The sequence below is a fragment of the Manacus candei genome, unplaced genomic scaffold (assembly GCF_025592945.1).
Source record: "Manacus candei isolate 608988 ecotype Guabito, Panama unplaced genomic scaffold, ASM2559294v1 h1tg000225l, whole genome shotgun sequence".
NCBI classification, from domain to species: Eukaryota; Metazoa; Chordata; class Aves; order Passeriformes; family Pipridae; genus Manacus; species Manacus candei.
The window spans coordinates 956-114,604 of NW_026138273.1; the positions used below are offsets into that span (position 1 = coordinate 956).

Below are 113,649 nucleotides of genomic sequence, written 5' to 3' on the forward strand. Positions count from 1 at the left end.
AGCCCTGGGTATTCAGGGGGGTAGATGCTGTTCCCACAGCTTGGGCTGGCACATCTACAAGGACTTGCTTCCTTTCCCACAGCTTGCCACGGTGGGAGTTTTGCCCAGTGTGCTTCCAGTCTGCAGGTGGGAATCTTTGTCTGGATGGGTTCCCCAGACCTGCCTTACCAACCCTGGCTTCCTGTTGGGGTTGTCTGCTCTTTCCCACACTCTGCACAGTGCAGTTCTGTCCTGGGGGCTACTTCCAAAGCTTCACCTCCCTTTAGGCCTTGGAATTAAAGGCCTTCCTTTTTGCCACCAGTGCTTGTGTGTTGTGGTGCCTTATGGGATTTTCCTGCTTTGACAGTGTTTTGAGACAGTTCATTGTGCCCTTCAAGTCCTTCCATGTGCACACACACACACCACTCTCACCAGTGTCTGGCCCTCCAAAGAACACAAGCCCTGATGATTTGTAGCTCCCACTCCAGTGGTTGGCACTTGGAGCTCCCTCCTTACCCAGAACTCAGAGCTCCCTTGTGCCAGAAAGTTTAAAGAGATTGTGCCTCATTCTGCCAAGACAACCCTTGGAAAAAGGTGTCCCTCTGTGTTTCCTGGGATAAGAGCACTCTATTGTCATCTTCCAAAACCTTGGAGAGGTCCCAGAGATCTCCCAGGAGGGAATTTGGGGCCTCAGGCACAGGACCCGTATATAGAGGCTGAGGACTCAGGGGTCAGTGATGTGGAAATTGAGGACAGTAGAGGAGTAGGCTGAGAGGTCTGGAAGGGGGGTGTGAGAGCTGGTGGAGCTTTTCTTCATGGCAGAAAAGAGCCTAAGAAAGAAGTAGTGCCACCAAGGGCAGCTGGGGTGGCCTAGACTGGTGACAAGAAGTAAGAAATTTCCCTCCAAGGTCAGTGTTGTGGTGCAATATGTCACAAAGAAGGAGTCTGGATGAGCCCAAGGCTTTGTGTGTGCAGGAAGAGCCAGGGAGGACGCAGAGATGTCAGTGCAGGAAGGTGCCAGCCAGGTGGGGCAGCCGGGGGGATGACGACAGCCTGCAGGGAAAGGGGCAGGGCATGGACACCGTAGGACAACCTGGGCTGGAAAGGAGACAGGGATGGGGAGAAGCTGAAAGGCCCTGACAGAGCCACCTTCTGCAGGCCTTTGGCCAGGGCTGCTGTCTGTGCCCCTGATGCCAGGAGGAGGGGAGTGCCCCTTGCAGCCCTGGGGCCTCATGGCCTCCTTGTCCCTGCTCAGCAGCCTGGCAGGTGCCACCCCATGGTCCTGCCCTTGGCATTGCACATCCCACATCCCAGTGCCCCAGGAAGAGCCCTGAGGAATGAGGCAGGGACAGGATGTCCCTTCCCAGGGGCTGGGGGTAAGGGCTTGGTCCTCTGGATTAAGGAAACAAGTCAAGGTTTATTCAGCATCAGAGCCACCTTTCCCTTGCTTTTCCATCCTTGTCATCACTGTCTGCAGTTTTCTGCTCTAACTGGAACCTGGGGACACGTTCTCAGTTATGCCCCTCAGTGAGACTCATTAGCACTAAAGGAAACTTTAGTGTTTCAATCTCACTTTGACTTTTTGAGAAGTTGTTTGAACTTCCTCTCAGGGACTGAGTCTCTTGTAAACAACATCAAACCCCCCGAGGGTCATGAAATGCCTGGGGCTGTTGCTGTGCTGCTGAGCTGGGCAGGGCTCCTGACACACAGGGAGCTCCTGGCAACCCAGAAGAGCTTCAAAGAGACAGCTCTGCTGGTGAGCAGCTCCTCTGCACAGCCCAGCAGGGCTGAGGGCACTGCCAGGGCAGCTCAGGGACACCAGCAGGGCACAGACACAGCTTCAAGGGGATCAGCACTGGTAGGATGGCTGAGAGCTCCCTGCAGGAGGAATCTTGGCAGGGTGCACACGGTGAGTCTGTGGCTGCAGGGCAGTGCAGGGGCAGCTCCTGGAGGCATCTCCTAAAGCTGGCCCAGCCCCAGCTGATGGGATGGGTGAGCAGGGGCTGTTTTGGGGCACTTTGGAAGAGCTGTGAAGCCGGGGGTGCAGCCAGGGGTGCCCAGGGCTGTGGGGCAGAGCAGGGTCCTGCAGCCCAGGGTGCTGTGCTGGGCAGGGACTCTGCTGCCTGCCAGGGGCAGCTCTCAGCCGGCCCAGGGAGCTGCTGCCAGGGCTGGGGGAGAAGGGCTGTGGGCAAGGAGCAAACCTGGCAGCTGAGGGAGGATCTTTTCCATGTCTTGCTATTGCAGGATCAGACCTGCTCACAGCTCCACACCACTACAGGATATTGAATGGAGAAATTTTTGCAAGTTCAGAAAAGACAGGGGCTACAGGAAAGAAATTAGTCCTGAGGTGTGTTTCCTGCTTAGGCATTGTAGCAGAGACATTGTTCTCTCAGTTCTGGAGGCTGCACTGAAATTTAAACTCTTTTACTCTCAGAGGTGAATATTTCAGGCAGGATCAGAAATGAGCACAGGATCCTGGGCAGTGCTGAGCCTTCCCTTGGGGGTGGGCACTCTCTTGTCCCAGCCCTTGGCTTCTCTGCAGGAGGGGTCCTGTCCTGCTCTGTCCAGCACAGCTGCATCTCTGGGCTGGCACAGGGGACACTTCACAGAGCTGCCCTTTCAAGCAGCACTGCCCTGCTCTCAGGACAGATCTTGGTGGGGTTTTTAAAGATGAATCTGTGTGTGTAGTCATCTTCAAGGCAGCCCAAGGGAAAGTGCAGGGCAGATGGGAAACAGGCTGAGAGGCACTGCAGCTCTCCTGGCTCTGGAATAAACAAGGGAGAGCTCAGCCCTTCTGCCTGTCCTGTCTCAATACTCGTCAGATTTGTAATCAGAAAAATTTGCCCTTAAATAACCAGATGTTATGATTGTAACCAAACAACCCATTCAAAATTATTTTAAGGATACTCTCTGCCTTTCTTCTGCAGCCCAAATTGCTCCAGGACAACAGTACAGGAATTGAACTTTTCCATTAAAGGTGGGTTCCATGTGACAACCCCTGTGATCATGAGAGCTGTCCCAAACCAGCTCCATGTCTGCACTGCAGCAGAGCAAAGCTGAGTCCTTGGCAGCACATGGCCAGAGCTCCTGCTCCTCACAGCACCCTCAGAGAGCACAAACCAGAAATGAAATGCCTTGACTTGGAGGGGATTTCCCTAAAATCTGCACTGGCTTTGCTGAGAGGGGGCTGTCTTAATTGTTCGCTTTATTTTCCTTTTTTGAACAGACTCTGTCCTAAGGAGCAGCAAATGTCCAACAGCAGCTCCATGGCCCAGTTCCTCCTCCTGGCATTCGCAGACAGGCGGGAGCTGCAGCTCCTGCACTTCTGGCTCTTCCTGGCCATCTCCCTGGCTGCCCTCCTGGCCAACGGCCTCATCCTCAGCGCCGTAGCCTGTGACCACCACCTGCACACCCCCATGGGCTTCTTCCTGCTCAACCTCTCCCTCACAGACCTGGGCTGCATCTGCACCACTGTCCCCAAAGCCATGCACAACTCCCTCCAGAACACCACAACCATCTCCTACACAGGATGTGCTGCACAGCTCTTTTTCTTTGTCTTCTTCATGTTATCAGAGTACTGTCTCCTCACCATCATGTGCTACGACCGCTACGTTGCCATCTGCAAACCCCTGCACTACGGGACCCTCCTGGGCAGCAGAGCTTGTGCCCACATGGCAGCAGCTGCCTGGGCCACTGGCTTTCTCACTGCTCTGCTGCACACAGCCAATACATTTTCCCTGCCCCTGTGCCAGGGCAATGCCCTGGGCCAGTTCTTCTGTGAAATCCCACACATCCTCAAACTCTCCTGCTCACACTCAGGCTACCGCAGGGAAATTGGGCTCATTGGGGTTGGTGTCTGTTTGGTGTTTGGTTCTTTAATTTTCATTGTTTTCTCCTATGTGCAGATCTTCAGGGCTGTGCTGAGGATCCCCTCTCAGCAGGGACAGCACAAAGCCTTTTCCACGTGCCTCCCTCACCTGGTCGTGGTCTCCCTGTTCCTCAGCACTGGCATGTTTTCTGACCTGAAGCCCCCCTCCATCTCCTCCCCATCCCTAGATCTGATTGTGTCAGTTCTGTACTCGGTGGTTCCTCCAGCACTGAACCCCCTCATCTACAGCCTCAGGAACCAGGAGCTCAAGGATGCCATAAGGAAAATGATGACTGGATGCTTTTCAGGAGCAACAACCTGCCTCTTTTCTTCTGCAGAACACTCACTGTGTAATCTTTTACTGGCCCAGCCTGCCTTCTAAAGCTTTTGAGAGTGCCAGTGGGGGGTGGTTTCTAACTTTTTTTCTCTTTTAATGTTGTTAACACAGAAATTTATTCTTCATCTCATACCTAATTCACTCTCTAATTCTTTCTTTTGACCCACAATTATTTAAATGAGGGATCATTCTCTGTGTGCATTTAAACAAAGTAAAAGTTCCTGCAGCAACTTCTTTGTCAAACATCTTGCCTTTGTTATTCTGTACATGAGGAACCAAAATCTCTGAGTAGAATAAAGGACTTGAATTCTTTTTTCCAGATTCTCCCTCCAAGAACTTCCCTGAAGCTGGAGGGCAGTGCCTGGGTGCAGAGGAGAAGGGCTAAAGAGTCCTGGTTCAGGAGCACTGCCAGGGAGCAGCAGCTCTTGGCCTTTTCAGAGATGCTGTTTTTCCACTGCCTCCCTCTCCTTTCTGCTCCTTGCCCAAGGCTGAGTGCTCTGACAGCTCAGTCACTGCTGTGTGTCAGTCCTGTGACCATGGGCTGTGACTCCTCTCTGTGCCCCAGGAGCTGCTGTGCCCTTCAGGGGGGCTGGGGCTGTGGGGGGAGTGCCCAGAGCTCTGCAGCACCCTGGGCTGGGCACTGCTGTGGGGCCAGACCAGACTGGGCTGCTCCACCCGTTGACCTCTATAATGAAATCACTTGTAATTTTCTCCTGCAGAACCATGAGAATGTGTGTTGTGTCCTGAGCACTAGACTGGACCTGTGGGATATTGAAAAGGGTTTGGTGTCAGGGATATTGAGAAGGCTGGGCAGTGTCACTGGGAGACCTCTCCCAAACACTTGGAAAGGCCAGAGCCAGCCCAGAGCTTCCTGGGGCCTTGGCAAAGGCAGACATGGAACCAGTCTGCAAACAGGGCAGCAAGGAGGGTTGGGAGAGTTCCAGATTGCTCAGGCTTAGCAGGGAAGGGGATATGACAAGTCTTCCTGCAGCCATTCCCAGGCATGGGAAGGATAAGGCAGGGATTGCAGAACCCCTGTGGGAAGGAAAAGAAGGGGATGTTCTGTGCCCAGACTGTTTCAAGGCTCTTGACATTGTCTCCTGTGATCTCCTTAGAGGCAGACTGGTGACAGCTGGACTGGAGAAGTGAAACATGTGGTGAGTGGGAAGCTGAATGACTGATGAGGGTCAAAAGTCATGGCACAAATTCCTCTTGGCAGCAACTCCCAGGTGACATCCATCAGGGACCAGCCCTTGACCATTCCTATGGAACACCTTTATTATGTCTCTGGGTGATGGGATGAAATGCACTTTCCACTCCTTTGCGGATGATGCCAAGTTGCAGCGAGTCTGTGAGAAACCTCGTCCAGTTAATGGTGACTTGGACAAAAAATGTGGTCAAGATGAGTGAGTGGGATAAACTGGTCTTGCCATCAGGTGCCCAGCAAGGCCCAAGACAATGAAGAAAAAACTCATGGGTCAGAGGAAAGGAAAATCAAAAGGAGGGAAAAAGACCAAACACAACCAAACCAAACCCAAACAAACACAGAATGACAGAATATGCTGAGGTGGAAGGGACCCACAAGGCTCATCCCGTCCAACCCAACTCTTCCATTGCCATCTGCCCCCACCCCAGCAGGTTCTGGAGCAAAGCACAGCTGAGGTCCAGCACAGTTCTGCTCTGACACAAAGAACCTGCAGTCAGGGACAGGAAGAGGACAAAGTCTTGTTTAACCAGCCTGAGGAATAATGGGATCAATGACCTCCTCTATCCCTGGGCACTTGAATGACCCTGTAGATCAGGTTTGGTAGCAGGGAGGGGGCTGCAGGTTTCCCTTAGGGAAGAGGAGATCAGGAGTTGACTCTGTGTCAGAGAGAGCCAGTTTCAGGTGGCTCCAAAATGGACCAGCCAGTGCCCAAAGCTGAGCCAAAAAGCAATTCCAGAGGCACCTCTGTGATAACCCTTTGGAGAAAGGATAAAATCCAGGGTGCTGTAACCCAGAGAGGAGTGAGAGAAATGGGGGAGAAACAACCCTGCAGGCACCAAGGGGAGTGGAGAAGAAGGAGGAGTGAGAGAGAGCCTTGGTGGACACCTGGCAGCCAAAAGCCAACCCCCAGCCCTGAGAGCCACAGCTCAGCCCAGCACAAAGCTCCTTTAGGTGTGGAGGTTCTTTGCAGCAGCTTTTTAGCAGAGCTGCCAGCTGGGCCATCAAAGGGGATGCTCAGCTGGGTCTGAAACCTGGGTGATCCTTGTCAGCCTTGGCTCTGCAGGAAAGAACTATAGAATCCGAAATAGTTTGAATCAGATGAGACCTTTATAGGACATCTAGTCCAATCCCCCCACAGTGAACAGGTTTACATTCAACTAGATCAGATTGCTCAGAGCCCTTTCTAACCTGGCCTTGAATGTTTCCAAGGGTGGGGCATCTATGACCTCTCTGGGCAACCTGTGCCAGTGTTTCATCACCTTCAGTGTAAAAAATTTCTTCCTTCTATCTAGTTCAAATCTGCTCTTTTTTAGTTGAAAACCATTATCACTTGTCTTATTACAACTAAGTCTGTGCCCATCCTTCTTATAGGTATGATCTCAGGAGCTCCTGACAAACCTTGACCAAACCAGCTGAGCAATGAAGAGCCCCTGGACTGGACCAGGGGTGTGGTGAAAGTGTCCCTGGACTACCAGGGCTTGTGGGAAAGTGTCCCTGGACTGGACCAGCTGCTCCTGGATCATAAAGGCAGGAACAATCTGGAGTGGAACAGTTGGGGAACACAGGATAATCAGTCATCCCATGAAAGCCTTGGAACATTCCCTAAATGAATCATAACCCAAATGGAACAGTTTGGATACAATTCCCAAATACTGTGGAAACTCCAGTCATTCCTGACACCAGGATGGAAATTCAGCAGATCACTAAAGCCAGTCACCTTGAGAGCCCACAACCAGCGGGGCTGAGGGAGGCCCTGGCAGCTCCCCAGCACCTCCCTCTCAGTGGGACACCTCTGGCAGCCTCTACCAGCTCGGGAACCCTCCAGTTTGCAACACTCCAAAGACCCTCCCTGATGCCCAGGACAATTCTGATCCCCCTCAACAAACACTTCATCTGTGACCATTGTCTGGTGGGAAACACAAAGGGATTTGGGGGAGTGTTTCCCTGACAACAAAGAGAATTTGGGAGAGGGACCTTTCCCCACCCAGCTCTTGATGTGTCCACACATCTCTGCCTGGGTGTGGGTGTGAATTGACTGTGGGGTGAATGTTGTTTTTGTGAATCTCTAATTCAGTCACTGTTAAAATTGTAGCAAATGCTATTGAATCACTTGATAACTGATAAACTGGTCAATAATTAAATGCTACTAATCTCTTTTGCCCCCTTATATTTGTGTCCAAATACTTTGTGCCCTGACCCTCTTGCATCCCAAGGCTCTGTGTAAATCATTCTCTTTCATCAAAAAATATAGATTTTTTGTGATGTCCATTTTAAAATCTTCCCCCTTAGCTAAACTACAAAACAACTCCAATTAGTTGTTGACGTCTTGAAGACAATTAAAGGAAGGGAAATAATTTGTTTTTCAATGTTTTAATGGGTCCCACAGTGTGTTTGGAGCTGCATCAGCTGTCAGTCCAAGATGGGCCATGGCAGAACTGGTGAGGTTGGGGGGTGAGGAGAAAGGCTGATCATACAGGGTCAGTCTGGATCTCCTGAGGAGACACTCAGCATCAAGATCACTTGGAGAACACCTCTATCACCTCTCCTCTGAACTAAAAAATGTCCATCCTTAAAAAGAAAAAGTACAAACTTTGAAGACTTGTTTTGAAATTGCCTTGAAGACAATTAAAGGAAGACAAAGAGATCCTGAGGGATTTCTGCATTTTAATGAGCCCCACGGTGTGTTTGCAGCCCAGCCCATGATCCTGAGGTACTGAGAGAAGATTGAAGCAGCTGCTGAAGAAGTCAGAAGCCAAAGTGCAAGTGCCTTGAAGCATTTCTGGGCCCCACTGAGGGCAGGCACTGCCAAAGCCTCCCCAGGGACTCCTTGGAGCAGCTCCTTGGAGGCCAGGAGTGCAGGCAGACAAAGGCTCTGGGCAGGCCCCTGCAATGCTGAGCAAAACCTGCCTTGGTTTTGTGGAGCGCAAAGGCCAAGGGCTGAGCCCCAGGCCCTGGCCCAGCAGATCCTGTCCCTCCTGGCTGGCTCAGGGCTGTTTGGGGGGCACTGGGATGGCAGGGGGAGGAACAACCAAGGCCCAAAACTGGGCAACCCCTGCCAGGCTCCTGAGGGAGGGGCGAGGCAGAAACCAAGTGCAGAACCTGCCAGGCAAGTGTCTTGTGGTGGCCTGAGTGGCAGAGGCAGCTGCCAGAGGCAAGGGGACAAAGGCCTGGGTGCCTTTGGGCCTTGCAGCCCTGCCAGAGCCCTTGGCCATCTCTCCTGCAGGCTGTCCTGCCCTGGCCCTGCTGCTGCTCTGGCCTTGCAGGCTGCACACACCCCTCCTGCTTTCCCACCCCCTCCCAGCAGCATTTCTAGACCCTCCCTGATGGCTCTGCACCAGCTCTGGCTGTTACCATGTGCACTTGGCCTTCTGAACTTGGATCCTGAGCCCCTGTGCCACAGGACATCCCTGCCAGAGCCCAGGCCCTTCTCCTGGGGGTCACTGCAGAGCTGAGCAGATCCAGGTCACCTCCCATTCCTCTGCCAACCCCCTGGGCCTGCTCTGGGCCCTCCAGGTCCTTGCCCTGCTCCCAAGGGCTGTGGGGGTGCTGAATGGTCAGGGCTTGGGGTTTAGAGCTCAGGGTGGGGATTAGGGAGAACTTTGGGAGGTTTGTTGTTCTGCTGGCAGTGTCTGGTTCATGATTAGGGGAAGAGATTTTTAGGCTGGGTTAGGATTAAAGCTTGGCTTTTCATACTGGTAATACAGATTTGGGAATGGGATGGGCATTGGAGTTTGGACTTCTGGGTTTGGGGTTTGCCTTTGAGGTCTGGTTGAGGTTGGGATTAGAGCAGTGGATTCCTTTCCATGGGAGGGGCAGCACTTTTATGTCATGTTGGGGCTTGAGGTTACAAATAAGGTAAAGGTCTCTCAGGAATGTTTGCCCAGTCATTGTTTCAGCACCCTCAGCATTCCCTGAACCTGTTTTTACCTCATCAAAATCTTTCCTCTCTCTTGGCCAAGCCCCTCTTTCCTTCCCCAAATATCCAATCCTTTTGGTCTCAGTTCCTCCTAATCTCCCCCAATCTTTCATCTCGGTGGGGTCAGCTCTGTGATGACTCTGTGCAATCTCATGGAATCAAGGGGCCATTGTGACACTGGGGAAACTCGTGGAAAAATGGAACCTAGGGACACTGTACAACTTCATGGAATCAAGGGGTCACTCTGACACTGAGGACACATCATGGACTCAAGGGGCCACAGGGCATTATGGAGCCAAAGGAACCCAGGGACACTGTGCAGCCTCATGGAATTGGGGGCCATTTTGACACTGCAGGACCTCATGGAAACAAGAGAAAATCCAGGTTTATCCAGGTCCTGAGGGTGATTCAGAAGGGAGGCAGCAGTGATTTCTCCCTACAGACCCACCACTCCAATGGTCTCTCCCTGCAGTCCATGGGTGTCCTCAGCATTTTCCCCAGTGCCTCCCTGCCCTGAAGGTTTCTGGCCATCAGGCTGGAGCTGAGGGGGTTGGGCAGGTGCCTGAGGAGGGGGTAGAACAAGGGCTGTGTCCAGCTGTGCCAGGAGGGCTCTGCTGGGCAAGGATGAGGAGGCTGCAGAAAACAGTGGCACTGGGGAGGTGAGAGGAGCAGCTGGAGAGACCTTGTGCCTGCCCACGCTGGGCAGGAGCTGCCCCAGGATGGCAGCTCTGAAGCACTCCCAGGATGTCCCTGTGAACAGGAGGGGAAGACTGGATCTGAAAATGGAACCTGGAAAGCAGAGAGCAGGAGTGTCATGGGGACACTGCAGGAGAGTTCCAGCCCTGGAGCAAGGTGACAGAAGAAGTGATCCACTGCCCTCAGAAGATCCCACAGCATCCTGGAGATGCTGGAAGGGATCCCAACTCTGCTTGAGAAGTTCCCAGGGCCTGTCCCTGCCTGTGCTCCAAGGGCTTCCAACCCACAGGACTGTGCTCAGAGAGCACTCAGGCCTTACAGTGAGAAAGGGGCTCAGGAGGACAGTGTGGAAGTGGCAAGAGAGCAGCTCTGCAAAGACCAAGCACTGCTGCTCCCTGGCAGTGCTGCTGGGCTGGGATTATTGTCCCCTTGCTGTTTGCAAATACACCCTGTCCTGCAGTGTGCTGTCCTTTAGGAACAGCTAAGAAGGGTCTTGGACAAAGAAGGCACTGCAGGGTCCTTTATTTTGTTTAAATACTCAGCCAGTACAATTCATCATTTATACAGTCTCTGGGTCAAAATCAAAAGGTGGACATAAAATTAGGAGGCAGATGCCTAAGAATATTTCATTGCACAGAAAATTATTGCAAGACGAACCCAATGACCTCCACGAAAAACCTGTACAAAAAGGTTAGACCATTAAGGAGTCCCATTCTGAATGCTACACACCAGAACACAGGCACTTTATTGCTCCTGAAAAGCATCCAGTCATCATTTTTCTCAGGGCATCCTTGAGCTCCTGGTTCCTCAGGCTGTAGATGAAGGGGTTCAGTGCTGGAGGCACCACCGAGTACAGAACTGACAGGGCCAGATCCAGGGATGGGGAGGAGATGGAGGGGGGCTTCAGGTAGGCAAATGCTGCAGTGCTGATAAACAGGGAGACCACAGCCAGGTGAGGGAGGCACGTGGAAAAGGCTTTGTGCTGTCCCTGCTGAGAGGGGATCCTCAGCACAGCCCTGAAGATCTGCACATAGGAGAAAATAATGAAACCAAAACACCCAAATGCTAAAGAGATGGAAATCAAGAGAAGCCCGAGTTCCCTGTTGTAGGAATGTGAGCAGGAGAGCTTGAGGATGTGTGGGAGTTCACAGAAGAACTGGCCCAGGGCATTGCCCTGGCACAGGGGCAGGGAAAATGTATTGGCTGTGAGCAGCAGAGCACTGAGAAACCCAGCGGCCCAGGCAGCTGCTGCCATGTGGGCACAAGCTCTGCTGCCCAGGAGGGTCCCGTAGTGCAGGGGTTTGCAGATGGCAACATAGCGGTCGTAGCACATGATGGTGAGGAGATAATACTCTGCTGAGATGAAAAACAGAAAGAAAAAGAGCTGTGCAGCACATCCCATGTAGGAGATGGTTGTGTTGTTCTGGAGGGAATTGTGCATGGCTTTGGGGACAGTGGTGCAGATGGATCCCAGGTCTGTGAGGGAGAGGTTGAGCAGGAAGAAACCCATGGGGGTGTGCAGGTGGTGGTCACAGGCTACGGCGCTGAGGATGAGGCCGTTGGCCAGGAGGGCAGCCAGGGAGATGGCCAGGAAGAGCCAGAAGTGCAGGAGCTGCAGCTCCCTCCTGTCTGAGAATGCCAGGAGGAGGAACTGGGACATGGAGCTGCTGTTGGACATTTGCTGCCTCTGGGTTTTTGTTTCCCACACAGGAGAAGAAGACATTAAGAGGACAGTTAGCGTGGACTTATCTAAACAAAGTCAAAGCTGTATTCTACAGACACTCCCCATGTCACACACAGACAGCCTTTTGATTTCCTAGGAGATCTTCCTTCAGCTCCAGTACTGGGTCCCTACTGAACAGCATTTTCTCTGTTTTAGCATCACTGTGCTTCTGTACAGGGGTTTCACATAACAAGGATATGTTTAGGGACAGGTTTCCATCCTGGAGGAGAATTCACAGCTTGGAAGGAAACCTCAGGGAGACAGTCAAGTGTCCTTATGATGGCATTTGATTTAAGCAGACTCAGCTCCTTCCCCAGCACCACAGACTGCACTGGTAGGGGTCATATTCCGTTTGCAGGTGCAAAAAGGACATCTCAGACTAGTCCTGATGGGTCTAGTAGAGGTGATGCTGGTGCTGCCCACAGGCAGAGCAGTGGCTGAAAGCACATTAGGAAGCTCAGATAGGCCTACTGAGCACTCACAGTTCAGATGTCTCAGGGACTTGTCAAAAATAATACTTTCTTAATTATTTATTCCTCCCATTCCTCAAGAGCAGGAAACTGGAAACACAATCTCAGGAAATTTCTTTAACCTTATAAAAATCTTTGTCTTGGAAATATTCTGAGAGGGAGCTGGAGCTCTGAGCATGTCCTCCTCCTCTGCACTCCAGATGCTCTCAGAGTTGCACTTAGAGAATCTGTAGTTGGTGGGCAGTGCCAGCTTTCCCAGATGCCTCCAAAAGCTGCAGTCCCATTGCCCTGCATGACCAGACTTCCTGTGCCAAGATCTGTTAAAAATTCTCCCCCAGTGAGGTCTCAGCATCTTTCTACATCTGACAGCCTTTAACTTCTCTCTGTCTCACTCCCCTGCCCTGGGTGCTGCAGGCAGTGCCCTCAGCCCTGCTGGGCTGTGCAGAGGAGCTGCTCACCAGCAGAGCTGTCTCTTTGAAGCTCTTCTTGCTTGCCAGGAGCTCCCTGTGTGCCAGGAGCCCGGCCCAGCTCAGCAACACAGCAACAGGTCCAACTCATTTAATGACCCTTGGGGGGGTTTGTTGTTGTTTACATGAGACTCAGTCCCTGAGAGGAAGTTCAAACAACTTTTCAAGAAGTCAAAGTGAGATTCAAACACAAAATTTCTTGTAGTGCTAATGAGTCTCATTGAGGGACACAACTGAGAACGTGTCCCCAGGTTCCAGTTAGAGCAGAAAAGTGCAGACAGTGATGACAAGGATGGACAAGCAAGGGAAAGGTGGCTCTGATGCTCAGGAAACCTGGATGTGTTTCATTAATTTGAAGGGACAAGCCCTGACCCCCAGCCCCTGTGAAGGCAGATGCTGTCCCTGCCTCATTCCGCAGGGCTCTTCCTGGGGCACTGGGATGTGGGATGTGCAATGCCAAGGGCAGGACCATGGGGTGGCACCTGCCAGGCTGCTGAGCAGGGACAAGGAGGCCATGAGGCCCCAGGGCTGCAAGGGGCACTCCCCTCCTCCTGGCCTCAGGGGCACAGACAGCAGCCCTGGCCAAAGGCCTGCAGAAGGTGGCTGTGTCAGGGCCTTTCAGCTTCTCCCCATGCCTGTCTCCTCTCCAACCCAGGCTGTCCTACGGTGTCCATGCCCTGCCCCTTTCCCTGCAGGCTGCCGTCATCCCCCCGGCTGCCCCACCTGGCTGGCACCTTCCTGCACTGACATCTCTGCGTCCTCCCTGGCTCTTCCTGCACACACAGCCTTGGGCTCATCCAGACTCCTTCTTTGTGACATATTGCACCACAACACTGACCTCAGAGGGAAATTTCTGACTTCTTGTCACCAGTCTAGGCCACCCCAGCTGCCCTTGGTGGCACTAGTTCTTTCTTAGGCTCTTTTCTGCCATGAAGAAAAGCTCCACCAGCTCTCACACCCCCCTTCCAGACCTCTCAGCCTACTCCTCTACTGTCCTCAATCTTCACACCCCTGACCCCTGAGTCCTCAGCCTCTATATAAGGGTCATGTGCTTGAGGCCCCAAATTCCTTCCTGGGAGATCTCTGGGACCTCTCCAAGGTTTTGGAAGATGACAATAGAGTGCTCTTATCCCAGGAAACACAGAGGGACACTTTTTTCCCAGGGTTGTCTTGGCAGAATGGGGCACAATCTCTTTAAACTTTCTGGCACAAGGGAGCTCTGAGCTCTGGGTACGGAGGGAGCTCCAAGTGCCAACCACTGGAGTGGGAGCTACAAATCATCAGGGCTTGTGTTCTTTGGAGGGCCAGACACTGGGGAGAGTGGGGTGTGTGTGCACATACAGGGACTTGAAGGGCACAATGAACTGTCTCAAAACACTGTCAAAGCAGGAAAATCCCATAAGGCACCACAAGACCTAAGTACTGGTGGCAAACAGGAAGGCCTTTAATTCCAAGGCCTAAAGGGAGGTGAAGCTCTGGAAGTAGCCCACAGGACAGAATTGCACAATTTCTTTCTCTCTCTCTCCCTCATATTTACTGTTAAATCAAAGCTGGACTGCTGACTTTGGCACATGGTCTCCTTTGCAGCTGAATTTGGGCAGAGGTGTCTGATGTGGTTTGAAGCTGGCTCCCTGCCAAGTCTCCAAACCCTACCACAAGAAGTCCGTCCCGCCCCCCAAAACCTCAGGGAGAAGAGGGAGAAAAGACAACTAAGAAAAACCGGAACTGGAGAGAGACAGCTAAAGTGATATATATAAATATATTTACACTTATGTACTGTTAGATACAATTTGAAATATATATACAATTTCACAAGGGAAAGGGAAGGGAAAGGGAACAAAACCAAAATAAAAAATATATATCCCAATTAGTAGCCCGAGATCTAGTAACTAAAGAGTTAGCAAAGAAAAATCCCACCACTCTCCCTGGGAAAACCGAGATTCTCTCCGGAACGATCGCCGGCAACCTCCGCCTCCCAAGGTCGACAAGGCCTTACCAGGCCTCGCTCCCCAGCACGGCAGACTCAACAGCAGGGAACCTGCACCTCCAAGCTGCCAGAAGGAAAGAGAACGAACACCTTTTCTCCTTCCTTCTTATAGTCTGGCTTACGTAAAAATCATAGGGAATACTGGGTAAATCTGGACCCTTCCTTGGTTACAAACTGGTCACCAAGGAAGGCCTAGCCCAAACCACCACAGTGTCTCTTAATAATGGGAACCTGAGAGTATCCAAGAGGTTTTAGAGGGTGGGAATGGCCACTAGATTCCATGAGGTTCCACAGAGTCTCAGGGTCCATTTGGCTTCATAAGGCTCTGCAGTGTGATAATGGACCCTTGATTCCATGGGTTTGCAAAATGTGTCAGAACTCCTTTGGTTCTAGGAGGCCCCACATATCACAGTGGCCCCTTGGTTCCATGAGATTCCACAGTGTCCCAGGAATGCTTTGGTTCCATGAGCCCTGCAGTGTCACAATGGCCCCTTGATTCCATGAGGTTCCACAATGCCAATATGGGTCCTTGATTTCTTTAGGTCCACAGTGTCCCAGGATCCCTTTGTCTCCCTCACGCTCTGCAGTGTCAGAGTGGCCCCTTGATTCCATGAGGTTCTGAAAAGTCTCAGGGTTCCATGGGTTCCATGAGGCCCTGCAGTGTCACAGTGGCCTAGTAATTCCATGTGGTTCCACATTGTCCCAGGGTTCCTTTGGTTCCATGAGTCCCTGAGGTTCCTCAGTGTCACAATGGCCCCTTGATTCTATGAGGTCCCGAAATGCCTCAGGGCTCCCTTAGTTCCAAGAGGCCCTTCATGGCACAATGAACCCTTGGTTCCATGAGGTTCCACAGTGTCTCAGAGTTCCTTTGGCTCCAGAAGGCCCTACAGTGTCACAATGGCCCCTTTACTCCAGGAGGTTCCACAGTGTCCTTGCTGGAACACACAGGGCTGTAATGTTGTCACCCCTGCAGAGCTGCCTCCAGCTCTGGGCTCCAGCACAGGAAGGACATGGACCTGTTGGAGCGACTCCAGAGGAGACCATCAAAGGGATCAGAGGGCTGGAGCAGCTCTGCTGTGAGGAAAGGCTGAGAGAATTGGGATTGTTGAGGTTGGAGAAGAGAAGGCTTTGGGGTGACCTAATTGTGGCCTTGCAGTGCCTGAAGGGAGCCAACAAGATAGATGGAGAGAGACTTTGGACAAGGTCTTGGAGTGACAGGACAAGGGGAATGGCTTCACACTGAGAAAGGGAAGGGTTAGATGGGATATTAGGAAGAATTTCTGGACTGTGATGGTAGTGAGATCCTGGCAGAGGTTGCTCAGAGAAGTTCTGGCTGCCCCATCCCTGGAAGTGTTCACGGCCAGGTTGGATGGGGCTCTGAGCTCTGAGTCTAGTGGAAGGTGTCCCTGCCCATGGCAGGGGGTTAGACTGAGATGCTCTTTAAGGTCCCTTCCAACCCAAACCATTCCATGATTCTGTGACTGGTGGGGGATGTGGTGGTCGGAGCCGACGGACACAGAGACCCCAAAATGATGGAGTTTTCCATTCTGGGTGGAGGAAGGAGGGGGCAGCAGAACTGACAGCCTGGACTGCTGGTGGTCAGACTTTGTCCTGTTTGGGAGACTGACTGATCTGGGTGTGAGTGTGGATGTGCTGGAGGGCAGGAAGGCTCTGCAGAGGGATCTGGACAGGCTGGATCAATAAGACCAAGTGTCAGGGCCTGCCCTTGGGTCCCAACAACCCCCTGGAACGCTCCAGGCTGGGGGCAGAGGGGCTGGAGAGCTGCTCAGCAGGAAGGGACTTGGGGGTGCTGCTTGACAGGGGCTGGATATGAGGCAGAGTGTGCCCAGGGGGGCAAGAAGGCCAAGGGCATGGTGGCCTTTGTAGAGAAGAGTGTGGCCAGCAGGAGCAGAGAACTGATTGCCCCTCTGTGCTGGGCACTGGGGAGGCCCCACCTGGAGTGCTGTGTCCAGTTCTGGCCCCTCAGTGCCAAAAGGCCCTTGAGGGGCTGGAGCGTGTCCAGAGAAGGGAAGGGAGCTGGGGAAGGCTCTGGAAAACATGTCTGCTGAGGGACGGCTGAGGGAACTGGGCTGGTTGAGTGTGGAGAAGGGGAGGCTCAGGGGGGACCTCATTGCTCTCTGCAATGACCTGAAAGGAGGTTTTAGTGGGTATGGGGTCGGTCTCTTCTGCAAAGCCTTTAGTGACAGGAAGAGAGGAAACAGCCTTAAATTGCATCAGGCAAGGTTCATATTAGATATTCAAAACCCTTTTTCCACTGAGAGAGTGCTCAGGCATTGGAACAAGTAGCCCAGGGAGGTGGTGGAGTCTCTGGAAGCATTCAGGTGGCATCTGGATGTAGCGCTTTGGGATGGGGTTTAGGGGTGATTCTGGTGGTGCTGGGTTGACAGTTGGACTAGAAGATCTGGAAGGTCTCTTCCAACCTTGATGATTCTGTGATTCTCTGACCTGTCATCCCTGTTTGCAGGTTTGTGCTCTAACAAGACCCTGGGGATGTTTTCTCTGTTGGGTCCACAGAGATTGTGTTGTGTGAGCTTTTTTCCTCTACGATCAAAACAAAGAATAACTAATACTAAATCCAGCAGATGACTTTCAAGTACTAACTTGGTCCAGTTTGTCCAACTGTGTCCAAACAGGTGAGGAAAATCTGGAACTTTAGAAGGGTTAGTTTTTACCTCATTAGCAGGATATCCAGGGGTGCACCAAGTGCCTTCCAGTGAGGAGCACAAGAGACCAGTAGACAGTGACAATCTTGTTCTAATGTTAATGTCACTGGAGCACAGAGTGAGATCACATCTGAGTTATGTTTCTTTAATCAGTGATTGGGAATAAAGAGAAAAAGCCATCTGCTGGATTTAGCAATAATTACTCCTTGTTTTGATCTGAGGGAAAAAGGCTCACACAACACAATCTCTGAATGCTCCTTTGAACTTACCCACAGTGTGTTCACAAAGACACAGAGCAAGGCTTTTAGATTTTGCTGCTCCCCTCAGTTCCAGCATAGAAAGAAATGCCTCTGTGCAATAACAGCAATTGCCTTACCATGTTACTGAACTACATTCAGTTTATCTGGTCTCAAACAAATACTCCATATTTTCTCCTTGTTTTATTTTCAAAGGCATGGGTATGGGTATTTAGGTGACTGCCTTCACTGGTATAGGATAGAAACCGTTCACATGGCTATAAATGAATATTATTCTCTTGACAAAACAGCTTTTCCAAAGCCTCTGACAAAAAGAAAGGGAAAAATAACCCAGAAAGAAAAAGGGAGCCACAGGCACATTGCCTGTCACCCACGAAAAAAGGTCTCCTCCCTAAAGATAATTCAGGTACACCCTTCAATCTGGATCTCTCACTATCACCCCAAGCTCTTTTTTGGTGGAAGTTTCTTTAGGGAAGCTGAAGTGCATCACTGTCTCAGACAGCCAAGGATAAGATGACTGAGGGAATTCAGTTGCTCTCTTTAATTAATACAGGATTATTTCCCTTTCATTTGGTGAAGCTAATAATATGACTGGTGGAATGTCAGTAACAATTAAATCATAAACTAGTGCAGCACCAAAGGGAAAACTTACTTTAGTTATGGAGTACTGCCAGCAGAAATCTTGAAAATCTTATATATAATATAAGTATATATATATATAATATATATAAAAAATATATATAGTATAATCTTATATTTACACTGATAAAATACCACATGTACTTCATGGGATACTGCAAGCTTTCTACAATCCTTGTGGCATGTCTTTACAGAGCAAGAGTGAACATTTTGAGATGATACCTTAATAAATGAGTTGCAGTTCTATTGTTTCTTGAATGTAAACACCACATCCTAAACGCAGGAACGGGTTCAAGGTCCATGTCCTATTTTAGACCTTTTCAGCAGCTGTGATATTGTGATAATCACACTTAAAATATTCCTCTAGAAAGAGTAAATTAGCCCTTTTCACTAGGAGGATTATTATGATCAAAAACAATTTTGAAAGAGAACAAATTCAGATTTCTTTTTTTGTTTGTTGGTTGTTTTTTTTTTCAGCAATGCAGTAAATTGCTGTCCCTAACTGGGATGGCTTTTCTACCCAAGAATTAAAAAGAAAACTCCAAAGTTCACTTTATTCTGCACTTATATTACTTTTGGGGTTTTCTGGTTTTTTTGGAGGCCTCACCTCTGTAAAAATACCTTCCTTAAAATGCATTTATGCTTTCTGCAAGAACCAAACCATTCCAGCTGACATACCATTCTATCACCAATACTGCAGGGAAATGTAATATCCCACTAAAGTAGAAGGGAAAGAAGAAAACTGAGCATCAGCAGCTCTTCCTAAGCAAGATCAGGGGTTTAGCTCCATCTAACTGAGGGATGAGATGTGTCCCTCAGTGGGTCTCTTCCCACTCCCCCACCAGCCCTTCTACCCGACTGCAAGCTCAAAGTTCTAAAAAGAGAAGAAGAAGCTGGAGCGTCAATATTTCCCCAGTGCAAACCCCAATAATCTTTGCTGGGAGCTGACAGGAATTGCTGTTCCACTGCCCTGGGGTATCCTGGCTTGAGGCGAGAGCGCAGCCCCGCCCAGAGCCCCCAACCCCTCTGAGAGCTTTTGTAGGGTCTGTTTGTCCATGTCCCTGTGGCAGAGGCTCCCCCGACACCTGCCCTGGAGCTGGTCCAGCTGCTGGACCAAACAAGGCATTGTCCAGCCTGCCTTCCTCCAGCCCCGACCGCCCCAGCCCATCTTCCATCGCTCTGCTTCCTTTTCCTGCCCCTGCTCCCCCTCCGCTCCCTTCCCTCTGGCATTTTTATTAGGAATGTTCTTGTTGTTCTCACTGTCCAAGCATGAGCTGATCCCCAGGGGAGCCTGTGGAATGTAACCCCTCAAGCACTAAATTCCTTCCCCTGTGCCAAAGACACGGGTTTGTTGTTGCTGCCCCTCCCGCCGAGCACCAGTTCCATCTCCTGCTCCTGCCCAGCGGCTTTGCAGAAATCCAGGGCTGGGTGTGGATTGAAGGCTGTGGCAAGGGACAGGATAAAGTTGCTTCACTTTCACCCTTGGTGTCTCAGTGTTTGTGATCTTGGGAATCCTCACAAACCTGGAACAATGGCAGATTATCTGTTGTTGTAAGATATGAACGTGGAGATTGTTTTGATATGTGTTTACATTTTCCTTGAAAGTACAACTGATAGAAAACAATGTAAAAAAAAAAGGGAAATGGAAATAATAAGAAAAAAATAAAGTAAAAAAAAAAGAGAAAAAAAGAGAAAAAAGAGAAAAAAAAGAGAAAAAAAAGGAAAGAAAAAAAGGAAAAAATGAGAAAAAAAGAAAGAAAAAAGGAAAAAGAGGGAAAAAAGAAAAAAGAGAGAGAAAAAAGGGAAGAAAATAAAGAATAAAGAAAAAAGAAAGAAAAAAGAGAAAATAAAAGAAGACAGGAAAACTAAAAACCAAAACGTTCGATCCTCCCCCGCCGCAGGGACTACAACTCCCACAATGCCCCGCGCAGGCGGGGGGCGGGCAGGGGCCGTGACCGCGCGCTGATTGGCTGCGGGGCGGGTCTGTAAAGGCGGAGGGCGCGCGGAGCGAGCGCCATTTTGGCCTCGTGGTCGGGAGTGAGGAGGACTCGCCTGCGGCCGCTGCACTTCGCTGGGTGAGTTGGCGGGGGGGCGGCGAGAGCGGGGTCTGGGGATCCCCTCGGGGGCTGCGGGGAGCGCGGGTGTGGGTGGAAAGGCTGGAGGGCTCGGAGGGGTTTAGCGGGGGGGTTCGGGGGTTCCCGGGGACGTTTTGAGGGGTCCCTGAAAGGACTCGGGGGGGAAGGTTGAAGGTCCTTGAAGGGTTTTGCGGGGCTCTGATGGGGGTTTATTTTTCTGAGAAGATTTGGGGTGTCCCAGGTGGGCTTTGGGGGTCTCTGGGGAGGTTTGGGGTTCCTGGGAGGCTTTGCGGGGACCTTGGAGGCAGTTTTGGGGGGTTTAATGGGTCCCAGACTGTTTTGAGGGTCCATGAGGCTGATTGGGGGTCCCTGAATGGGCTTGAGGGGTCCCAGGTGGGTTTTGTGGGTCACTGAGAGGGTTTAGAGGATGCTGGGGAAGGATGAGGGGTCCTTGAGGAGGTTTCGATGGGTCGAGGGGGGGATTTCAGGGGTTTTGAGGGGATTTTAGGGGTCCCCTAAAGCACAGCAGTGGGGTTCAGGGGGTCCCCAGCCCCCAGGGGAGGGGTCCTAGGGATGCCCCCCAAAATCCAGAGGGGGAGATGTACCACATCTGGGTAAGGGGATCCCAGTGCCCCCAGTATATCCCAGTGACCTCCCAGTGACTCTCAGGATGGCCCAGTAACCCCCTCAGTGACCATCCAGTGTGTCCCAGTGACCTCCCACTGCCCCCCAGTATGGCCCAGTGATCCTGCAGTGAGCACCCAGTAACCCCCAGTATGGCCCAGTAACCTCCCAGTGTCCCCCCGTGTGTCCTGGTATCCCCCAGTAACTCCCCAGTTCTCTTCCAGTGCCCCCCAGTGTGCCCCAGTTCCCCCCCAGTCCCTCCCAGTGCCCTCCCAGTGTCCCTCAATACCCCCTCAGTCCTCCCATTGCTCTCTGGTTCCCCCCAGTGTGTCCCAGTATCCCCCAGTAATCACCCAATGCCCCACAAAGCCCCCAACTGTCCCCAGATGCCCTTGGCCTTTCTATGGCAGGGGGAGCATTTTTGGGGTCAGAGGATCCAGAGAGGAGCAGCGAGGCTGGGGAAGGGAGTGGAGCACAAGTGGTGTGAGGAGAGGCTGAGGGAGCTGGGGGTGTTGAGGCTGGAGAAGAGGAGGCTCAGGGGAGACCTCCTGACTGTCTGCAAGTCCCTGCCAGGAGGTTGGAGCCAGGTGAGAGTGGGGCTGTTCTGCCAGGAAGCAGCAGTAGGACAAGAGGGCTGGGTCTGGAGCTGTGCCAGGGGAAGTTTAGGTTGGATATTGGGAAGCAATTTTGTACAGAGAGAAGGGAAAAGAGCGGGTGGGTCACCCCCAAAGGGAGCTGGGGGGAGCCGGGGTTTGGGGGGCTGATGTGAAAGGGGTGGGAGGAGTGGCTGAGGGGAGTTGGGAGAGCGGGAGCGGGGTTGCCGTGGGGGTGCCTCGGTGTCCCCATGCCTTGATTCCTGGAGAGCGAGGGAGGCTGGAGATAGGGAGGAGCTTCGAGAGCCCTGAGAGCCTGGAGAGGGGGGGCACGGAGAAGGGGAAGCCTGGACAGTGGGGACCCCTGGGATCCCCTAGGACAACAAAGTGGAGAACCTGGAGAGGGGGAATTTCTGGGAATGCAGCATCCCGAAAGCGAGAATCAGAGGAGAAGGGAGCCTTGGGACCCCCAATACTCCCAGCATCTCTAGGTAGAACCCCCAGCATCCCAGAGAGGGGAGACTCTCTGAACCCTAGAGGGGGGAAACCAGAGAAGGGGAAATCTTAGGAAAATTTTTTTGGGCTAATCTTCATATTTTAGAGTATTTTTAGGTGAATCTCAGCTTTTCAGTTTGGGGGGGCAGGAGTCTTCTCACTATTTCTTACAGACTTTTGCCTGAATCTTGATGATTTGGGGTTTTCTGGGCTGAGTCTTGGTGTTTTGGAGGTTTTTATGGTCACAGGATGTCTGTTGAGTTCTAGAGATGGACTTGGGCAGGAGGAACCCCCAAGCCAACACACTCAGCCCTTGTTTTCCCCCCCATCAGGATTTGTCCTTCCCAAAGCTTGGTCGGATGGAGGAGGAGGCTGCGAGGAAGAGGAAGATGCCTTGGGCCCCCCAGGCAGGTGAGGAGGAAGTCAGTGTCCCTTTGGGCGGGTGTTGTGCTGGCTCTGTCAGCCCAGCATGGCCCCGGCTGCAGGACAACCCCGCTGGCGCCGCCGTCCTGCCGGGGCCGGAGTTGGGGGGATGTCCTTGGCCTTCCCTGTGGGCCGGAGGCAAATCCCCTGCCTGTCCTTCTTGCTTCCTGCCCCAGGCCCCGAGCTGAGGAGGGAGAGCCCGGAGGACAAATCCCCCCGTGAGACCCTGGTGGGAGAGGCCGTTTTGAAGGGCTCCCCGGCGCAGGAAGGCAGCGGGGAGGAAAAGGGCCGGAGATCCCCCCGCAGGAGGGGCTCCAAAGCCAGCCCAGGGTGCTCTGAGGAGGAAAGAGCCAGCCTGTGCCGGGAAGGCGGCCGGAGCTTGAGGGGGAGCTCTGAGCTGGTGGTCCCTGAGCAGCCTCCCAGCAGGGGGAAGCCCTTCAGGTGCTTGGAATGTGGGAAGAGTTTCAGGAACAACAGCCACCTGATGGAACACCAGTACATCCACACTGGGGAACGCCCCTACACATGTGGGGAATGTGGGAAGAGCTTCAGGCAGAGGTCCAACCTCCGCACCCACCAGCTCATCCACACTGGGGAACGGCCCTACACGTGTGGAGAATGTTGGAAGAGCTTCAGGTACAACTCCAGCCTCCTCTACCACCAGCGCATCCACAGCGGGGAACAGCCCTACACATGTGGGGAATGTGGGAAGCGCTTCAGGTACAACTCCAGCCTCCTCAGCCACCAGCGCAGCCACACTGCTGAACAGCCTTACACGTGTGGGGAATGTGGGAAGAGCTTCAAGCGCATCTCCAGCCTGATCCAACACCAGCTCATCCACACTGGGGAACGTCCCTACCTTTGTGAGGAATGTGGGAAGAGCTTTAAGAAAAGCTCCCACCTGATCCGACACCAGCACATCCACACTGGGGAATGTCCCTACCTCTGTGAGGAATGTGGAAAGAGCTTTAGGAACAGCTCCAACCTCATCACCCACCAGCGCATCCACACCGGGGAACGGCCCTACCAGTGCTTGGAATGTGGGAAGAGGTTTCAGACCAGCTCACATCTCCTCGGGCACCAGCGGACGCACACGGATGAGAGGCCCTTCCGCTGCACCGACTGCGGGAAGGGCTTCAACCAGAACTCCAACCTCGTCAGGCACCAGCGCATCCACACCGGGGAGAAACCCTACAAGTGTGGGGAGTGTGGGAAGAGTTTCACCAACAGGTCTGGCTTGACCAGACACCAACGGACCCACCAGTAAGAGAAGCCCTTCCAGTACCTCGAGTGCAGGAAGAACTTTGGCTGCTGCTTCCACCCCGAATGAAGCCCCTGATGGGGAGGCAACCCCTGAGACCAGTGACTGTCAGTCCATCACTTTTGACAAGAAAAGACCAGTCCCCTTTCCCAAGGGCAGCTTTTTCCAACAGAACCCTTCTTGGGGGGTGTGTGGAGATTCCTGCCCTGGCTGGGGACCCCCCAAGGTCACTGCTGGAGGTTGAGAGCAGAGATCTCTCTCCATGAATGTTGGTCTGGGGGAGTTCCATCCAACCGTAATTAGGAATTACAGGTTTTGTGCCAGCTTGGGTAGAATTGCTTCAACAATTGCTTTAATGTAGAGCACTGTCCTATCTTATGCTGTTCTCCTGGTAGTTTTAGTGTTTCTGTTTTGCAGTAAATAATTCTGATGAAGATCTTTTGTCTGATCATTTGGAACCCTAAATAAATTAATTTCTCTCAGTAGATCTGGTTTACCATCATTTAACCTGGAGGACAAAAATGATTCAGTTACACCTCTGTAATTCCTCTAAACTGAAAGTGTTGGCATAATCCAAGGCTGAGATTTGATCCAGCACCCCACAGGAAGTTGGGAGCTCAGGGGGGCCACCCCCCTTTCCCAACCCCTGTGTGCCCAAAGACCCCCATTAGACCATCCGACCCACCAGACCACCCCCCCTTTTCCACCCTTCTCCCTGTTCCTTCCATATTCCCATTGTCCCCTCAATCCCCCATTTCCCCCCTGAACAGTTTTTGGGTCCCAACCCCCACTTTTTGCCCTCTCTCCTGTGGGCACTGAAGGAGAAAATGAGGCTGCACACACAGAGTTCCATTGCAGGACTTGTCCGCCCATCTTTCCGGCGTCCCCCTTTAATTGGGGTTCCTTTGGAAACAGCACCTGGGGTTTGTCTTTTAGTCCACTGGAATTCCCAGCATGGCCCCAAAGCAGTGCCCTGATCCCACACATTCCCCTCCCCTCATGTGCTGGCTGTGTTCAGCCACCAGAGAAAAACACAGAGAAAAAACCATGCAGAGCGTTCCAAGTGGTTTCCACTTTGGCAAACAGCACTCTCTGGATGGAAAACACCAGTCAAGGCCAAAACACTCCTTTTGGATCCTGATTAACTGAATGCAGCTGCTGCTGCCTTAACTTGTTCCCACAGAAATTCTCAGGGTTCCTTTGCTTCCAGGAGGCCCCACATGTCACAATGGCCCCTTGATTCCATGAGCTTCCCCAGTCTCCAAAGATTCCTTTACTTCCATGAGGCCCTGCAGTCCCCAAAATGCCCTTTGGATTCTCAGAGATTTCCCATTGTCCCAGGGTCCCTTGTGCTTCAGAAGGAGCTGCAGTGGGACAGTGGCCCCTTGGTTCCGTGAGCTCTGCAGTGTTCCAGGAATCCTTGGGTTCCAGGAGAGCCTGCAGTTTCACAAGGAGCACTTGAATGCAGGAGGTTCTGCAGGGTCCCAATGGGCCCTGGATTCTGGGAGGTTCAGAAATATCTCCGGGCTCCCTTGGTTCCAGGAGGACACACATGTCCCCAGGAACCCTTGGTTCCAGGAGGTTCGACAGTGTCCCAGAATTCCTTTGATTTCATGAGGCCCTGGATTGTCCCAATGGCCTCCTGATTCCATCAGCCCCCTCAATGTCCCAATGGTCCCTTGGTTCCATGAGTTTCTGCAGTCTCCCAGGGTTCCTTTTGTTCCATGGGGAGCTGCAGTGTCACAATGGGCCCTGAATTCCAGGAGTTTTTTCCAGGGTGACAGTGCTCCCTTGATTCCATGAGATTACACAGTGTCCCAGGGTTCCTTTGGCTCCAGAAGGCCCTGCAGTGTCCCAATGGCCCCTTTACTCCAGGAGGTTCCACAGTGTCCTTGCTGGAACACACAGGACTGTAATGTTGTCACCCCTGCAGAGCTGCCTCCAGCTCTGGGCTCCAGCACAGGAAGGACATGGACCTGTTGGAGAAAGTCCAGAGGGGAGCAGCAAGAGGATCAGAGGGATGGAGCAGCTCTGCTGTGAGGAAAGGCTGAGAGAATTGGGATTGTTGAGGCTGGAGAAGAGAAGGCTTTGGGGTGACCTAATTGTGGCCTTCCAGTGCCTGAAGAGAACCAACAAGAAAGATGGAGAGAGACTTTGGACAAGGGCCTGGAGTGACAGGACAAGGGGAAGTGGCTTCACACTGAGAAAGGGAAGGGTTGGAAGAGAGAGTAGGAAGGAATTCTTTCCTCTGAGGGTGTTGAAATGCTCTTGAAGGCCCCTGCCAAGCCAAAGCATTCCATGATTGTGGGACTGGTGGGTGAGGTGGTGGTCGGAGCCGTCTGGGGCACAGGGACCCAAAATGAGGGAGTTTTCCATTGTGGGGGAAGGAAGGAGGGGGCAGCAGAACTGACCCCTTGGACACCTGGCAGGCAGGCTTTGGCTGGAAGCTGCTGATGGGGAGCTGAGTGAAGCCCCCACAATGCAGGAGGAAATGGTCAGTGACCTGCTCTGCCAATGAGACCCCCCCAAGTGCCTGGGCCCACATGGGATGCAGCCAAGAGTCCTGAGGGAGCTGGAGAAAGAGCTGGCCAAGCCACTCTCACTCATTGCCCAGCAGTGCTGCAGAACTGCACAAGTCCCAGCTGACTGGCAACAAGCACATGGGATGCCCATGCACAGGAAGGGCCAAAAGGAGCATCTGGGGAACTCCTGGCCTGTCCCATTGGCCTCAGGACCGGGGAAGTCCATGCAGCAGATCCTCCTCAGTGCCATCCCATGGCAGGGGCAGGACAACCAGGGGATCAGGCCCAGCCAGTGTGGGATTGGGAAAGGCAGGTCCTGCCTGACCAACCTCATCTCCTTCTCTGACAAAGGACCCACTCAGCAGCTGAGGGTAAGTCTGGGGATGTGTCTCTGTGGAATTCCAGAAAGCCTTTGGCACCATCTCCCCCAGCATCTCCTGCACAAACTGGCTGCTCATGGCTTGCCTGGGGAACTGTTTGCTGGGGGACAAAGTGTCTGATGGCCCAGGGAGTGGTGGGGAATGGAAGGAAATCCAGGTGGGGCCGGTCACTAGTGGGGTTCCCAAGGGCTCAGGGTTGGGGCTGCTCCTGTTTCACATTGTTGTGGATGATCTGGGGCAGGGGATTGAGTGCCCCCTCAGGAAAGTCGTGGACAACACCATGTTGGGTGTGAGTGTGGATGTGCTGGAGGGCAGGAAGGCTCTGCAGAGGGATCTGGACAGGCTGGATCAATAAGGCCAAGTGTCAGGGCCTGCCCTTGGTTCCCAACAACCCCCTGGAACGCTCCAGGCTGGGGGCAGAGGGGCTGGAGAGCTGCTCAGCAGGAAGGGACTTGGGGGTGCTGCTTGGCAGCAGCTGGATATGAGGCAGAGTGTGCCCAGGGGGGCAAGAAGGCCAAGGGCATGGTGGCCTTTGTGGAGAAGAGTGTGGCCAGCAGGAGCAGAGAACTGATTGCCCCTCTGTGCTGGGCACTGGGGAGGCCCCACCTGGAGTGCTGTGTCCAGTTCTGGCCCCTTGTGCTGGTTTAAGAGTTAACCAGCAGGGGAAATGAACTCAATTCAAAGGAGAGATTATAAATCAGAATAACAATTTATTAAAATAATACAGTAAGTACAATTATACAAATAAACAATTGGTCTTAACCCACAAAACCCAAATGTATAACCCAGCACCCTGGGGCATGAACAAAGTGGTGTTCCTTGGGCCCCCCCTTGAGTCCAAAGTAAAGGGAGAAGGGAAAAAACCTGCTGGTGGGAGAGGTGTTGCAGTCTGGTCAAAAGTGGTGATTGCAGTCCAGTTGAGGGTGGTGGTCTCAGTCTGGTTGAGAGCAGTGAGCTGCAGTCCTCCTCTGGATCCCACGAGTGGTAGTAAGGTTCTGAAATTCCAGGTTTATATATTCTCCAGTTCAGGCAGGAATGCCCAGTCCTCCCCTCAGAGCGGAGAATTCCATAAAAGGATGCTTCGTCCTTCCCTTAGAGTGGGGAATTCCATAAAAGGGTATGAGGATGCTCAGTCCATAAAAGGGCATGAGGTTGCTCAGGAACATCCTCCCCCCCTTGCAGGCCTCTACTGACATCAGTTTCTGGGAAAACGGCATGGAAGGCCATAGAATACACACTTTTGGGCTACACTCATCCAGTGATGAATCGGTCCCAGCTGTCCTAACCAGGACACATGGCAACCATCATACCTCCCACTGCTACGGACATTTACCATGGCAAACCTCATACATTGTATTACTACGGTCGGTTACCATGGCAAACAGCATACATTCCCACTGTTTTGGTCGGTTACCATAGCAACCATCATACAGTCCTGTTTCTATGGTCAGTTACCATGGCAACCACCATACATTCTCGTCGCTACGGTCAGTAACCATGGCAAACATCATACATTTCCGTTGGTACGGTCAGTTACCATGGCAACCATCATACATTCACGTTACTATGGTCAGTTACCATGGCAACCACCATACATTCTCGTCACTACAGTCAGTTACTGTGGCAACCATCATACTTCCCATTGCTATGGTCGGTTACCATGGCAACCACATACAGTCTCATTGCCAGTGTCAGTTACCATGGCAACCATCACACATTTCTATTGCTATGGTTAGTTTTCATGGCAACCCTCATACATTCCCATTGCTACACTCAGTTACCATGGCAACCACCATACATTCCCATCGCTACAGTCAGTTACCATGGCAACCTCTTGGTTCCTCTTGGAGAGAAGCAGATGCAGATGAGCCTCCCTGTTGTCCACCAACCTGCCAGCTGTGCTCTAAAGGTCTGTGTCCCAAGGGGTGTCTTCACCAAGACCCTGCACAAACCTCTGGCACTCTTTGCATCCTGTCATGGGGCCTTTCCAGTGAATTCCAAGGTTATCAAAGCCAACTCCAATGGGCTCTTTGTCTCACTCCACAAGGTCACCCAAACCAGTCTCTCCTCTGACCCTCACCCACAAAAGTTCACCCAGTTTGTTCAGCCCCTAGAGCAGCTCCACAGCTCCAGGAAGCTCCTTCCCACTGAGGACACCTCTCTCCTGCTCTTTCTCTCCTGTGTCTCCTTGGCCTTCTCTCCCAACCCATCACAGCCCTGCAACCTGGGAACTGTCTCAGCAGGCCTGGGCTGTTATTGCCTGCAAGTGGAATGGAGAGAGACTTGGGGCTGCAGCTCCTCCTGCCTGTGCCCCACACGCAGGGCATTGGGGCCTGTCTGGCTGCAGCCCCTCAGTGGGGCACCGGGGTAAGAACAGACTTGCAGTGGGGAAAGCTGCTCTGAAAGCCCCGAGAGCTGGGGTGTGCAGAGGCTTTGCTGACAATGGCCTTGGGGGTGGATGTGCTGGGACTCAGGCCCAGGGGGAAAATCCCAGGCCTGATCCCTGAGGAGATCAGCACATGCTGCTGAAATGCTGGGGGAGAGAAGAGCCAGCAGAGTGAGGGAACAAGTGTGGACAGCCTGGGCTGATGGGATTTGGACTCGTGCCTGGCCCGGCCTTGGCTGGGCAGAGAAGGGACAGCCTTTGTGTCCCTGCAGGGCTGGGATTCACTCCCTGCCCCAAAGGCCCCCAATGTGTCTGAGAAGCCCTGGGTGGTGCCTGTCACACAACTGCTGGGAATGGGGAGGGGGTTCCTGCACAGGCCCTGTGCTGTCCATGGCAGCTGCTGCACTTGTGCTGCAGAGCCCTGGCACCTCCCCTGGCACTACAGGCCCCTCTTTGGCTGTTCAATCCAGGCTCTGCTGCCCTGAATTAGGTTCAGCATTGAAGGGATGTCCAGGAGACAACTGCCATTTTACTCTGAGGACATGTAGAAAATACCCTGATAAAGAACAGGAGAGAGACCTCTCTCCCTGTGCCACCTGACTCCATTTGGTCACCTGAACACCTCTAGGGGCTACCCTGGACAGAAGGAACAGTGACAGGTTCCCCTGTCCTACATGTGGGCACCTTCTGCCACTGAAGTTGGCCAAAGCAATGTCCCAGCAGCCTCCAAGAAGATCCCACAGCTGCTGCCCTGTCCCTAGGAACTGCTCCATTGGAGCCTGCAGTTCCCAGCAGGAATCTCAGTCACCTCTGGCCCCTCAGAAGGAACCAGGGCTTTGTGTCCCAGCAGGTCACGCCTGGCTTTGGTCTTCATTCATTCCCATGGGAGCTGGGACAAGGAGTCACCTGCAGGGGCCTGTTTTGGTCCCACTGAAGTGGGGCAGGAGGAATCCCAGCCCATGGGGGTTGTGGAGGGAGCTGAGTGTCCTTCTGGCCCCGGGTCTGCAGAGCCACAAGGAGACACCTCTGTTGACTCAGCTGAGTCCCTTCCCTCAGTGCAGGGGAAGGAGATCCCTCCTGGGCACTGTCGGGTTTCCTGTCTAATGATGGGACATGAAAAGGGGACTCTTGGACTTAACTCTGTGTCTGTTTGGAGAAATGACAGTGCTGAAAGAAGTGTCTGTGCCCAGCTGAGAGAAGGCACATCATTATTTCCTTCGGCTGTGTCCCAGCAGTTTCCCTGGAGCCCCAGGGACAGCTGAACGGAGCCCAGAGGGGCAGAGAAAGGGCTGCCTGGGGCTGTTGCTGTGCTGCTGAGCTGGGCCGGGCTCCTGGCACACAGGGAGCTCCTGGCAAGCAAGAAGAGCTTCAAAGAAACAGCTCTGCTGGTGAGCAGCTCCTCTGCACAGCCCAGCAGGGCTGAGGGCACTGCCTGCAGCACCCAGGGCACAGGAGAGAAGGCAGAGAGATGAGAGGCAGCCTGGGCTGGGCGGTGACTGAGCTCTCACTAGGCAAGAAACCTTCCCAGGATTTGAAGGAAGAATTCTCTGGCTGTAGGAAAGTTTAACTTGTCTTCCTGGAGGAATCTCCTAAAGCTGCCACATCCCACAGCTTCCAGGATCTTTCAGCAGGACTCTCCCAGTTGCTGCAGTGCAGAGGAAGTGGCCATATGGCAGAGCAGGGCAGGAGCTGTAGGCAGCAAGGGCAGAGAGGAGAAGGGAGCAGGAGGTTCAAGGGATCCTGGGGTGGGAGGACAGGGCAGAGCTGCTCAGGGCAGGAACCTTGCCAGCCCTTTGCCACGGTCAGGCTGTGGCTGCAGAGCAGTGCAGGTGAGTTCCTGCAAGTGCCTCTCCCAGCTGCCAAATGGCAGCAGTGGCAGGAGCTGTCAGGATGGCTCTGCTGGATTTGCTGGGGTGCAGCAGGAGAAGCTGCTGCAGAGCAGGACTTGCTGCTGCCCCCTCAGAGGCCCAGGGCCAGAAGGTTCCCTGTGCCAGGGCTGGCTGTGGGGTGGGAAGGTGGGGGTGCAGCCAGGGGTGCCCAGGGCTGTGGTGCAGAGCAGGGTCCTGCCCCCAGGGCTCTGTGTGCTGGGGCAGGGACTCTGCTGCCTGCCAGGCTCAGCTCTCAGCCCGGCCAAGGAGCTGCCACGGGGCTGGGGGAGAAGGGCTGTGGGGAAGGAACAACTCCTGGGAGGGTAGAGCAGGGCAGAGTCCTTCTGATCTCCAAAGTGTGCTGCAGGGATGAGGGCTGGTCACAGCTCCAGATCTAAGCAGGAAATTTCCCAGAAGGTGTTTGCAAGAAGCACAGACAGACATTCTTAACAAGAATGAACCAGTTCTTTCAGTGTTATACTCTGGGTTGTCTGGGTGCTGACTGTGACAGGGAAATGAATCTCTGAGCACAGGAGGAGACACTGAAACTTGAACTCTGTTAGATTAGAGGGCATTGAACCTGAGAGTATTAGACATCAAAGCTGTCTTACAGACGCATCAGTGTCATTTTCCAGCCTCCTCAGGATTGCTCTAACATTGCCATCAGAGCCTGCCCAGCCAGAGATGCCCCTGGGCAGTGCCCTGTGCTGCTGGGAGGGCTCTGCAGGGCAGAGCTGAGCCCCCAGGGTTGGGCTCTGGCAGCACTGGCAGGACCCAGCCCTGGGCCCAGGGAAGCAGCTGCTGGCAGGGACAGCTCCAGGCAGCAGAGCCCTGAGCAGGGAGTGGGGGGCAAGTGCCCCCAAGGCCTGGGGGAGGGGGCGTTCAGGCAGCTCTGGGGGCCCTTCCCTGCAGCTCTGCTGGGCACTGTGTGCTGGGCCATAGAAATGAGGATTCCTGCAGTGGAAAAGAACCTTCCAGGTGTGATGGTGAAAACAGAAAACACAGGCAAAATTTTTCTAAGCTGAGACTAAGCTTCTGCTCTGCAGCCCCAGCTCTTCTGATTCATGGGTGTAGAGACGGAACTTTTGTATTCAAAGTCGCTTACATCTGACATTCCTTGTGTGTATGAGAACTCTACCAAAAAAATTCCATGTCTCACTGCAGCAGAGCAAACCTGACTCCTTGGTAGTGTATTTGGTGACATTTGACACATGGATTTCTTTTAGAAATGGAGTGGCTTTTTCATAGAGGTCTGTCTAAACTGTCTTCCTTTCCTGAACAGGTCCTATGCCAAGAAACAAAAGATGTCCAACAGCAGCTCCATGGCCCAGTTCCTCCTCCTGGCATTCACAGACAGGCGGGAGCTGCAGCTCCTGCACTTCTGGCTCTTCCTGGCCATCTCCCTGGCTGCCCTCCTGGCCAACGGCCTCATCCTCAGCGCCGTAGCCTGTGACCACCACCTGCACACCCCCATGGGCTTCTTCCTGCTCAACCTCTCCCTCACAGACCTGGGCTGCATCTGCACCACTGTCCCCAAAGCCATGCATAATTCCCTCCAGAACAACACAACCATCTCCTACACAGGATGTGCTGCACAGCTCTTTTTCTTTTATTTCTTCATCTCAGCAGAGTATTTCCTCCTCACCATCATGTGCTACGACCGCTACGTTGCCATCTGCAAACCCCTGCACTACGGGACCCTCCTGGGCAGCAGAGCTTGTGCCCACATGGCAGCAACTGCCTGGGCCACTGGCTTTCTCTATTCTCTGCTGCACACAGCCAATACATTTTCCCTGCCCCTGTGCCACGGCAATGCCCTGGGCCAGTTCTTCTGTGAAATACCTGCCATCCTCAAGCTCTCCTGCTCACACTCAGGCTACTGCAGGGAAAATGGGCTCATTGTGGTTATTGCCTGTTTAGTGTTTGGTTGTTTCATTTTCATTGTGTTCTCCTATGTGCAGATCTTCAGGGCTGTGCTGAGGATCCCCTCTCAGCAGGGACGGCACAAAGTCTTTTCCACGTGCCTCCCTCACCTGGCCGTGGTCTCCCTGTTTGTCAGCACTGGCACATTTGCCTACCTGAAGCCCCCCTCCATCTCCTCTCCATCTCTGGACCTGGTGGTTGCAGTTCTGTACTCGGTGGTGCCTCCAGCACTGAACCCCCTCATCTACAGCCTGAGGAACCAAGAGCTCAAGGATGCCATGAGGAAAATGATGACTGGATGTTTTTCAGGAGTAAAAACCTGCGTCTTTTCTACTGCAGAACACTCTTTGTGTAACCCTTTAGTGGCCCAGACTGCCTTCTAAAGCTTTTGAGACTTTTGGGGGGGGGGGAATTTCTTATATTTTTCCTCTTTTAAAGTTAACACAGAAATTTATTCTATATCCCATACCTAATTCACTCTCTACTTATTTGTTTTGACCTGCAATTGGGTAAATGAGGAATCATTCTCTGTGTGCATTTAAACAAAATAAAAGTTCCTGCAGCAACTTCTTTGTCAAACCTCCTGCCTTTATTATTCTGTACACGAGGAATCACAAACTCGGAGTATAATAAAGGACTTGAATTCTTTTTTCCAGATTATCCCTCCAACAACAGTGAGGAAAGCAACTCACTGGGGTACTTGAGGGACTGAGGGCTGGTTCAGATGTTCTGTGCTGGTGACCAGTGGCAAATGGTCTCCAAGTCACCTGCCTGGGGCTCTGCAGCTTGTGAGGGTCTGATGGAAGGTGAGGACTTGTCTGTAGGAACTCAGGCAGTGCAGGAGAGCACAGAGGATCTGCAGGGACAGCCCGTCCCATCCAGTCAGCAGGGAATGGAGCCCTGGAGCAGAATCCTGCCCAGGGTGGAGTCACCAGAGATCAAGTCCTAAATCTGCCTGTGAACTGGTAAAGGAGAGTTCTGCAACCCCAGGGGACACAGTAGGAACAGAGAAAGGACTCTGGCCAGTGACTCATCTCACCCGCAGTGAACTCCCCTTTGTGCCTCCCCAGTTCAGGGAGGGCTGTACCAGAGCCAGGGGTGGGCTTTCCAGGAGGGTGTCCTGAAGAACTCTCCAGCCCACAGGCTGCATGGAGTGGAGCCCTGCCCTGCCCTTTGTGCCATTAGAAACAGCCCATGGTCCTGCCCAGCCTTGTTTTTGCCTACTGAGCCTCCCAGGACTATGGCAGAGGGTGGAGAGCAGTGATCCCCATCCTGCTGGGTCTGCTCCCCACCCTGACCAGCATGGCCAGTGCAGGCTCAGCCCAGGGTGCCACAGCCCCTCCCTGTGCAGAGCAGCACCTCCAGCTCAGGGCCCTGCAGGGATCCCAGGCTGGGATCTGCAACTGGCCAAGGCAGCCTGGGCACACTGACCTGGGCAAAGGGATGTCCCTGGAGAAGATCAAGGCAGCATTTCTGGGCCTGCAGAGAGGAATCCCTGACACAGAGACACCTCTTTCTGCAGCCCCCCTGAGGACAGGCTGCTCTGTCTCTGGGCCAGGACTCTGGGCTGGGCTGGGCAGAGGGGCTGGCACTGAGGGGCACAGTCAGGCTGTGCTGGGCATCTCCTGGAGGTGACACCAGGGCCCCTGCAGTTTCCCTGACCCCCATTTCCTCCTGCCATGCTGAGTGTCCAGCCCCTGAGCTGATGGGGATGCTGAGACTCCTCTGTGTGCCCCAGGAGCTACTGTGCCCTTCAGAGGGGCTGGGGCTGTGGGGGGAGTGCCCAGAGCTCTGCAGCACCCTGGGCTGGGCACTGCTGTGGGGCCAGACCAGACTGGGCTGCTCCACCAGTTGACCTCTATAATGAAATCACTTCTAATTTTTTCCTGAAGAACCATGAGAATATGTGTTGTGTCCTGAGCACTAGACTGGACCCTTGGGATAATAGAAAAGGTTTTGGAGTCAGGGATATTGAGAAGGCTGGGCAGTGTCACTGGGAGACCTCTCTCAAACCCTTGGAAAGGCCAGAGTCATCCCAGAGCTTCCTGGGGCCTTGGCAAAGGCAGACATGGAACCAGTCTGCAAACAGGGCAGCAAGGAGGGTTGGCAGAGTTCCAGACTGCTCAGGCTCTGCAGGGAAGGGGATAGGGCAAGTCCTCCTGCAGCCATTGCCAGGCATGGGAAGGACAAGGCAGGGATTGCAGAACCCTTGTGGGAGGGAAAAGAAGGCAATGTTGTATGCCCAGACTTCAGCAAGGCCCTTGACATGGTCTCCTGTGGTCTCCTTAGAGCCAGACTGGTGACAGCTGGACTGGACAAGTGAAACATGTGGTGGGGGGGAAGTTGAATGACTGATGAGGGTCAAAACTCATGGGACAAATTCCTCTTGGCAGCAACTCCCAGGTGACATCCATCAGGGACCAGCCCTTGACCATTCCTATGGAACATCTTTATTATGTCTCTGGGTGATGGGATGAAATGCACTTTCCACTCCTTTGTGGATGAGGCCAAGTTGCAGCGAGTCTGTGAGAAACCTCCTCTAGTTAATGGTGACTTGTACAAAAAATGTGGTCAAGATGAGTGAGTTGGATAAACTAGTCTTACCATCAGGTGCCCAGCAAGGCCCAGGACAATGAAGAAAAAACTCATGGGTCAGAGGAAAAGCAATTCAAAAGGAGGGAAAAAGACCAAACACAACCAAACCAAACCCAAACAAACACAGAATGAGAGAATATGCTGAGGTGGAAGGGACCCACAAGGCTCATCCAGTCCAACCCAACTCTTCCATTGCCATCTGCCCCCACCCCAGCAGGCTCTGGAGCAAAGCACGGCTGAGGTCCAGCCCAGCTCTGCTCTGACAGAAAGAACCTGCAGTCAGGGACAGGAAGAGGAAAAAGTCGTGTTTAACCAGCCTGAGGAATAATGGGCTCAATGACCTCCTGTATTCCTGGGCACTTGAATGACCCTGTGGATCAGGTTTGGTAGCAGGGAGGGGGCTGCAGGTTTCCCTTAGGGAAGAGGAGATGAGGAGTTGACTCTGTGTCAGAGAGAGCCAGTTTCAGGTGGCTCCAAAATAGATCAGCCAGTGCCCAAAGCTGAGCCAAAAACCAATTCCAGAGGCACCTCTGAGACAACCCTTTGGAGAAAGGATAAAATCCAGGGTGCTGGAACCCAGAGAGGAGTGAGAGAAATGGGGGAGAAACAACCCTGCAGGCACCAAGGGGGTTGGAGAAGAAGGAGGAGTGAGAGAGCCTTGGTGGGCACCTGGTAGCCAAAAGCCAACCCCCAGCCCTGAGAGCCACAGCTCAGCCCAGCACAAAAGCTCCTTTAGGTCTGGAGGTTCTTTGCAGCAGCTTTTTAGCAGAGCTGCCAGATGGGCCATCAAAGGGGATGCTCAGCTGGGTCTGAAACCTGTGTGATCCTTGTCAACCTTGGCTCTGTAGAATAAGAACTATAGAATCCGAAATAGTTTGAATCAGATGAGACCTTTATAGGACATCTAGTCCAACCCCCCCACAGTGAACAGGTTTACATTCAACTAGATCAGATTGCTCAGAGCCCTTTCTAAGCTGACCTTGAATGTTTCCAAGGCTGGGGCATCTATGACCTCTCTGGGCAACCTGTGCCAGTGTTTCACCACCCTCAGTGTAAAAAATTTCTTCCCTATATCTATTTCAAATCTGCTCTCTTTTAGTTGAAAACCATTATCACTTGTCTTATTACAACTAAGTCTGTGCCCATCCTTCTTACAGGTATGATCTCAGGAGCTCCTGACAAGCCTTGACCAAACCAGTTGAGCAATGAAGAGCATCTGTACTGGACCAGGGTGTGGGGAAGTGTCACTGGACTGGACCAGGTGCTCCTGGATGATAAAGGTGGGAACAATCCAGAGTGGAACATCTGGGGAACACAGGATAATCAGTCATCCCATGAAAGCCTTGGAATATTCCCTGCCTGAATCACAGCCCAAATGGAACAGTTTGGATACAATTCCCAAATAGTTTGGAAACTCCAGTCATTCCTGACACCAGGATGGAAATTCAGCAGATCACTAAAGCCAGTCCCATTGTGAGCCCACAACCAGTGGGGCTGAGGGAGGCCCTAGCAGCTCCCCAGCACCTCCCTCTCAGTGGGACACCTCTGGCAGCCTCTCCCAGCTCGGGAACCCTCCAGTTTGCAACACTCCAAAGACCCTCAGTGATGCCCAGGACAATTCTGATCCCCCTCAACAAACACTCCTCCAGCTGTGACCCTTGTGTGTTGGCAAACACAAAGGGATTTGGGGGAGTGTTTCCCTGACAACAAGGAGAATTTGGGAGAGGGACTTTTCCACTCCCAGCTCTTGATGTGTCCACACATCTCTGCCTGGGTGTGGGTGTGAATTGACTGTGGTTGGAATGTTGTGAATCTATAATTCAGTCACTGTTTAAATTGTAGCAAATGCTATTGAACCACTTGATAATTGTTCAACTGGTGAATGATTAAGTGCTACTAATGTCTTTTGCCCCCTTGTCTTTGGATCAAAATCCTTTGCACCCTGACCCAAGACTCTGTGTAAATCATTCTCTTTCATCAAAAAATATATATTTTTCATGACGTCCACTTTAAAATCTTCCTCCTTAGCTAAACTACAAAACAACTCTAATTAGCTGTAGAAATCTTGATGACTTGAAGACAATTAGAAGAAAGGGAAATAATTTGTTTTCCTGTGTTTTAATGGTCCCACAGTGTGTTTGGAGCTGCATCAGCTGTCAGTCCAAGATGGGTCATGTCAGAGCTGGTGAGGCTGGGAGGTGAGGAGCAAGGTTGATCATCCAGGGTCAGTGTGGATCTCCTGAGGAGACACTCAGCATCAAGATCACTTGGAGAACACCTCTATCACCTCTTCTCTGAACTAAAAAATAGCCATCATTGAATTAAAACAAAACAAGTACAAACTTCGAAGACTTGTTTTGAAATTGCCTTGAAGACAATTAAAGGAAAACAAAAAGATCCTGAGGGATTTCTGGATTTTAATGAGCCCCACAGTGTGTTTGCAGCCCAGCCCATGATCCTGAGGTACTGAGAGAAGATTGAAGCAGCTGCTGAAGAAGTCAGAAGCCAAAGTGCAAGTGCCTTGAAGCATTGCTGGGCCCCACGGAGGGCAGGCACTGCCAAAGCCTCCCCAGGGACTCCTTGGAGCAGCTCCTTGGAGGCCAGGAGTGCAGGCAGACAAAGGCTCTGGGCAGGCCCCTGCAATGCTGAGCAAAGCCTGCCTTGGTTTTGTGGAGCACAAAGGCCAAGGCCTGAGCCCCAGGCCCTGGCCCAGCAGATCCTGTCCCTCCCGGCTGGCTCAGGGCTGTTTGGGGGGCACTGGGATGGCAGGGGGAGGAACAACAAAGGCCCAAAACTGGGCAACCCCTGCCAGGCTCCTGAGGGAGGGGCGAGGCAGAAACCAAGTGCAGAACCTGCCAGACAAGTTGCTTGTGGTGGCCTGAGTGGCAGAGGCAGCTGCCAGAGGCAAGGGGACAAAGGCCTGGGTGCCTTTGGGCCTTGCAGCCCTGCCAGAGCCCTTGGCCATCTCTCCTGCAGGCTGTCCTGCCCTGGCCCTGCTGCTGCTCTGGCCTTGCAGGCTGCACACACCCCTCCTGCTTTCCCACCCCCTCCCAGCAGCATTTCTAGACCCTCCCTGATGGCTCTGCACCAGCTCTGGCTGTTCCCTGGAACACAAAGCCATGGGCTGATCCTGACTCCCTCTGGGTGACCTCTTGCAGCACAAGGGGCCCCATTGAGTGACATTTCTTTTTCCTCACCTCCAGTCTGAACCTTCAGTGCTGCTCTTTGTGGAGATTTCATTCTATTTCCAATACAGAGAAAAGCTCCATCCTGTCAGATCTCCTCTAGACCCTCTCCAGTTCTTCCTCATTCCTCCAGAATGGGGAACCTCACACCCAGACAGACCAGTCCAGATGTGGTGACCCCAGGGCTGAGTCCAGGGGGGTGACAACTCCCTTGTCTGGGTGCCCACACTCCCCCCAAGGCAGCCCCATGTGCAGTTGGCCTTAAATCAAGGGGCCATTCTGATCCTTTGTAATGCCACGGAATCAAGTGGCATTGTGACACTGCAGGACCTCATGAAACCAAAGGAATGCTGAGACATTTCAGAGCCTCATGGAAACAAGGGGCCACAGTGATACTGAAGAGTCTCTTGGCACCCACTGTACCTCCCCAGAACTCCATGGAATCAAGCAGAGCCGCTGCCTCCCCCCCGCCGCCGCACGGACCGGAGTCGCCGGCTCTGCCCCGCTTGGACACCTCTGGAGTCAGCGTGTTCTTGGGTAGCACAACTGATCTGAGATGAGAGAGTTTCCCACATTTTCCTTTGCCCCCTCTTTCCCATGGTTTTGGTTTTTTGTTCTTTGTTCATTCAGGGGGAAAAGGGAGAAGGGAAACATGTTGATCCCTGTTTTCATCTGTTTACAAAAGAGAGTTGGGACAGGGGGAGAGAGGAGGCAATTTCTCTGTTGTAGCTTTGAACTGTTCTGTTGGTATTGCTGGTTTTGCTGCTGTATTTCTTGTCAGTGAACTGTTATTTTTTTTCACTTATACCTCTTTGTATTTTGTCTCCCTGTAGTGGTGGGGAATAAAAGAGGAGTGAATTCATTTTATGGGAGTTTCTGCCCCAATATGTGTCTTTTAACCAGGACAGGTTGCTCAAGGGCTCCCTGAAATTTGGCATCATTCACAAAGGACTTGAAAACACATTTTGTCCCAATGTACAGAGAGATAATAAAGATGTTCTACAGTGGTGTTCAAGGGCTGATCACTGAGGGATTTCATCCAGAAGTTGCTGCCAAGAGGACTTTGTACCATGGATTTGATTTGACACTCTTCATTCAACCAGCTTCCCACCCACCACATCTTCCACTTCTTCAGTCCAGCTCTCACCAGTCTGGCCATAAGGAGACCACAGGAGACCATGTCAGGGGCCTTGATAAAGTCTGGGCACACAACATCCTCTTCTATTCCATCCCACAGGGGTTCTACAATCCCTGCCTTGTCCTTCCAATGCCTGAGAATGACTGCAGGAGGACTTGCCCTATCCCCTTCCCAACCTGAGCAGTCTGGAACTCTCCCAACCCTCTTTGCTGCTGAAAAACCTCGATATGATTAACTGCTCAGAGAATTTTGTATTTTTAAGCTGCAAAGTATTTGTTTATTCAACGTTGTGAGCAAGCCAGCTCGCGCTGGACAAGCTTGCTCTACCTGAATGTGCAAAAGGAAGCCATTTTATACACTTTAGATACATGGTTAAACCATTTAACATACATATTAATAAGTAGGCTGGTTTCTGGGTGGAGTCTTTCCAGGCATGCACAGTCTTCTACTCGGGGGTCTTCTCCTCAAGCCTTCATCCCTCTGGTGGTCACCATGGATATCTTCCTTGATTTGACCTCTTCAATTTTCTTTGTCAGGTGACCTGAATTCTTCAAGCTTGCAAAACCCTGGCTTTGGGCCTTCTGTATCTTATTCAAATGTCTAGTTTACCTAATTTATTACCATGTGTGTACTACTCCTCTCTATAATAAGTCCTTTGGTCCAGTGAGCAGAACAGAACATGGTATTAACCAGTGCTCCTGAAATGTTCTTCTAGCAACACAGGTATTGGGGTTTCTTAGCAGGCCAAGATATCTCAGTTAACTCTTTTAGGCCTGGCTCTTGTTGCAGTGGCTGTGCTGATTTCCAGAGGCTTCTGGCTTCCCAGGCAAAGCCAAGGCAAGAGCAGGTGGGAAGGGGCTGTGCTGCTGCTGCTCCTACCCGAGAGCCCCGGCTGGGCCGGGGACGGAGCCCAGGGCGCTGCAGCTCTGCCTCCTCCAGAGCCGGGGGGCTTTGGAACCAGGAATGACAGGAGGGAACAAAGGGGGCTGGGGGGCTGCACTGATGGTCACACTCGGGCCACCGTCAGCAGAGAGCTTCAGCCCCCCCAAATTAAAGCAGAGGGAAATGGTGCAAACTGTTTCATTTCAACCTTTCTTTACTCATTGCTATAAAATGACCCAACTAAAAGGAGGACAAGCAGGCCCTGATCCCTTCTCCTTTGGGAGAATCCCCACATCTGGTGCTGTGAGGGGCTGTAAAGGGCCACGAGGGGCTGTGAGGGGCCATGAGGGGCTGTGAGGGGCTGTGAGAGCTATGAGGGGCTGTGAGGGGCTGTGAGAGCTATGAGGGGCTGTGAGGGGTTGTGAGGGGCTGTAAGGGACCATAAGGGGCTGTGAGAGCCTGTGAGGGACCATGAGGGGCTGTGAGGGGCTGTAAGGGGCTGTGAGGGGCCATGAAGCACTGTTGTTGCCTAAAACCAGCTCTTAAAGAAACCTCTAAGACTCGATTTGTGAGTTTTAGTAGGCAGGCAATTCTATTACAACACACTGCATGATTTCAGCAAACCAGGTGCCCTGGGAATCAGTTCACCAAAGTGAACACAGAGGTATATTCACTCCTGCTGCTATGTCAGCATTACATGGTTATCCATTTTTTGTTCCCTGCATTCCTGTTTCATATTCATGGCATTCACACACACACCAGACCTGCAGCTCCCAAAATTTATTAAGATATATACATATCCTTGTAAGGTCTCTGAGGGGTTTCATCAAGTGTCTTTGGTGGTCTTCTCTGTTTGGAGTCCCCAAAAATCCAGGTGACTGCCTTATGAACTTCTTTGAGACAGTATTCTTGGTTATATATACACCTGTTGCTTCAGCTCCCTTCTTCATTGTTCTCTCACCGTGCTTGGCTGATTTCTGTAAACTGCACACGGTAATTTTCTATGACACATTTTGTTGCAAAGACTATTAGTTCTTGTTACATCTCTACACCCCAATATCAAACTGCTCAGGTCTTACACATGGGTGCAGAAGGAGAGCGTGGAAGTTGAAAGAGAGCAGCTCAGAAAAGTCGTTCTCCCTGGCAGTGCTGCTGTGGTGGAACTCCTTTTCTCTCTGCAACTGTATAGATGGAATGTTCTGGTGCCATTTACAGATGGAATGAAGATTATGGACTCCTGACTTGGTGGACAGAAATCACTTTATTATCCATCACTCAGGGTTTTTATATCATTCACATTTACCTGGGAGTGGTTAAGCAAGTCACACATCCATCACTTACTCAGGCCGGCCTGTTAACACAGCACACACACAGACCTTGGAGTTTTAAGGAACTCCTTTACACACCCACATATGGTAAGAATGCAAACAGAATAGCTGAGCTCATTTCTGGGCAGTAAATCACAGCCTAGAGAAAACAACACAAGGTCATCTTAGACTTTTCTCAGGGCTTTCACTTCTTGATTCTCATGCTGGCTGTCACGTCTGCACACAGGGACAGTCCCTGCTACTTCAAAGGATTTTTCAATGAAGGATTTCAACCAAAAATTTTCTGCAAGAGAATTAGGTTTTTTGAAATGCATACATTACAATTCCTCATCTAGGCAGTATCAGAATCAAATTCAATAGTAGACAATGAATTAGAAAGGGTAAGAAGAATAACATTTTTTTTTGGAGAAAACAATATTACAAGAAAAAAGAGAACAACTCCCACAAATTATTGCCATAAAAAACCTGAGAAGAAAGGCTGGGCCATCCATTCTGAATGTTATGGAGCAGAAAACAGAAACATTTTTGCTTCTGAAAAACATCAAGTCATCATTTTCCTCAGAGCGTCCCTGAGCTCCTGGTTCCTGAGGCTGTAGATGAGGGGGTTCAGTGCTGGAGGCACCACCGAGTACAGAACTGCAACCACCAGGTCCAGGGATGGGGAGGAGATGGAGGGGGGCTTCAGGTAGGCAAATGTGCCAGTGCTGACAAACAGGGAGACCACGGCCAGGTGAGGGAGGCAGGTGGAAAAGGCTTTGTGCCGTCCCTGCTGAGAGGGGATCCTCAGCACAGCCCTGAAGATCTGCACATAGGAGAAAACAATGAAAATGAAACAACCAACTGATGAACTGGCAGTAATCACAAGAATGCCAGTTTCCCTGAGGTAGCCTGAGTGAGAGCAGGAGAGCTTGAGGATGTGTGGGATTTCACAGAAGAACTGGCCCAGGGCATTGCCCTGGCACAGGGGCAGGGAAAATGCATTGGCTGTGTGCAGCAGAGCATTGAGAAATGCAGTGGCCCAGGCAGCTGCTGCCATGTGGGCACAAGCTCTGCTGCCCAGGAGGGTCCCGTAGTGCAGGGGTTTGCAGATGGCAACGTAGCGGTCGTAGCACATGATGGTGAGGAGGAAATACTCTGCTGAGACGAAGAACAGAAACAAAAAGGCCTGTGCAGCACATCCCATGTAGGAGATGGTTGTGGTGTTATGGAGGGAATTGTGCATGGCTTTGGGGACAGTGGTGCAGATGCAGCCCAGGTCTGTGAGGGAGAGGTTGAGCAGGAAGAAGCCCATGGGGGTGTGCAGGTGGTGGTCACAGGCTACGGCGCTGAGGATGAGGCCGTTGGCCAGGAGGGCAGCCAGGGAGATGGCCAGGAAGAGCCAGAAGTGCAGGAGCTGCAGCTCCCTCCTGTCTGCAAATGCCAGGAGGAGGAACTGGGTGAGGGAGCTGCTGTTGGACATTTGCTGCTTCTTAGCACGGGGTCTGCTCAGCAAAGGAAGCCACAGGGAAAAGTTTGGACAGACACCTCTGACAATATCACTCCAGATTTCAATACAATTAATTTAAGGATTAAATCATTTTTTTCTCTCTAATAGTTGCTGGCAGAGGGCTGTGTGTGGCAGGAGCTCTTGCCATGTGCTGCCAAGCATTTCAACGTGTTTCCAGGCCAGCACTGCAGTTGTGCTGGACACAGCAGGACAGGAACCCTCCTGCAGAGAAGCCAAGGGCTGGGACAGGAGAGGGCCCACCCCCAAGGGAAGGCTCAGCCCTGCCCAGGATCCTACCCAGGCAAAGCTGGGCCTTGCTGGGGGCAGCACCAAACCCAGCAGCACAGACCCAGCAGAGAGGGCAGGGTCCCGCAGGGAGATGTTCTCCAGGCAGAGGCAGCTCCTTGCCCAGCACACAGTGCCCAGCAGAGCAGCAGGGAAGGGCCCCCAGAGCTGCCTGAACGCCCCCTCCCCCAGGCCTTGGGGGCACTTGCCCCCCACTCCCTGCCCAGGGCTCTGCTGCCTGGAGCTGTCCCTGCCAGCAGCTGCTTCCCTGGGCCCAGGGCTGGGCCCTGCCAGTGCTGCCAGAGCCCATCCCAGCCCTGGGGGCTCAGCTCTGCCCTGCAGAGCCCTCCCAGCAGCACAGGGCACTGCCCAGGGGAATCCCTGGCTGGGCAGGCTCTGATGGCAATGCCAGAGCAACCCTGGGGAGGCTGGAAAAGTGACACTGATGCCTCTATAAGACAGTTTTGATGACTGATACTGTCAGGTTCAATCCCCTCTAACCTAACAGAGTTCAAGTTTCAGTGTCTCCTCCTGCGCTGAGAGATTCATTTCTCTGTCGCAGTCAGCACCCAGACAACCCAGAGTATAACACTGAAAGAACTGGTTCATTCTCTTGAAGGTACCCCCTGTCTGTCTGTGCCTCTTGCAAATACCTTCTGGGAAATTTCCTGCTTTGATCTGGAGCTGTGACCAGCCCTCATCCCTGCAGCACACTGGAGATCAGAAGGACAATGCCCTGCTCTGCCCTCCCAGGAGTTGTTCCTTCCCCACAGCCCTTCTCCCCCAGCCCCGTGGCAGCTCCTTGGCCGGGCTGAGAGCTGACCCTGGAAGGCAGCAGAGTCCCTGCCCAGCACACGGAGCCCTGGGGGCAGGACCCTGCTCTGCACCACAGCCTTGGGCACCCCTGGCTGCACCCCCACCTTCCCACCCCACAGCCAGCCCTGCCACAGGGAACCTTCTGGCCCTGGGCCTCTGATGGGGCAGCAGCAAGTCCTGCTCTGCAGCAGCTTCTCCTGCTGCACCCCAGCAAATCCAGCACAGCCATCCTGACAGCTCCTGCCACTGCTGCCATTTGGCAGCTGGGAGAGGCACTTGCAGGAACTCACCTGCACTGCTCTGCAGCCAGAGCCTGACCATGGCAAAGGGCTGGCAAGGTTCCTGCCCTGAGCAGCTCTGCCCTGTCCTCCCACCCCAGGATCCCTTGAACCTCCTGCTCCCTTCTCCTCTCTGCCCTTGCTGCCTGCAGCTCCTGCCCTGCTCTGCCATGTGGCCACTTCCCCTGCACTGCAGCAACTGGGAGTGTCCTGCTGAAAGATCATAGAAGCTGTGGGATGTGGCAGCTTTAGGAGATGCCTCCAGGAGGGCAAGTTGAACTTTCCTACAGCCAGAGAATTCTTCCTTCAAATCCTGGGAAGGTTTCTCCTGTAGTGAGAGCTCAGTCACCTCCCAGCCCAGGCTGCCTCTCATCTCTCTGCCTTCTCTCCTGTGCCCTGGGTGCTGCAGGCAGTGCCCTCAGCCCTGCTGGGCTGTGCAGAGGAGCTGCTCACCAGCAGAGCTGTCTCTTTGAAGCTCTTCTTGCTTGCCAGGAGCTCCCTGTGTGCCAGGAGCCCGGCCCAGCTCAGCAGCACAGCAACAGCTCCAGGTCTTTAATGACCCCCAGAGGGGGTTTGTGTTGTTTATGTGAAACTCAGTCCCTGAGAGGAAGTTCAAACAACTTTTCAAGAACTCAAAATGAGTTTGAAATACTGAAGTTTCTTGTACTGTTACTGGGTCTCAATGTGGGACACAACTGTGAAAGTGTCCCCAGATTCAAGTTGGAACAGAAAATTGCAGACAGTGATGACAAGAATGGACAAGCAAGGGAAAGGTGGCTCTGATGCTGAGGAAACCTGGATGTATTTCATTAATCCAATGGGCCAAGCCCTGACCCCCAGCCCCTGGGAAGGCAGATCCTGTCCCTGCCTCATTCCTCAGGGCTCTTCCTGGGGCACTGGGATGTGGGATGTGCAATGCCAAGGGCAGGACCATGGGGTGGCACCTGCCAGGCTACTGAGCAGGGACAAGGAGGCCATGAGGCCCCAGGGCTGCAAGGGGCACTCCCCTCCTCCTGGCATCAGGGGCACAGACAGCAGCCATGGCCAAAGGCCTGCAGAAGGTGGCTCTGTCAGGGCCTTTCAGCTTCTCCCCATGCCTGTCTCCTCTCCAGCCCAGGCTGTCCTACGGTGTCCATACCCTGCCCCTTTCCCTGCAGGCTGTCGTCATCCCCCCGGCTGCCCCACCTGGCTGGCACCTTCCTGCACTGACATCTCTGCGTCCTCCCTGGCTCTTCCTGCACACACAAAGCCTTGGGCTCATCCAGAATCCTTCTGGGTGATGTGTTGCACCACAGCACTGCCCTTGGAGGGAAATTCTTTTCTCCTTGTGCCAGCCTGGACCTCCCCAGCTGCACTTGGCATTAATTCTTTCTTTCTCATGCTGTTTTCTGCTACAACAAAAGCATCCCCCCTCTCTGAAGCGACTCTTCAAGCACTCCCAGGGTTCTTCTCTGCTGTCCTCTGCCCGCACACCACTGAACCCATGACTCCTTTGCCCCTGTAGAGTGGTCATGTTTAAAACCTCCAAACCCTGGGACATCTCTGAGCACTCTCCGAGGTGTCTTCAGATGAAAACATGGTCTAAGATAGTCACAGGGATATGTTTTACCAAGGGCTGTAGTGGCAGAACATGGGGCAATGACTTTGAACTGAAATAGGGGAGCTTTTTTCTATTGGATAAAATGAAGTAATACTTACCAATGGGGCTGGCAAGAACTGCAACAGAAGAGGATGTCCCATCCCTGGATCTGTCCAAGGTCAGGAACTTTGAGCAGCCTCAATTAGTGAAGATGTCACTCTCCAGGGACTTGGACCACCTGAGCTTTTGTTTCCCTTCCAACCCAAACCATTCTGTCATTCTTTGAGTCCCAAACTCCTTCTCCAAAGAATTACTGTTGCTAGGACAGGAATTGCCATGTTTTTGGAGAAGCCATTGTAAACCCAAAAGGTAAAAAATCAATTCAAATAAAGTTCCAGCATCTCTGTGTGAGAGTTTCACCAAGTGGGTCAATGGCAGAGCCTCCCAGGATGACCTTGCCAGTTGAGGAAGGGGGATTCTGTTTGGGGTGTGAGTCTTATGATGGGCAACAAGAAAGCACATTTGGGGACTGGGCAAGACTTGTGGTGGGATCTCTTGGGAAGAACCAAAGGAAGGGAAATGGTGAGATCACGGTGGTTTGTAAAGGAACAGGTGTGAGAAAACAGAGAGAAAAGGGATGAAAAAGCTGGTTGTGTTAAACAGGAGGATGCTCAAACACTTCCCAGGCCATGCCCTGACACTGATCCCCACAGCCTGTCCCTTTTTCTTAAGAACTCCATTGCCAAGAAGTTTCTGTGCAGAGGGACCTCTCTGCTCCTGGCACAGATCGTGGCCCAAGTTCCAGCCACTGCAGCAGGAGCCACAAATAGTCAGGTCTTGTGTTCTTTGGGGGGCCAGACTGTGCCCAGATTGGGGGGTGTGTGTGTGTGTTGGAAGCACAAAAGAGTGAAGCAAATGCAAAGCTAAACACCCAGTGTAGCCTGACTTTGTCCCTGAGTGGGGGATGAGAGTTGGACACAACATGTGCAGGGACAGATGGAGGGGTTTGTCCCCCTGGCCCTGCCCAGAAGGGACACCTTTCAGGAAGGGTTGTGGCCTTGGCTGTGCTGAGGGTTGCCCCGGGCAATGCAGCTTGGGATTGCAGTGGCACTGTCAGGGCTCTGCAGAGCTCCTGGCAGTTCCTGCATTTGTCCCCAGCAATGCCAGAGAACTGCAGGGGTTGCAGTCAATCACTTGTGCTCTTTGGGACCCCGACTGGCTCTGCTGAATGGGAGCAGGCCTGGAGTTCCCAGACTGTTCCTGCATCCAGGGTCGGGCCTGCAGTGACGTTTGTGCAGCATTCAATTGGTGCAGTGGCAGGATGGCCATGGATCCATTCCTGCAGAAACACAATGGGGCTCCATCCTAGGCAGGGATAGAATGGGCCCACAAATGTTGGAAGGATAAGAACCAGGGAGTTTTGGCCCTGTGGAATCCCATGGAACCAAAGGAACCCTGGGACATGGCAGAACCTCCTGGAATAAAGGGGACATTGTGACCCTGCAGCACTTCATGGAACCAAAGGGAGTCTGGGACGTGGCAGGGCCTGATGGAAACAAAGGAACCTCATGGGAACAAAGGGACCCTGGGACACTGCCAAAACTCAGGAAGACAAGGGAACCCCAGGACACTGTGGAATCTCCTGGAATCCAGGGGCCATTGGAATACACTGGGGCCTCCTGGAACCAAAGGGAACATGGGACACTGCGGAACCTCATGGAATCAAAAGGATCCCAGGACTTTGTGGAACATCAGGGAATCAAGGGACCAGTGTGACATCCCAGAACCTTCTGGAACCAAAGGAACCAATGAGACACTGTGGAATCTCATGGAATCAAGGGTCCATTGTGACACTGTGGAACCTCACAGAATCCAGGGGCCATTCTGATTCTGCAAGGCCTTCTGGAGTCAAAGGGACCATTGTGACACTGTGGAACCTCATGGAATCAAGGGTCCATTGTGACAGTGGGGAAAATGAAGGAATCAGTGGGCCATTGTCACACTGCAGGGCCTTATGGAGCCCAAGAACGCTGCGAAACAGTGCAACCTCATGGAATCAAGGAGCCATTGTCACACTGCGGAGCCTCAAGGAATAAGGGATCCAGTCTTTGCCTCAGATTTTATCAACAAATTAAATTTAAGGAATTACAGAAGTGGGACTGGACCACTCTTGCCCCACTGGTTTAATGACTGGCCAAATGGTAATATTTATATAAAATGAATCATTTATTCTTACAAATGATCAGACAAAAGATCTTAGTCAGAATTATTTACTACACAGTATAAAGCTAAAACTGCTAGTTGTACAGTATAAGATAGGATAGTGCACTATATTGAAGCAATTATTGAAGCAATTATATTAAAGCTAGCCAAAAGAAATAATTATTACATAAAGATCTGATGTAACTCACCCACACCAACGGTCATGGGGAGATTTCTTTTGCTCAGCCTTGAGGAGTGTCCTTGGAGGGCGTCCCCACCCAAGGCAGGAATCTCCACTCATCTACCCCAAGAAGGGCTGTGTTAGAAGAACCTACCTGGATGAAAGGGGACTGGACTTCTTTAGTAGGAAGGGATTGACTACTCCTCACAAATGGACAGGCCAGTTACCAGCTTCTCTGTCCCATCCAACTTCCAAAAGCAGGATGTGTGTTTGAAGTTGGGTGAACCAGGCTGGTTTGAGCATCATTCAACACCAAAACCATTCCCATGGGGCCACCGGTAACTCTCAGATCTCACAGACAGCTTGCATGAGAGCTGGCACTGTTGGCATTGTCTGATGGGATTTTAGGCCTTATCAGGGTAGGCCCTCCTGCCACCCGGGCAGAGAGGTTGGCTGTGAAAGTCCATCCTGGAGATGCACAGGGAACCAAGAGTTGGGCTCCTGAGTGACATCCAACAATGGACAGGGGGATGGGACTGACCAGATGAAAGTGTCTCAGGTAGAGCTGGCCTGGCAACACAAGGGGGAATTATTCCTGGCTCACTGGGCCCAGGACACCTCAGGTCCTGAGGGAAGAGGTGCCACATCCAGCTGGGCTTGTGATGGAGGGCTGCATTTAACCATGGACACCAACTGCCAGGTTCTCCAGAACTGGGAAACATGTGCTGCCATCAAACAGGCCAAGAGGGCAAAGCCCCTGTAGGGTGGGGGATGATGGCTGAACTAGAGATGTGGGCAGGCCTGGCAGATTGATCCCAGCACACTCCCCAAACCCACCAAGGCAAGCTCTACGTGCTGACAGTGGTGGACACAACCCCTGGATGGCAGGAGACACACCCTGTGCCTCCCAGCACTACCCAGAACACCATCCTGGGCCTGGAAAAGCAAGTCCTGTGGAGACACGGCCCTCCAGAAACACTGGAGTTGGACAGCAGGACTCTTTTCCAAAACAACCTTGTGCACACCTGGACCAGAGAGCTCGGCATGGAGTGGATGGATCATATTCCCTGTCAGGCACCAGCCTCTGGGAAAGTGGAATGGCAGAGTGGACTGTTCAAAACCCCCTTGAAAGCAATGGGCAGTGGGACCTTCAAACCTTGGGCTGTGCATTTAGCAAAAGCCACCTAGTTAGTTAATCCTGTAAGCTCAAGAGAGAAAACTCCAGGCCAATTCAGTGTCTAAGATCAGCTCAAAAGAGCAGGTCCTTTAATCAGGCCCACAGGCCCAGGGGAACACACACGACGCGCCCTCCCAGGCAATGGTTCTACAGTTTTAGAAGATGGTCCCTTCAATGCCAGAACTCTCCACCTCCCAGTTCTGCCCAGTTCTGCCCCTCAACACGCCCCTTGGGGAATTGGGTTTGGGGGCTTTGGGACCCCTTCTTCCTCATCTTTATCTTCTTCACAGTACGTACAGTCCTTGGAGCACCTCCAAAGTTCTGGGCTTGAAGGTTGCTTTGTCTCTTGTGGGATCTTGTTGTCCAGGCCTAGGGTGTGATGTTGTTCAATAGAGATGTTTTTCTACAATTCTACCTTGCAAAGAAGTCTAAACAGGCTAAAGGAATTTAGAAAGTTTGATATCAAATGGGGTAATAAGGTTAGGTCTGTGTAAACTACTATGCTAAAGGGTGGCATATAATACAGCTACATTAACATCTACATTTACTACACAACTACTTTTAAAATCTAAAATAAAAAATATCCAGAAAGCTTTAAGGCATCACACAAACCTTGTTAGTTAACTCTACTAACTGGTCCTGCCCAAAAAGAACCTCTGCGTACCATTGAAGGGGATAAAACCCCTGTGGTCCATATGAGGAATATGGTAGGGAGGACATATTCCATAGTTTGGTTGAGTCCTGACTCAAGCAAAGGCAAACCCACCCATGGGATTGTTTCTGCTCAAGGACTTCGGTGCACTTGGTGGATGATGCAGAGGGATGGGGAAACACTTTGTGTACCTGTCAGAGACCGAAACACCTAATGATTTATGCATTCTAGGATTGCCAAGGGACTCTTGCAGGCTCTTGCAGGACTTTTGCATTAGACCTCTGATGGCCCATCAAAGCCCATTCCCCCTCTGCCAATCCTGAAAGGCAGGAAAAACCCTTTTCCCAGGCCCCTCACGGGAACTCTGCGCAGGCCCAGGAGATGTTGGGGGTTTGTGGCATGGCCTGTGACACCATCCATGGATATAATAACTCATAACTTCTTGGAGTGTGGGGGCTTCCCTCCCCCACCCCCAATGGATCAAGGCCACCACTTCAACTGACAGACATGGAAGCTGCAACTCCCAAATTCCACCTCTGGAGCCCGTGGGCAGTGACTATTGACATCTTTCCACTCAGCTTTGCTTTCTCTTACTCTCCCTCACCCTTATCCTGTCTTTCTTTTTCTCCCTTATGCATTTTCCCTAAAGGTTCTCTTTATGCCATATTACTGTAGATGAGAGAGATAGATGATAACACCCAAAATGGCAACATACCTGTTTACCTTTGAAACAAAACTGTTCTAAAATAAACCATATATATATGTTTTCAAACACCAATTATTCAGTATCGTTTCACTCTAATCCACCCCAAGGGATTTATTAATAAGAACCTGGTTACCCCTCCCTTTCTGGGGTGGGTAGTAACAGACCCCTTGTAGCAGGATGTTCTACCTGGAAAAGAATCTGATGGGAGAATGCAAGCACTGCAAGCTCTCTGTGGGGAGTTACTGCTGGTGCCAAGGAGTTGGTTTAGTGTTGAATTGTGCCAAACCCAGCCTGGTTCCCCAACCTTCCAACACACATGCTGCTTTTGGAAGCAGAGTTTGACAGATCAGCTGCTCACTGGCCTGGGAATATGTGACTGGAGATCCATCACTGGATAACCATAAAAGCCCAGGGCCAACTTAGATAGAGCAGATTCTTCCACAGACTTTGTTGAAGTGTGTGCAGCTTCTCCTATAAAGCAGGGACAGCTCTTGATGGTCACTGCCCAGAGGGTAAAAGAAAGAGAGAGTTCTGCCTTGATTTATTTCTCTCAGACCCCGCCGGGCCCTCCCCGCTTCCTGCCGGGATCGGACACCGCCAGCGGCCCCGGCCCTGCCGGGCTCCATCAGCCTGAGCAATTGCTGCCAAGGAGGGGCCGGGGGCTTCCTCTTGGCCTTCGTCTCCCTGGCGCTGGGGCTCGGCTTCTACCTGCGCCAGAAGGTGAGGGGGGTCCCAGGGGGTCGTGTGTCCCCCCAGAGCGTCTGTGCCCCCCTGGGGACCCCCCACCCCGCTGTCACCCCCTTTTCTCTCCCCACAGAGCTCCTGAGCCGGCGGCGGCCGCAGCCCCTCCCCGGGACCTCGGGCCCAGCCTGGACCCCTCCTGTCCCCGTGAGGATTTTGGGGGGTCGTGTGTCCCCCCCTCCCCTGCTGCCACTCCTGATCCCATAAAAGCTTCCCAGTTCTCCCCAGTCCTGGTTATTGGGGGGCAGTTGGGGAGGGGGGGTGGATAACGAGGGGTGGAGCCGAGTTTGGGGGGGGCAGAACTGGCTCCGGGATGGATCGGGAATAGGGACTCCCCTGTTTCCCCCCGTGTAAACCCACTCTGGGGGGCTTTGGGAGTGCACCTGCCCCTCAGTAGGCACCCAGCTCATCCCAAAAGGTGCTGGGAACCCCTCAAAACCTTCTTAGAGCTCCCCGAGGACCCCCAAACACACTCAAAGCCCACCCAGGACCTCACCCAACCCCTTTTCTGGGGGGACTTCTCTGGGCACTGGTGGTGCTGGGAGCCCCCCCGGCTGCGGGCGAGGAGCTTTCGGGTGAGCGGGGGGTGGGAAGGGGGAGGTCGGTGGGAAAAGGGGGGGTTAGAGGGGATAAAGGGGTAGTGGGACCCCAAACTGAGTGGGAGGGGAGTGAGACCCCCCAAAAGTGGAGGGGAGGACCATTGAGAATGATGGGAAATAAGTGGGAGAGGTCAGGAGAGTGGGGAAAGAGGAGGGTGGGACCCCCAAACTGAGCATGAGAGGGTTGGGGAGTGGGGAGATGATGTGGAAGGGGTGAGAGAGGGGGGAAAAATGGGGATTGGGACCCCCAGAGTGATCCTAATTGGGGCTGGGGATTGAGTGGACTATGAAAAACTGGGAGGAACAGGGAGAAGGGTAAAAGAGCAGGGGTAGTGTGGTGGGATAAACGGTCCCATGGGAGCCTTTGGGCACAGGAGGGCTGGGAAAGGGGGGTAGCCCCTCTGAGCTCCCAACTTACTGTACGGTGCTGGGGGCTGCTGGATCCAATCTCAACCTTGGATCATGCCAACAGTTTCAGTTTAGAGAAAGTACAGAAGTGTGACTGAATCACTTTGGTCCCCTAGGTTTTATTGATGGCAAATCAGATCTATTGATAAAAAGGAATTTATTTAGGGATACAAATGATCAGACAAAAGATCTTCATCAGAATTACTTAGTGCACAATATATACACTAAAACTACCTGTACAGGATAAGATAGGACAGTGCTCTACACTAAAGCAATTGTTGAAGCAATTCTACTCAAGCTGCCACAAAACGAGAAACTTTTAATTAGAGAGGGATGGAACTCCCCCAGACCAACGCTGGTGGGGGGATCTCTGCTCTCAACCTCCAGGAGTGACCCTGGGGGGGTCCCCAGCCAAAGCAGGAATCTCCACACACACCCCAAGAAGGGTTCTGTTGTCAGAACCTGCCCCTGGGAAAGGGGACTGGCCCTTTGTGGTCAAAAGGGATGGACTGACAGTCACTGGACTCCAGGGGTTGCCTCCCCATCAGGGGCTTCATTCGGGGTGGAAGTAGCGGCCGAAGCTCTTCCTGCAGTCGGGGCACTGGTGGGGCTTCTCTTACTGGTGGGTCCGTTGGTGTTTGGTCAAGTTAGAGCTGTGGGTGAAGCTCTTCCCACACTCCCCACACTTGTAGGGCCTCTCCCCGGTGTGGATGCGCCGGTGGGTGATGAGGTTGCAGTTCTGGTTGAAGCCCTTCCCGCAGTCAGTGCAGTGGAAGGGCCTCTCATCCGTGTGCGTCCGCTCATGCCTGAGGAGATTCCCGCTGGTCTGAAACCTCTTCCCACATTCCCCACACGTGTATGGCCGTTCCCCAGTGTGGATGACTTGGTGCTTGCGAAGGTTGGAGTTGTCACTGAAGCTCTTCCCACATTCCCCACATGGGTAGGGTCCTTCCCCGCTGTGGATGTGCTTGTGTTTGCGGAGGGTGGAGCTGTCACTGAAGCTCTTCCCACATTCCCCACACGTGTAAGGACGTTCCCCAGTGTGGATGTGCTGGTGGGTAAGGAGGCTGGTGCTCCACCTAAAGCTCTTCCCACATTCCAAGCACTCGAAGGGCTTCTCCCTGCTGGGAGGCTGCTCAGGGACCACCAGCTCAGAGCTCCCCCTCAAGCTCCGGCCGCCTTCCTGGCACAGGCTGGCTCTTTCCTCCTCAGAGCACCCTGGGATGGCTTTGGAGCCCCTCCTGTGGGGGGATCTCCGGCCCTTTTCCTCCCCGCTGCCTTCCTGCGCCGGGGAGCCCTTCAAAACGGCCTCTCCCACCAGGGTCTCACGGGGGAATTTGTCCTCCGGGCTCTCCCTCCTCAGCTCGGGGCCTGGGGCAGGAAGCAAGAAGGACAGGCAGGGGATTTGCCTCCGGCCCACAGGGAAGGCCAAGGACATCCCCCCAACTCCGGCCCCGGCAGGACGGCGGCGCCAGCGGGGTTGTCCTGCAGCCGGGGCCATGCTGGGCTGACAGAGCCAGCACAACACCCGCCCAAAGGGACACTGACTTCCTCCTCACCTGCCTGGGGGGCCCAAGGCATCTTCCTCTTCCTCGCAGCCTCCTCCTCCATCCGCCCAAGCTTTGGGAAGGACAAATCCTGATGGGGGGGAAAACAAGGGCTGAGCGCGTTGGCTTGGGGGTTCCCAATGCCCAAGACCATCTCTAGAACTCACCGGACATCCTGTGACCATAAAAACCTCCAAAACACCAAGACTCAGCCCAGAAAACCCCAAATCATCGAGATCCAGCAAAAGCCTATAAGAAATAGTGAGAAGACTCCTGCCCCCCCAAACTGAAAAAAGTTGAGATTCACCTAAAAAATACTCTAAAATATGAAGATTAGCCCAAAAAAATTCTCCTAAGATTTCCCCTTCTCTGGTTTCCCCCCTCTAGGGTTCAGAGAGTCTCCCCTGTCTGGGATACTGGGGGTTCTACCTGGAGATAATGGGAGTGTTGGGGGTCTCAAGGGTCCCTTCTCCTCTGATTCTCGCCTTAGGGATGCCGCATTCCCAGAAATTCCCCCTCTCCAGGTTCTCCACTTTATTGTCCTAGGGGATCCCAGGGGTTCCCACTATCCAGGCTTCCCCTTCTCCGTGCCCCCCTCTCCAGGCTCTCAGGGCTCTCGAAGCTCCTCCCTATCTCCAGCCTCCCTCGCTCTCCCGGGGTCAAGGCATGGGGACACCGAGGCACCCCCACGGCAACCCCGCTCCCGCTCTCCCCACTCCCCTCAGCACCCCCCTCCCACCCCTTTCCCATCAGCCCCCAAACCCTGGCTCCCCCCAGCTCCCTTTGGGGGTGACCCACCCGCTCTTTTCACTTCTCTCTGTACAAAATTGCTTCCCAATATCCAACCTAAACCTCCCCTGGCACAGCTCAAGACCCAGCCCTCTTGTCCTACTGTTGCTTCCTGGCAGAACAGCCCCAGCCCCACCTGGCTCCAACCTCCTGGTAGGGACTTGCAGACAGTCAGGAGGTCTCCCTTGAGCCTCCTCTTCTCCAGCCTCAACACCCCCAGCTCCCTCAGCCTCTCCTCACACCACTTGTGCTCCACTCCCTTCCCCAGCCTCGCTGCTCCTCTCTGGATCCTCTGACCCCAAAAATGCTCCCCATCCCATAGGAAGGCCAAGGGCATCTGGGGACAAACTGGGGACTTCGGGGGGCACTGGGTGCCTACTGGGGGATACTGGGACACACTGGGGGGAACCAGAGAGCAGTGGGAGGACTGGGGGGGTACTGAGGGACACTGGGAGGGCACTGGGAGGGCCTGGGGGGGAACTGGGGCATACTGGGGGGCACTGGCAGAGAACTGGGGAGTTACTGGGGGATACCAGGACACACGGGGGGACACTGGGAGGTTACTGGGCCATACTGGGGGTTACTGGGTGCTCACTGCAGGATCACTGGGCCATACTGGGGGGCAATGGGAGGTCACTGGGACACACTGGGTGGTCACTGAGGGGGTTACTGGGCCATACTGAGGGTCACTGGGAGGTCACTGGGATATACTGGGGGCACTGGGATCCCTTTACCTGGATGTGGTACATCTCCCCTTCCAGATTTTGGGGGGCATCCCTAGGCCCCCTCCCCTGGGGGCTGGAGGATCCCCTGAGCCCCACTGCTGGGCTTTAGGGGACCCTGTGAAATCCCCTCAAAACCCCTGAAATCCCCCTTTGACCCATCAAAACCTTCTCAAGGTCCCCTCAAATCCTCTCAGAGATCTCATCCCTCCCCAGCACCCTCTAAACCCTCTTAGTGACCCACAAAACCCACCTGAGACTCCCCAAGCCCATTTAGGGACCCGCAATCCCCCCCACGGGCCCTCAAAACCGTCTGGGACACCTTAAACCCCCCAGAGACCCCAAAACTGCCTCAAAGGTCCCCGCAAAGCCTCCCAGGAACCCCAAACCTCCCCAGAGAGCCCCAAAGCCCACCTGGAACACCCCAAAACTCCTCAGAAAACAAAACCCCATAAGAGACCCCCAAAACCCTTCAAGGACCTTTAAGTTCCTCCCCGAGTCCCCTCAGGACACCGAACCGACTCAGGGACCCCTCACAACGTCCCCGTGAACCCTCGAACCCCCGCGCTAAACCCTCCCGAGCCCTCCAGGCTTTCCACCCACAGCCGCGCTCCCCGCAGCCCCCGAGGGGATCCCCAGACCCCGCTCTCGCCGCCCCCCCGCCAACTCACCCAGCGAAGTGCAGCGGCCGCAGGCGAGTCCTCCTCACTCCCGACCACGAGGCCAAAATGGCGCTCGCTCCGCGCGCCCTCCGCCTTTACAGACCCGCCCCGCAGCCAATCAGCGCGCGGCCACGGCCCCTGCCCGCCCCCCGCCTGCGCGGGGCATTGTGGGAGTTGTAGTCCTTGAGGCGGGGGAGGATCGGGCGTTTTGCTTTTTAATTTTTCTCTCTTCTTTTATTTTCTCTTTTTTCTTTCTTTTTTCTTTCTTCTTTCTTTTCTTCCCTTTTTTCTCTCTCTTTTTTCTTTTTTCCCTCTTTTTTCTTTTTTCTTTCTTTTTTTCTCATTTTTTCCTTTTTTTCTTTCCTTTTTTTTCTCTTTTTTTTCTCCTTTTTCTCTTTTTTTCTCTTTTTTTTTTACTTTATTTTTTTCTTATTATTTCCATTTCCCTTTTTTTTTTTACATTGTTTTCTATCAGTTGTACTTTCAAGGAAAATGTAAACACATATCAAAACAATCTCCACGTTCATATCTTACAACAACAGATAATCTGCCATTGTTCCAGGTTTGTGAGGATTCCCAAGATCACAAACACTGAGACACCAAGGGTGGAAGCCAAGCAACTTTATCCTGTCCCTCGCCACAGCCTTCAATCCACACCCAGCCCTGGATTTCTGGAAAGCCGCTGGGCAGGAGCAGGAGATGGAGCTGGTGCTCGGCGGGAGGGGCAGCAACAACAAACCCGTGTCTTTGGAACAGGGGAAGGAATTTAGTGCTTGAGGGGTTACATTCCACAGGCTCCCCTGGGGATCAGCTTATGCTTGGACAGTGAGAACAGCAAGGACATTCCTAATAAAAATGCCAGAGGGAAGGGAGCGGAGGGGGAGCAGGGGCAGGAAAAGGAAGCAGAGCGATGGAAGATGGGCTGGGGCAGTCGGGGCTGGGGGAAGGCAGGCTGGACAATGCCTTGTTTGGTCCAGCAGCTGGACCAGCTCCAGGGCAGGTGTCGGGGCAGCCTCTGCCACAGGGACATGGACAAACAGACCCTACAAAAGCTCTCAGAGGGGTTGGGGGCTCTGGGCGGGGCTGCGCTCTCGCCTCAAGCCAGGATATCCCAGGGCAGTGGAACAGCAATTCCTGTCAGCTCCCAGCAAAGATTATTGGGGTTTGCACTGGGGAAATATTGACACTCCAGCTTCTTCTTCTCTTTTTAGAACTTTGAGCTTGCAGTCGGGTAGAAGGGCTGGTGGGGGAGTGGGAAGAGACCCACTGAGGGACACATCTCACCTCTCAGTTAGATGGAGCTAAACCCCTGATCTTGCTTAGGAAGAGCTGCTGATGCTCAGTTTTCTTCTTTCCCTTCTGCTTTAGTGGGATATTACATTTCCCTGCAGTATTGGTGATAGAATGGTATGTCAGCTGGAATGGTTTGGTTCTTACAGAAAGCATGAACGCATTTTAAGGAAGGTATTTTTACAGAGGTGAGGCCTCCAAGAAAAACAAAAAAAACCCAAAAGTAATATAAGTGCAGAATAAAGTAAACTTTGGGGTTTTCTTTTTATTTCTTGGGTAGAAAAGCCATCCCAGTTAGGGACAGCAATTTATTGCATTGCTGAAATAAAACCAACCAACCAACAAACAAAGAAATCTGAATTTGTTCTCTTTCAGATTTGTTTTTTATCACAATAATCCTTCTAGTGAAAAGGGCTAATTTACTCTTTCTAGAGGAATATTTTAAGTGTGATTATCACAATATCACAGCTGCTGAAAAGGTCTAAAATAGGACACTGACCTTGAACGTGTTCCTGCGTTTAGGATGTGGTGCTTAACATTCAAGAAACAATAGAACTACAACTCATTTATTAATGCATCATCTCAAAATGTTCACTCTCGCTCTGTAAAGACATGCCACAAAAATTGTAGAAAGCTTGCAGTATCCCATGAAGTACATGTGGTATTTTATCAGTGTAAATATAAGATTATATTACATATTTTTATATATATATTATATATATAAATACTTATATTATATATAAGATTTTCAAGATTTCTGCTGGCAGTACTCCATAACTAAAGTAAGTTTTCCCTTTGGTGCTGCACTAGTTTATGATTTAATTGTTACTGACATTCCACCAGTCATATTATTAACTTCACCAAATGAAAGGGAAATAATCCTGTATTATTAAAGAGAGCAACTGAATTCCCTCAGTCATCTTATTCTTGGCTGTCTGGGACAGTGATGAACTTCAGCTTCCCTAAAGAAACTTCCACTAAAAAAGAACTTGGGATCATAGTGAGAGATCCATATTGAAGGGTGTGCCTGAATTATCTTTAGGGAGGAGACCTTTTTTGGTGGGTGACAAGCAATGTACCTTTTCTTTCTGGCTCCCTTTTTCTCTCTGGGTTCTTTTTCCCTTTCTTTTTGTCAGAGGCTTTGGAAAAGGTGTTTTGTCAAGAGAATAATATTCATTTATAGCCATGTGAAGGGTTTCTATCCTATACCAGTGAAGGCAGTCACCTAAATACCCATACCCATGCCCTTGAAAATAAAACAAGGAGAAAATATGGAGTATTTGTTTGAGACCAGATAAACTGAATGCAGTTCAGTAACATGGTAAGGCAATTGCTGTTATTGCACAGAGACATTTCTTTCTATGCTGGAACTGAGGGTAGCAGCCAAATCTAAAAGCCTTGCTCTGTGTGTTTGTGAACACACTGTGGGTAAGTTCAAAGGAGCATTCAGAGATTGTGTTGTGTGAGCCTTTTTCCCTAAGATCAAAACAAGGAGTAATTATTGCTAAATGCAGCAGATGGCTTTTTCTCTTTATTCCCAATCACTGATTAAAGAAACATAACTCAGATGTGATCTCACTCTGTGCTCCAGTGACATTAACATTAGAACAATATTGTCACTGTCTACTGGTCTCTTGTGCTCCTCACTGGAAGGCACTTGGTGCACCCCTGGATATCCTGCTAATGAGGTAAAAAACTAACCCTTCTAAAGTTCCAGATTTTCCTCACCTGTTTGGACACAGTTGGACAAACTGGACCAAGTTAGTACTTGAAAGCCACCTGCTGGATTTAGCATTAATTACTCCTTGTTTTGATTGTAGAGGAAAAAAGCTCACACAACACAATCTCTGTGGACCCAACAGAGAAAACATCCCCAGGGTCTTGTTAGAGCACAAACCTGCAAACAGGGATGACAGGTCAGAGAATCACAGAATCATCAAGGCTGGAAGAGACCTTCCAGACCTTCTAGTCCAACTGTCAACCCAGCACCACCAGAATCACCCCTAAACCCCATCCCAAAGCGCTACATCCAGATGCCACCTGAATGCTTCCAGAGACTCCACCACCTCCCTGGGCTACTTGTTCCAATGCCTGAGCACTCTCTCAGGGGAAAAAGGGTTTTTGAATATCTAATATGAACCTTGCCTGATGCAATTTAAGGCCGTTTCCTGTCTTCCTGTCACTAAAGGCTTTGCAGAAGAGACCGACCCCCACCCCACTAAAACCTCCTTTCAGGTCATTGCAGAGAGCAATGAGGTCCCCCCTGAACCTCCCCTTCTCCAGACTCAACCAGCCCAGTTCCCTCAGCCGTCCCTCAGCAGACATGTTTTCCAGAGCCTTCCCCAGCTCCCTTCCCTTCTCTGGACACGCTCCAGCCCCTCAAGGGCCTTTTGACACTGAGGGGCCAGAACTGGACACAGCACTCCAGGTGGGGCCTCCCCAGTGCCCAGCACAGAGGGGCAATCAGTTCTCTGCTCCTGCTGGCCACACTCTTCTCCACAAAGGCCACCATGCCCTTGGCCTTCTTGCCCCCCTGGGCACACTCTGCCTCATATCCAGCCCCTGTCAAGCAGCACCCCCAAGTCCCTTCCTGCTGAGCAGCTCTCCAGCCCCTCTGCCCCCAGCCTGGAGTGTTCCAGGGGGTTGTTGGGACCCAAGGGCAGGCCCCGACACTTGGCTTTATTGATCCAGCCTGTCCAGATCCCTCTGCAGAGCCTTCCTGCCCTCCAGCACATCCACACTCACACCCAGATCAGTCAGTCTCCCAAACAGGACAAAGTCTGACCACCAGCAGTCCAGGCTGTCAGTTCTGCTGCCCCCTCCTTCCTCCACCCAGAATGGAAAACTCCACCATTTTGGGGTCTCTGTGCCCGTCGGCTCCGACCACCACATCCCCCACCAGTCACAGAATCATGGAATGGTTTGGGTGGGAAGGGACCTTAAAGAGCATCTCAGTCCAACCCCCTGCCATGGACAGGGACACCTTCCACTAGGCTCAGAGCTCAGAGCCCCATCCAACCTGACCATGAACACTTCCAGGGATGGGGCAGCCAGAACTTCTCTGAGCAACCTGTACCAGGATCTCACTACCATCACAGCCCAGAAATTCTTCCTAATATCCCATCTAACCCTTCCCTTTCTCAGTGTGAAGCCATTCCCCTTGTCCTGTCACTCCAGGCCCTTCTCCAAAGTCTCTTTCCATCTTTCTTGTTGGCTCCCTTCAGGCACTGGAAGGCCACAATTAGGTCACCCCAAAGCCTTCTTTTCTCCAGCCTGAACACCACTAATTCTCTCAGCCTTTCCTCACAGCAGAGCTGCTCCATCCCTCTGATCCCTTTGGTGGTCCCCTCTGGACTCACTCCAGCAGGTCCATGTCCTTCCTGTGCTGGAGCCCAGAGCTGGAGGCAGCTCTGCAGGGGTGACAACATTACAGCCCTATGTGTTCCAGCAAGGACACTGTGGAACCTCCTGGAGTAAAGGGGCCATTGTGACACTGCAGGGCCTTCTGGAGCCAAAGGAACCCTGGGACACTGTGGAACCTCATGGAACCAAGGGAGCATTGTGACACTGAAGAACCTCGGGGACTCAAAAGCCACTGTGACACTGCAGGGCCTCATGGAACCAAAGGGACACTGAGGAATCTCATGGAACCAAGAGGCCACTGTGACATGTGGGGCCTCCTAGAACCAAAGGAGTCCTGAGACATTTTGCAAACCCATGGAATCAAGGGTCCATTGTCACACTGCAGAGCCTTACGAAGCCAAATGGACCCTGAGACTCTGTGGAACCTCATGGAATCCAGTGGCCATTCCCACACTGTAAAACCTCATGGATACTCTCAGGTTCCCATTATTAAAAGACACCTCTGCCCAAATTCAGCTGCAAAGGAGACCATGTGCCAAAGTCATCAGTCCAGGTTTGATTTAACAGTAAATAGGAGGGAGAGAGAGAAAAAGAAATGGAAAGAGAGAGAAGAAGGGGGTGGTGGGAAGCCAGTGAGAGAGAGACAGAGATGAAGTCAATGTATCACACCATGGAGATCCCTGAGGCTCCCACCGGTCCTTCTTCACCCTGCTCTGCTCGGTGGAGGGTCCCCAAGTTGTGCTTCTGGGCTATCACTTTTATACAGCCCAAGCCCCGGGTATTCAGGGGGGTAGATGCTGTTCCCACAGCTTGGGCTGGCACATCTACAGGGACTTGCTTCCTTTCCCACAGCTTGCCACGGTGGGAGTTTTGCCTGCTGTGCTTCCAGTCTGCAGGTGGGAATCTTTGTCTGGATGGGTTCCCCAGACCTGCCTTACCAGCCCTGGCTTCCTGTTGGGGCTGTCTGCTCTTTCCCACAGTCTGCACAGTGCAATTCTGGCCTGGGGGCTACTACTCAGGGGTCAGGGGTGTGAAGATTGAGGACAGTAGAGGAGTAGCCTGAGAGGTCTGGAAGGGGGGTGTCAGAGCTGGTGGAGCTTTTCTTCCTGTCAGAAAACAGCCTAAGAAAGAACTAGTGCCACCAAGGGCAGCTGGGGTGGCCTAGACTGGTGACAAGAAGTCAGAAATTTCTCTCTGAGGTCAGTGTTGTGGTGCAATATGTCACAAAGAAGGAGTCTGGATGAGCCCAAGGCTTTGTGTGTGCAGGAAGAGCCAGGGAGGACGCAGAGATGTCAGTGCAGGAAGGTGCCAGCCAGGTGGGGCAGCCGGGGGGATGATGACAGCCTGCAGGGAAAGGGGCAGGGCATGGACACCGTAGGACAGCCTGGGCTGGAGAGGAGACCGGGATGGGGAGAAGCTGAAAGGCCCTGACACAGCCACCTTCTGCAGGCCTTTGGCCATGGCTGCTGTCTGTGCCCCTGATGCCAGGAGGAGGGGAGTGGCCCCTGCAGCCCTGGGGCCTCATGGCCTCCTTGTCCCTGCTCAGCAGCCTGGCAGGTGCCACCCCATGGTCCTGCCCTTGGCATTGCACATCCCACATCCCAGTGCCCCAGGAAGAGCCCTGAGGAATGAGGCAGGGACAGGATGTCCCTTCCCAGGGGCTGGGGGTCAGGGCTTGGTCCTCTGGATTAAGGAAACAAGTCAAGGTTTATTCAGCATCAGAGCCACCTTTCCCTTGCTTGTCCATCCTTGTCATCACTGTCTGCAGTTTTCTGCTCTAACTGGAATCTGGGGACACTTTCTCAGTTGTGTCCCTCAGTGAGACTCATTAGCACTACAAGAAACTTTAGTGTTTCAATCTCACTTTGACTTCTTGAGAAGTTGTTTGAACTTCCTCTCAGGGACTGAGTCTCATGTAAACAACATCAAAGTCCCCTGAGGGTCATGAAATGCCTGGGGTTGTTGCTGTGCTGCTGAGCTGAGCGGAACTCCTGGCACACAGGGAGCTCCTGGCAAGCAAGAAGAGCTTCAAAGAGACAGCTCTGCTGGTGAGCAGCTCCTCTGCACAGCCCAGCAGGGCTGAGGGCACTGCCTGCAGCACCCAGGGCACAGGAGAGAAGGCAGAGACATGAGAGGCAGCCTGGGCTGGGAGGTGACTGAGCTCTCACTATGGGAGAAACCTTCCCAGGATTTGAAAGAAGAATTCTCTGGCTGTAGGAAAGTTCAACTTGCCTTCCTGGAGGCATCTCCTAAAGCTGCCACATCCCACAGCTTCCAGGATCTTTCAGCAGGACTCTCCCAGTTGCTGCAGTGCAGAGGAAGTGACCATATGGCAGAGCAGGGCAGGAGCTGCAGGCAGCAAGGGCAGAGAGGAGAAGGGAGCAGGAGGTTCAAGGGATCCTGGGCTGGGAGGACAGGGCAGAGCTGCTCAGGGCAGGAACCTTGCCAGCCCTTTGCCACGCTCAGGCTGTGGCTGCAGAGCAGTGCAGGTGAGTTCCTGCAAGTGCCTCTCCCAGCTGCCAAATGGCAGCAGTGGCAGGAGCTGTCAGGATGGCTCTGCTGGATTTGCTGGGGTGCAGCAGGAGAAGCTGCTGCAGAGCAGGACTTGCTGCTGCCCCATCAGAGGCCCAGGGCCAGAAGGTTCCCTGTGCCAGGGCTGGCTGTGGGGTGGGAAGGTGGGGGTGCAGCCAGGGGTGCCCAGGGCTGTGGGGCAGAGCAGGGTCCTGCCCCCAGGGCTCTGTGTGCTGGGGCAGGGACTCTGCTGCCTTCCAGGGTCAGCTCTCAGCCCGGCCAAGGAGCTGCCACGGGGCTGGGGGAGAAGGTGTGGGTGGAAGGAGTGACCCCTCAGGGCTGGGCAGGGCAGGGCAGGGCCCTTCAGCTGCAGGCTCAGGGCTCCTCACAGCTTCAGCTCCACCTCCTCCATTTCCAGGGGCCCTTTTCAGGAAGCACATCCCCCCAGAACACCTCCCCCTTCCCAGCCACCACAGGCTGTCTGGGATCTGCTCTGCAGCCCCTGCCCAGGCAGAGCTGCCCCTGGGCACTGGGCTGGGGATGGCTCTGGCAGCACTGGCAGGGAGCTGAGCTGGGCACAGGCAGGGGCTGCTGGCAGGAACAGCTCCTCACCCAGAGACAGGCAGGCAGGGAGAGGCAGCTGCTGCCACAAGGGCTGGGCAGGGGGATGTGGGCCCCTCCCTGCTGTCCCTGTGGCACAGACCCCTTCCCTGAGCAGCTCCTGCCTGGGCTCCTTTCCCAGCCTAAGCAGAGCCTGTGCCCTCAGGCCCACGGGGGCTGGGCTGTGCATTGCCCTGCAGCAGCCAGAGCCCAGGCAAGGACAGGGCCCTGATTTCCAGCTGTCTCTCTGTGTCCCTCCTCCCTTGGCAGCAGCACTGTGGCATTTCACTGCCATCCCCTGCTGCCTGGGCTCTCCTTGTTCTCACCACTGGGTTTTCTGAGCCACTGTGGGGCTTGGGGGGGCAGATTCCTGTCCAGACACAATCCCTTTGGGTGCTGCTGTGGGGATGTGTCTGTGGTAGCCAAGTGCCCAAGTGCCCTCCAGGCACCTTCAGGGTCTTCAGCTGTTTGCCTGGGTGTCCTGCAGGGCTGCAGGTGCCCTCCAGAAGGGCACAGCTCTGCCATAGTATCTCTGTGCTGCACAGGATCCCCATGGAGAAAACTCCTCAGTGCTAAATCCATGGAAATGCTCTGGGCAGCTGTACTTGGGAGCTGCAATGATCCCTGTTTGTGGCAGTCTGGGAGGAGAAAGATGAGATCCTAATCAGGCACCCTGAGGAAAGGCAAGGATTCTGTCAATCTGCTCTTTGAACCAGGATTCCTCTGCTCCCAGAAGTGCCTTGTTTCTTTTTGCAGGGAATTCCTAAGGGTGATCCCCCTTCAGCTCCAAGCTGCCAGCCAGGAGCAGCTGTGAACAGGAAAGATGGCCAGCTCTTGTCTCTGCACCAAGAGACCATCCCTTTGCCTCTCAGGACTCACAAGATTTCCCTTGGAGCACATTAGAAATGTCAGAGATTTCAACCATCCAAACTCACTCCTGGCAAGAGGAACTGGAACAAAATCAAGTCCCCCAAATCCCCTCCCTCTGTTCTGCCCTTGGGCAAACTGTGACCAGCAGTTCTGGAAACACTTTGATACATCACAAATGCATTTAATTGGAGGTCACCCTGTGCTCCAAGTTGCCTCTCACTGCACAGCAAGAAGGATTCCTCAGGAGCCCATTCCAGGGTCCTGCTCTCAGTGCCCCCTTCAGCCAGCAAAACCCAGAGCTCGGGCAGAGGGATGCAGAGAGATCTTCCTGAAAAGAGGCCCTGAATGTTGAATTGCTATGAGACATGCAAGATGTTTTGCTGATTGAGTCTGGCCTAATTTAGTTCTGCCTTTTTTCTCCTCAACAGAAAACAATAACCAGAGGCAGCAAATGTCCAACAGCAGCTCCATGCCCCAGTTCCTCCTCCTGGCATTCACAGAGAGGCGGGAGCTGCAGCTCCTGCACTTCTGGCTCTTCCTGGCCATCTCCCTGGCTGCCCTCCTGGCCAATGGCCTCATCCTCAGCACCGTAGCCTGTGACCACCACCTGCACACCCCCATGGGCTTCTTCCTGCTCAACCTCTCCCTCACAGACCTGGGCTGCATCTGCACCACTGTCCCCAAAGCCATGCACAATTCCCTCCATAACACCACAACCATCTCCTACACAGGATGTGCTGCACAGCTCTTTTTCTTTTTCTTCTTCATGTCAACAGAGTATTTCCTCCTCACCATCATGTGCTACGACCGCTATGTTGCCATCTGCAAACCCCTGCACTACGGGACCCTCCTGGGCAGCAGAGCTTGTGCCCACATGGCAGCAGCTGCCTGGGCCACTGGCTTTCTCAATGCTCTGCTGCACACAGTCAGTACATTTTCCCTGCCCCTGTGCCAGGGCAATGCCCTGGGCCAGTTCTTCTGTGAAATCCCACACATCCTCAAGCTCTCCTGCTCACACTCAGGCTACCTCAGGGAAATTGAGTTTCTCTGGTTTACTATTTCTTTAGGGCTTGGCTGTTTCATTTTCATTGTTTTCTCCTATGTGCAGATTTTCAGGGCTGTGCTGAGGATCCCCTCTCAGCAGGGAAGGCACAAAGCCTTTTCCACCTGCCTCCCTCACCTGACCGTGGTCTCTATTGTTGTCAGCACTGCCGCATTTGCCCACCTGAAGCCCTCCTCCATCTCCTCCCCATCCCTGGACCTGGTGGTGTCAGTTCTGTACTCGGTGGTGCCTCCATCACTGAACCCCTTCATCTACAGCCTCAGGAACCAGGAGCTCAAGGATGCCATAAGGACAATGACGACTGGATGTTTTTTTTTAAGAAGCAATAACCTGCCTCTTTTCTTCTGCAGAACATTCATTGTATAACACATTTTGGGCCCAGCCTGCCTTCTAAAGCTTTTTGTAGTAATTGGGTTGGGGGGCTTCCCTGTTTTTTCCCTCTGTTCATGTCATTAACACTGAAATTTTATTCTTCATCCCATATAATTCACTCTCTACCTCTTTTTTTCACTCTCAAAATATACATATCAGGAATCATGCTTTGTGTGCATTTAAACAAAATAAAAGTTTGTGCAGCAAGGTATTTGTCAAACATTCTCCCTGTGTTAGTTTGTACATGAGGAATCACAATCTCTGAGTGTAAGAAAGGACACAAATTCTTTTTCCAAATCCTTCCTCCAAGACCTCCCCTGAAGCTGGAGGGCATTTCCATGTTTGCAGATGTGGAGGGGAAAAGAGTCCCAGCACTGCCAGGGAGCACCAGGACTGGGTCTGTTCAGAGCTGCTCTCTTTGCACTCCCACCCTCTCCTTTCCTGTCCGTGCCCAAGGCCTGAGTGCTCTGGCAGCTCAGTCACTGTCCTGCTGTGGGTCAGGCCTGTGAGCACAGGCAGGGACAGGCCCTGGGCACTGCTGGGACAGGGCTGGGCTCCACAACAGCAATTCCAGCAGCAAAGGGGTTCCCCTCCAGGCACTTCTTGAAGGCTGAGGTCTTTTCCCAACACTGGTATGGAGAAGAAGTCCCTGGATTCCTTTTGTTCCATGAGGTTCCCCAGTGTCACAATGGCCTCTTGATTCCATGAAATTCCACTGTGGCCCAGGGTTTCTTTGTTTCTAAGAGCCCCTGCAGTGCCACAATGGCCTCCTGATTCCATGTGTTTCTGCAGTGTCACAATGGCCCCATTATTTCATCAGGTTGCCCACTGTCCCAGGGTTCCCTTGGCTCCATGGGACCCTGGAGTGTCCCAGTGGCCTCTTGATTCCATGGCTTTCCCCAGGGTCACAATGGCCACGTAATTCCATGAGGTTCTGCAGTTTCACAGTGGCTCCTTGATTCCATGAGGTTGCACAGCATCATCACACAGCTGAGCCCATCCTGATGAAAGTTCTGAGGAGGTTGGGAGGAACTGGGACAAAAGGGAAGGAAAACTGGGGAAGGAAAGAGGGGCTTGACCAACAGAGAGGAAGGATTTCTATGAGGTAAAACTATCTTCAGGTAATGCTGAGGGTGCTGAAACACTGACTGTGCAAACACATCTGATGGACCTTTATGCACTTTGTAACCTCAAGCCCCAAAACCACCCAAAAGTGCTGCTCCTCCCATGGAAAGGTATCCACTTCTCTAATTCCAAACCAGAAAAAGCCCAAACCCAGAACTCCAGACTCTTATTTGTCCTCTAATGCCCACCTCATTCCCAAACCTGTATTACCAGTATGAAAAGCCAAGCTTTTATCTTAACCCAGCCCAAAAATCTCTTCCCCTAATCATGAACCAGACACTGCCAGTAGAACAACAAACCTCCCAAAGTTCTGCCGAATCCCCACCCTGAGCTCTAAACCCCAAGCCCTGACCATTCAGCACCCCCACAGCCCTTGGAAGCAGGGCAAGGACCTGCAGGGCCCAGAGCAGGCCCAGGGGGTTGGCAGAGGAATGGGAGGTGACCTGGATCTGTTCAGCTCTGCAGTGACCCCCAGGAGAAGGGCCTGGGCTCTGGGAGGGATGTCCTGTGGCACAGGGGCTCAGGATCCAAGTTCAGAAGGCCAAGTGCACATGGCAACAGCCAGAGCTGGTGCAGAGACATCAGGGAGGGTCTAGAAATGCTGCTGGGAGGGGGTGGGAAAGCAGGAGGGGTGTGTGCAGCCTGCAAGGCCAGAGCAGCAGCAGGGCCAGGGCAGGACAGCCTGCAGGAGAGATGGCCAAGGGCTCTGGCAGGGCTGCAAGGCCCAAAGGCACCCAGGCCTTTGTCCCCTTGCCTCTGGCAGCTGCCTCTGCCACTCAGGCCACCACAAGACACTTTCCTGGCAGGGTCTGCACTTGGTTTCTGCCTCGCCCCTCCCTCAGGAGCCTGGCAGGGGTTGCCCAGTTTTGGGCCTTTGTTGTTCCTCCCCCTGCCATCCCAGTGCCCCCCAAACAGCCCTGAGCCAGCCGGGAGGGACAGGATCTGCTGGGCCAGGGCCTGGGGCTCAGGCCTTGGCCTTTGTGCTCCACAAAACCAAGGCAGGCTTTGCTCAGCATTGCAGGGGCCTGCCCAGAGCCTTTGTCTGCCTGCACTCCTGGCCTCCAAGGAGCTGCTCCAAGGAGTCCCTGGGGAGGCTTTGGCAGTGCCTGCCCTCAGTGGGGCCCAGCAATGCTTCAAGGCACTTGGACTTTGGCTTCTGACTTCTTCAGCAGCTGCTTCAATCTTCTCTCAGTACCTCAGGATCATGGGCTGGGCTGCAAACACACCGTGGGGCTCATTAAATTCCAGAAATCCCTCAGGATCTCTTTGTCTTCCTTTAATTGTTTTCAAAGCAATTTCAAAACAAGTCTTTAAAGTTTGTACTTTTTGTGTTTTAATTCAATTATGGATATTTTTTAGTTCAGAGGAGAGGTGATAGAGGTGTTCTCCAAGTGATCTTGATGCTGAGTGTCTCCTCAGGAGATCCACACTGACCCTGTATAATTAACCTTGCTCCTCACCCCCCAACCTCACAAGTTCTGCCATGGCCCACCTTGGACTGACAGCTGATGCAGCTCCAAACACACTGTGGGACCCATTAAAACACTGAAAAACAAATTCTTTGTCTTCCTTTAATTGTCTTCAAGTCATCAAGACTTGAACAGCTAATTGGAGTTGTTTTGTAGTTTAGCTAAGGAGGGAGATTTTAAAGTGGACGTCACGAAGAATATATATTTTTTGATGAAAGGGAATGATTTACACAGAGCCTTGGGATGCAAGAGGGTCAGGGCACAAAGGATTTGTATCCAAAGACAAGGAGGCAAAAGAGATTAGTAGCACTTAATCATTCACCAGTTGAACAATTATCAAGTGATTCAATAGCATTTGCCACAATTTTAACAGTGACTGAATTATAGATTCACAATAACAACATTCACACCAAAGTCAATTCACACCCACACCCAGGCAGAGATGTGTGGACACATCAATAGCTGGCTGTGGAAAGGTCCCTCTCCCAAATTCTCCTGGTTGTCAGGGAAACACTCCCCCAAATCCCTTTGTGTTTCCCACCAGACAAGGGTCACAGCTGGAGGAGTGTTTGTTGAGGGGGATCAGAATTGTCCGGGGCATCAGTGATGGTCTTTGGAGTGTTGCAAACTGGAGGGTTCCCGAGCTGGGAGAGGCTGCCAGAGGTGTCCCACTGAGAGGGAGGTGCTGGGGAGCTGCCAGGGCCTCCCTCAGCCCCGCTGGCTGTGGGCTCCCAAGGGGACTGGCTTTAGTTATCTGCTGAATTTCCATCCTGGTGTCAGGAATTACTGGAGTTTCCAAACTATTTGGGAATTGTATCCAAACTGTTCAATTTTGGTTACGATTCAGGTATGGAATGTTCTAAGGTTTTCATGGGATGACTGCTTATCCTGTGTTCCCCAGCTCTTACACCCATCCCAGTCAGCTGGATGGTTTATTGACAATGTGTCCCGAGGGGCGGCACCTCCGATGCCATAGAAACCCCTCCCCTGGATTAGGAAACCTTTGGAATTCAGGAGCTGTCCCAGTGGAGCATGAACATGAACAGCAGTTTTCCTAAAGCCCAGCCCCAAGCAGAACAAAGCCAGGTCCCATCAGTGTCAGAGCAAAGGTCCCCCATGGCTGTGTCCCTGTGGCCGCTGAGGCGGCAGCGCAGGCCCGAGGCGGTGCCGGGTCCCGGTGCAGCCGGGGCAGAGCGGCGGCTGCGCGAGCGGCAACCCCGGCGGTGAGTGCGGCAGCCCCGTGGGAGCGGCGGCTCCGGGCACAGACGCCGGCGGCAGCCGCTGTGGCTCCTGGAACCCAGTGGCCATTGGGACACTGCAGGGCCTGCTGGAATCCAGGGGCCGCTGGGACACTGGGGAGCCTCTTGGAGCCAAGGGAACCCTGGGATGTTTTGGAACATCCTGGAATCAAGGAGCCATTGTGACACTGCAGGCCCCCATGGAACCAAAGGAACCATGAGAGTGTTTGCAACCTCATGGAATCAAGGGGCCATTTCTGGCAGGATGCTCTGCTCTGACAATACCTAAACAATGGTCAGAGATTGCAAACAATGCAAGCTCTCTGTGGTGAGTAACTGCTGGTGTCAAGGTGCTGTTTTTAATGTTGAATTATGCTAACCCCAGAATGCTTCATGAAACTTCAAACACACATCCTGCTTTTTGAAGCAGGATTTGACAGATAAGCTGTTCCCTGGCCTGCAAATACATCTGGCAGTCAAACCCTTGATAACTATAAAAGCCTTGTCCAACTTTCCTGTGTCAGATTCTTCCACAGACTTCCTTGAAGTGTGTGGAGCTTCTGCCATGAAACAGGGACAGCTCTTCATGGTCACTGCCCAGGGGTTAAGTGAAAGAGAGAGAACTACCCCCTGTCATTGTGGGGTGAGTTACCTCAATGTCTGCTTCAGGATTGTTTCTTTTTGGTAGCTTTGATCCAATTGCTTTAATAGTGTTACTTTGATAGACTCCACTGTCCTATCTTACACTATACTATAGGGGTTTTTGGCTTTTATAATTTGAAGTAAATATTCTCTTTAAGGTCTTTCATCTGTTCACTTTTCTGATCAATTTTTTTGTTCATTTGTCATAATAAATCATTGTTTTTTTAGAAATATTTCTGATTTGCCATCACTAAAACCTGCAGGACAAAGTGATTGAATCACACCTGTATAATTCCTTCAATTGAAACCAAAATCTGAGTCTGAGATTGGATCCAGCCACTCCCAGGCTCTTCTCTGAGAAGGAATTTAGAAAGCAAGGGGGTCCTTTGTGCACCTCGTAGCTCAACGAGTTCAGCACAGAATCCCCCTGCACACACACACACACACAGGCATGGGAATCTACACACACACTCCTGTTCATCCCTGCACAGACATAACCCAGACAGACTCGCAGGGGAACTCCACACACCATTCCCACATCACAACATGGGAACAGTTAGAAAAACATAAAATATGTACACCAACCCTCACTGCACTGCAGCATTCACAGGATGTGACGCCTGTGTCCACTTTTGAAATGTTACAGCCATTCTACACAGCCTTTATTTCCTGCCAGCTGAGTATTCTATCAGTTGCATTCTAAGATGAAACTCCAGGCACATGAACAGCTGAATTTGTTCCACATTTAAACGCTGTTGCACATTTTTAAATGGAGAAAGTGGGGAAACTAAGTGTTCAAATGAATGAAACACAGTGAGCCACAAAAGGCAAAAGTACATAGTGTACAGCAGCTTTCTGGAACTACAAAGGTGCTCAATTTTTTATGTTTGGCATTCAGAGACTATGTTTACATTCATTAAACTACTCTCGTTCTGCCCCCCCCCCCTTTTTTAGAGTGTTTCAATTGCCTTTCCTTCTTCCAACAGCTGTGACAACTGCTAAAACAGTCAGTAAAATTAAGTCTGCTCTATAATCCTTTAGTGAACGTTACATTTTAATCAGAGTTTAAGGGAGATTTCTTGTTATGAATGCCCTGATTCATTTAAAATTATTAAACTGACACATATGTCAAAATGAGCGGATACATTTATTGCATGTTAGCTCATTAACTATTAGTAATTATTAGTGCTATTGTTATTGCTGAAAAAGCAAAAATTCCAGACTGCAGCTGGCTTTAAGTTATTGCATTCTTTAATATGTTCTGCCTTAAAATCAAATCATACTTAGTGATGGTCAGACAGATGTCTCTGCACTCTCAAAATGTTCAGACAATTTTTAGCTTGAATCTTCTCTTTCCTCACCCATAACACAAGAACTGCAGAAACTACAATACCTATTTTGTGTGTCCTTATGCTCACATGTGCATATGCCTATCACAATATATAGTCAAATCACAATTGCTATGGATATTATTAATGTGTTAAACTGTAGGGTTTGTTAATTGAAGTAGATATGTTTCTGAATGTTAGTTCTTTCTCTGTGTCCATTCAATCCCATACATTCAATCTCAAGCCCTGCACTCACACAATATACTGGGAGTGTTTTAAGATGGTTTTTAATTGAGCCAAAGAGGAAGAAAAAAATTAGTTTGAATCTTGCACCAGAGCCAAAAAGACATGTGCCCCAATTTAATTGAAATGCATCTACTCTTAGAGGCTTCTCTAAACTAATCCTTCAAATTAGCTCTAAGAAGGTACACTCAAGAAACCTCCTTTGAAAAGGTTGGGGGGGAACAAAGCATCCGTAAAAAAAACCCCAAACCAAACAAAACACCAAAAAAAGCCCAACCTAACACCCAACTTATAATCTCTTTACATATTTTGTAAAAAACGTGTCACTGTAGTGAAGGCTGTAGAAACTGCATTCTTACATTTCTGAAGCTCTCTTACACTATACACAGTGCACTGATCTATAAACCATATCTGAAAGGGCACCCTCCCCTGTTTATTTTCTGTTATTTACCCCAGAACATCCCAGTGGGTTTTCCCTGTGCCCCCTTCCCAAACTGTGCTCCCCCAGCCAGGCTGTTTGCTCCTTCCCGTCTCATTTCAGCCCTGTGCGATGGCCGCCATTCCCTTTTCCTGCCTGGCTCAATTCCCCCCAGCCCTGCGCTGTGCAGGCAGTGAGGACAGCGAGTGGGCAGCTCCCTCCAGCACACTGTCCCCTCCCGAGCAGCCTCTGCGCCGCTGCGGCCGGGGCGATGCGGTCCCTGCTCTTCCTGGCGGTGCAGGGAGAGCGGCTCCGGCAGGAAAAGTTCTCCCAGTCCATGTGCACCCAGCCTTGGAACAGAGCCTTGGAAATCTTTGATCCATACACGGGATGACTGGAACCATCACTTACAGCAGGGTTATCTCTACGTGCTGTCTTTATGTGGTCTGACATCTAATGCACGGTTTTTAAAACAACAGATTAAAGGGGTTGCACTTTTTAAAGGTGCAAAGAACACTCAATTCAACCCTCACAGTTGAATCAATAACACTCCAATAAATACTGACATTAGAAAAGCACCTATTTTAAGTCCTGAAAACCAGAAAAGGGACTTTTCACATGGGTGTCCTGTCATCCAGAACTATTAGGGAAGAATTCACTAGAATAAAGAAGTCTGTAAGTGTTCTGTCCAAGATCAAGGTGAGATTCTCTCTCTTCTAACATTTCACTGACCTAGGAAGCAAGAATTTGGCACACAATTAATACTGGAGAAAAATGAGACCAGTGAAAGATCCTGAGCTCAGGAGAACCTGACTGTGCTGAGGAATCAGAGCTTTCCCCCTGGGAAATGAATTGCTCTGAAACAGTGGGAAGAAACCAGGAACAAAGGCTGAGTTCAAATGCTCAAGAGTCAACAACTCCTTCCTCACCACAAGGTCTGAGCTCCCCTTAACTCATCTCTAGACATCCATGGAAATAAAAGAGCCTGACCTTGATCCCAAGGGAAACAAAGACAAATTCCACGGCTTTAGCTGGAGCAAGGCTGGGGGGGATGGGTCACTCCTCTGTGACATCACATTATTCCCATGACATCACAGTTCCCATGTGACATCACACCTCCCCCATGACATCACAACTGTCACATGACATCACATCTCCCCTATGACATCACACCTCCCCTGTGACACCACAGCTGACATCTGATCTATCATATGACATCACATCTCTCCTGTGATATCAGATCGTTCCTGTGACATCACGTCCTCCCCTGTGACATCACAGTTTCCCTGTGACATCATATCTCCCCTATGATGTCACATCCTCCCCTGTGACATCACATCCTTCCTGTGACATCATATCTCTCCTGTGATATCATATCAGCCCTGTGATATCACATCCTCCCTGTGACATCACATCTCCCCTATGGCATCTCATCCTTCCTGCGGCATCACATCTCCCATATGACATCACATCCATCATATGACATCACACCTCTCCTGTGACATCACACCTCTCCATGATATCACATCTCCCCATGACATCACATCCAGTGACATCCAGATCCATCCCAAGGTTGGGGGTGTGAGACAGGCAGAAGCACAAATGCCTGCACAGCCCAGAGCAGTCAGTGTGGGGCTGTGCTTGCTGCTGCAGAGACCCCCAGGGAACAAACCCAGCAAGTAGTTTTGGGGGGGGTGTCCCTAAGGAGGACACTTGCCTTATTATTGCTTATTCTTTGTAATATCTTACAGATCTCTCATACAACACCTAAGGATGGATTCTATAGAATCTGTGCCATAGATATTTGGGTTGGGTCTGGCTGAGCTGCAGTTCAGTTCCCCACAGCAGCCCTCCCAGGGCTGGGCTTGGCATTGGCAGCTGGAAGGGGGTTGAGAACACCCCAGTGTTTTGGCCACTGCTGAGCACAGCACCAACACTGGGACATTCCTTCCTTGGCTGAGGGCAAGAGCCTGGCAGGGGACCCAAGTAGGCCAGTTGAGCCCAACTGACCCAAGGGACATTGCAGCCCATGGGAGGTCAGCTCAGCTCTAAAAGCTGAGGCCCGGAGCAGGAGGGGGGCATTCATTGTCTGATGGCTGCCTGCTGAGGAACCGTCCCGCGGACCCAAGCCCTGCTCCTGGGGAGTGGCCGACCATGGCTGCTCATGGGAAGCAGAGAACAAACCCTGCTGTCTTTTGCTTTAAATAAACTGTCTTATCCCAACCCACCAGTTGTTTTTTTTCCCACGTTACTCCCTCCCCTGTCCTACTGAGAAGGGGAGTAATAGAGCAGCTGGGAGGGCACCTGGTGTCCAGCCAAAGTCAACCCACCACACACCTGAACACTTCCAGAGACTCCACCATCTCCCCGGGCTACTTGTTCCAATGCCTGAACACTCTCTTAGTGGAAAAAGGGGTTTTGAATATCTAATCTAAGCCTCACCAGATGCACCTTAAGGCCGTTTCCTCTCTTCCTGTCACTAAAGGCTTTGCAGAAGAGACCGATCCCCACACCCACTAAAACCTCCTTTCAGGTCATTGCAGAGAGCAATGAGGTCCCCCCTGAGTCTCCCCTTCTCCAGACTCAACCAGCCCAGTTCCCTCAGCCGTCCCTCAGCAGACATGTTTTCCAGAGCCTTCCCCAGCTCCGTTCCCTTCTCTGGACACGCTCCAGCCCCTCAAGGGCCTTTTGGAACTGAGGGGCCAGAACTGGACACAGCACTCCAGGTGGGGCCTCCCCAGTGCCCAGCACAGAGGGGCAATCAGTTCTCTGCTCCTGCTGGCCACACTCTTCTCCACAAAGGCCACCATGCCCTTGGCCTTCTTGCCCCCTTGGGCACTCTCTGCCTCATATCCAGCCCCTGTCAAGCAGCACCCCCAAGTCCCTTCCTGCTGAGCAGCTCTCCAGCCCCTTCCCCCAGCCTGGAGTGTTCCAGGGTGTTTTTGGGACCCAAGTGTAGGCCCCGATACTTGACCTTATTGATCCAGCCTGTCCAGATCCCTCTGCAGAGCCTTCCTGCCCTCCAGCACATCCACACTCACACCCAACATGGTGTTGTCCACGACTTTCCTGAGGGGGCACTCAATCCCCTGCCCCAGATCATCCACAATGATGTGAAACAGGAGCAGCCCCAACCCTGAGCCCTTGGGAACCCCACTAGTGACCGGCCCCACCTGGATTTCCTTCCATTCCCCACCACTCCCTGGGCCATCAGACACTTTGTCACCCAGCAAACAGTTCCCCGGGCAAGCCATGAGCAGCCAGTTTGTGCAGGAGATGCTGGGGGAGATGGTGCCAAAGGCTTTCTGGAATTCCACAGAGACACATCCCCAGCCTTTCCCTCAGCTGCTGAGCGGGTCCTTTGTGAGAGAAGGAGATGAGGTTGGTCAGGCAGGACCTGCCTTTCCCAACCCCACGCTGGCTGGGCCTGATCGCCCAGTTGTCTTAGGGCACCTGGGCACAGCTCCCAGAGCTTTAAGATTTCCTTCTTAAAGTACCTCCAGCCTTCCTGGACTCTTTTGTTCTTCAGGACCGACTCCTAAGGGACTCCATCCATCATTCTCCTGGGAACTCCAAAGCCTGCCTGCCAGGTGTCCAAGGGGTCAGTTCTGCTGCCCTCTCCTTCCTTCCCCCACAATGGAAAACTCCCTCATTTTGGCTCCCCGTGCCCCAGACGGCTCCGACCACCACCTCACCCACCAGTCCCACAATCATGGAATGCTTTGGCTTGGGAGGGGCCTTCAGGAGCATCTCAGCACCCTCATGGTCAAGAATACCTTTCTACTATCTCCTCCAACCCTTCCCTCCATCCATGTGAAGCCACTGCCTTTTGTCCTGTCACTCCAGGCCCTTGTCCAAAGTCTCTCTCCCTCTTTCTCATTGGCTCCCTTCAGGCAGTGGAAGGCCACAATTAGATCACCCCAGAGCCTTCTCTTCTCCAGCCTCAACAATCCCATTTATCTCAGCCTGGAGATATTTCTGAACCTCCCAGAATCCACGGGCCATTGGGACCCTGCAGAACCTCCTGCATTCAAGTGCTCCTTGTGAAACTGCAGGCTCTCCTGGAACCCAAGGATTCCTGGAACACTGCAGAGCTCACAGAACCAAGGGGCCACTGTCCCACTGCAGTTCCTTCTGAAGCACAAGGGACCCTGGGACAATGGGAAATCTCCGAGAATCCAAAGGGCATTTTGGGACTGCAGGGCCTCATGGAACTAAAGGAACCTTTGGAGACTGGGGAAGCTCATGGAATCCAGGGGCCATTGGGACATGTGGGGCCTCCTGGAAGCAAAGGAACCCTGAGAATTTCAGTGGGAACAAGTTAAGGCAGCAACAGCTGTATTCAGTTAATTCGGATCCAAAAGGAGTGTTTTGGCCCTGACTGGTGTTTTCCATCCAGAGAGTGCTGTTTGCCAAAGTGGAAACCACTTGGAATGCTCTGCATGGCAGCCTGTGTTTTTCTCTGGTGGCTGAACACAGCCAGCACATGAGGGGAGGGGAATGTGTGGGATCAGGGCACTGCTTTGGGGCCATGCTGGGAATTCCAGTGGACTAAAAGACAAAGCCCAGGAGCTGTTTCCAAAGGAACCCCAATGAAAGGGGGACGCCGGAAAGATGGGTGGACAAGTCCCAAAATGGAACTCTGTGTGTGCAGCCTCATTTTCTCCTTCAGTGCCCACAGGAGAGGGAGCAAACAGTGGGGGTTGGGACCCCAAAACTGTTCAGGGGGGAAATGGGGGATTGAGGGGACAATGGGAATATGGAAGGAACAGGGAGAAGGGTGGAAAAGGGGGGGTGGTCTGGTGGGTCGGATGGTCTCATTGGGGTCTTTGGGCACAGGGGGTTGGGAAAGGGGGGTGGCCCCCCTGTGCTCCCAACTTCCTGTGGGGTGCTGGATCCAATCTCAGCCTTGGATTATGCCAACAGTTTCAGTTTAAAGGAATTACAGAGGTGTGACTGAATCAATTTTGTACTCCAGGTTAAAGGATGGTAAATCAGATCTATTGATAGAAATGAATTTATTTAGAGTTACAAATGATCACACAAAACATCTTCATCAGAATTATTTACTGCACAACAGAAACACTAAAACTACAAGGAGTACAGGACAAGATAGGATAGTGCTCTACACTAAAGCAATTGTTGAAGCAATTCTACTCAAGCTGGCACAAAAGCAATGATTATTAATTAGAGATGGATGGAACTGCCCCAGACCAACACTGGTGGGGAGATCTCTGCTCTCAGACTCAAGGAGTGACCTTAGTGGGTCCCCAGCCAAGGCAGGAATCTCCACACATCCCCAGGAAGGGTTCTGTTGGAAGAACCTGCCCCTGGGAAAGGGGACTGGCCCTTTCTGGTCAAAAGGGATGGACTGACAGTCACTGGACTCCAGGGGTTGCCTCAACCATCAGGGGGTTCATTTGGGGTGGAAGCAGCGGCCAAAGCTCTTCCCGCAGTCGGGGCACTGGTGGGGCTTCCTTTACTCGTGGGTCCATTGGTGTGAGGTCAAGTGTCCACTCTGGGTGAAGCTCTTCCCACACTCCCCACACTTGTAGGGCCTCTCTCCTGTGTGGATGCGCCGGTGCCTGATGAGGGTGGAGTTCCGGTTGAAGCCCTTCCCGCAGTCGGTGCAGCGGAAGGGCCTCTCATCCGTGTGCGTCCGCTCATGCCTGAGGAGAGTTGAGCTGTGCTGAAACCTCTTCCCACATTCCAAGCACTTGTAGGGCTGTTCCCCAGTGTGGATGCGCTGGTGGGTGTGGAGGGTGGAGCTGTCCCTGAAGCTCTTCCCACATTCCCTACACATGTAGGGCTGTTCCCCTGTGTGGATCTGCTGGTGTCGGATCAGGTGGGAACTGTTCCTGAAACTCTTCCCACATTCCAAGCACCTGAAGGGCTTCTTTCTAGTGGGAGGTTGCCTTGGGACCACCAGGTCAGAGGTCCCGCTGAAGCTCTGTCTGCCTTCCCGGCACAGGCTGGCTCTTTCCTCCTCAGAGCACCCTGGGTTGGCTTTGGAGCCCCTCCTGCGGGGGGATCTCCGGCCCTTTTCCTCCCCGCTGCCTTCCTGCGCCGGGGAGCCCTTCAAAACGGCCTCTCCCACCAGGGTCTCACGGGGGGATTTGTCCTCCGGGCTCTCCGTCCTCAGCTCGGGGCCTGGGGCAGGAAGCAAGAAGGACAGGCAGGGGATTTGCCTCCGGCCCACAGGGAAGGCCAAGGACATCCCCCCAACTCCGGCCCCGGCAGGACGGCGGCGCCAGCGGGGTTGTCCTGCAGCCGGGGCCATGCTGGGCTGACAGAGCCAGCACAACACCCGCCCAAAGGGACACTGACTTCCTCCTCACCTGCCTGGGGGGCCCAAGGCATCTTCCTCTTCCTCACAGCCTCCTCCTCCATCCGCCCAAGATTTGGGAAGGACAAATCCTGATGGGGGGAAAACAAGGGCTGAGCGCGTTGGCTTGGGGGTTCCTCCTGCCCAAGTCCATCTCTAGAACTCACTGGGCATCCTGTGTCCATAAAAACCTCCAAAACACCAAGATTTAGCCCAGAAAAACCCAAATCATCAACATTCAGGCAAAAGCCTATAAGAAAGAGTGAGAAGACTCCTGCCCCCCCAAACTGAAAAAAGTTGAGATTCACCTAAAAAATACTCTAAAATATGAAGATGAGCCCAAAAAAATTCTCCTAAGATTTCCCCTTTTCTGGTTTCCCCCCTTTAGGGTTCAGAGAGTCTCCCCTGTCTGGGATGCTGGGGGTTCTACCTAGAGATGCTGGGAGTGTTGGGGGTCCCAAGGCTCCCTTCTCCTCTGATTCTCGCCTTCGGGATGCCGCATTCCCAGAAATTCCCCCTCTCCAGGTTCTCCACTTTGTTGTCCTAGGGGATCCCAGGGGTCCCCACTGTCCAGGCTTCCCCTTCTCCGTGCGCCCCTCACCAGGCTTTCAGGGGCCCTCTGAGAGGGCACTGGGAGGGACTGGGGGGGAACTGGGGCACACTGGGGGGCACTGGGGAGTTACTGGGGGATACCAGGACACATGGGGGGACACTGGCAGGTTACTGGGCCATACTGGGGGTTACTGGGTGCTCACTGCAGGATCACTGGGCCATACTGGGGGGCAGTGGAAGGTCACTGGGATACACTGGGTGGTCACTGAGGGGGTTACTGGGCCATACTGAGGGTAACTGGGAGGTCACTGGGATATACTGGGGGCACTGGGATCCCCTTACCCGGATGTGGTACATCTCCCCCTCTGGATTTTGGGGGGCATCCCTAGGACCCCTCCCCTGGGGGCTGGGGGACCCCTTGAACTCCATTGCTGGGCTTTATGGGACCCTGTAAAATACTTTCAAAACCTCTGAAATCCCCCTTCGACCCATCAAAACCTTCTCCAGGTCCCTTCAAATCCCCTCAGAGATCTCATCCCTCCCCAGCACCCCCCAAACCCTCTCAGTGACCCGCAAAACCCACCTGGGACCCCTCAAGCCCATTCAGGGACCCCCAATCCCCCCCACGGGCCCTCCAAACCGTCTGGGACACCTTAAACCCCCCAGAGACCCCAAAACTGCCTCAAGGTCCCCGCAAAGCCTCCCAGGAACCCCAAACCTCCCCAGAAAGCCCCAAAGCCCACCTGGGACACCCCAAATCTTCTCAGAAAATAAAACCCCCATCAGAGCCCTCCAGCACTCTTCAGGGACCTTCAACCTCCCCCCTGAGTCCCTTCAGGGACCCCTCAAAACGTCCCCGGGAACCCCCGAACCCCCCCGCTAAACCCTCCCGAGCCCTCCAGCTTTTCCACCCACACCCGCGCTCCCCGCAGCCCCCGAGGGGATCCCCAGACCCCGCTCTCGCCGCCCCCCCGCCAACTCACCCAGCGAAGTGCAGCGGCCGCAGGCGAGTCCTCCTCACTCCCGACCACGAGGCCAAAATGGCGCTCGCTCCGCGCGCCCTCCGCCTTTACAGACCCGCCCCGCAGCCAATCAGCGCGCGGCCACGGCCCCTGCCCGCCCCCCGCCTGCGCGGGGCATTGTGGGAGTTGTAGTCCCTGCGGCGGGGGAGGATCGGACTTGTTGGGTTTTAGTTTTTCTGTCTTTTTTATTTTCTCTTTTTCCTTTCTTTCTTTTCTTTCTTTTTTCTTTTTTTCCTCTTTTTATTCTCTTTTTTCTCTCTCTTTTTTCTTTTTTTCTCTTTTTTATTTGTTCTTTCTTTTTTTTCTCATTTTTTTCCTGTTTTTTTTCCCTTTTTTTCTCTTTTTTTTTTCTCCTTTTTCTCTCTTTTCTCCCTTTTTTTAAATTTTCTTTTTTCTTATTTTTCCCTTTTCCTTTTTTTTACATCGTTTTCTATCAGGACGATTTAAACACAGATCAAAACAATCTCCAGGTACATATCCTGCCACAACAGATAATCTGCCATTGTTCCAGGTTCCTGAGAATTTCCCAGATCACAAACACTGAGACACCAAGGGTGGAAACCAAGCAACTTTATCCTGTCCCTCGCCACAGCCTTCAGTCCACACCCAGCCCTGGATTTCTGCAAAGCCGCTGGGCAGGAGCAGGAGATGGAGCTGGTGCTCAGCGGGAGGGGCAGCAACAACAAACCCGTGTCTTTGGCACAGGGGAAGGAATTTAGTGCTTGAGGGGTTACATTCCACAGGCTCCCCTGGGGATCAGCTCATGCTTGGACAGTGAGAACAGCAAGAACATTCCTAATAAAAATGCCCGAGGGAAGGGAGCGGAGGGGGAGCAGGGGCAGGAAAAGGAAGCAGAGCGATGGAAGATGGGCTGGGGCGGTCGGGGCTGGGGGAAGGCAGGCTGGACAATGCCTTGTTTGGTCCAGCAGCTGGACCAGCTCCAGGGCAGATGTCAGGGCAGCCTCTGCCACAGGGACATGGACAAACAGACCCTACAAAAGCTCTCAGAGGGGTTGGGGGCTCTGGGCGGGGCTGCGCTCTCGCCTCAAGCCAGGATATCCCAGGGCAGTGGAACAGCAATTCCTGTCAGCTCCCAGCAAAGATTATTGGGGTTTGCACTGGGGAAATATTGACGCTCCAGCTTCTTCTTCTCTTTTTAGAACTTTGAGCTTGCAGTCGGGTAGAAGGGCTGGTGAGGGAGTGGGAAGAGACCCACTGAGGGGCACATCTCATCCCTCAGTTAGATGGAGCTAAACCCCTGATCTTGCTTAGGAAGAGCTACTGATGCTCAATTTTCTTCTTTCCCTTCTGCTTTAGTGGGATATTACATTTCCCTGCAGTATTGGTGATAGAATGGTATGTCAGCTGGAATAGTTTAGTTCTTACAGAAAGCATAAATGCATTTTAACGAAGGTATTTTTACATAGGTGAGGCCTCCAAAAAAACCCTCAAACCCCAAAGGTAATATAAGTGCAGAATACAGTGAACTTTAGGGTTTTCTTTTTAATTTTTGGGTAGAAAAGCCATCCCAGTTAGGGACAGCAATTTATTGCATTGCTGAAAAAAAACCAACCAACCAACAAAAAAAGAAATCTGAATTTGTTCTCCTTCAGATTTGTTTTTGATCATAAGAATACTTCTAGTGAAAAGGGCTAATTTACTCTTTCTAGAGGAATATTTTAAGTGTGATTATCACAATATCACAGCTGCTGAAAAGGTCTAAAATAGGACATGGACCTTGAACGTGTTCCTGTGTTTAGGATGTGCTGCTTAACATTCAAGAAACAATAAAACTGCAACTCATTTATTAAGGTATCATCTCAAAATGTTAACTCTTGCTCTGTAAAGACATGCCACAAGGATTGTAGAAAGCTTGCAGTATCCCAGGAAGTACATGTGGTATTTTATCAATGTAAATATGGATAAGATTTTCAAGATTTCTGCTGGTAATACTCCATAACTAAAGTAAGTTTTCCCTTTGCTACTGCACTAGTTTATGATTTAATTGTTACTGACATTCCACCAGTCATATTATTAGCTTCACCAAATGAAAGGGAAATAATCCTGTATTAATTAAAGAGAGCAACTGATTTCCCTCAGTCATCTTATCCTTGGCTGTCTGGGACAGTGATGCACTTCAGCTTCCCTACAGAAACTGCCACTAAAAAAGAGCTTGGGGTGATAGTGAGAGATCCAGATTGAAGGGTGTACCTGAATTATCTTTAGGGAGGAGACCTTTTTTGGTGGGTGACAAGCAATGTGCCTGTGGCTCCCTTTTTCTCTCTGGGTTCTTTTTCCCTTTCTTTTTGTCAGAGGCTTTGGAAAAGGTGTTTTGTCAAGAGAATAATATTCATTTATAGCCATGTGAACAGTTTCTATCCTATACCAGTGAAGGCAGTCACCTAAATACCCATACCCATGCCCTTGAAAATAAAACAAGGAGAAAATATGGAGTATTTGTTTGAGACCAGATAAACTGAATGTAGTTCAGTAACATGGTAAGGCAATTGCTGTTATTTCACAGAGACATTTCTTTCTATGCTGGAACTGAGGGTAGCAGCCAAATCTAAAAGCCTTGCTCTGTGTGTTTGTGAACACACTGTGGGTAAGTTCAAAGGAGCATTCAGAGATTGTGTTGTGTGAGCCTTTTTCCCTGAGATCAAAACAAGGAGTAATTAATGCTAAATCCATCGGATGGCTTTCAAGTAATAACTTGGTTCAGTTTGTCCAACTGTGTACAAACAGGTGAGGAAAATCTGGAACTTTAGAAGGGTTAGTTTTTTACCTCATTAGCAGGATATCCAGGGGTGCACCAAGTGCCTTCCAGTGAGGAGCACAAGAGACCAGCAGACAGTGACAATATTGTTCTAATGTTAATGTCACTGGAGCACAGAGTGAGATCACATCTGAGTTATGTTTCTTTAATTAGTGATTGGGAATAAAGAGAAAATCACATATTTGATGACACTTTAGGATTTATTTCACACTCTTAACAAGAAGGTATTTTCCAGCTGGACTTTGAATAAGGTTCCATGGTATATTGCAAATTTCTATCTCAAGTTAACAGTCTACTTCTTCCCAAAGAAATTCTCAGCAGCTAACACCCTTTCATCATCTGGCTCTTTCCCTGATGGCTTGAGCTTGTTGCTCCTTTGGGTAAATACCCATTTGACACAATGCACTGGGCAGCTTCTGCCAAGTGCCACTGAATCTCACTTCTTCCCTTGCCTTGAGGTAGTTGTGCTTTAAGAATGTGGCTGTTCAGATGCCCTGAAATGTCTCTAGTATTTCAGTGGGAAGAAGCTTCAAGATGTGCTGTTTGGCACACATGAGAAATTCCCTGCCCAGAGAGCCATGGAAATGTAGGTGCTGCTCAGTAATGCCCCTTGACTGGGACAGGCACTGCTGAGGATGTTTTCCTTCCCCTCTCTGATTCCATTCCCACTGTTTTGTACAGACTCCTTGGGGTCAGATTTTGCACTGTACAGTTTGATAAGTGTAGTGTAGATGTGTGTTTGAAGGCATGTTCTTCTTCTGCATTCCCTGATCAAATTCAGTAAACTGATACCTGGCCTGAACTTTTTTCCCCCCCATAGTACTATTTTTATTTATTTCTCCAGAACAGCTTGAGAAAATGAAGGTACACTTAGCCCCAGTTTACTTGCTGCTGTAATCTCTTGACCTTTTTTCTTTTCCCCTCCCCCAAACTGATGGGTAACTGTGAAACCCAAGGTCAGGAATGTGGTTGGAATTCCTGGCCCCAGTCTGGGTGAGGTGACACTTTCAGTCTCCCGGGGGAAAAAACCAACTGCTTTGTTTATCAACATGCAAAGGGCAGCACTGTGGGAAATAGGGCCTAGAAAAAAACGTAGCTTTGCAGGGAACGGAGCAGCTCATTACAGGGGTGAGCTGCAACTCCTAAAACTGCCATTTCAACTCCTGTTTCAACTACAGTGACAGCTGGCAGCCAATCAAATGCTGCAGTCACAGGTTTTACCTTATAAGGTATGATTATCTGTTGGTGTTGAGTATAAAAGGAGGGCTGCGACTCCAATAACCTTGTCTCAGCTTCACCCCCTGAGTCTGTGCCTCAATACGCCACAAATGGCACCCCATGTTGGGGTATGAAAGAAACTAAGCTGTTTCTCCGGTGGTGTAGCTCAGCTGAACACAAGGAAGGAAAAAGCGCTGAAAGGAAGCGACAAGAGAGCTCTCAATTACCTTACACTGGACAATAAGGGAAGCAGCTGAGAATGAAATGGGAACCCCTTTAACGAAAAAGCATAAGGCACTCTAGCGAGCCTGTGCTGAAATCCTTAAAAAATATGAGAAAACAGTACAGGAAGAAAATTTAGAATGTCTCCTTTTGTGGGCATCCAAAGCTAATCCCACATTAAACGGTGACTTAGTATATGACTGGAGAGTTTGGGATGATGTCGGTGCCAGACTCTGGGACAGCACCACGCTAGGGGATAAGATAGCAACCTCTTTATTAACAACATGGAGAGCAGTTTATGAAGCTTTGCAAACTCACTCCAGCTCCGCAGACAACCGTGTAGAAACGGCAACTGATTCTGAGCCACCATCACAGCAGGAGCTGAAATTTTGTGTGCAGACCCTGCCCCATGCCCTGCCCCAACCGCAATCTCCTGTGTTGCCTTCCACGCCACCAGAGCTACCTTCATTGCCAGCATCACTGTGGCCACCTAAGGCACAGCCCGCAGCGTGGCCAGAAACAAAGGCCTCCTCCTCCACGCCCCATTCACGTGGACTTCGCTTCCGTGGTGCCGCTGCCACAGTACCAGTTTCTCAGTCAGATGACTCCAAGGAGGACCCAGAACTCACAGATAAGGAAAAAGATTTAACCTTTCACTCTCCTGACTTGCCTGACAAATGGGTGCGAGTGCAGGGGGAGGTGAGACTCGCAGGGGACACGGCAGTCTTAAAAGATTTCCCAGTCCTGGTCTTGCCTGACCAGGACCCTCACTGGGAGGGTCTGTCATATGCTCTTATTAAAGATGTAAGGCGAACAATAACAGACCACAGTTTGGGGGCTTTGCACCCAGTATGTCCCCTCGCAGCCTTCTGCCACCCACCCCCTCACAGATTCCCCTCAAGGCTTCCCACTCCCTTGTCCCATCAGGGCCTCCACAGCACCTCACCCCTTCCTGGCCTCCCAGCACCCCCTCTCCTGCGGGTCTCCCCCAGCCCTGCCAACCTGCCCGGCAGCGGCACAGCCCTGAAGGAGCTCCAGAGGAGCCTCTCCAGAGGCACTTGGGAGCCCGGAGCAATCCAGCCAGCAACACACAGGCAGGACACAGACGGTGCTTCCTGGCTGGGCGAGGGCTTATGGCCATCTCCGAGGACAAGGTGCTCAGGGTTCCCCACAGCTCCAGCCTCGGCCCCTCCATTTTGCTGGAAACGTTGAGGCTCCAGCAGAGCCACCAAAGGCCAAGGGGCTTTTGCCCACTTTTGCTGGCACACTGCACAGCGGGGCAAGTGTTGCAGAGCACAAGGAGCCCTTTTCCCCTCTTCCCCAAGGCCCTGTGCACACTGGGCACCAAAAAAACCTCCTGGGCCTCTGTGCGTGATAACATGTTGGTCATGTTCCCATGCTGGGCTCAAAGGAGGTGCTTGCAGGGAAGAGGCATCTTCCCCACAGGCTCAGGTGGCCCCAGGAGATGGAGCTTCCTGCATCAGTTCTCCACAGAGCTGCAGCAGCACAGGCAGACACTGCCCTGTGGAAAAGGCTGGGTCTTCCATGCCCTGCACAGCCAGTCTTGGAGCTGCTGGAATCTGCAGTAGGGAGCCATCTGTACAGCTCTCGGCACGTAGCAGTGTTGAATTGCCAGGCCTGCCATGGCGAGTCTGATGTCTTCTGTCACACCTCTACGGGCTGGAAGAGGCAGCAACGGAGACTACCAGAATGGGAAGAATGAAGTTCTCCGTACAGCTCTGATGATGTGAAGCGTTTGACAGGCCAGGTCTGAGATGGCAGGGCTGTCATCAGTGATGCCTTGAAGGGCTGAAAGAGAAAGGAAGAAAGCCAAGGTGAGAGGCCAGGGGTGTGGGGACGTGAGGAGCCCCTCCTGCCAGGGCCATCCCAGCCAGCTCTTGCCATGGCCAGGAGGGAGCAGGGCCCAAGGGGATCAGCTGGAAGGTGCCTTCGCTCACCCTGGCAGATGAGCTGCAGCTCTGGCTGCTCCTGCTTCATGGACCTGGCGGCGATCCCTGGGAACACAGAGCCTGTCAGGCCCCAGAGGCACAGGTCCCCCGCAGCGGCGCTGCCAGCCCGGCCACACGGCCTCCTGCCCTGGCAGGGCTGAGCCCGGGGCCTTCCCGCATGGGGACGCCCCAGGGCTGGGTTGGCACAGGGCGGCAGCAGGCACCAGGCCACTCGGGGCTCCACATGCCCTGGGCCGCATCCTGCTGCCGCTGCAGCAGCCGGGGCTGGGGCCGAGCTGCAGCGGGGCGGGGAGGGACCCCGGCCTTGTGGCTCACCCAGAAACTTGATGGCCAGCTTTCGCAGGGGCTCCTCTGGGCTCTCCAGGAACGGCAGGGCCTGGCGCACGTACTGGCCCACTCGGCTCCTGTCCTTTTCCAGCTGCAAAGAGCGCCAGGGCACAGAGGGAAGGCTCGGCTCAGGCTCTGCCCCTTGGCCGGGCGCTCCCTGCCCCCAGCACGGGGCTCCCCTGCCCGCAGAGCCCTGAGGCCCGGCCAGCAGCCACTGGGGCCGGGTTTGGGGGGAGCAGAGGGCTGGGTGCTCCTGGGGAGCCAGGGGCTGGGGCTTTGGGGCCGTCCTTACCAGGCACTCGGGAAACCTCCATGGCTGCTCCATGGTCACCAACTGCTCAAGATCCCTCCACTTCAGGAACCTGGCTGCACCAAACAGTGCTCTCCGAGAGGCCTGCACAGCAACAGAGAGCGGGCCATGGCACCGCAGCCCAGGGCACAGCACCCGCATCCCTGCGCCAAGGCCAGGAGGAGGCTACAGGCGACCATGGGCCAGGGCAGGAGGCACAGCAGCCACCTGCCATGGGGGCACCAGTGCCCACAAGTCCTCACCTCTGCCACACGCTGGTTCTCATTGTGCCAGTTGAAGTAGAATGGCACCAGACTCAGGTACACGTGTGGCTTTAGGCTCTTGCTCCTCTCTGTTGCCTCCATCAGCTCCCGGAAGAGGAGCATGGAGAGCTGCTGCAGCTGGCTGTGCTCCTGGTGCAAAGGAAGAGGAAAAGACCTCAGCACTGGCTTCTCCAGGCCCACCGGGGCACAGGCCTGAAAAGACACTGGGCCCAAAGTTTCCTGGCAGCACTCAGTGCCCACGATGAGGGGCACAGAGCCTTACATTGTCAAAGAGTGGCCGCAGCACCTCAAGCAACTTCAGGGCTATTGGGCTGGATATTTCGATGACTTTCAAGCCCAGCACATTGATGAGCACAGAGAGAGTCATCTGAACTGTGTCTATGTCTGCATCCTGCAGTAGCTCCAGGAGGCTTTCGTTCAGGCTCCGGATGCTCTTAGCCTGTGTGGAACACAATGCTGTGCTGCAGCCCCACGCTGCTGCCACGGGGCCCAGAGGCCAAAGGTGCATCCCAAAGGAGTCGGGCAGCTGAACGGGGAGGAGGAGAGCTGGGAGCAGCTGCCACAGCTGCCAAAGGCCAGCCAAGGCCAAGCTACTGCCTTGCACAGCCTCACGCTGCCGGCCCGGCTTCAGCCCCTGTCCCCTGCTCACCATTGCGGGAGCCTTGCTGAGCACCAGCAGGCCTCGGAGCGCCAGGCGACGCCTCTCCGGGCACTGCCTGCGCAGGTACCTGGAAATGATCTGCAGGACGCTGGGCCCACATTGTCTGGGGTTCAGGCAGTGCAGGACCTGAAAGGCAGGGAGCAGTGACGGGGTGCCCGGCCGGCAGGAGCCCAGACCCGCCCGGGGCTGGGCCCAGGCAGCAGCACAGGGTGCAGGCACCGTCCCGGGCGGCTGCGGCTGTGAGAGGGCAGAGAGGGGGAGGCAGCTGGGCCAGGCAGCGCTCGCCATCAGGCTCACCTCCACCAGGAACGCCAGGGCAGGCAGTTCCCACAGGGGCTCTCCCCTGCTGAGCCGCGGGAGCAGGCTGACGGCGATGCTGCGGCAGAAGGAGCGGGAGAAACGGCACAGCTCCCTGCAAGGGGGAATAAAGGTGCCAGAGACCCTGAGCCAGGTGGGCAAAGCTCTCCTGGGACTGACTCACACAGGCCTGGTCTTTGGCCACCAGCCCAGGAGAGGACGTGGGCACTTTGGGAGGTGGCTCCTCCTGTGCAGCCGCCCCTCTCCGCCTTTTCCACTCTGCTCAGCCATCCCTGGCTGCCAAGGCCCTCTGGCCCAGCACACGGGCACTGTGTGGGGTGGCCTGTGCACAGGGCAGAAATGACAGGGGCAGTGGGGAGAAAGGGCTCTCACCTGGCCAGCAGACCCACTGCATAGTGGTGGGTGTCAGCCTTGAGGAGCATGTCCCAGCCACACTTGCGACCGATCGCCATCAGCACGTCCTCATCCAGCAGCTGGCGCAGCAGGGCTTTAACGGTCTGCACTGCAAACCTGTGTGCAGAGCACAGCCCAGGTCAGGCACAGAGCCCTGGCCCCAGCCCCGAGGGCGTGGCAGGGAGAGGGGACTGGGATGGAGCACCTGTTGGGGTTGGGGGGAAGGCTGCGCTGCTCCCGGCATCGCCTCCAGAAGGTCTCGACCTCCTCTGACATCTCCTCTGTGCTGATGAAAACTTGGAAGAGCAGAGTCAGAAGGAGGCGGGGGAAATTGTCCTTCACTGCACTTGGGCACCAGGAGTGGGACAGCTGGATGATCTCCCAGAGTGCCACAGTTGCCTGCCAAAGACAAAGCACCCAGAGACAGCTCTCAGGGCCCAGATGTCCATGTGGCAGGGCCCAAGCGTGGCAGGGACAGGCCAGAGGAGACACAGGGGGATCCCCCAGCCTGCTGCCCCTGAACCTGCCCCTAAGCCAGGCTTGCAGCCCAGTGCCTGGGGCAGGGAGAAGCAGTGGTGAAGGAGGATGGAAAGGCGTCCCAGAGGCAACCTGGGGGCGAGCAGAGGTCAGCTCAAGAAACTCACAGCCAGGGCAAAGACATCCCTCTCATCCCCATCAGAGGTGCGTCTCCTGTGCGCTGGCCAGTATTCCAGCACACGGAAGAGGATCTGCAGCACCGGCTCCTTAGTCCGTCTGAAGGAGATGAGCGTCTTCCACATGGTGCGAGCAGCTCTGTGGAGTCACAACTCTGGCTCAGGGGGGTCTGGGACACAGCGCTGTGGCCTGGGCAGCTGCGGGGCCCAGGTGACAGAACCACGGTGCCTTGTGGGGCAGGGAGGCAGGCTGGCCTCAGGATTGGAGGCTGACATGCCAAAGCTGGCAAAGAGAGGAGCTGGAGTGTCCTGGAAGTCTCCATGTCTCTGGCACACCATTTGGGACAGGCTGTCCAGGGGGATGGGGTCTAAAGGCAGGTGAGCCCTCAAGGCAGGTGGGCCCCATACCTGTCACAGGCTGGGGCAGAGCGCAGCAGGGTCACTGCAACATCCGTGGGGTGTGCCTCGGTCAGCAGGACAAGAGTCTTGTCCAGCCTGTGCTCAGCAGACACATTGGACGTGAGCCACTGATGGATGCACCTGACTATGGCCGGCACCTGGAGGGGACACGGGGGACAGTTGGAGAGCTGCCAGAGCCAGTAACTTGCCCAGCTTCCCCCAAGAAGTGCTCCCCTTGCCACCACACTCTGCTGGTCTCAAAGGCTGAGGGGACCCAGAGCAGCCGACGTGAGGGGCCACAGCATCCCTGGGGGACTGGAGCCCTGGCCACAGGCTGCTTACTTGCTTTGCTTTGTAGACACCGTTCTCCACAAGCAAATCCAGCAGGGCAGCGCTGGTCTGGGCATTGAAGAGGTCCAAGTTTGCCGTGTCCCCATGGGCCATGAAAGTGGCCTCTTCGTGCCAAATGCACCTGATGAATCTGCAAACCAGCTACAGGAGAAAGGCAAGGAAGAGAGAGGGATGTCCCCTGGAGGGCCGCGACAGCGGTGCTGGGCTGAGCAGTGAGAGCAGGCCCAGCCCAGGCGGGGATGGCTGCAGGTACCTGTGCTGCCCTGCGGAAGCGGCCACGGGCACGGAGCTGCTCTTCTGTCCACTCCTGGCCTGCATCTGGCAAAGAGCGAGCGCGCTCAGAGCTGAGGGTGTGTGGGAGAGGCCGGAGAACACAGCCCAGGCCTGGGCTCCAGGAGCAGGCAGGGCCAGCCCCGGGATGCCCAGTGGATGGAGCACGGCTGCCAGGAGATCAGCCCCGGCCCCTCTGCCCCCCTCCCTTTCCCTGGGCATGTCCATATGGGATGGGACAGGATGAGGCCAAGGGGGCTGCAGCCACCAGCCCTGTGGCCCAGCTCCAGCACTCACCCTCCTGCGGGGGCTGCACCTGCTGCACCTCTTCAGGCTGCTATGTTGGAGCAGCCCCAGGGCTTTCCTCCTTCTCCTCCTCCTTCACCCAGGCCAGCTTGGGCACCGTGGGGGGTCTCTGCTGCATGTCTCTATCTGGTGTTATGGACACCTGCAGTAGAGATGCCATGGAAAAGCTTTGGCTCCTCAAGTCTTGCAGTCGTGCCTTGAAGGCAGCCGCAAGAGAGAAGCCTGGGAAATGCCTCGCCTCATCCAGTCCCACTGTCTGGCCTCGAGGGCACCTGCCCCAGGGACTGGAGATGCCTTGAGCAGCCCCAGGTCCCCAGGTCCCACAGTCTGGCCTGGAGGATGCACAGGGGAGAGGTGGAGAGCTGCCAGAGTTAGATACCTGCCCAGCTTCCCCTGAGAAATGCTTCCCTTCCCAGCACACTGTGCCAGCCTCAAAGGCTGAGGGGGCCCAGCACACCCAGCTTGGGGGCCACAGGCTGCTTACTTCAGCAGAGACAGCTCTCTCCTCAAGAAAGTCCAGGCTGGGGGTATCGGCCTGGCGCTGAACAGGCGCGGCCTCAGTGCTCGCCACGCCCTCCGTCGTTGTGCCGTCGGCCTCCTCCGTGAGACCAGGCAGCACAGAGTCACAGTGTGACACATCATCGGTGGGCGTGGTGTCCCAGTGGGTTGTGTGATCACTGGTTGCGGTGTCACACTGTGCTGGGACAGCAGTCGACGCGGTGCTGACATCAGGCTTTGTCAGCTGGGTCGGGATGGTGTCAGGCTGGGCCTCAACATCAGCTGGTGTGACCCTGGACTTTCTACGCCGACTGCCCATGAATTTCATAAATGTCTGCAGGAGAAAGAAGGGCAGGGAAGAGAGGGATGTCCCCTGGAGGGCCGCGACAGCGGTGCTGGGCTGAGCAGTGAGAGCAGGCCCAGCCCAGGCGGGGATGGCTGCAGGTACCTGTGCTGCCCTGCGGAAGCGGCCACGGGCACGGAGCTGCTCTTCTGTCCGCTCCTGGCCTGCATCTGGCAAAGAGCGAGCGCGCTCAGAGCTGAGGGTGTGTGGGAGAGGCCGGAGAACACAGCCCAGGCCTGGGCTCCAGGAGCAGGCAGGGCCAGCCCCGGGATGCCCAGTGGATGGAGCACGGTTGCCAGGAGATCAGCCCCAGCCCCTCTGCCCCCCTCCCTTTCCCTGGGCATGTCCAGATGGGATGGGACAGGATGAGGCCAAGGGGGCTGCAGCCACCAGCCCTGTGGCCCAGCTCCAGCACTCACCCTCCTGCGGGGGCTGCACCTGCTGCACCTCTTCAGGCTGCTGTGCTGGAGCAGCCCCAGGGCTTTCCTCCTCCTTCTTCCTCCGGAACAGCCTGAGCAGGCTGAAGCGTCTCCCTGCCATGCCACAGTCTAGTGTCCAGGGCACCTGCACGAGAGAAAGAGAACCTCGGAGAAACTCCGGGCCCTAAGTTGCAGAATGGCCTTGAGGCCACCTGCCGCAGGGATTGGAGACACCTCGGAGAAGCTCCGGGTCTCCAAGTCCTGCAAAAGGGTCTCAAGGGCACCTGCCACAGGGATTAGAGACACCTCGGAGAAACTCCGGGTCTCCAAATCCTGTGGAAATGCCTCGAGGTCACCTGAAAGCGAGAAAATCCTCCAAAACGCTCCGGGTCAGCAAGGCACGAGTTGGCTGCGCGGGGGCTCCGCACAGCACCGCTCTGTCCCGTCCTGTCCCGTCGCCTGCTCCGAGGAGCACTGTTGACACTGTGGCCCTGTCACCAGCAGCACCTCTGTCACCACGGGTCATAAAGGGCCCTTGGACACCCTGCCCCCTTCCATCCCACCGGCCATGCCCAGCGTGTCACAAAGGGCCCTGGGACACAGTGCCACGTGGCCTGGGGCCTCCCCCAGCCCCGCCAACCTGCCCCACCTTGGAGGGAATCCTCTCTCTGAAGTATCTAATCTGGCTGGACCTGAACTGTAGGAACAGTTCAAGAAATGAGCAAACACTCCCCTCCTGTGCCTGCTCACGGCAGCACAAGGAGCCCCCTCGGCCGCCGACTCAGTCGCAGCGGGAAGGGCACGGGGCCTTCCACACAAGCTGGCACGGCCTCCTTGGGAGAAGTGCTGGCTGGTGGCCATCCTAAACAGGGGGGCTGACACCGAGAAGGAAGGTGTGGGCAAGGGCACCAATGCTGCTGGCAGCCCTTTGGCCAGGGCTGCACCCAAATCAGCAGCTCTGGCAAGTCCTGGCCCAAGGAGACCTGCCACCGCCCCGAGTCCTGGCAAGGGTGCTGCTCGTCTCCTGCCCCAAAGAGCTGTGCCCCTGTGTGTTAGTTCATTTGAATACATGCCCGGAATAAAGACAAGTACAACAGACATTCAAACAGTACAAAAAATCTTTTATTGCAGTGAGAATAAAAAACTAGCAAAGAGAATCAAAAGCTAAAAAAGAATACAAAATAACTGCTTTATCAATTGGCATTCATACAATACTATGAACGGCTTTTATTATAGTATTAACTAGTAAAAAGGGAATTAAAGGAACATTTAAAGGATATTAAACAATACTGTGAGTGGCTTTTAATACAGTATTAACTAGTAAAAAGGGAATTACAAGGATATTAAAAAAGCATATAAAACATTTGCTTTCTGAGTTGCTTCCTGTCAATAAACTGTGCTTACCCACACAGACAGGCCAGGGCTGCCAGGATCTGCAGCAGCTGGTCGGTGCCCGTGCTTAGCGGGCGTCCCCATGGAACAACACAGTCTCCATGGCAGGATGAGGATCGCTCACCCCAGCAGTCCTGACACCCCATTTTATCAGCTCCACATTACACCACGTAGGGCCAGTACCCAGTATAAGGTGATGCCTGAGTGGCAGCCAAACCCCGCCTGTTCATCACCTGATAGCAACAGTCTGTGCATGCCCTGCTGTAGGGCAAGGGGCCAGTGACCCCTGCCCACATCATCTTCCTCCCATCATCATCTTTCTCACCCCTATATATGACCTCTATCACTGTGTTTCAAGGGTAGATGTATCTATCTTGCAATATGTAGCAAAACCAAGGAAGAACTCAGCTCTGATAATAGGGGATATCAGGCTAACTTGCTAAAAAGCACAATGGACCTTACAATTAGCTTGTGCCATGAAGTTACATTGTACCATACTCTGGCTGGTTTCACATCCTAATATGATTCCTTTCTCACGCCTCTATGCTCCATTGATCATCTAATTCAAAAGTACCCCCCTTACAGACATGAAACAGTTTAAAGTCCTGTAGATGTAGAGATGAAAAAGTCATATCTAAAATGTAGTGCTAGCTTGTTCCTAAGCATTTGTAAAATTCCTTCCCAGCAGGTGCCAGGATGGGTGGGCAGGAGGTGACTTGCTTTATTCAGACCATTCTTGTACATGTGACTGCTGCTCTTTCTTCCCTTTCCCCCTAATTCTGGGTTGGTTTCTAGAGCTGTTTTTGAAAGAAACACTTTTTTCAATCTCACATGTGAATATTTTCAAAGAAATACAAGATGTGAAAATCTAGTAATACCAATATTTAACAAAATGGTGAAATCACACTCTATGTACTCTGAGCACTCTGCTACTGACAGTTTGTGTAGTTCTCCATATACTGGAAATGTAACTAAGGATCAAGCAATTTTCTGTGTATTCTTTATTTCCTTTTAAAGTTTTTTTCTGTCATTAAATTGGCTGCAGGATTTGGTCCTGTCTTTGTGGAGGATGAATGCCACTGTCTTTTTATGTTTGATATTTTATTGCTTAGGGGGACTGTCAGTGGGAGAAGTGGTGGGAAGGAGCCTCCACTCAGGGGCTGGAGCTTCAGCTTCTAAAGAAGGCTGTACTTAATCAAAGAGCTGCAACTCAGGATTTCTCCAGGCCTTCCAGAACTTTTCATTTAGCCAGCTGAGAGTGCCCAGGGCACAGCCAGGTTAATGTTTAACTCTTCCAACACTGTGCTCATCCCGAGGATATCCTGTCATCCTGAGAAGAAGGAAGGGAGATGCTGTGCCTATTCCCTAGGGCTGGGCAGGGAGCAAAATCTTCAAAGCTGTGGCCCTTCTGAGGGAGTTGATCTTGTGTTATTCCTCAGTAGTCAGCACTGAAAATTCTGTATCCAAGACACTGAATGAAAAGGAGAGTTGCCAAGAGGCTTGTTTGGGGGAGAGTGTTTTTTTGGTTTGTTTTTGTGGGGGTCTTTTAGTGCCAAATGAAGGTTGGATCATGAAAATCAGTCTTGTTACTGACAAAATTAGTAAAGGCATTTAAACGCTTTCAGACACTGTAACCATTTTCCTTTCTTTCACTTTCTCACCCCTTGCAAATCAGAGACAGTTCCTAGAGGACAGGAGAATAAAATAAACAAAAAAAGAAGTTATTTTTCTACTCTTGAGGTCTGTGTCAGGTCTGTTTTGAATGCATTTGAATCCTACTGCTTCCATGCTCTTTTTCAAGTAGCACCAGATAAATACCTGTGAACTGCTGAGATGAGAGTGATCATTCTTACTTCACAAAATGTTTCTCTTTTTTTTTTTCCTATCCTGTGTCCCTTTTGTGTTCTGTGCTATGGAGTGACTATATTTTTGTTCTAAGCTAATTCACTGTTGCTGTTTTGGGTACAACTAATGTCAAGCAGCAAACCTGTAACATGCCAGAAACAGGCTACAGTGTGTTGAAGACACAGCTTATGTTTGACTGTGTGTAAAGACAGAGAGTTAGTTGGGTTTATCTGATAGCCTGGCAGAAAGAGAGAGGACCAGGACAAACTGTTTTCAGTAACTGTGCTGTTCAGACCCCTGATAAGATGGAGAGTGCTTTGGAACTACTGATATGCTTTGAATAAGAAAAGAACAATCAAGTCCATTGGTACTGGCTTATCAGGAAGGAAGTGAAATGCCAGCACTTTTACATGAGCAAAAGGAAATGTTTTAGACACTTTGGGCCATTTTTCCATTGACATTAAATAGCAGGGTGCTTTTGAGTGTGCTGTAAGGAGTGGAAGGATTTATTACCTTGACAGAATTACAGGTGAAGGTGTTCAGAGAGGAGTCCTCAGCAACAAGAACAGCTCTTTGGATAAGTGGTCCCATCTATTCATGTTTTTTTTGGTAGAGATTCAGGAATTCTCTCCTTTCTTTCTCCCTGAAGTGCAGTGGCTCACTTACAATGTGCAGTTTTTCAGAGTGTAACACACTTGTGCATTTTGTAATATCCTGGCAGCATGTTTGATATTGGGTGTGTAACAGGCTGTTCATAAAATAATCCTGGATCATTGACTGGTATGTCCTCTGCCTTCAGTCCCTGAGTATTTTCATGTTCCAAAAAGAATATATCTCAGCCTGTGCTGGGAAGGGAAGGTGTGATTCACCATTAACTTACCCCAGCAGGCATGAAACATGCTCAGATGCACTATTATCTTCTCAAAGTTTACTCTTTTTTATTTTTGTACCTTTTCAAAATTTATTTGAAATATAAAAATATAAATATATATATATAAATATAAATATAAAAATGCATCACTGAAAATGTAATGGTTCAAAGATTCTAACTGAAATAAAAATTCCTGCCTGGGGAAAGCACTATAATCAAAATAAAGTGGTTTTCAATTTTTTTTTCCTGTGGAGGCCGCCCTTGAAAAGAGTGCTTCAAGGCAGCAGGGTTGGTAGGGAATGCCAATTTTTATTTATTCATTTATCTCCTCCACAGATGATGATAGTCCAGCTTTGGAATCAGCAACACACTTCAGCCACTAATACAAGGCAATATGTGAGCTGCTGCTGCTTCCAAAATGCAGTATCCTGGCATTTCAGTCAACTTTATAATCTGGCAAAACCCCACTTGGCAATATTAAAATCTAGCTTCTGAAGCACTTTTATTTCTGAAAGAGTTTGATGTCTTTTTATATCTCTTTAGCACATATTCAATTTCTTGGGAGCAGTGGCCAGGATGTACACTTGATGGATGACTGGGGTGGGGAGTCTCCTCCCACCCCCTGCTTTTTTTCTCCTCCCCTTTAATTTTAAAAAGAGATGTGATAATTGTGCATTAGGCAATGCTGGAACATGAATCCTGCAGATGCAGCTGTTTGACAACATTAATGTGGGGGGTTTGTACCATTGTTAGGGAAGTTAGCAGAGATTTTCCAAGTTAAGAAAGACAGCCTGCTGCCAAGCTCTGGCATCTGTCTTAAGAAGTCTTTTGCTTCAAGGATGCCCTGAGGGAAATGATGACTGGATGCTTTTCTGAAGGCACAAAGGGCCTGTTTTCTCTTCCATAGCATTCAGAATGGGACTCCTTGTTCCAGCCTGCCTGCTCAGGGTTTTGTGGTGCTGGGTCAGGGTTTTCATGTGTTTTTTCTCCTGGGATAAAGTTGTGTACAGTGAATATTGATTATTCATCCCATGTCTGGGTCACTGTCTACATCCTGAATTTGACCCAGAGCCTGGGTAAATGAGGAATGCATTGAAACAAAGTCAAGGATCCTTCAGTGACTTGCTTTTGTGAGTTCAGTCTTCTGAGACCTCTGATGAGTCTGGCAGGGCAGTGCCCCTGTGCAGAGGGGCAGGGAAACAGTCCCAGCCCAGCAGCAGTGCCAGGGAGCAGCAGCATTTGGCCTGTTGAGAGTTGCTCTTTTTCTCCTGCCCCCCTCCCCTTCTGGGCCTCGGTGAGGCCTCAGTGCTCTGGGCCTTGGTCCCTGGGCTGGGCTGGGTCAGTCCTGTGGCCATGGCACTGCTGGCATGAGCTGGGCTCCACTGCACTCTTTCCACCACACAAGGGGCTCCATTTGCTCCAGGCACAGCCTGAAGCCTCAGCTCTTCTTCTCCAGGGCTCTCAAGAACAAGGCCAAGGAGCAGACTCCCCAGAGGGTCCTTGCCTTGCTGGTTTCTCCCTGGAGTCCGTGTGCTGCCCTCAGGGTCCCACTGTGGGGGCTGAGGGGCTGAGGCTGCTCCAGCTGGTGCTGGTGGTGGCCAGTGCCCCTGGAGATGGCAAATGGGGCCTGAGGAGCCCGGGGCCGATTCTCTGCTGCTGTGCTGGGGAGCGGGGCTGGCCCTGGGGCTGCAGGAGCTGCCTGAGCTGATGATATGCTGAGCATTGCAGCCCCACAGGGCCTGTCCCTGAGCTCCATGGCCTCCATGTCCTGCTGCAGGGCCAGACCTGAGTGTGCTGCTCTGCTGGGCTGGGGCAGGGGCAGGGAGATGGGGGGACCAGGGAGGGGCTGGACTGGGCAGTGCCAGGGAGGGGAAAACCCCAATGTTGGGCTGAAGGGTGTGAGTGGGCAGGGTGGGGGGCTCTGCCGACTCTGGGGCACCTCTGGAGCCAGCATTTCCTTTGGCAGCACAACTTATCTCAGAGGAGATAGTTTTCCAGAATTGGCTTTCCCCCTCTTTCCCAAGGTTTTCTCTTTTGTTTTCTCATCCCCTGAGGGGAAAAGGGGGAAGGGAAGCACATGTTGATCCCTGCTTTTATCTGTATACAAAAGGGAGTTGGGGCGGGGGTAACAAAGTGATTTCTCCCTCTATTCTCTCTCTTTTATCCCATTCCCACCTCCCTCGCCACACCCCGGGCGACTGTTTCCCCGCCGCCCCTCCTCGCTCGTCCCGCGGGGCAGCTCTTTCAGCTCCGGGGCGGCGGAGACTCCCCCGGCGCGGCCCTTTGGTTTCCCTCGGTTTATTCTCCGGAGCTGATTCTGTTCCCAGCTCGCCCCCCTCTCTGGCGACCCCCGCCAGGGCCCGTCCCGGGGCGGCTCCTTCAGTGCCCCGGGCGGCGGGGACCCCTCGGGGCGGCTCCCCCAGGGCCCCGCCCGCCGCCGCCGCTCCCCGGGGCCCTCCCCGCTTCCTGCCGGGATCGGACACCGCCGGCGGCCCCGGCCCTGCCGGGCTCCATCAGCCTGAGCAATTGCTGCCAAGGAGGGGCCGGGGGCTTCCTCTTGGCCTTCGTCTCCCTGGCGCTGGGGCTCGGCTTCTACCTGCACCAGAAGGTGAGGGGGGTCCCAGGGGGTCGTGTGTCCCCCCAGAGCGTCTGTGCCCCCCCGGGGACCCCCCACCCCGCTGTCACCCCCTTTTCTCTCCCCACAGAGCTCCTGAGCCGGCGGCGGCCGCAGCCCCTCCCCGGGGCCTCGGGCCCAGCCTGGACCCCTCCTGTCCCTGTGAGGATTTTGGGGGGTCGTGTGTCCCCCCCTCCCCTGCTGCCACTCCTGATCCCAGGAAAGCTTCCCAGTTCTCCCCAGTCCCGGTTATTGCGGGGCAGTGGGGGAGGGGGGGTGGATAACGAGGGGTGGAGCCGAGTTTGGGGGGGGCAGAACTGGCTCCAGGATGGATCGGGAATAGGGACTCCCCTGTTTCCCCCCGTGTAAACCCACTCTGGGGGGGCTTTGGGAGTGCACCTGCCCCTCAGTAGGCACCCAGCTCATCCCAAAAGGTGCTGGGAACCCCTCAAAACCTTCTTAGAGCTCCCCGAGGACCCCCAAACACACTCAAAGCCCACCCAGGACCTCACCCAACCCCTTTTCTGGGGGGACTTCTCTGGGCACTGGTGGTGCTGGGAGCCCCCCCGGCTGCGGGCGAGGAGCTCTCGGGTGAGCGGGGGGTGGGAAGGGGGAGGTCGGTGGGAAAAGGGGGGTTAGAGGGGATAAAGGGGTAGTGGGACCCCAAACTGAGTGGGAGGGGAGTGAGACCCCCCAAAAGTGGAGGGGGGGACCATTGAGAATGATGGGAAATAAGTGGGAGAGGTCAGGAGAGTGGGGAAAGAGGAGGGTGGGACCCCCAAACTGAGCATGAGAGGGCTGGGGAGTGGGGAGATGATGTGGAAGGGGTGAGAGAGGGGAGAAAAATGGGGATTGGGACCCCCAGAGTGATCCTAATTGGAGCTGGGGATTGAGTGGACTATGAAAAAGTGGGAGGAACAGGGAGAAGGGTAAAAGAGCAGGGGTAGTGTGGTGGGATAAACGGTCCCATGGGAGCCTTTGGGCACAGGAGGGCTGGGAAAGGGGGGTGGCCCCTCTGAGCTCCCAACTTACTGTACGGTGCTGGGGGCTGCTGGATCCAATCTCAACCTTGGATCATGCCAACAGTTTCAGTTTAGAGGAATTACAGAAGTGTGACTGAATCACTTTGGTCCCCTAGGTTTTATTGATGGCAAATCAGATCTATTGATAAAAAGGAATTTATTTAGGGATACAAATGATCAGACAAAAGATCTTCATCAGAATTACTTAGTGCACAATATATACACTAAAACTACCTGTACAGGATAAGATAGGACAGTGCTCTACACTAAAGCAATTGTTGAAGCAATTCTACTCAAGCTGCCACAAAACGAGAAATTCTTAATTAGAGAGGGATGGAACTCCCCCAGACCAACGCTGGTGGGGGGATCTCTGCTCTCAACCTCCAGGAGTGACCCTGGAGGGGTCCCCAGCCAAGGCAGGAATCTCCACACACCCCCCAAGAAGGGTTCTGTTGTCAGAACCTGCCCCTGGGAAAGGGGACTGGGTGGTGGAAAGGGATGGACTGACAGTCACTGGACTCCAGGGGTTGCCTCCCCATCAGGGGCTTCATTCGGGGTGTAAGTAGCGGCCGAAGCTCTTCCTGCAGTCGGGGCACTGGTGGGGCTTCTCTTACTGGTAGGTCCGTTGGTGTTGGGTCAAGGCAGAGCTGCGGGTGAAGCTCTTCCCACACTCCCCACACTTGTAGGGCCTCTCCCCGGTGTGGATGCGCCGGTGGGTGATGAGGTGGGAGTTCCGGTTGAAGCCCTTCCCGCAGTCGGTGCAGCGGAAGGGCCTCTCATCCGTGTGCGTCCGCTCATGCCTGACGAGATTCCCGCTGGTCTGAAACCTCTTCCCACATTCCCCACACGTGTATGGCCGTTCCCCAGTGTGGATGACTTGGTGCTTGCGAAGGTTGGAGCTGTCCCTGAAGCTCTTTCCACATTCCCAATACATGTAAGGACGTTCCCCAGTGTGGATGTGCTTGTGTTTGCGAAGGGTGGAGCTGTCACTGAAGCTCTTCCCACATTCCCCACATGGGTAGGGTCGTTCCCCGGTGTGGATGTGCTTGTGTCTGCGAAGGGTGGAGCTGTCACTGAAGCTCATCCCACATTCCCCACACGTGTAAGGACGTTCCCCAGTGTGGATGTGCTGGTGGGTAAGGAGGCTGGTGCTCCACCTAAAGCTCTTCCCACATTCCAAGCACCTGAAGGGTTTCTCCCTGCTGGGAGGCTGCTCAGGGACCACCAGCTCAGAGCTCCCCCTCAAGCTCCGGCCGCCTTCCCGGCACAGGCTGGCTCTTTCCTCCTCAGAGCACCCTGGGATGGCTTTGGAGCCCCTCCTGCGGGGGGATCTCCGGCCCTTTTCCTCCCCGCTGCCTTCCTGCGCCGGGGAGCCCTTCAAAACGGCCTCTCCCACCAGGGTCTCACGGGGGGATTTGTCCTCCGGGCTCTCCGTCCTCAGCTCGGGGCCTGGGGCAGGAAGCAAGAAGGACAGGCAGGGGATTTGCCTCCGGCCCACAGGGAAGGCCAAGGACATCCCCCCAGCTCCGGCCCCGGCAGGACGGCGGCGCCAGCGGGGTTGTCCTGCAGCCGGGGCCATGCTGGGCTGACAGAGCCAGCACAACACCCGCCCAAAGGGACACTGACTTCCTCCTCACCTGCCTGGGGGGCCCAAGGCATCTTCCTCTTCCTCGCAGCCTCCTCCTCCATCCGCCCAAGCTTTGGGAAGGACAAATCCTGATGGGGGGAAAACAAGGGCTGAGCGCGTTGGCTTGGGGGTTCCTCCTGCCCAAGTCCATCTCTAGAACTCACCGGGCATCCTGTATCCATAAAACCCCCCAAAACACCACGATTCAGCCCCGAAAAACCCAAACCATCGAGATTCAGGCAAAAAATCCCTTCAGAAATAGCAACCCCTTCAGAAATAGCAACCCTCCCCAAAAACGGCAAAAACTTAAAGTTTAGCCAGAAAATACTCCAAAATATGAAGATTCAGCCCAAAAACATGGTGTTTAATTGTGAGGATGAGGGGAGTGATGTCATTTCATGAGCACTTGATTGACTTACTATATATTAATCAAAAGCTGTATTAATGTAGTGTCACTTAAAACACTCCAGGGCTGTTCCTCGAGGTTCTCTGGCCCCCTGCCAGTCTGGGGCTGTTTCTCCAAACCACCAAACCAAGTGTGCCAAACGCCCTGCTTGGTCAGTGCCAGCTGGGGGAGCGGGCACTCAGTGAGGGGATGAGAAAACTGCACCCAGGGCTGGGCTGAAAGAGGCTTCAGCACCACTTCTGATGGCCTGGGGGGCAGCATCTGGCTTCTCCCAGAGAGATGGCACTTGTTCCTCTGCAGGGAGTCAAGGGCAGCAGGGTGACTCCTGCTGCATGGATGGAACAGCAGAGGATGCCTTGGGTCCCCAGGATTGATCAGCACTCAGGGATACAAACTGCCCTCGGGCTCAGGATGCAGCTGCCAGCACAGATTTCCCTGCAAAGTCTGCAGGGAGTCAAGCTCTGCAGAGGAGATTGTGCCCCATGGATGGGATTGCAGAGGCTCCCTCAGGTCCCCAGCATCAATCAGCAATATACACAAAAGGCCCCCTTGAAAGTTTTTAGGGGGAGTGTCCTGTAGGGAGGGGACAGTGTCACCCCACCAGGGTGGCCCTGGTAAGTGGGAGGCTGCTCCAGGGGTCTGCAAGAGGCCTCGTGCTCTGCTCGGCCCCAGCACTGGCTGGTACCAACACCCCCGGCTGCCCCCGGCCCTGGGCAGCTCTGCTGCCACAGGCTGTGCCCTCACCGTGGCCCTGCAATGGCCCTGCCTGTCCCTCACCCGTGGCCCTGCCCGTGGCCCTGTCCCTTGGCTCTCTCTCTGCCAGCTCAGTGTGGGGCACACGGGCTGGGGGTCCCTCCCAAGCCCCCCGGGCAGCCGGCGTTGGCTGGGGGGATGTGAGGGCTGGGCCTGCTCAGCACAGCCCCGGCCTCGTGCCCAGTGCCTCTTTCCTGACCCACACAAGAGCTTCCTGGCCCCCCAGGGCTCCCCTGCTGCTGCCTCTGCTCCTGGCCCTGCCTTTGCTGCTCCCTTGGCTGGGGCAGCGGCTGCAGGGGGGGATGGCAGCAGCTTCAGCTCCACGGCACTTCCTGGGGGGAGCTCAGCCCGGGGGGACGGGCAGGGACCTGATGGGGATGGACAGGGGCCCAGCAGGGACAGCCAGGGCCTGCAGGGGAAGGCACAGGGACAACCTGGACCCCCACACTGCCAGGGCTGTCTCTGCTCCTCCTTGCAGGCTCCGTGGCCAGGCACAGTTTGTGTTCCTGGGTGCCCACCATCTCAGCACTTGGAGACGCTCAAATCAGCGCCCGCAGCTCTGCAGCAAAGCCCCAGCTCACCTGGCACACAGGGGATGGACACAGCACCTGCTCGGGGCTCTCACAGCTTCTTGTCTTCCCCACCACGGGGCTCTCCTTCCTCAGCAGCACCTCTGCCTTGCACTTATTCTCAGCCTCACCTCAGGGACAGCTCTGGGCTCACCTCTGCGCCACTTCTCAGCCTCACCTCAGGGCCTGGGCTCAAGGACAGGAACCTGCAGGGAGGGGACATCAGGTGCAAGCTGAGGGCTGCCTGCTTGCACTGGCCTCTGGGCTTCTTTCTCCTTCTACAACCAGCCCACAACTCAGCCTGCTTTTCTAACACCACACATTTACAGACTAACCTTGGAGATAGATATGGACAGACATCTCTATCACCCTGGGGATGGAGCCTCAAGCATGTGCTGCCATAGGAATGGCAATCACAGAATCACAGAATCAGCCACGTTGGAAAAGACCTCTGAGATCATCAAGTCCAACCCTGGATCCAACCCCGCTGTGCTTCCCAGACCATGGCACTGAGGCCACATCCACTCTCACCTTCAACACCTCCAGGGACGCTGACTCCACCCCCTCCCTGCCCAGCCCATTCCAAGGCCTGATGACTCTCTCAGCAAAAAATTGCTTCCTAATATCCAACCTAAACCTCCCCTGGCACAGCTCAAGACCCAGCCCTCTTGTCCTGCTGTTGCTTCCTGGCAGAACAGCCCCACTCCCACCTGGCTCCAACCTCCTGGCAGGGACTTGCAGACAGTCAGGAGGTCTCCCCTGAGCCTCCTCTTCTCCAGCCTCAACACCCCCAGCTCCCTCAGCCTCTCCTCACACCACTTGTGCTCCACTCCCTTCCCCAGCCTCGCTGCTCTTCTCTGCACCTGCTCCAGCCCCTCCAGGGCCTTCCTCAACTCAGGGCCCAGAGCTGGACACAGCACTCCAGGGGTGGCCTCACCAGCGCTCAGTCCAGCCCAACAATCCCTTCCCTGCTCCTGCTGACACACTTTTCCTCACACAGGTCCCTCTGCAGAGCCCTCCTGCCTTCCAGCACATCAACACACCCCCAGCTTGGTGTCACCTGCACATTTGCTGATGAAATGCCTGGTTCTGCAGGAGTTGGAGATGCTCAAGGGGCAGCAGGACCATGTCAGGGGCCTGGGGGGCCTGGGGGGCTTTGGAGTCTGGGAGGGTCCTGGGGGAGCTGGGGAGGGGCTTTGGGGATTGGGGGTACAGACCAGGACAGACCAGTACAGACCAGGACAGACCAGGACAGACCAGGACAGACCAGGACAGACCAGGACCTCCTCACTGATCCCCAGATCTCTCCTGGAGCTGGGCCACCTTTTCGTGGGACACCTGAGCCCCCCCCAGGGCCCTCCCAGTACAGTCCAGTGCCCCCAGTACAGCCCACTGTGTTCCTGTCCCAAGGTCTGGGTGATCCCTCTTTGGGGGGGTTGGGAGGGATTCGAGGGGGCACTGGGGAGATTTGAAGGGATCTGGGGGCGGTTGGATGGGGATTTGGGGGGGCTTGGGGGGCTTTGGGTGCATTTGCAGGAGTTAAAACAGGTTTTGGGGCACTGGGGCATCAAAGTGATCTATGAGGGGAGAGGATTAAAGGGAAAATAGAGGTTAAGAGACATTTGGGAGGAGTTAAAAGGGCCAGGGGGGGACATGAGGGACTGCACCACAAGCAGGTGAGTCCTGAGACCCCCTCTGGTGTCCCCAAGACCTTCTTGGTGTCCCCAGTTCCCCCCTTGACACCCCAAGACCCCCCTGGTGTCTCCAATGTCTCCAGGGCCTCCTCACAGCCCCAGTTCCCCCCTTGACACCCCCAATTCCTCTGTTCCCAAACCCCTCCCCACTGTCCCCAAACCCCATCTCTGATGTCTCGAACCCTAATTCTCACCCCAGGAGCCCCCCCCTTGACCCTCTGACAACAAAAACGCCCCCCCCCACGCTCACAGAAAGGTCAAGGGCATCTGGGGACACACTGGGGACAGTCGGGGGGCTTTGTGGGGCACTGGGGGATTACTGGGGCATACTGGGACACACTGGGGGGAACCAGGGGGCACTGGGGGGTTACTGAGGGACACTGGGAGGGACTGGAGGTGAACTGGGGTACACTGGGGATCACTGGCAGAGAACTGGAGAGTTACTGGGGGATTACCAGGACACATGGGGAGACACTGGGAGGTTACTGGGCCATACTGGGGGTTACTGGGTGCTCACTGGAGGATCACTGGGCCATACTGGGGGGCAGTGGGAGGTCACTGGGACACACTGGGTGGTTACTGAGGGGGTTATTAAGCTGTACTGAGGGTCATTGGGAAGTCATTGGGATATACTGGGGGCACTGGGATCCCCTTACCAGGATGTGGTACATCTCCCCCCACCCGGATTTTGGGGGGCATCCCTAGGACCCCTTGGGGCTGGGAGACACCCTGAACCCCACTGCTGGGCTTTAGGGGACCCCCCAAAATCCCCTCAAAACCCCTGAAATTCCTCCCTTGACCCATCAAAACCTTCTCCAGGTCCCCTCAAATCCCCTCAGAGACCTCATCCCGCCCTCGGACCCCCCAAACCTTCTCAGTGACACGCAAAACATATCTGGGACCCCCCAAACCTATTCAGGGACCTCCAGTCCCCCTCAGGGACCCTCAAAACAGTCTGGGACCCCGTAAACCCCCTAGAGACCCCAAAACTACCTAAAAGGTCCCCGAAAAGCCCCCCAGGACCCCCAAACCTCCTCACAGACCCCCAAAGCCCACCTGGGACCCCCCCAAATCTCCTCAGAAACCAAAACCCCCTTGGAGACTCCCAAACCCACTCAGGGACCTTCAGACTCCTCCCTGAGTCCCCTCAGGACACCGAACCCCCTCAGGGACCCCTCACAAAGACCCCGGGAACCCCCGAACACCCCCGCTAAACCCTCCCGAGCCCTCCAGCCTTTCCACCCACAGCCGCGCTCCCCGCAGCCCCCGAGCGGATCCCCAGACCCCGCTCTCGCCGCCCCCCCCAGCCCTCACAGCTCAGCGCAGCGGACGCCGCCTCTCCCCCACTCGTTTCCACGCGGACAAAATGGCGCTCGCCCTGCGCGCGCATCGTCCTTAGAAACTCGCCCCGCAGCCAATCAGCGCGCGGCCACGGCCCCTGCCCGCCCTCTTTGGGCTTCCGCCCCGCGCGGTGCATTGTGGGAGTTGTAGTCCTTGCGGCGAGAAAGGATAGGCCTTTGGGGGTTTAGTTTTTCTGTCTTCTTTTATTATCTCCTTTTTCTTTCTTTCGCTTCTTTCTTTTTTTATTCCTCCTTTTTTTATTCCTCTTTTTTCGTTTTTCTTTCTCTTTTTTTTTCCTCTTTTTTTCTTGTTCTTTCTTTTTGGGTTTTTTTTTTCTTATTTTTTCCTGTTCCTTCTTTTTCTTTTTTCTCTAAAGTCTAGACGACTTTAGGAATAAATTTAAAAGCCAACACAGTGCTATAAATTTAGGATGTGAACGTAAGGAAGTAGTAATGAAATCTCTGGCAAGACTTCACTCATACTGTGCTCACTAATACTTACCACATCATAAAAATCTGCTTTTTTAAAAATGTGAGAAGACAGTTGATCCCAGGAATAAAAGTTATGAGCTGTGAAGACAAGAACAGAAAAACCCTCCTTCTGAAACAGTCACAGAAAAGGCAAATAAGTGTAACACAATTATGGAGTGATGAAAAGGAGTTCACACAAAGAAATATTTTAGAGATATGCAGAAGAATTACAAGCATTGCCCCATTTTCACTAATTCTTCTTTACTTTATTTGCTATGATAAATAACACAACTGTCTGCTTAAAACTGAGAGAATTTTACTCATTAATACGCTACAGACTACAGAGAGTTTGTGTGCCAGTTCTGCTTCTCACTTGTTCACTAAATCTGAGCAGAACTTCTGATTAGACAGAAATCCCAAGTGGCTGCAGACTGGGCTAGAAGGGAGCAAATCACCATGAAAAACAAAGTCCCAGTGCTCCCTGGGAGTGCAGAAGAGCAGGGACAGTGTCAGGAAAGACATCTCCTGAGAGGAACACAAACTGAACTCAAGTCCAGTTTTCTTCTTTCTTCTATCAAAGTTATTTGGGAGACAGCTGTGACAGTTTTTCTCTAAAATGCAGGTAGAAGGCCAAATCTTGATTTCCTTGACTTTGGCATGACTGACTTATTTGGGCACTTTTTCATTCCCTCACTTCAATTATATGGCAAGGCAGCAGAGAACTCTGGAAAAAGGTTTCTTTAACACAAGTTGAAAATTAAGAGGTTATTTTTAGTTTGAAAAAAAAATTGTGATCTTGTCTTATTTTGCATAAAGGTCATATTCACTCACCTGATGACAGTAAAAAAGCCAACAAACAACATCAGAAATCTCAGACATTAAGGTATGTTTGGCAAATATCATTACTATAGAAAAGAATAAACTGCTGTATCTTCCCTTTCTCTCTCCTTTTCTCTCTTCACTCTCAGTGGCCTTTTTGTCTCATTATCTCAGAATTTTGCAGGGATTTACATTTTCCACTCCTTACAGCACAAGGATATCCCCTTTCAGGTGGTATCCAAGCTACTGTTTGGTTGGAAACAAGCTATATGAAGGAAAAATACTTTAATTATGCAAAGAGTTTCAAGAATTCAGATATAAAATTTCAGATTTTTAAAATTCATTTTCGAAACTACAGAGAAAAATCCCACAGAGAAATTTTTAACTGTAAATAAGTATATACAGTGTAAATAAAGAAATGCATGTTGGAAAAAAAATTGTCTCATAATTGTAAAACAGTGATCAGCAGTAACTTCACAATGGAATACTCCTTTGTCCTCTGTCACTCTCCCTTTTGTACAATCTTCCATCCAGTTCCATCAAGTACTCCCCACAATGGAAATTTCTGGAACAGCATTGTTTTTCTTATCCTTGAAAAGAGAATGCTCCATGTTCACACTCATTAAAAGGCTGTGATTTTGTACCTGATGAGATCTCTCTCACTCTTTGATCAAACAAAACTTCTGTCTAAGTGAAATCTTGGCTGCTGAAGTAAAAAATAAAATTTCTTCTTATTTTAGTGGCACCCAGATTTCATTGAATGATTTACAAAGTGTGAAGGCACTGATTACAGCCCAGTGTAAAATCACCATTACACTCATAATTTACCATGCAATGGAATTGTAGAGCATTTAAAGAGTCATTGTAATAAACATCACAGTAAAGCAAACAGACATTGTCCTAGTATGGAAGATTTCTTTAAACACTGCTAATTTAATTCTAGTTAAACACACATATCCTAGGGAATACCACGTGCTTTTCAGCAGGATTTTATGTGTAAATCAGGATAACACGTTTTCAAAGCATTAACTAAAAGGAAGCACGAACTAAAGCCTATTTAACCAATGAGGTATTGCTTTTAAACTACCACAAGGTCATAAAAAAGATCATTTCAAAGCTATAAGTTTTCTAATTGTGATCAACAACAATCTGATGATGAAAGAAAGTCTATCTGAATGGCTCTCATAAACCTGTGCACAGCCTTGCTTATCTTTAAAGATCCTTTATCATTTGGTAAAATTTTCACTACCAAATTTTACTGTGCAAATCTAAAATGTGGCACTGGAATTAGAAATAACATTGTCTTACTGCTCAGTCTTAAATGAGCAGCGAAACTCAGATGCAGTTTTATTATTCTATAGCAAAGTCTATTTGTTAATATTAGGTGCAACTTGACAATAAAATTGGAAAAGTCTAAAATGTGCTGGAAATTGGCCTTTTCCTTATTTCTCAGTAATCTGTCACACAAACTCTGTATTGGATTTACTCACTTTCCTGAAGTCTTTCTACTGGTTTGGACCCAAACCTAATCCATCTGTTTGCAAGTTTCAAGTTTAACTGTTTTTTTGAGCAGTAAGGTTTATGGGATTTCTTTGTTCATTGTTTTTGTTTTTCTTTTCCTTGAAAAATGTATGTAAGTCACTCTAAACTATTCTTACTCAACAGCTACACCTACACATCTCTCAAGATCAAGAGTTGTTGGGCTCTCACATTAGAATTCAAAACTGGCTTAAATTAATTGTTTCCATTGGCATTTATTCAACCACAGCTAATTCTCCAGGATGGTCATGAAAAGGGAATGCAAAAGGGACACACCTACACCAGCTAGAAATGTAAAAGCGTTCTTGAAAAATAAAAAACCAAACCAACAACCAACCAAACCAAAACCACAGAACAAAACACTCACAGTGTTCAGGGTATTTGCTCAATTCTCTCATTTCCAATTGTTATGAAGAGAACAACCAGAGGGGTTTAGAGCCTCAGTCACTGTAAATCAGCACATTGGAACTGACTTTCTTACAACTAAAGAACTTGGTGGATTCTGGCTCAATATATTGCAAGTGTTTTCTATCACTGTTATTAAACAAATTCTCTAAGTCTATCCAGTAACTGCTCTTTGTCAGCACTTTCAACTTCTATTCTAAAACAGGTTCCAAAATGCAGGTGAGTCTCTCTGTATTCTTGGACTAGATCAGCTGTCCCTCATAGAATACACCACCATTTACAGAAAAAAAAATGAATTACATGATACACCTCTCACCTTCACAATATGTTAACTACACAACTGTTTTCATTCTCTAGTTCTTAAAGTTAACCATGTGACAAATTAGAAGCCAAAAAGGACAATTTTTTTAGTAAGAACTACTAATGCAAACACATTCTTCAGAACTTCCAGTCCTCAGCTGAGAAAATAAATCACATTTTATTCTACAGAGTGTTTGTGGAATTGTTCCATGCACAGAAAAAGCACTTTTTCATACTCACCTCCTGGAGGCCTGACAATTGCTACAGCATCACTTATCAAGCTACCCTGGCTGTTGGATGCATTCACTTACACTGTGGAGTTAGAAAATAGAATCAGGCCTTTAATGGTACCCACACATTGAATTTCCTGCTGCTGCAGAACATCTGAGTATCATTTACCACAGAATAATCAGGATTATCTGTTAGGAAAAAACAAGAAAGGGGGGAGAAGAACAAATGTTAGACCTTGTGTCTGCTACAATTCACTGTCTTTAGGAACTGAGTCTTATTCCTACTCAAAAGAAGACTTGCTATTTATACCAATAACACACACACACAAAACTTTGACTATTGGGGAGAAAAAATATTATTCATAATTTCTCCTACTTTTGGCAACAGTTTATGGTACTTGTAAATCTCTGGAAAATAAACCAACCAACACAGGAAGCAACCATGCATTGCAGAGCTGACTGCTCTATACTGCAAACAGGAGCCAGCTCTCAGAAATTACTGATCTTCTAGAAAAGTTGTGGGATAACTGCAAATTCCAAACATCAGTGTTAATTCTTGTGCCTATGATACACTGGCAAAAATGTCTGAATTCACTAGAAAAATGCTCACCTTAGGAGTTTATAAGCTAACTCATTGCACAGAGCAGAGAAAGTCACCTGCAGTAACACCTGCTTTCCAGCATGGCCTGCAGTCCCCTCACAGGTAAAAGGATTGGAAGCATTCAGTTTGTCAGTTGAAATCATCAGAGGACACCACAGCAACCTCCATGTCCTTTGCAAACCTTTTAAGATCTCAAACTTAAGATAAGACAATATTCTGCCCCACAAAAATAAACAAACCTTTTCCAAAATACCCAGTAAGACTAGAAAATTAAAAAATTCTATGTCAGGTAACAATTTTTTTTCAAATCAATGAAGAGTTCCCTCACATATCTGAGAGCAAAGCTGAGCTCATTTAAAGATTATCCTGTATTTCCAACATATAAAGCCCTCTATAAATGATTAATATTATTACAACTGTTCATCATTCCATGGAGAGCTCTCACAGGGAAGTCAAAGGAAATCCTCTATTACAAACAACAGCAGAATCACACAAATCTAAGATCACAGGTATGAGAATGAGATTAAACAGTACCTAACTATTAAAAATATTGTAAGTGAAGTCAGGTATTGTCACAGGTAGCAGACTGAATATTCACATCTGAGCCCTCTACAAAACCTAGATAAGATGGAATTACAAAAACTCTAGAAAAGCAACATTTTAATTAATTTTTTAAGGGAAACTCCTTGGATTTTATTCAAGTTTTAAATGAGCTGTTAGAATTGAAATGTTATTAAATCTGAAAACCGTTTTCCAATCTCCCACATTTCCATGATGTGCTCTAACACGTGTGTGTGCAGCACATTTCAGTCCTGCTCACAGGACATTTTACCACAGATGAGGGATCTGGATTTTCTCCTGATTTGGGGATTCCTACAAACAATCTCTGATTTACTTACGGTGCAGGTCCACTCCATTCCATTATTTTGGTGTTCACAGAGTGGCACAAAGGGTGTTTTCAGTGATTCTTCTGGTAACAGATGACAAACTTATTTTCTGAGGTTTTGTGGAGGGGGGACAGTTTTGTAAAACTCTTTATAAACCTGCCTTGTAGCCCAGTTCCTTATTGCTCAAATTCTCCCTGGATGACACCGTGCCAAAGCACCAGAGCACCCGGACAGACTCCAGCAGGGTGAAGGTGGGATGGTTTCGTGGAGCCTGATGGATTCAGTTTGGATTTCACTCAAGTTTACACAAGCCTCAGACCCCATTTTAGATACAGCAATGAAGGCAAAACTTCTTATCCTACCAGAACAACCACATTTCACACATTCCACACACAGAATCCTGCAGGAGCAAAGTGATTTTGTCTGACATTACTCTCATGGACCCAGGCTGCTCAACCAGCACCACAAAAATGCATCCACATTCCTTGAACTCAGCTCTTCAATTGTACATCCAACCCTCCTGCACCTCTGTGAAACTGTCCCTGGGTGTGATTTGGGAGCAGATACAACCCAGCATATCTAGATAGCCTCATCTCCTCGGATGGTAAGATTGATGGGGAGATAGACAACAGGTTAGCAAAGGCATATAGTGCTTTTGGAAAGCTTCATAAAAGAGTTTGGCAAAACAAATACCTGAAGGAAAGTACAGAGATCAGTGTTTACAGAGCCACAGTGCTGTCTACTCTCTTCTACGGATCTGAATCACGGGTCATCTACCACCACCAGCTGCGACTCCTAGAACGCTTCCAACAACGCTGCCTCCGCACAATCCTAAACATCCACTGGTCAGATTATGTGACCAACACATCTGTTCTAGAACAAGCAGCAGTCACAAGTATTGAGGCCATGTTGCTGAGAACACAGCTGTGCTGGGCAGGGCACGTCTCCAGGATGAAGGACCAACCACCGCCTCCCTAAGATCCTGCTCTATGGTGAACTTGCCACTGGCTGTTGCAAGAGAGGAGCCCCAAAGAGAAGATACAAGGATTCCCTGAAACAACATCTCAGCCTTGGCCATATTGATCATCATAACTGGTCTACTCTGGCCTCCAATCGGGAGGCCTGGAGACACACCATCTATAACGCTGCTGATGCTTTTGAGAACGCACGCAGGATCACCCTTGAGGAGAAAAGACAATGCAGAAAGAATCGTGTCCTGCAGAATATACCACCTAAGGAGTCTTTCTGCTGTACCTTTTGCAACCGGACATGTCTATCTCATATTGGCCTTTTCAGTCACCAACGCTCTTGCAACAAACTTGGGTAGTGCCCTCCCCAAATCTTCGTTCGCGAAGCCCAGCCGTGATGAGTATTCTTACTGGATATAACTGTGATATA

The 113,649-nt window shown here is 52.3% G+C and overlaps 4 protein-coding genes across 4 annotated transcripts; 1 reads left to right on the plus strand and 3 right to left on the minus strand.

Moving 5' to 3' along the window:
• Positions 1–9,465: 9,465 nt before the first annotated feature.
• Positions 9,466–11,681, minus strand: LOC127464458 (olfactory receptor 14J1-like). Its single transcript, XM_051774796.1, has 2 exons — positions 10,747–11,681; positions 9,466–9,493 (listed from the first exon to the last, which is right to left on the minus strand). The coding sequence occupies exons 1-2, from the start codon at positions 11,679–11,681 to the stop codon at positions 9,466–9,468; spliced, it is 963 nt and encodes a 320-aa protein (XP_051630756.1).
• Positions 11,682–22,292: 10,611 nt separating this feature from the next.
• Positions 22,293–73,664, plus strand: LOC127464451 (zinc finger protein 3-like). The gene is made up of 3 exons (XM_051774788.1): positions 22,293–22,428; positions 22,617–22,935; positions 73,517–73,664. Exons 1-3 carry the CDS (start codon positions 22,377–22,379, stop codon positions 73,662–73,664), a joined length of 519 nt encoding a protein of 172 aa, XP_051630748.1. The 5' UTR covers positions 22,293–22,376.
• A 12,717-nt stretch (positions 73,665–86,381) lies between these two features.
• MROH6 (maestro heat like repeat family member 6) lies at positions 86,382–93,001 on the minus strand. Its single transcript, XM_051774789.1, is given in 18 exon segments — positions 86,382–87,194; positions 87,344–87,400; positions 87,671–87,773; positions 87,975–88,076; positions 88,235–88,384; positions 88,518–88,694; positions 88,905–89,042; positions 89,214–89,388; positions 89,607–89,744; positions 89,833–90,026; positions 90,272–90,419; positions 90,689–90,837; positions 91,022–91,171; positions 91,284–91,348; positions 91,598–91,748; positions 92,091–92,438; positions 92,553–92,617; positions 92,867–93,001. Coding segments are annotated over 18 exon segments (2,538 nt in total). The 5' UTR covers positions 92,988–93,001; the 3' UTR covers positions 86,382–87,087.
• A 611-nt stretch (positions 93,002–93,612) lies between these two features.
• Positions 93,613–104,171, minus strand: LOC127464453 (zinc finger protein 48-like). The gene is made up of 4 exons (XM_051774790.1): positions 103,978–104,171; positions 102,248–102,326; positions 101,757–102,059; positions 93,613–93,728 (listed from the first exon to the last, which is right to left on the minus strand). The coding sequence occupies exons 2-4, from the start codon at positions 102,297–102,299 to the stop codon at positions 93,613–93,615; spliced, it is 471 nt and encodes a 156-aa protein (XP_051630750.1). The 5' UTR covers positions 102,300–102,326; positions 103,978–104,171.
• Positions 104,172–113,649: the final 9,478 nt, after the last annotated feature.

Coding starts and splice junctions, on each gene's coding strand:
- LOC127464458 (XM_051774796.1), bottom strand. CDS start 11,681: ATGTCCAACAGCAGCTCCATGTCCCAGTTCCTCCTCCTGGCATTCTCA. Junction 9,494..10,746: donor TGCTTTTCAGGAGCAATAAA/GTGCCTGTGTTC, acceptor TTTTTCCACGAG/TTTCCCCAGTGTCACAATGG.
- LOC127464451 (XM_051774788.1), top strand. CDS start 22,377: ATGGAGGAGGAGGCTGCGAGGAAGAGGAAGATGCCTTGGGCCCCCCAG. Junction 22,429..22,616: donor GCCTTGGGCCCCCCAGGCAG/GTGAGGAGGAAG, acceptor TTCCTGCCCCAG/GCCCCGAGCTGAGGAGGGAG. Junction 22,936..73,516: donor AGCCACCTGATGGAACACCA/GTACATCCACAC, acceptor CCTCCCGAGCAG/CCTCTGCGCCGCTGCGGCCG.
- LOC127464453 (XM_051774790.1), bottom strand. CDS start 102,299: ATGGAGGAGGAGGCTGCGAGGAAGAGGAAGATGCCTTGGGCCCCCCAG. Junction 102,060..102,247: donor GCCTTGGGCCCCCCAGGCAG/GTGAGGAGGAAG, acceptor TTCCTGCCCCAG/GCCCCGAGCTGAGGACGGAG. Junction 93,729..101,756: donor GAGCTTTAGGTGGAGCACCA/GCCTCCTTACCC, acceptor CCCCCTGTTTAG/GATGGCCACCAGCCAGCACT.